The sequence below is a fragment of the Aythya ferina genome (assembly GCF_964211825.1).
Source record: "Aythya ferina genome assembly, chromosome: Z".
NCBI classification, from domain to species: Eukaryota; Metazoa; Chordata; class Aves; order Anseriformes; family Anatidae; genus Aythya; species Aythya ferina.
Window position 1 is genome coordinate 16,580,756 of NC_140299.1, and position 144,179 is coordinate 16,724,934.

Here is a 144,179-nt window from a genome sequence, read left to right on the forward strand (position 1 = left end):
AGAAACTGGCTGCTCTTGGCTTGGACTGGCGCACGCTTCGTTGGGTTAGAAACTGGCTGGATAGCCAGGCCCAAAGAGTCGTGGTGAATGGAGCCAAGTCCAGTTGGAGGCCAGTCACTAGTGGTGTCCCCCAGGGCTCGGTGCTGGGGCCGGTCCTCTTTAATATCTTCATCGATGATCTGGACGAGGGCATCGAGTGCACCCTCAGTAAGTTTGCAGATGACACCAAGTTAGGTGCGTGTGTCGATCTGCTTGAGGGTAGGAAAGCTCTGCAGGAGGATCTGGATAGGCTGCACCGATGGGCTGAGGTCAACTGCATGAAGTTCAACAAGGCCAAGTGTCGGGTCCTGCACCTGGGGCGCAATAACCCCAAGCAGAGCTACAGGCTGGGAGAGGAATGGTTGGAGAGCTGTCAGGCAGAGAAGGACCTGGGAGTGATGGTGGATAGTCGGCTGAATATGAGCCAGCAGTGTGCTCAGGTGGCCAAGAAGGCCAACGGCATCCTGGCTTGTATCAGGAACAGTGTGACCAGCAGGGCTAGGGAGGTGATCGTCCCCCTGTACTCAGCTCTGGTGAGGCCGCACCTCGAGTACTGTGTTCAGTTTTGGGCCCCTCGCTACAAGAAGGACATGGAGGTGCTTGAGCGGGTGCAGAGAAGGGCGACGAAGCTGGTGAGGGGCCTGGAGAACAAGTCCTACGAGGAGCGGCTGAGGGAGCTGGGCTTGTTCAGCCTGGAGAAGAGGAGGCTCAGGGGCGACCTTATCGCTCTCTATGGGTACCTCAAGGGAGGCTGTAGCGAGGTGGGGGTTGGCCTGTTCTCCCACGTGCCTGGTGACAGGACGAGGGGGAATGGGCTTAAGTTGAGCCAGGGGAGTTTTAGGTTAGATGTTAGGAAGAACTTCTTCACTGAAAGGGTTGTGAGGCACTGGAACAGGCTGCCCAGGGAAGTGGTGGAGTCACCATCCCTGGAAGTCTTCAAAAGACGTTTAGATGTAGAGCTTAGGGAAATGGTTTAGTGGGGACTGCTAGCGTTAGGTCAGAGGTTGGACTCGATGACCTTGAGGTCTCTTCCAACCTAGAAAATTCTGTGATTCTGTTTTAGAACGTAAGTTTTATGTTCCTGCCTTTACAAGGGGTAAGTACTGATTACTTCACTGTTATCAGTATATATGAGATCAGATTTGAACTTGGGAAACTACTTGGAGTAGCTGCAATCTATCAGTGGGGTCTGCCATGGTCCTGTCCTCTCTCTTAAACCAGCACATTGCTTAACACAGTCAATATGCTTTAATAAGCCACTTGAAGAGCTGTTATTGCAGAAAATTGTTTTTTATGCGCACATTATTTTTGGTTTAATTCCCTGAACCAGTTCACTTTTCTGTTTCCCTCTTTGTGTGTATGCTTAAAAATCTCCTCTTTCATATCCATTTTCATTGTTGGATTTTTGACCCTAGATCACCATGCCAGAAACATGGCCTTAGGTATCACTAGTGATTGTCAATCAAATATTTTTCTAAGAGGCAATGATTTCAAAACTCCACAGTTGTTTAAACTATAACCTGTTTACCTGGACATTCCTCTTAGCTGGCCTTCTACCTTCTTAGGAGAGTGCCAGAGTGACATATAAACAATTGGTCTTTTTTATTGAGTAACAAAAATGCCTTCAAAGAGAGATCTTGAATTATTTGTTCTGGTTAATTGTATGGATTCTTTTTCCCCAGCTGAAAATAATACTCTCTTTCATTGAGTAATGTGGTTAATGCATTCATTCCAGAAATGGGGCAGTTAAACTGAGTTCCTTCCTCTTCAGGAGACTTAGATCTTGTACTTCTAAACGGAGTGCCTTAAATACACTGCTCTCAGACGAGACCTTGTAAAGCTGTTTCTCTTTGTCTAAACCAAAAGTACATTCATTGAGCAAGGGGCTAGAATCCTCTTGAGTAACTGTGCAAACAACGGAGCTGAAGGTTCATTGCTTCTCCCTTAATGTGCAGCTCAAATGCAAGCTCTGTTCCACTCAAGAACAGAATAAAACCAAACTTGATTTCTACAAAATACCCTATCTAGAAGATGGAGGGATTTTCTGGGGTGAGGTGCTCTTGTTGAGGCTGTTTTACCTGCTTCAATAGCTATGGGGAGGCAAAGATGTGAAAGAAACAACATGTGGCCTTGTATGACACAGAGTAAAAGTGCATTTTAAAAAGTGCCCCTTAAAAGGGCAGTTTTATTACTTCTTTTTCTTAAAATGAATGTCCCAAAGTGAAACTTATTGTTTCAGGCTGAAAAGAAAAACATTGTGTTAAATGGACCAGAACTTCTCTCTTATTTCAGTTAGAAAGAGATGACAGAAATAAGTTTAGCTTAATCCAAACCAAACATGGTTTTCTTTTTTCTTTGATTCAACAGCAGAAGTCCTAGTCAAAGGGACCTCTGAATGCTGAAGGCCTTTGACCTGTCATTTCAGGAACACATATATTGCATCTTCGTTACTTAAACACTTTTGTGTGAACAGCTATCAAATCCTGTATTGCTTGAAAGCTGTTCACTCTAATCATATCTTTAACCAATTATAACACTTTATCCATGATTTGTGTGGGAATTATGTTACATGATGTCGTGTCTATTTCTTGATTGTGTAAACAGAAAAAAAAAAAAAAAGAAATTTCTGGATCAAATGTAAATAGAATCATAGAATGGTTTGGGTTGGAAGACACTTAAAGATCATCTAATTCCACCCCCCCCCCCGCCCGCCATTAGGTTCTCCTAATACACATACAAGATATAATACCTTTATTATACAAGTATCGTGCAATAGTTGTACCAGATATTAATATACATGAAAAAATTATCATGACTGCATACTGACATCATCAAATAAAAGTCTTACTGGATATTTTTGAAAACAAGCAAGTATAAGCAATGGGATGATAGCCAAATTGTAAGGGATTTGTAAATGTCTCCATGAATAATTTTTCCTACTATTTACCCAGCTCTTCTCTTGTGACTGACTTTACTGAAATGCTTAAATCAGTGTTGAGTATTTTAGGAGTCTACCCAGCTGCATTTCTCTTTTAGCATTCTCTTGTCAGAGTGAAATATTGTGCCAAGAGCTATATCTGTGTAGTTTACAGAATTTAGATAATTATGTAGGAAGACCAAAAATTAATTTAATAAAAATAAAAAATAAAAATGTGGTTTATAAGTATAGAACTGTCAGTAGCTACACAAAAAAATCACCAAAACACAAAAACTAACATGAATCTTCTTACGTAACATTTTATCACTGCTTTGCACAACAAAACATTATAGAGAATCGCTATAAAACTGAAATAGCATAGCAATTATGATGGATGTATTAATCTTTCATTTAGGGGAACTGCAAATGTTTAAAGAAAAGGTCATTGAAACACTAACTAATTATTTTTACTAGAAATTTCTTTCCACCCTTGAAATGTTTCCAAATATTTAAGTGTTGGCCTCATGGTTTTTACCACTTTGGAAGAAAACAAGGAAAGCATTAAACATAAAATGCTGTACAAAAATATGTAATAATTAATATTGCCACCTAGGAATCAGTAACAATGACCTAGTTTTGTTTGTGGCTGTTTTTCTATACTATTCCTGTAAAGCAATGATGTTGTTTGATTGACTTAGTCTATTTACACAAGTATATATTTTATATTGTGAATGTTAGAAGAAATTGGTTTCATAATACAAAAGGTATAGTATAAACACACTGTTAAAACTTGTAAAAAAAAAATTATCAGACAACTGATCTACATTTGACAATATACTGAATTGCTGTTTATCGATGTTAGATTGGGCAAAATAAATACAAAGTTCAACCATAACAGATGGGGCTTCAGCAGGTTTTGTAAAATGGGCTACTTCACTGCTGGCAGCCTGGACCTCATTTCAGAGAATGAGAAAAGCAGAATTGAAGAATGGGTAAGAAAAAGAGGTTAAATGTAAGATCTGGAAAACACAGTCCAGAAACCATTTTTTCTTTTTCTTTTTCTTTAATTTTTCTTTTTCTTTTTCTTTTTCTTTCATCTTTAATTTTGTGGTTTTGATGTAATAAGGCATCCCTCTGGGCTGTGGTAGAGGAATTGTGCAAGAGGGCATCTTTATCTTACTTTTAGTATGTAACCTTGGTCTTGTTGCGTGTTTTATATATAAGAGAAGGAAATAAGAAGAAAATAGCATTGTGAAAGTTCAAGCCCTTACATCATTATAGTCATTGCTTCATTAGTGAGTTTATTTCTCTTTCCTTACAAAGTCATTTATTATTTTTTTCAATAAAGGCAGTGGATTAATTTGGTATCCTTTTCAAGAATATGTGGCATTCGGGGAGGCTTGTTTTTAGTGTTTATCTGAATAAAACTATTAGAAATATTGAGAAACAATATTATTAGAATGATATTATTAGACTAGGTAGAGCTTCACCAGGCTTACGGAAAATGCCACTTGTTGTATATGCATACACAGGTTTTAAATATCAGACTAAGAACGGATGTGAGTTAACTACGACCTGTGTTTAAAAACTAATTAATTGCTTCATTTTAATTCATTACTTGTCTTGCTTGCATCAATGGGACTACTCATGCTGAAAGCCTAGATGTGATTTGTGAAAGCAAGGTCTAACTGAATTCACAATTTCTGTGATGAAGGCTTAGCCTTCGATACTAATTGTTAATACAGATGGCCTTTTTTTTTTTTTTTTTAATAAGAAGCGAGAATACTGACATGATCTCCTTTTAAAAAATCAAGTTAAGTACTTAACTATGTCTTTTCTTCCCACTAAAAGCAATCTTGCTCCTTTTCTCCCAGTTATTTATGGATGTTTTTTCATTAACACCTTTATTTTTTCCTCCCCTCCCTCTCCTGGTCCCTCACCCTCAACAACTGTAGATTCACCTCTGAGGGATCTTTTCCCTGTAAGCACTTCAGGCTTTGCTTTGCATTTGATTTATCTATTTTTGTGGGTGCATCAGGTATTCTTTCATTGCCACTTTTCCTGTTTCCTTAATTTCCTATCTTGTAGACAGGCAGCAGTCTAACCACTGGGTATCAGAAGCTGGTCTTCTGCTGAAAAAAATTGTGAAATTAGCACATGTTTTTAGAAGGAAAGACACGTACTTGATATGTAACAAGCATGTTTTTGTACTTAAACTGTACAAACTGCCTCAAATACATAAAAGATAAATGATTTGTTTTTCCAAATACTCGTGTGGGTTTAATTTATAGCTCCACAATCTTTTTTGCCTAAGGATTTTTTAATTGTTTTAGTCTCATTGGGAAATAGGAAAGCCTGCAGATTTTTTTTTCTAGTTTAGATTATGGCATTACTTAGTTTTTAGTAGTGACTTCTTCATTCTGGTACTGTTGGCTCCTACTGTACCTCAGGGTTAAAGTAACAGAAACCAGGGAACAGATTGACTTGTAATAATCACGAACATGGCTTGCAAACAAATGATCTTGGTAAGTACCAAAAGACACGGTCAATGGGATTAATACTGTACACTTTTGGCTGGGTTTCCTATGAGCTCTAAAGAAATAGACAAAACCCCACATAATGTACTCATGTACTCTCTTGTATAAGTTTAATGTTAAATACAATACGTGAGCTACTATTTATAAAAAGGAAAAAAAAAAAAAAAAAGGAAAAAAAAAAAGACCTACTCTGGCTCCTGCCAGGTTATAGTGCCATTTTACCAGAGGGGAAACAGCCAGGGAAGATGGCCTGTAAACAGGTAAGAAAGAAAACCCCCTTTTTCTGGCCACTTGGGCTCTGTACATGAGACTATGGGAAAGTGACTAAAGAAGACAAGGATGTAGAATTTGAAAGTTAGGCTGTTGTATGGAAGCTTGGGATGCTTTTGGTAAAAGATGCATACACTCATTAATTATTGTAAATGTCACTGTCTTTTATGTTTAGTTCCTTAAGATTAAAGAGTGCTTTGGTTTAAGAAGACTGAATGAACATTGCATTAACCCCCGGTCCCGATCTTCTGAAGGGAACAAATGCAGGCACCCAAATCTAATTACATCTCTGGGGTTCAACACAGTTGGTTGTGCAGTAGTAGCTGAGCAAACGCTAAATGAGTTCGCATGGGTACAGGAAGCAGTGTAAGTGGCAGCAGCATGAAACTCTGCATGTGCTAATTTTCCCTTTCTTTGCTTCTCATTTAGAGTTAGGTCAGAGATCAAAACAGTACACCACAGCTTGCAGTATAAATGTGATGCAGTCTTCTGGTGGAATTAGTCTTTTGTTTCTAAGGTCTAATCTTGCAAGGTGCTGAGTGCTTCCCACCCTATCAGTTTCAGATGAACTGAGAGTACTTGGCAGTTCCTTTTAAGTTTGGGTTACAAATTCTTAGTTAACAACAAGCACAGGTTGGCGGCAATTGAGGTTGTTATAGCAAGAAAGCATCGGTACCTGATAACAGATGGTGACATGGTGAATCATTTTTACTGTTGCAGAAAATGGACTATATGGAATATTTTTAGCAAGGTAAGTATTTTACAGTTTGAGTACTTTCTGGCATGACAATTTGCAATTAAGAAATTGCAATCTGGATATAGGCAACAAAGTGTTTTTTTTAACTATGCATTTGCTCAGCAATTGAGAGATTTGCCAGGTAGCAGGTTCAGCTGTGGTAAATTACACCAGTGATGCTATGGATTTTAGAAATAGTCTGTGTACCCTTGAGCCATTCAATAAACATTATTGCCTGTGACTAAATGTGGATTGGGAGAGACATGCTTACATGCTGCCTGCTCAGTGAATGAAGGCATTAAAGCTCTTGGGAAGGGAATTTAGAATAGATGCAATGCTGGAAAGTAAGCATAGCACACAGCCAAGTGAGAAATGGATCTCAAATTTTGCCTCTCCCCTGGGCTTAGGCGCTTATCTGCACTTGAGATAGGCCTCTTGGTTCTGATTTGGAAACCATTTCTTATGCTCACGCAGGATAATGTACCTTCAGGACTGATCACTGTTTGAGCTCAGGGTGTAATTCTGATAACAGTTAATTGTGGAGACAGTATTGTCAGCCTATGAGTATAAATTCACAGCTCTTATCTCCTAGAGCAATAGCCTAGCTACTGGGCTGCAGAGTAATTGAGATGAAGGCCCCGGCTACTTGCCTTACAGAGCACTACCAGTGTGCAGCCAAACATGCCCATGATTCACAGAAACAATGATGCTGCTGGCAAGAGGCAACTCACTTCAGGAGCTAGTGGGAGGCAGAGGGTTCCCCTTCTGGATTTGCTTGTGATTGACTTCAGAAAGTCGAGGATAAAAGGTTTGGAAATATTCCCATTTGCATCTCTTCAAAAACTCAATTTCTGTGGACAAAATTCCATTATACCCCTCTTCTTTGAGCTGCTCTTGAAGTGACCTGCTAAGAGCAAGATGGAAGAGATGAACTCAATGGGTATGATAGACAGGATCAAGACTTGAAAAGAGAGAGTAATGATGCTTATTAATGGTGTAACAGTAAAGGAAAGGAAGGAAGAAAAGAAAGGAAGAAGAAACAGGAGAAATGAGGGTGGCATGCAGAGACTGGAAGATGAGGTGACATTAGTGAAGGAGAAAAAACATGTTGAAAACATCATTAGAAAATGCAGTGCTAGGAATTACAGTAAACTGTGGTGTTATTTGGGACTCTGATTGCATTATTTATTGAACATTACTGAGGCCGTTTGTCATGCCAGCAGCCATAGCTTTAGCTATTGTGGGCCTCAGTGGCATCTGGAAGGATGAGTACTCCCATCTTTGATGGAAAGCTAGAGGCCTTTATCAGCAATCCCCACATCTGTGTATAAAACCGACACATTCCTTGGTTTTGTTTGAGGTAACTCTTGCTGCTCTTTAACAGGAGACTTAAATAAATAAATAAATCACTTCAGTTAAATAAATAAATACAATCACATTGGAAATTTCAACACAGATTTAAAAAAGTAAGCCTTGATCCTCTGGTACATCACTTCTGTGCTTCCCTCTCCCCCCCCCAACCCCCCCGCTATTCTTCTACAATTGCAAATAGAATACTTATCAATAAAATATGCTAGCAGAAGGTTTCTCTTTTCTAGGCTAGATGAGAAGGCTTAAAATCACTTTCAAAAGCTTATGGTGAACTGGACATGTGATAGTTTAAGGTATTGTTTCATAGTGTAATGTAATTAACTCACTACTTCAGTTTTTATCACACAAAAATATTTTATGTTTTTATCTATCATACCAGTATTTTAAGTCATGTTGTTAATTCCATTTTAACTGGCATTCTTTTTTAAAAAGCTATAGCTTTTTATCAATGGACCTGTGCTAACCCACTCCAAACATCAGTTAAAATGTTTTATTCACAGTAAAATTCAATAAATTATGATGTGTACATCACACTCCTGTGTTTTTAATCCAAACCACATCATGCTTAGAGTGCTGACTCAAGAAGCCAATCTATTAATAACCATTTAACAATACCAGAGTGATTTGAATGGCTTTATATCCTTATGAGATGCTCTGGATACCTGTGGACTGTGGCTACCTAGTTTGGCAGTGACTACTTGGATGAACAGCTGAGGGCATTGTTGTAGAAGACAGCTGACTTGAAATCTGTCAAAGAGTAGAACAGGCTTAAAGACAATTAACTGTCAACTCAGCATTTCCTTGATCCATCTTACATCAGAATTCTAAACTGAAACTGCCAATATTAGAATTATGGTGAAAATTACACCAAAGTTTGAAGCAAAACATTATTTTTTCATGCTCTACATCACTTCATTGGGATCAATGAAGTGCTACATCTACATATCTCACAACTGAACACCTATGTTTTTGGAATTTAATGCCTCAGTACCATTAAAAAATGACTGTGTCATTTTAAGAAAGCTAACTGAAGGATAGTATTGTACTTTCCTGCTGTAAGAATTGAATAGTATTGATCCTTTATGTGTTCCACCTCCAGGAACTCAACGTCTATAGAAGTCAGCAGGCTTTGCCATATTGGTGACTATCTTGAAATTGGAGAAAAAGCTCAGATTTAGTTTTGTTTTGTACTACAGTTTTGGCTGGTGCATGTAGAAGTCAGGACAGAGCTTATTTTTCTTTGTTTTAGAGGGCTGATGGTGGTTTTATATTTTGTAGGATTTTGGATTCTTTTCAGTGTCCCTGTCCTTTTGAACTCTCTTCCATATTACAAAGACAGCATCCATGCTGAATGCAGGTCACCATATTGCATACAATGGCAAATCTTCATATCTTCATTGTTCTTAAGACTTAAAATATATGTTTAAATGTAAGAGGAACATTTTTATAAAACAAATAAAGAAAGAAAATACTTCGTGACAGAAAAGTGTGCTTTAATGCTAACTGGTAGATTTCTAACAATTTTACTAATGGATGGAAAGGTGTGTTTTTTCCCCACATAAACTGAAAAAAAATCTGCTTAGTCTAAAGCAGACAGAACCCATCAATGAGCTGAAATTGGCCGAACTGTGCATTTCCTCAATAACTTTGTCAGTCAGTGCTCACACATTATTTCAACGTATTCATTATTTGGTTTCTATCTCCCTGTATTTTTCCCATTATATTTTGAAACAATCTTCTCATAGACATTCCAGTCCTGTAAATCCTCAGATTTCAATTTCTTTTTTCCCATTTTACACCACTATAAATATTATCAGGTTAAGTTCCTGGGAATACAAATATAAAATTTACATTTATTTTATTTAATTGAGGTAATCAGTTCTGTAAAACCTACTGAGCTGAGATGAACTTAAGTTATACCTGACAATGACAAGAACTGATTTTTGAGTCTTGAAAAAGCAATTAGACATACATCAAATTCCCGTAAGCCAAAATCATTATTTCCATGATCAGCTGTCCTATCGTTCATGAAATTACTTGTAAAACTTGTTGGAAAGTTTCTTCAAGGGAGTGGTATAATCTACATCATTATAGGGATTACAGCACACATACAGACATGATTGCAGTACAGTTTAGGTTACATGGATGTCAGCAGCTTGTCAACCTTTACAAATTTAAGAATCATACATACAGTCACAGAATGGTTTGGGTTGGAAGGGACCTTAAAGACCATCAGGTTCTGACCCCCCCAGCTATGGGCAGGGACACCTCCCACCACAGAGGTTGTCCAAAGCCCCATCCAGCCTGGCCCTGAACATTTCCAGGAATGGGGCATCCACAGCTTCTCCGGGCAATCTGTTTTATCTATATACATACATGTATATATCCATATATCCATATATGTATATATATGGATCAATTCTAACTGTAAAGATTCACCTAGATTTTCCAACCTGTTTTTTTTTTTTTTTTTTTTTTTTTTTTTTTTTTTTTTTAATCCATAGAATGATCTCACTATATATCTAGCTTCTCTTCTCTAAAAGACACCATACAACAGTACTGGAGTCATCAGATAAATCAAAGGCCAAAGTGGCCAAGAATCTAGAAATTTAAAAGCCGCTCACAACAAATAATAATAAATGCTTAACCTGCCATATGTCTATACTTCTCATTCTATTCAGCTGATGCTGTGAAACCAGCCAACAACCATATTAGTTTTCCTCAAGACTGGAGTGTTTCTTTGTGGATGGCTTTTTAATTCACTGTTACTGAGTCTATGGGAAGTCTGACACTTAAAAAGGCAGTCAGGAATTGTGTTAATTGACATGACACTGAGAATAACCCTGTGGTCAGAATCAGCTGTAAGACAAACTGCCAGTATAAATTCCCGGTAAATATCTTTAATATCTCTATCTTAACATAGACCTTCTTCTACAAGGCTTGGGACCAAAAACCCACCAGAATAATCAAGTTCTGATTACATCATCCAATTATGATGAAGTAGAAGGCAGCAAAGACGGCTGCTGATGCTACCTTACCATCGAAAACAGAATGAGCACCCATAGCAAGCAGGTAAAAGCAAAAAGCTGTAACTGCAATATCCAAGAAAAACTCTATAAAAGCATTGCTCGTTGACCATGCTGGCTTAACTTTACAGAATGGCAATGCCTTAGTGTAGCGACAATTTCTATATCCTACCTTGGAAAAGTCATGCTGCAGTAAAAGAGAATTTACTGAACAGCATTGAAAAGTAGTCTGGAAATCTCCTTTCAAAGATAAATTATTTTCTTAGAGGTGGAGAGTTACATAACATGATCAATTTTTGTTTTCTTTAAACACTACCTGGTTTTTATTACAATTTCCCTTCCACTTCCTCCATTAGGCAAGAAATCTTGTCCAGATAGGAACGAATATGGATTCATTTTTTTCTCTTTTTAGCCATTTCCACCTAAGAATGAATAACCAAATAATGATTGTGTTTGCCTCCTGTCCTTGAAATCAACAATACCTGATTAATACAAACTCCCCTAATGAAGACACCGCTAGAACAACTGTGCTCAGTAATGGACAATTGATGGGTGCGGTTGAGAGGCAGGTGAATACACAGAAATTGGATTTTATGAATACTATTTTGAGCTTTGTCATCCAATCTGTCTCCACTGCCTTCACACCCGTTTATGGGTAGGACTGAGCCTGCACTTTGGCCGGTGAGGAAGGCTGGGTTTTGCACAGCTGCCCATCCCCTCCGACTGTCTGTATGCCTGCTGCCACCTGTGCGGCCCCGGGGCGGGCGGCTGGGCGCTTCCCCCACACCCCTGGGGCCCTGGGGCCCGTGAGGCGAGAGATGACAGGAGACCGGAGGGGGGGTTTCGGGTCACGGTGCCCGGCACCGGGTGCCACACGCGGTCGCTCCCTTCCCGCTCCTTCCATGGCAGCGGGGCCCGGCCTCCACCTCCCGCCGCCCGGGGAGGGCCGGGGGGAGCCTCCCCCCGTCCCCTGGCACGGCGGGCGAGCAGGCCCCGCTACCCCGGCACCGCCCGGCCTGCCAGCCGCCCCGCCGGGGCCGGGGCCGGGTGAGGAAGCGAGAGCCGGCGGCCGACGGCTCCATGGAGCCCCGGGGCGGCCCCGCCGCACCCGCCCCTTCCTTCCCCCGCGCCGCCTCCGCCGGGGGAGCCGGCGGGGCCCGTACGTGCCGGGCCGGGAGCGAGGGGAGGCTCTGCGGAGCGGCACGGCCGCCGCAGCGCCAGCCCCGCCGCGCCGCCAGGGACCGGGTGCGGGAGAGGCAGGGATGTGAGCCTTGGCGGCGCTCCCCCCTCCCCAAATACCCCCGAATCCCCAATCCCCCTCTTTTTTCTTTTTTTTTTTCTTTTTTTTTTATCCGAAAAGCAGCTACCACAAGGAAAGAAAAAAAAAAAAAGAAAACCCAAACCACCCCCCCCGAAAGAAAAAAAAAAAAATAAAAAAAAAAAAACAACGAGGGCGTGGGGGGTGGGGGGATCCCGTGTCGCCGCCGCCACCCTCCGCTGGATCTATTGTCAGGGAAGGAGGAAATTGGCAGCCGGCGGCAGCGGCACATCTGGGCGGGCACATCTGGGCATGCAACATCGGCTCCCGCCCGCCGCCGCCGTCCTCCAGCCGGCCGAGCGGATCCCTCCGGGGCCCCCGCGGGGCGGCTTCTGCTCGCCAGCCCCGGGGCCCATCTTTCGGGGCTGAATTATTAAACCTGGCAGCGCGGGGGGGCAGAGGGGGCTGGAAATAAAAGCTGCTTTTTTTTTTTTTTTTTTTTTTTTTTTCCCCCTTCTCTCTCTTTTTTTTTTTTTTTTTTTTTCCTTTCCCCCGGGATCTATTTCATGGGGATGTGTTCAAGGCAAGAGCGGATTCAGAAGGATATTGACGTTGTGATCCAAAAGTGCAAGGCGGAGAAGGACTGCCTGTTTGCAGGTGAGTTCCCCCCACCCGGGCGCCAGCCAGGTCGGCGGCGGGGAGCCTGCCGCGGAGCCCGGTGCCCTTCGCTGCCGTTCCCCCCAGCGGGGCCGCCGCGGAGCCCCCTTCCTCCTCCTCCTCCTCCTCCTCTCCTTCCGAGGGCATGTGAGGGCAGAGGAGGCCAGGAGCCGGCTGGGAAAGGGGGGGCATCCCGAGCCGGGGAGCGTGTGCGTGCGGCCGTGCCCCCCCTCTCCCACCGCCTGGCGCGGAGCCCCCGTGCTTTCCCTCCGTGGATGTTTCACCGATTATTATTTTTTTAAGTGGGGGGTGGTCGCAGGGGGTGGCCGAAGCCCCGTGTCCCCCCCAAACCCGCCTGCAGGGCCGGGGGCACGGCGGGTCCCCGCCGGTGCCCGGCGGCGGGGGCTCGGGCACGGCGGGCGGCTGCCTGTTGCCGATGCCAGCGGTGGAAATTCCTCGCCGTTGTTGCCATAGCACCGGGCACTTGTTGCAGGGGGCCGGGGGACTTGGTGCATTTCCCCCCGGTGCCCGCAGGAATCCACCCCCCAACCCCGTTCCCAGCTCCCCGCGTCGGTATCAGAGCGCCGGGCTGCGAAACCGCGGCGATTTCGGCCGAAATGAGGGGCGAGCGGGATGCCAAGTTGTCATAACGCAGCGCTTTGTGTTTCAGATTTCAGGTACTCAGACTCCACCTTTACCTTCACCTACACTGGAGGCTCCAAAAGGTACTCCTTTCCACAGTCGCGACACCCTTCTTTTCCTGCTCTCAGGGAGCTCCCTTGCTCCGCTGCCCTGGCAGGCTTTTTTTCCTTCCTATTGTGAGGAGGATCTATCTGTAAGTCATTTGCCTTCTCACAAACGTGAACCGAGCAGGAAGCGCGGAGGGAGGTGATCAGAAAGGTGATCCCAGCTGTCGGAGGCTCCTTCGCCTGGGTGCTGCTCCCTGGCGCTCCTCCGCTGCTTCAGGCTTTTCGTTCCCGTCCCTAGAATTTCTGCCATTCGTAAGCTTAACTGAAGTGCAGCAAAGGCATCAGTGTATTTGATACAAAGTTAATGCATCCTAAAAAACATATGAAAAAGGTATGATTTTATTAAAAAATAGACCAAATTTCAATTGGCACCGTATTCTCTGTCATTTGAGAGCCATGTTTAGTCCCTTGACAGATGCAAGACTGTCTGCAATTGACCAAATTAAACTACTGAGACGCTAAGTGAAATGTCAGTATAGCTTATAAGGTTATAAAATTGTCTTAAGTGAATGGTGGCTTAAATATCATTTCTAAATGGATATGAGGTTTTGGTTATAAACCTGATTGTGCATGTATAAATTTATTTGAATCTGTCACCATTTATTGTGTTCATCTGTTTTCAAAAGGAAATATCAGATGAACAGTCAAAAGCCCATGTAAGTTGAACACGTCATTTTTGTCTCCCTAGACCTTAGTTACCTTGTACTTGATAGGGTAATTATAGTACATGCCAGGTCGTCATCTTATCTTTTAGCTGAATTTTATCAGATTTGGCAAGATGTCTTGGTTTTATTATTTCTTTTTTAATTTTCCGAGTTTGGTGATTGTTTTTCCTTCCCAGGGTGTGCCAGGTTAAAGTACTGTGCTCTGGAGTCTGCTCTTTGCAAGCGAGCCCTTTGGTGCAGGCAGCATTCCTGCACCATCAGTTCTGCTCGCTGTGTGCATCGGGCCCTGGCTGCAGGGTCAGGATCCCAGATGGGCTCCAGGCTGGTAGGCTGCTCAGGAAAATGTGTTCCCCACTCAGGATCCTGCCCTTCCCCACTGAAGGAAAGACAACTTAGGCCGTGTTCAGTGCAGTAGATTAGTTCCACTAGTAGCTGAAGATCAGATGTGTTTCTGGGTTGCTTGAAGCATACTCTTTTATTTAGGGTTTTAGTATACGTTTGTTTTGGTCTTGTTTTAAAAGGTAGTTTTGAAAGTCTTGGTACAATAAAAATTATCTTACAGAAAGTATTATTGTTTAGTTAAAACGATTGAATTTGAAAGTTACTTAGCACTGATCTCTAAACCAAATATTGCAGCAAGCAACCAGGAAGTGAAACCTGTCTATTGTTTCTCTTTTCCAAGCTGAATAATGTAAAAAGCCTAAGGGCATAGGTGATGGAAAACAAACTGGTTTATAAATGCTGGAACAAAATGTTGTCACTTCTCCAACAAGAGATGGAAGATGGCTGTGCATCCCGCAGCCTTGAATTTTAACTGGGGTCAACAGTTGCTTAGGAAATTGTTGATTGGAAACTAGTCACAAGATCTTGAAAATTCAGAAGTTATGCTTACAGAAATTGGTGAGAGTGGGTTGTTACATAAAGAATACCCAAGTTTCACTTTCCTTTGGACATTTTAAGGACATTTTAAAAAGCATACTTTGGGCTACAGGTTTCAGGTTCTCTGCTCCTTTTTATGTTTATTTGGAAAGGTGGTTTATAATCTTCTTAGCGTACAGTGGCATACTGAGTGGCCAGGTTGTGAAGTACATAAAAATGAAAGCTCCAAGCTTTGACCATCAAAGGCCAAGCTTTTATTTCTCACATCAAAGATGAGTTAGTGGTTTCGTCTTAGAGGAGGTGCTGGCCAAACACCAGCTACCCTGTACTTTTGTGTTATTCAGGACTCCAGCAAGGAATCAGGGAGGGTCCGCGGTGGTGACTTACCCATGGTATCCCATTAGGAGGGCACAAGGCTATTTAAGGATCTTTTTTCATGCATTTGTCCATGACTTTTTTCCTACTGACATTGCTGTAGCCCTGGACTTTTGAGCAGTGATGCTGTTTATGAAGCGTTGCATTCCAGAATTGTCCCTAAGTGACAAAACCTCTATTAGCTTGTGACCACAGACTGGGGATCAGCTGATAGGTCTAGTCCTGTTGCTTCAGATATTTAGTCTGATGACTTTGTTCTGCAAAATGACAAAAACACGGGTTTTCAAGTGGTTGGCAAAGGGTATATACTGGGTTTGCAAACTGAGAGAGAGATTTATACGAGTAAGAATGGTGTCTAAGGTAGATTACAGTATTTTAGCACTCTCTTGTTTTGCTTTGAACTAAGTCCTTTCCATGCTTCGTTTCCTCTGGATGTTCCTTAGGTCAGTGTGTGCTGTGGCTTTTTTTTATCCATAGTGCTTAGATACCAGAGCAGAACCCCCCCAAGAAGCCGATGTGTTTTCTTTTTGAGAAGAATTCTTGGCTTTACTCTGCATATAGGTAGGTTGCAACAGTGCCAAGTTCGATATCGCTAAGGGTTTTCATCTTCATCCTGTAGCTACCTCAAGTACACATTAAGTCCAGTTGTCTGTGGTCTTAACATACTCAGAGCCAGATTCTTGGTAAATTAGTGTAAGCCTATGGAAGTCAATGCACCAGTATTGTTTCAGTATATGAAGGACGAAGGATTTCTGTGTTCAGTAAACTGTTAAGTTTATACCTGTGAGATTTTTCTTCCTGGGCCCAGCTTCTCTGCCTTTACCTGATTTTCCCTGTTGCTCATATTGATTGCATGGACCCCTCCTGGGTTAGTTCTGTTCAAACACTGAGTACATAACCACCTTGCAGATCACACCAGGTAGATAGACCTGATCCAGAGCATATTCATTGTAGCTTCAGTAGAGTTAATTTGTATTCCCACAGGACAGTCCTGAACCAAATGTTGAGGGCATGACTTAGCTTTTGTTCAAGAATAGAGGTGCCAGGGAAACAAACTGAGAACTATTATTTTATTCATTATATAGACTCGTTCCAGCATTTGACCTTTAGATCGTATTAAGCTACTATATATTGTGTAAATAACATATGTGTAAATGATCACTGCATTGGCATAAGTACACCTAAAGGAAGTAGATTGTACATCTGCAGGATTTTTCTTGAAAAGTTAGGAGGAAAGAATATCTGTAAGTGCAAACATATTTTTATTGCATGAATTGTCATGAATAATCTCTTACCTGTGTAGTTTGATTAATTTTTTTTGGACAGTACTTCATGTTCAGACATATTTTTTTTTTTAATGCACTGTGCTCACACTTCCAAATTATTAGAGATGTTGCACACTGTGGAGATGCTTCCTAATTTGGGGAGATTGTAGTTAGTAATTTTTAGTGAAGCATGTCTTTGTACGTAATACGGGCAGTAAACATGAAGCAAATTGTTATCAATTTGATTATTTTTAATTTCACTGTCAGAAAGGGATAGATACCGTATAAAGTGAGGTGTTCATTTGGGTGCTGTGACTGTGCAAGATTTACTTTTCTTTAACTACAGCTGGCAGAATATCAGAAATGGCTGGATTCCTTATGATTTTTACCGCAGGATCTAAAAAGGATATTAAAGTGTGAACACGTTGAGGTGTTTTTTTTTTTTTAAAGAATCTCTCATTTCCTTTGTCCTATTATCTGCCCCTGAATGAAACACTGCTTCTTCAGAAACCCTGCAGACTGAACAGAATTGTGGTCTGTCATCTTTGAAATAAAAATGCATGATGCCCTGAAGTTGTTTTCACTTTATGTGTCATTTGACATGGTTTACATAAAAGCAGTGCTCAGTTGTGCTGAAGAAAAGATGTTTCATTTTCTTAGTGTTTTCTCACCTCCACTTTTTTTTTTTTTTTGAGGCTAACCAAGGACATCATATCAGTCTTGAAATATCTCTTTATTCAAATATGTACTTAACTATCATTGGCAGTGAGGGACAGTGACAGTAAGCTTCGCATGAGAACAGGTCTTATACTGCAGCATGTTGTTAAGAAACTAAATAACACACATAAGAACTAAACACAAAAGCTAATTAGTTCACATCTCTCATTTGCACAGTGGGTTCTTGTTGTCTGCTTTCTCTACATAAGCAGGATGATCATACTAATGGCAGTTCTGCAGATGCAAGGGGAGTTAAATGTTGGTCTAAGATAATTGTTTATTTTTACTTAAAACAACAACAAATTGCTAGCTTGCATTGTTTTGATTTTGAATATTTCTCTTTTTGTTTTCTGTTCGAGGGTGTACACATAATGCTTAATACTGCAACATCAGAGATTGTGATGTAAACTGATGATTTAACTCCCACCTCAATATAGCAGTGAAATATTTGTGGCTATCTATGGCTAGAGACAAAACCCATGTATCTGAAGTTGTGGCACATTATATGTCCACTACGTGTTTGAACCACTCGTTGATAAATAGATTAATATGATTGTTTTTTCCCCTTCAGTGGCATGCCCTTTGAGTTTTTAGGTTCATACTCTAGTGTTACTTACTTGAGTTTAATAAAATTCTGTCTACATCAGACTTTCCATTTGTTGAATAGTTCTGAAATTCTGATGTCACTCTGGTAATGCTGAAAGTCAAGACAAAAAAAAAAAGTGAATAAAGTAGGAAGGGAGCTATGTAATGGCAGGGAAGAAGCTGTTGGAATGTTCCTTTTAGAAGCTGTGGTGGCTTGCATCAGATGCAACTGTTGCTGGAAGTATGACTTAAGACAAGGAAATGGTTTTGATGGAATCCATTGCTCTGAATAGTTTTAGTTTAGGTGGAATCATTTTTATAGAGACCTTAGGAAGGGCTGATGCAAAGGCTGATGCAAGTACGGTTCATCTTCTGTTGCTGATGGCTGCACTTAACTTTGTGTTCAGGTTATTAAATATGCAACTGTATTCCTAAAATCTGTCCCTACTATAGTAAGATGGATATGAAAAGTAGATACGCACCTTGTACTTAATTCTGTTTATTACTGTTTCAAAATAGATGGAATATTGTACACCATCTTTCAATTTGAACTTTCTTATCAAATGTGACTTAACATCTTGGTTAGGACTGCACCATTTCCTGGGAGATAAATCTGTGATATGAGATGGAAATCTAGTTTAGATATAACATGGCATGCATTGAGATTTTCATTTCTTCCTTAGGGATTCTGTATCACAGAATCATCTGGGTTGGAAGAGACCTCCAAGATCACTGAGTCCAACCTCTGACCCAACACTAACAAGTCCTCCACTAAACCATATCACTAAGCTCTAAATCTAAACGTTTTTTAAAGACCTCCAGGGATGGATGCAGTAATGTTGAAGACTGCCATGGGTACTTTTAAAAAACACTTTTGTGTCAAGTATTAATTAAGTTTCGGTTTTAAAATCTCTCTTTAAGACAAGCCACTCTATGAATTCCAGCTAAACAACCTATTCTGATACTATACAGTCTTCTAATATTGGCTGTGTAGTACATACATGAAACTTAGCCATATATTCCTATAGATAGCTTTTTGATAGATAATACTACAAGAGGTTCAGTAGGTGTAACTTAACAAATGATTCATCCTAAAAAGATATCTAGTAGAATGCTGTAGTAAAAAAAAATATGATTAAATGCATTGTTGAGGGTTTGTGAAAAGCAAAATCAAATCCATTCTACTCATGGTCTCATTGAGCTTGTCTTTGTTTGTTGATCTTGTTTCTGACAGATTTTTCTTGCCTTGCTGTTAAAAAATCAGTAGCCTCTGAAGTGAACCATCCCTGCGTCTGGTAAAAATGACATTCTTCAGGGATTGTGGTCCCGTGGAGATCTCAGACTAGTCTGTTGAAGTGAAGGGCTACCCTCTCTCTGCTACATGCTGTACTGATACTAAGAACAATACATTCAAATCATCAATATCTGTTTTTTTGTCAGAAAAAATGTGTTTTCAGGCATGTAAATGGCCTAATTTTCAGGAGTGCTGAACTCCCACACTACATAGTGGTCTCAGTATTACCATGCACTGCGTGGCACTTTTCAAAAGCTTTGGGTTCTTTATGCAGGTGTATTTGTATGCACTGGTGTTTCAGTGTTTCAGTAGCACAGAGCTGGGAAAAGTGCTTGAAGGTTTCTACAGAAAACATTTTCAGTAACTTCTTCTTTCTCTGCTTTCATCACATATTTTAACATATTAAGTACCTAAAAATAAACCTGTAGGCTGTCATTGTTAGTCTTAATGTGATAGGACAAATAATTTTAAAAGTGGAGTTCACTGTGACAAAATAAATTTAGATCACTTTTGTCTGTATTGGGACCAATGCCATTTCTGATTTTTCATGCTAGTCCCTAATAATTACCCATATTTTTCATCACTCATAAATAACGAGCTGAAGATACCTGTTGGCATCTTTCTTCCATGGACTACTTACTGTGCAAAATGTGAATTCTTATTTGAGTCAGAGTCAAATCACTCTGAGCCAAAACACCTACTTTAATAAGCTTGAGCAGCTGGAGGGAAAGCAAATTTTAAACTGCTGGGAGAGTTTAGTTTAGTTACAGATAAAACAGTTAGTTTAGTTACAGCTAAAAACGGGATGAAATGTGAATAAATCTAGAAAATGTCCAATATGCAGCTCCACCTTGGCATTAAATAAATCACACTTATGAGTACAGCTTTTAAGAATTAATGTCCTCCTTGATACAGGAGGTTGAAAAATTTTACGGATGTTTCATTTTAACTTGCCTCGTCTGAGGAAAAGGAGCTCCTTTTAACAGAGTAAAATTGACTCATAAAGATAAGCCTGCTATCCTGTGTAGCAGAAGCTAGAAAAGTCTCACTGAAAGAAGAGGGACTAAACAAGGTACAGAAATACATCTCCTTCCCATGCCTACCCCTGACAGAGCCTTCTGTGTGCTCCAGATCTAAATGCCAGATTGCGTCCAGCCTATTTCTATGGGAGGAAGAGCAGGAAAGAGCCTTGCATCAGGACTGGGAACAATTGTTGCTTTTATGAGTCAGGCTTCTCCTGGGAGGACCCATTATATCGAGGGAGCTTTATATCAGACACTGTGTTCCCATACTACAGGGGTTAAACAACATCATAAATGCTTTTGGCATTGTCTAATCCAGTGGGAGTAAGTCACAGTCTTGTACATACTCACATAGGGTTAGTTCTCAAGGAGGAAACAATCATGGGTGGAGGCTGCAGCCTGAGCATCTTTCCATGAAGGCAGAGTACTGTTGTGAGCTGTGCAGAAAGGCTTTGGCTTTTCTTGGCTGTTGTAGAAGACCACAGCCCATCCTAGCAATCAGTACTGAGCTGAATCCCTTTGATGGAGTTCTTTCCAGGGAGACTCGTGTAGTGCTTAGCAGGAGCCCATCTGGAGCAAAGAATTGAGGGCAAAGAGGAAGCTCAGGGAAACAAGCAAGCCCTCTAGATGTCTTCTTCCAGCCCCAAGGCAGTGATCAGAAATAAAAGAAGAAACAGCATGCCTCCTGTGTAATGAAATGTACTGTTTGCCAAAAAGGAGTGCAAAAAAATGGTGATACACCATCTGTAAAAAGAAGTATATAGTTGACAAATAAGTTCCTTTCAAACTGTGTAGCATTCTGCATTTTTCTCCTGTATTACATGTTGCCATCTTGAAATCTTGTTGCTTTAAATGAATGTTCCACTTTATGTTTCTAGGTAAGAATTTTTCATATTTCAAGAGCAAAGCTAGAAGGCAGGATAATTTTGCACTGCTCAACTGCGTGGTTTCTACCCAATAAGGTGTTTGTAACAGCATTTTCTCTCAAGTAGGAAAAATAGCCCATGGGTTAGACATGGTATTCCAGGTCATTAGCTTTTCTACAAATGATAGAATGCTTTATTTTAGGGTTGTTATTTTGTTTATTTGTTTTGTAGTTTTGCTCATTCTTATTCATTCATTTTTCTTAATGTTTAAAAATTCATTTTTAACGTGAATTCTCACCCAATAATAATCATATCATTATGAAAGATAGGAAAATAATTAGGATGCTCTTCTGTTGGAATAGGACCTGTGGTTCATACAGGTGTTAAGACCAGGAAGCACTTCCTTGTCTCAAATGTACTTGGTCAACTGCTTGATCTCTATTACAGCAGGGTAAATCCAGAGTAATTCCTCTCATGTGATGGGGCTCACTTGGGTCCACAGCGATACTGCCAAATTATTTATTTGTTCTTGATGATACGCCTAGTGAGCAGGAGTCCAGGTGACTTTTCAACCGGGGTGTCAGAAAGATCAGAGTTCTGTTTTAACACTGATATCCTTGCAGGTGTTCTCTCTCATATTTGAATACCTTCCTGGATGGTGGGAGAGTTGCAGTTTATCCAAGGAAACAAAGCTTTCTTTCATACATTCTTGTCAAGCCACTTGCATGGCAAAATGCAAAGATAGAAGGCCAGTTGTCAAAACTATGCTGTTCTGTATCCTTTTCAGCTTTAGCATCTGAAAACCAGGTTGTCACAGTCCATCCTCAAGAATGTAATTTGCTAGGCCACATGAAAATCTCTTTACCTGTCACTCATTCAGAATGATTAATAGATCTTAAACTGAATCCCAAAATGTTTTCAGAGCTTTTTGTACACATAACCATTAGTTGAAACAGTTGCTGATTTCTTAAAGAGAACTGTTCTGTGATTGTATTAACTTAATCTACATTAAAAATGTGCGAAATTACAAGTGTGAAAACTGGTCATTTCACTATATATTTGTTCAAAACAGTGGAAACATTAAAAAAAAAAAGTTTTACCATACTTCAGACAAAAAAAAAAGACAACCTGCAAGTGTTAAAAACTTCTGGAAAACACACATTCAGTTAATGCTTTATAGCAGTTATGGTTACTATCAGTAGTCTTACTGTATGGATAGATAGTTAAAAAAATTAATGTTTTCTACAGGTTGAATATGGTTCTATGAACATTACATCAAATCTTTGTACTTTGCCGTAGTTCTAATGAAGTTCCAACTGAAAACTGAGCTTACTAATTCTCGTCTTTTAAGAAGTTGTAAAGTTAGAGAATTATTTTCCTATGAAGATTTAACTGTCCTATACAGCAAGGCTTGTTAAGCTTGGTGTAAAATTTCATTAAGATTTTGTAGGCTTGAATGTTGAAAAAGGACTCATGTTTTATCAGTGGATGATGAGTAGACTGAAACTCATCATATTTAGGTGGCAACAGGGGCAATGTAACCCTCTGTGAGAATCTCCTTGGACGTGTACTAGTTTTGTTAACTCAGGCCAATAGAATTTTTAAAGTAGTTTAGTGTTGGTCTCTAGAGTATGAAGTGAAGAGTCACCATCATTAGCTTACAAAAGATGCAGTCTCTTGCCTTTAGCTGGCTTGTGTGCACTTGCTTTTTAAAAATTTTTATTATTATTTAACTTTTATTTACAAGTATCTGTATAACGTGAGAGCAGCAGAACATTGGGCATATAGTTGTGCTTCCTAAATGTTCCCCATGCTAAATTTAGCTATTGAAGGAACTTTCACAGCAAAGTTCAGCCTTCGTTAAATGTGCCCTGCCTTTGTTACTGAAATAAAATTACATGGGATTAGCAGCCACCAGCTTAGTTCTTGTTAAGGTATTTTACTAGCTAATCTGTATCTGAAAGGACATCTACAATTCCATGTTTTGGATATTACATTTTGTTTGTTTCTTTGAATGTTTGTGTTTAGTATTCTTGCTCTTTGTACCAATTCATATATTTATTTTGTGTTTAACTAGAATAGTGAATCAAAAGAAGTACATCCTCCCTATGTACAACACTATAGGGAGTAGATGAATAGAAGACTTAAGGCTATTTCTGTATCTGAATTTATATTATACTGATAAACTTTTATTTGTTTTACGTCATTCCTCTTGTTATATTGTTTCTGTGTTTAAACGACAATAAATAGATAGTTAAAATACTGCTTCATAAAGGTATTACCATTTATTTAAGGCATAAAGAATTATATTCATCCTGTAGTTCATCTAAAACCTGACCTTTGTCAAGGACAACAAACTCACATATATATGGAGTGTTATCAACAGATATGAAGTGTAAATACCTTTTACATATAGCACTGCCTCGCTTCAAATCAGACATGGATGTGCAGAAGGTACTGGCCTCCTAGTGTGCTAGTAAAGATTAGGCATTTGTTGTCTGTGAAGTGAGCAGGAATTGCAGCTACTTGAGTAAGGATAAACATTTCAAAGGCTATCAATTTTACTTGTGGAGGACATAAACTGATCATCATTTAGGGTCAAGAAAAGCTTTTACCCTGGCTACTAAGTCTTTCCCCACATCCTCTGTTAATAATGGCATCATCAGGCAAGAGCAGTGGGTCAGTTCTTTGACTAACTATCAAAGAAGGGCTCTGTGAAAAAATGGCATGTCTTCTGTGGCTTGGCAATTTCTAAAGCATGTCTCCAGCAAATTTCAGAGTATGTTACAGTTGTAGAGCTTTTGAGATCAGTTCTGAGAAAATTGTCATAAATTGCTGGCATTAATGAGCATTTTGTGATTGCTGTGGTTGCTTACAGCATATTCCCATCTGTATTTTGTCCCAAGTTATTCCTCTGTTGTACTTTACGTGATGTAACATTATACATATTCTCAGCTAATTTAAATTGACAAATTGCCATGGAATTCAGTAAAGTCATGCCAACTTATAGCAATGAGGAGCTGTCTAATTATATTCATCTTGTTAAAGAATCTTAAATAGAGCAAAGTGGGGCAGATATGCCTGAACTGATAAAGAAGTTTACCACATGGTAAACACGTGTTCTCAGCAGTGTGGCATTAGAGCCGTAGGTCTGCGTGTGGTGTGACTGCATCAGCAAAAGCGCTGGCCAAGACTTTCCACTTGCAGTGCAAGGATGAGCTTGACAGAGCCCTTGCTGGTCTGTTTGCAATGAAATCATTCCCACATGATCACTTTGTTCCAAGGAAAAGTCCTTTTCCCCAGAAAATACCATCTCTGCACTCCATCTTGAGAGATAATGATGACTTGAAACTGCGGAAGTTGGAGGTTTCACGCCAGTTCTGGCCATGTCATTTCCATTTTGGCTGTGCCACTGGCGAGCAGGGGCTCTATGCAGTTGTCTTCGCATTGCTTCCCAACTTGCCATTTTCCTCCCTTCTGTCTGCTAGCTTTTTGTTTTCCAGAGTTGCTTTGCATGTTGATTTATTCTGACAATAACCATATCCATTGTGATCATATCGTTGGAGCAGAAAGATATGAATTAGTTGGTATTATTAACAGTACTAAGAAAGTTAACACAGAGCAGCTATAGATCTCATATCTTTCACTTCTCTTTATATTGTATATATCCTGAGATGCTTGTTTTGGTTCTTAGGAAGTTTCACCAGAATAATGAAGGATAAGACTGTTAACCAGAGAGATCACGTATTCATTGCTGTTCATTATTCTGGCTTTTGTCTCTAATATGTGGGTGGATAGGATAAAAAAATCGGTTGAAATAATTGCAGCTGCAGCTTGAGTAGTTGGCCGATTTTGATTTAAAAACCTTTCTAACTATGATTTCTGTTGTACCCAAGTAAGACTCAACAGAGATGTTTAGAAATAGTATGCATTTCAGGTCTTTCACTGTAGATGCTGCACACATATAAGAATGTATTTTAGCTTGAATCAGTAATTGCTCTATGCTCTTAGGCATATTAGAAAAGGTTTTAAATAGGACTGCAGAGTAAATAAAATAGGTGTTGCTTTACTCTGTGTCCTTTTCCTAAGTTTCCAGGCTACTTTTTAAAAAGCACTCTTTCCGGACCTTTGAGATTATTTCTCCACTAACTTCTCTTTCAGTTCAGTCTCCCTTGGATATATTCTGATACTTCCATCAGTAACACCACACAATTTGTTAGGTACATGGTGCTGTTGTCACTCTGAACTTCCAGGGTGTTGAGTACTTGCTTTGGGAATCATTAAAACCTTCCTTTAATGCATTCATCCAGTAATGTAACTGATGTAGGGCAACTGTTTGCCCTCTGTGATGCTTTTTGAAGTTTTCCCTGGTTGGCTTCTGCTTTGTTCTGTACTGATTTATGTGACAGGTGAAAGCTGGTCCCTTTTCATGTCGCAGGCCAGTTGGCGGAGTTTCACCGGTGCGAGCCAGGCTCCTTGGGTATGTCGATGCTTTTTGAAAGGTGAGGCTTGAAGATCAGGTGTGCCTATTGGCACTGGGCCACTGCGGCCTGCACCACTGCACGTCCGAGCGACTGTTCTCTGCTGGTGCCAGCGCAAGCGCGACGCGTGACGGGCTGACAGATAGCCCAGTTCCTCGGCCCCGTGTGGTGGGAGTCAGCCAGGGGAAATAAATTGTGAAATACTTCAGTGAAGTAATGGCAGGGGGAAGAACACCCTTTCCTTGCCAGCTAGAGGACCGTCAGGCAAGCGGAAGCAGTTCTGTGAATTCACTATCTGTGAAATTTGGAAAAAAATAGGTTAAAGGTGGATCACAGGCCTTACTTAGCGCTTTCCGGCGAGCTCTGAGTTCTTCAGGTTGAGCATAAAATATTTGCTGCTGGAGAGGAGCTAAGCAGAGAGTATTTCTTTTCCATTACCAATTTCATATCTTGTATGCAAACCTGCAGCATATGCAGCCACTCCAGACCATATCAAAAATGTGCATGCACGTTGGTTTTAGACGTTGCCAGCTCCCTCTTTAGCATTCTGCCCCTTCTCAGAGGTTTTATAGCCCAGAATACTACATCAGTTGCGCTCCATAATAAGAATTTTCTTTTTCTTTCATTCTTTGAGTCAAATCTGTGCGCATTTTTATATGTACATGCAAATGAGTTTAACCCCTCAGGTTCCTGGTAAGTTGCCACAATGGCCAGAAGCGTGGCAGAGGTTCTGCACCATCGCCTCGGGGAGCACTAATGTGTGACCATACACAGCAGAGCCTTGTAACAGGAAGGGGTTTGCTGTTTCCTTTTCGTTGTCACTGTTGTTGCATGAAGGACTACAGAAGAGAAATCCGGAGGGAGTGGTAAGAAGAAAAAAAAAAAAAGGCAGGGGTTTGGATTCAGCCAGATTACAATGGTGCAAAGTAGAAGCAATGTCATAAATCTCTGTCGGGCTGTGGATGGAAAGGCATCATTACTAAAGAGATTACGAGTCAAACAGTGAGGACAGGATAAGATGCTGTTTGTTGCCATCCACCTACTTTCACCTATAATTAAAATACTTAAGAAGGCAACAAGCACAATGTAAATGGCAGCCTCTTTTCATTATTTGTTTGCCTCTCTTTTGTCTGAGAGTTGTTAATCATTTATTTTTAATGCTAATGAATAATTCTTTAAAGAAGTTGAAGCTGGGTGTGTTAAATATTATGGTAGTGTTACTTCCTTCAAAGATGCATTGCCAGGTTTTGTTTCATTTTATTTTTAAGAGCTGAGGCTGATCAGTATCATGTCTTGTTCTAATATATATATGTTTTTAATTAATTAATTTACATATCTGGCTGACATGTATTCAAGGCTTAGGTGGATAAAACAGTGGTGCTGTTCTGTCTCTAGTATTTTGAAGTTCCTTGTTGGATTGCTACACATGGCTCTACAGTGGTAGTAAGTTAACAGGGGACATTTGCAACTACTAAATGAGAATCCTTTACTGCTCTCAAACTTCAGTGATTTCAGTGTCTAATGATACAATATGCTTGTGATCAACTAGATAATGTTCTCTAGTGAGAAATTATTAAATTGTGAGATGAAGGCTGAGTGGCCTAGGGTGATTTTGAGACTTTCCTGCGTAGATTATTTTTACTTCCAAGTCAATTGGTCAGAACTGCTGAATTTTTTATTGTTGTACTTGGCAAGTTTCAGTAGATTATTGCATAAACATTTTCGTTTTGTTGCTGATTTGTATTCTGACTGAAATTACATACAATAAAGGTTTCTACATTTAGTCTGTTCCTCTTCACCTCAAGACTATGTAAATTGATGAGATGACATAAGCCTAATTAAAGAGAAAGTGCAGTATAAATTCCTTTATATGGTTGTATTTTGCAAGTATCATTCCACTATTTTCAGTTAGAGACGATTGGATTAACTGAGGCCAATATTTACATATTTGACCAAATTTCATTTGGAAATAATTCCATTTATGCTTTAAATTGCTTCGATTTGTTTTGCTATCTTAATACCTGTAGCTCCTGTCATCTTCATAAAGTTAAAGCTATGATACTGGTTTTATTTACAAATGAAGAACTTAAGCCCATGTATCTCTCTGGCCATCTGTCTAGCTAACAGAGTCTTTAAACACTCCTCATACTTGCATTTTGTTTCCTTTTTAATGTAACTTGCATCAACATTGACCATTTCACATGGTCAGTGCCACAGTCAATAGAATTTTGAAAGAAGAATAGATGATCAGCAGACTGTCCATTGATTAGACTTGTGAGGGATTCTGCTTTTTCTGAGATTTTCTTCAGGATTCTCCAACACATACTATGCAATGTTTATCTTGCTGGCATTAGCATATGTTCATAGTTATGATGGGACATTGTGTCACTGTACTTTCAGCTTTCATTATTTCCTAACCAACTACTGCACAGTTAAAATAATAAAATAACAAATGATACTGCAGAGGTGTCCTGAGAAACAGTTTGGTGAAAACACTCATCTTTAAGAATAAAATCTAAGAATTTGATCTAGTGGGTGGCATCCCTGCCTATGGCAGGGGGGTTGGAACTAGATGATCTTCTAGCCCAAACCATTCTGTGATTCTATGAACTTTACTTTCTGTTGAAAGTGAAGATAGATGAACACACTGAGTGAATACCAGTGTACTAGTAAGAGCGCAGTGTGGCGTTTCTATCAGAGAAGCCTATGCTTTTTGACCTTTTGAGCCATTCTCAAAATATCTGTGGAATGAAGTTTATTCATTTCTCATAGCACATGCATCACAACATGTACTTGGCTTTGTGTCTGGTTTCCTGTGTATTGGAGCTGCCAGTGTTGAGAGCCAGCTCCAAGGATGCTGAGAGTAGGCTTTTTCAAGCCTCAGCAAATGAAGAGGATATGTCCTAAGGTAGCTAGCTCATAGAAGAAGCTACCAGGCTTATGATGGGACATGCACTCTCAGGGAATTTAGGTACTTACTTGCTGTCTGGAGTCGTGAAGCATTAGGTATCTGCACTAGCCTTTTCATTCCAAAATGTCACTAAATGTTTGGTGGCAGTGGTTCCCTTTCCTTTGCAGCATTGGTGGGGCAGAACCCCTCTGGGACCACGTTGCTGGTCTCATGCCCAAGGTAGCAGTACTACCAGGATGCTCAGCTGTGAGACTTGACAGACCCTCCAGCCCTGCCGTTAGGCTGCTCTGGCCTAAAACCAGAGCCAGGGCCGCTGGAGGAACCTGGTGCCTAAAGGTTCCTTAAAACCTGTGCGTTGTCCAAGACCCATTTTGTTTGCTGTTTTATCTCTAAAGGTTTCTGAAGTTTTGTCTCATGAGCCCTAATTCTTTCTGTATGGCCATGACTAATTGTGTAAGGCTGCTTGAACGCAGGCAGCTCTGGTCAGGTTCTGGAGCAGAAATGTAGGTGCTTAGGAGACACGGCTGGTTAGCAACATAGATATCAAAAGACTTTTTAATGAGCATTCAATTTTCTGTCTCCTGGGTCAGCTAATGAGTTCCTTTTGTGAAGTGAAACTCATCTGATGTCAGTTGACACAGCTTCATGTATTTTTCAATGGAATTTTCCTCTATATCCATCTTTTAATACAAAGCAGTTGTAAGATTCTTGCTTCGCTGTGGTCTTTTGAGTAAAGTGACAGCTGCAGTTCCAGCATACCGTCTGTGTGAGATTTGGGAGCCACTGAATTGTGAAGGATACATCAGGCCCCTGACATCTAGGATATATTCCACCAGTAAAAAGAAATAACGGCTTATTTTGTTTCACTGGTAAAGTCAGTGTATTCTGATCTGTAAATAAACACATCTCAGTCTTACAACTTAACCTCAAACTGCCTTGGTGCAACATGTTTTTTTAACCTATTTCTACTGTCCCATGTTCTCCTTCTTGAGTTGATAGTCTCAAAAGAAGTTAGTGATAATAGGGTACTAGCTTTAGATTATCTTTCACAGATGGGCATATGAAATGGTATATGGTTGTATGAGATGGGTATATGAAATAATCTAATCCAGTCATGAGCTTAGGAATTGTACAGTATGAATGAATGTACTTGCATTCAGGTATTTGAAGTCGTGTTCAAGGTATTTATGGCATAGTGTGAAGTGACATATAGTTGTATCAGTGCAGACATCTGCAGATTTAAAAAATGAGAAATTCTGTTAGGTCAGTTTTAAAACAATATGATCATGCAAATCCTGCCCTAATGTACCTTTGGTATTGTCTCACAACTAAAGGAATGCTGTTGTCACATTTCATTATGAAGTCTAAAATTCAGAAGTTTAGTGACATTAGAAGATGTCACTGGCTTCATGGGAGTGCTCTGGGGCACTGTGGGAATAATGCTCTCCCACTGTCCCACGTCCAGCTTCATGCCTTCCGGTAGCTGACTCAGGCCATAGATCACCCTGAATACATGAAAACCTGTATCCTCAGATGGATGTGCTGCACTTTTTGCTTGCAGTCAGAGCCAGAAATGGTGTAGAGAAGGGCATGATAAGAAGAGACAGAGGTGGAGAAACTGTTGGAGAATGGGGAGCAGAAGATGGCTGGGAGCTGATAGAAGGACAATGGGAGCAACAAAGAGATGCCCACATGTGTGTTTGGAAGGGGAAATGGAAAGACAGGTGTGAGAGCTAGAGTCAGAAAGAAAGCACTGACATTAAGAACATGTGAGAAAAGGTCTGAAAAAAAGAAACCCTCTTGAGAAAGATGGAAAGGATTTTAAAATGCGTTATATTTTGTATAAATGTACCATTCCATATCAGAATAGTTAAAAGAGGTTAGGAAGGGGAGTAAAAGGAAAAGCACATTTTGTTGCTGTATTCATAGGGATGAAATAGACTACAGGAAAACAAAACAAAACAAAACAAACAAACAAACAAAAAACTTAAACCCCTTAGAGCAGTATTTAACTGCATATGTATTCTGTGCAGCTGTGTGGAATAAGGCAGGTTTTCTCAGTGTGCGTTATGGACAAAAGTCTATATGCATGTCTATTATCTATATGTAATAAGATAATGTTGGTACAAAGGCCTCTTTCTTGCCAAAAGGTTCAAGAACCATTAAGTTCTTGATCTCAAGCATCATGCCTTCAGGTCTTACAGAAGACATGTATGCTCTTTTGATACGGGTGGAGAGCATATTTTCTCTTAGTCTTAGAAATAATTGGCCCATTTAAGATTTTACTTAAAAAAAAAAAAGGGATAGATACCCTGTTTGTGAAACTGCCTCTAAAACAGCACAGTTTGACAGAATTGTAGGACATTCTTAATAGTGTCCGTAAGATGTAGCATGATCAGATTAAAATTTGGCTTTAAACTCATTTGTGTCTCTGTAACCTATGAGTTTGATTGCAAACTGTAACAGCAATCATTAGATCTAACTTCTGGCAGAACTAGCATTTTTATTTCAGACAAACAAATTAAAACTGTGTTAATTATGGAATACTTTTTGGACGTGTATGACCTAAGTTTCTTATTAAAATACTTCTGTCTGCAGTCTGGAAACTAAATATGTACGCACTTGTATGCATAAAGATGGAGAGGTTTGTAACATCTGTCTAATTGTCAGTGGGATTTTAAATATGGATTGCAATCCTGATTCACATAAATTTACTCATAAAAAAGTTACAGGAGAGGATACTGAGATGGAATCAAAATGAAGCCTGCAGAAGTACATGGGGATGGTGGTAGATGCAGTTATTGGCAGGAGCAGCAATGAGGCATGGATCTGGTGCTGGTAGTTCCACATTTTCAAAGCAGCTCTCATGATATTCCAAAAGCAAAAACTCCAGACAAGATTTGGCATCATCAGCTAAAATCCTCAATGCTCTTCAAAGTTCCTTTTAAACTAGAGAAGTACAGTATTGTTGGGACATGCATGAGTTAAAATGGAGAAGAGAGAGAAGAAAAGTGTAATCTGGATGGATTTGAAGATTTACAGAAATGTTTGAAGTCGTATTGCTACAAGGAATCAAAGTGCACAGCAAGAAGTGAAAGCTCCCAGGGTAGACTGTTATGACCTGAGTCAAAACATTGTACCATGCTTTCATACTGGTAACTCAAGAAATATCTAACATATAGTGTATGAGAATGTGTCAGTCTGCATTGACATTGGTATTTATGTGATTTTTTTCCCCCAAAGAAAGAAGGAAATAAGTTGCTAATTATTTTGCAGCTCAGCAAGTTCCTTTCTCCCCTCAGTAATGGCCTTTAAATAGCGAACAATTTCCTTTGAAATTAATAAAGTTTGATGGAAGTATAACCAAGGAAAAAAAGAAGAAACTCATTCTCTTTTAATTTTCCTGTATGCTTCCTTTCCCACATCTTAGACTGTAGATCACTTTGATCCTAAGTTATAACAATTCTTACCTACCTGGATTTGCATAAAATCTGTAAAAATGTTTTCAAGTGTGATTGAAGCATGTTAAATATTTGTATACATTCTTAAGATTGCCTTAATTACCTCGTGCTTTGCATAGGTGTAGCCACTAAATCTGAATGAAACAAAGGTCACCTGTGGGAAAGCAACAGAAATCAGAGGTACTTTTCATGGTTCAGGGAAATGAAGTCAGGTCAGGATAGCACTCTGCACTTTATTATTTAAAGGGTTTATTTATCTGGCCAAAAGCTATTTTGCCTTCACTGATTCACTTTAAAATAAACCTTCAAGCATGTCTGTTTGACAGACGTGGAGAAAATATGTCTGAGGGAGAATCTGATTTAATTCAAATCTTCCTTTTTAATTTAAGACTTCTGGTAGCAATGGGAACTCAGAAATATTCAATGGACCTGAAAGAAAGATGAATGACATTTTTATGGTGCCGTTTATTTAATCCATCAGTGCTGAGACACTTTAAAATTAAAATATATAGTCCCATTAACTGTTTTTTACTATATACATTCTTTAAAGAAGAGTGTCTGATGCATGCTTTTAGAGCATCACGGGGCTGTGGGTTACAGCCTGTCATCTGTGTGCTCTCTGGAGATGGCATTGCGAACATCAGCTGTCTAACTCCCATTCTGTGAAGAGTTTCCTCTTTTCTGAAAGAGGAGTAATATTTATGCACATGGCTGCTGCCAATGCTGTTTCTTAACAGCATATCTCCAAAGTGTTTCATTAAGATCTGCTGAACCTGCATGACTGCCCATGTCTGTAAGGAGTCACATGTGGAGGCAGAGCAGCTGCTCTGTTTCTGCTATGCAGATCTGATGTATCTGCATGGTGGGATGTACTCAGGTTCGTAAGACTCTTTGTTGTCTTGCACAGAAGCCCATATGTGTAACCAAATACTCTTTGTATCAAAGTTTAGACTCTCCTAGTTTTGCTCCCATTTGAGCATAAGGCCTCAGATTTTGCTGTGAAGTGACCTCAGTTTAACTGTGATTATGTAATTTCTGTAGATATATAACACAATAATCTGTAGATATTTTTCTAAGGAACACATGGCTTTTCCATACAATGTAGCCCTTGATAATGAATAGTCCCCCCCTTGTGAGAAGTTTTTCTGCTCCCCTGCCTTTTGCATAGAAGGCATTTTGTGTTGTGAGTGTTCTTTTGGGTGTGTTAGGAGCGCCTTGTCTGACAGAAAGGGGTTACCAACTATCCTAAAGACACTCTGAGTGTGAATTCAGTTTACCTGCCCTAGGGAAGTTAGATCTTCCCAGGTGACTGTTTTGTCCTTGGCTTTGATGTAGATCTCAACCTGGCAATTTGTGTTTTTTTTGACACAGCACTGTTGTCAGAGCAGTGACTAATAGGTCTCTGCAGCTAGATCCCAATCTTTCAGAGAACCAAAGCAGTTCCTGGGGGAATGCAAGTTTTGGGGAATGCACTTTGTATCATTAGAGGCTTTTTAAAAGCAGGTCAGGCTCACTGCCTTGATCCCCTGGCAGATGTGGGTCCTCCCCCAGACATGAAGCAGTGGGGGCGGCAGTGAGGGAAGGGTGAAGGGTGGAAGACACAGCAAGCTGAGCTGCAGGGCCGTGGTTACCCCTGCCTCCTCCTGGGGGAGTGAGCCCTCTGTGCTCAGCAGGTTTGGGCCATGTAAACTACAGCTTCCACGTTTCATTGAGTTTTGTAGAGGCTAATGTTTTTTTCCTCAGTGTGCTCTCTGAGTATAGGTGCCCTGTTGTTAACCTTCCAGGCCAGGGACCGTGTCCCCTGCAGGCCCCAGGCCTAAGGTTCTGTGCTGCTTTATACTGTTTTTTTTTTTTTTTCCAGAGCTTCACCTCCAAGATGGATTGATGCTTTAACAAGTACCTATTGATTGAGAGGTAAAGTAAACAAGTAGAAGGGTAGGTTCAACATGGGTTTCTTGTCTCAGTTTTGCATAATTTAGCCTATATTACAAATGTAGGTTCCCCGGTTTATTTTTTTTGCTGCTGTGGCACATCCTATGACCATGCGTCATGGACTCTGTGCTGACTCTTGTCTGTGTAAACCACTTCCCAAGAACCCAGGTTAATTCCCAAATCTGAGGTTTTCCTGCCTGCTAGGAAAGCCCCATCTCTCAGGATTTCTTCAGCTTGGCACTGCTGTCTGTATGTCTTTCCCCTCAGCCCTCCAATGACTGCAAAAGGCAGCATTAGGGCCTGGACTCCTTTTCTGTTGCTGTGGAAGTGATTGATCTCCAAACTTAACACAGAAAAGCCATTATTGTGCTGAAGTAACTGTACTCATTACTTGCTTGCTCTTAGTTTTTTTTTTTTTTTTTTGTGTGTGTATCTTTACCTGACAAATCACTAGTTGTTATTGCTCTTCTTTTTAATGGAAGGAACACAGCTCAATATACCATGAGAGTGAAAAGCAGCTGTTAAACACAAAAATAGAGGGAGTTCATAAAAGCAAAACAGAATTCATGTTTTGTGTATACAGATTCACCCACGACAATACAGATAGCATTTTCAAGTTTTGCTTGTGCTATTTCCTTCTTCTCTCTGTATTGATCATTCTTAACAAAGTTTGAACACTGCTGTAAATTTTTTTGTCATGCTTTTAGTTGTATGTGCATGTTTATCTGCAAAAAATACATGTTTCAGGTGCCTGAGGCAAATAGTCTTTTGTTCTAAGTCCTTCCTCTCTTGCATGTCACTTTCTGCTGTCCTTAATTATAACATAAGTATTTTATTTTTTTTTGTCCCTGAATGTGGACTTGAAATCTGGAGTGGAAAGGGGGAGAATGCATCTAGTATTATGCAATTTTCATCTCCTCCAATTGTAATGGCAGCCATCTCACACAGCAAACCCTGCACAGAATAATCACACAGTCTCTATGTGTGAAGGCAAGAAAGGAAGTCTGACATACTTGAGAGGGAAGATGCTACATCTATATGCTCATCGCACTTTTGGAGAAGAAAATGATGAATTTTAGAGGAATTACTGCATGGATAGGACCTCCTCGTATGTTGCCAGAACTAATCTGATAAGCATAGAAGGTCTTTTGAAAGGCTTCTTTTTTTTATATGCATAATTGTTTGCATAGTGACTTCACAATAGAGATTTGGCAGGAAGGTTAATGTGTTTTAAGCACTCTTTTGTGTTATATAGTATTCAACTGTGTGCAAAACCTGAAAATGCTAGGTTATTTTTCATTTTTTTGTGCTTCTCAGCTGTCATGTTCTTAATCTTTATACGGGCATAGAAAAAAATGATCAATGTGGTGAGTTCAGCTTGCTGCAGTACGTATGTATGACTTCTGTGCCTATGAAAGCAAGTCTACAGTATACATGTGAAATTCAGAAAGCATTGTTTGAACTAGTCTTCTAGTATCTCCATTTCAACACTATTTCATGGGAATAATGTAATTTCACTTCATAGCGGTATTCTGATATTAATTAGTTCGTAGTGCTTTATCAATACTAAATCAGAACTGTCAAATCATCATTCCATATCCAAAGTTCAGGCAGCAGGAGCACTAGCAGTTTCAACACCGGATGATCTCTGATCCCACTGCTGAACTGTGTGTGCTTGTTTGCTAAGGCTAACATGAAAACTATACAGTAAACCATTTATCTGCCTAGCAAACTTCATGGTGTTTTTTTTTTTTTTTCTTTTTTTCTTTTATTGCCTTTGCTTGTACAACATTTACATTTCCTTTTTCCTTGAACTACATATGCAGTCGGTACTTTAAATCTTTGTGTATATATACCTGAGGACTTAACATTTCAGTGCTTAGCTTTTGCATGATATGCAAGAAGAGAATTTCACAGTTTATGCTTTTGGCCATGCTAGTTATTTCCTTGGGAGCTTTGACATCCCTTGATATATCTGACAGCTTTTCATTATAGTTTTGGGACTAAATGAGGAAAATGTCTTAATAACCAGTATGGTCTCTCATGTGTACAACCATCCAGATCTGAAAATTTAAGTCAGATGATACAAATTCAAGGGTGAAATGAGTGAAACATGCAGCTGCTCAGTTCCAGAGTGTAGTTCCTCATTGTACTTAATGTAATCTAGCCGCAGACTGTTGCCCAAAGGCAGCTTTTTGATTGCCCTCTGGTAAAGCAGGATATGTGGCTATATTAATATGTCCTCCCTTACATCAGTGAGTTGATTTCTTAGAAGACAGATGGTTATGGCTTGCACAATCTTTAGATGCAGCACAGGTGAGAGAGTGCAGTGGGTTGCTGAATTTTGGGGGGGGGGGGGGGGGGGGGAAGAAAGGGATGTAATTCTTTTTTTGGTGGCAGTCCAGGCTTCAGGTCGAATTAAACACAATATAAAGCTTCTCTCTTGGGGGTCTAATATTTAGCTACATTAAGCTCTTTTAGCACTCCTGTAGCTAACCATCCTTGTTCCTGCGTATCTCCTCTGCCAGTCAGAATATTTCACTCCCCTCTGGTTGTAGGTTGTTTTGCTTCATCCCTTGTAATTATACATTTATCATCTCAGACGTATCTCTATGCCATACACATTCTGATAGAGTAAGGCATAAGCATCTTGCCATGTTCCCCTGTGGTCTGGTTTGGATTTCTTTAGGATTACACGTCTAGTGTTTCGTTCCTCTAAGAGGTGATGCATGCTGTAACGTTTGCTCCTTCAGATTCCTGTTTTTATGCAGAGTGCACATTGAGAAAATCTCTTGCGGTCTTGCTGCAGCGGCAGGAACAGGCACATCCTTACTGCATGCAGACTGTTTAAGCATTCAGGAGAGGTTTTGCTCACACTAGGCTCTGGTTATAGCTGGCAGGTTGAGAATTAACTATCAGAAAATTTCCGTAGCTTTAATATTAATCACTGTAGAGCAGTGATAGAATGACTTCTAACTATATGTATCTGCTAAAGCAGATAATTGTGATAACTACGCAGCCGCTTCCACAGACATGAAGATAAGAGCTGGGAAAGGGGTGAGCATGTGTAAAACATCAGGCTGTGGGGTTTTCCTACCTAATAATGTAGATGAGAATGAGGTGGACTTAGTGAGGATGGTGTATGCTGGTGAGAGACCTGCCTGAAGCTTTGAATATAAAATTGATAGATTCTGTAGCACTGAATAGCACAAGTTATTTCTAGGTGACCCTGTCATGGAATCTACTTAGTAGATATATAATGCGCCATATAAGGCAGATTAATTACATTGAGACACACATTCAGACACCTTTCTTTTGATTATTAGAAACTCTTCCCATTTCTGACCTAAGAGTAGGTAATGAACCAGTACCCACACTGTTGTTATCAAATGAACACTTTTCCTTTTCTTTGAATAGTTGCTCTTTCTTTTCTCTTGTAACTTCATCAGAAACATGTCACACTCAGCTCAGCTTTGTTTTTTCTTGGCGTCATGTAACGATGATTCTCCCTCTGCCCAATCATTCAGCTTGGGAACAACTGCCAAAAACCTGTGAGATGAGGTTTGATTTCAGATCACAAAATAAATTTCCATCCTTTTTTTTTTTTTTTTTTTTTTTCTGCAGTTCAGCTTTTTGTGTTAGGTGGAGCCTATTAAATCTGTACAGAATGTTTATTAGCTGCACCACCTTTGACAAGTGCATATGATTAAAAGAAAGAGAATTCTAAATTAGAGTTTTCTAACTGAACACCATAGCTTGCTGAGGAATCCTCAACATGCGTAGAGCTGTGTTTCTTTTATTCTGCTCAGCTGAAAAAGTTCAGCAACTGAATAAGTGGCAGCCATTAAGCTGGCATCTCATAAGGGAATGTTTGCATTCCCTTTTGAACCATCTGTTCTTATTAAAAGACAATAGTGTAAATTAAGGGACTTGGTGTTCCCTAGTATTGTCTAACAATCTTATTTGTTAGACTTGGGTGTTCTGTCATAAAAACATATGGTGTAGTTTAATAAGCTGTGGACTCACAAATGACAGAGGTGGAAGGAAGACCCTGTGAGTAAGTTCCTCAGGACTTTACTGCAAGCAAGTTGCAGAGAATTCTGCTACTAAAATGTGTATCTGGAAAATCTATCCTAGTTGTTAATGAGATGGCTGTAACTTTCTTTTTCCTTTTATATTAAAAAGAGAAATGTTAGGATAAACTTAAGGCAAGTTCCTGTATATGTGTATATGCATGCATGTGTGTGTGTATATACGCATATATATGTGTATATATATGAGTATGAGTACATTGTATTTTACATAGCTTTCTGATCTTGATGCAGTCTCAATACATGGCATACAGACATATCTCAGAAATGACTGTAGAAGTAAATTTGTTCTCCTTAGCGAAGGGCTAAAAAAATAAAAGCTCCACCATGATTTTTTCATTGGTTATGTGTTTCATACTTGTTCCTGATGCACTATACGACAAAATAAACTTGAATTCATATTTACAGGTTGCAAGCTTCTACTGTGCATATTAAGGATGGGATTATTCATGCCATAAGCTAGTTCTGCATGCTTCACTAGAGCCACACCAATGTATGAGCTCCAGGTTGGGCCCTCAGCCAAGATTACTTTCATACATGTTATTTTTGTGCAAGAGCCTTGCTTTCATTTTTCAATGGGTTTCTTGGCATTCAGATATATGCCACCTAACTTTAGGTACTTACCTGGAACTTCTGCTCTAATAGGTGGGATTAAAGCAGAGAGTGTATTATTTAATATAACTCTTTAACTCTTTCTTGCATTAATATATTTGGCTTTTGGCTTTGGATATGTGATTCTGTGATGTTTGTATGATGTTTGATATGGGAAGGGTGAATGATCAAAATAAGCTGTTTTTCTTCATGCATTCTCTCTTCAGCTGTTCTGTTTTCCTCAAGGAAAAAATCTATTTCCCTATCTTCCTGAATTTCAGAGAAGTCAAGGAGTTACAAATCTCTCTTTTTGTGTAAACCTGTTGGATTCCTGTATTAAATCAATAGGTGCTCTTCTTTTTGAAATCCTTGATTTCTAGACTGACTTACTGGAGTGGGACCATTTAGCCTGTCATGCTGTATTAAATGATGCAGTGCTGTAGCTTTAGTTTCCATTCTGCATTGCTGTGTAATGAAGATAATTTAGCATTCCTGACATAGTATATACTTGTGTTTGAGTTGTGTCAATAATGTATTTCCATGGGTGGAAAGATTCATTAAGAAAGTAATTTTAATAATGCATGAGGAAGGTAGGAGTTCTGCTAATGAACAGACTCCAAAGTAACCAAAACAATAATTTAGCTAGGATCTGTTTTAATGTATTTGTAAGTAGGCAAAATGTGAAACACTTGTTTGGAACTCTAGGAGGATCATATTAAATGGTCTTAATAGCTTTGCACAAAATATTATAATTTAGTCATTATGGGGACAGTGGGATTTGGGTTTTGTGCTTTATTTCCTTACTTGACCAATATAGCCTATGTGGCAAATGTCAAGGGAATAATAAATATACCTTCTATACTCTGTGGATAGTTTCCTGTGCTTGCACTAGCATTATTTTTTTTTATTATTTATTACTGTTGCCACTTAGATGACAGTTGCTCATTCTGTGTCCTAATATGAATGGGGGAAAGACGAGAATATTAGTTTAATGCAGAAGTCTGTGTATTCTCTAATGAGACTCATGCATCTCACCCCCTTTAGTGCTTTTGAGTAAATACTCTATATACTCTAAATACTCAGAAGTATAGCTCAGGGAGGATTTTAATTGTGAAGTGCTATTTTCAGCTGATTTTTTTTTTCTCTCCCACTAAGGGGCAAAAAATGTCCTTGTCTAGTGAAAGAGGTGCTGGGAAAAGTTTTCTCTAGTTTTGAATAACTGGAGGGAAGGAGTGGTACTGGGCCTCCTTGACAGCTTTTGTCTAACTTGATTTGTAATGTCTTGTTTCTCAGTCGTGGCATCTACTAAGAACTGTGAGAGAACTGGTCCAAGTTGCACAGTATTTTTTATTAAGTACAAAAAAAACCTCACTGAAAGCTATTACACTGCTTTCACTGCTTAGTCTCCTAAGCAGTATTAATTACTGCGGTGAGGATTTATCGGTGGCTGTCTGCATGAGTTTGGTAAGATCATCTTAGTGCCTCCTGTCAGTGAACACGATCTCACTACTGCGCTTTATGGTTGTCACTGTCAAGTCATCTATCCTGGTAGGCAGGAAAATAATTAGAATGTCTAGGTTTGTACAACATACACAGGCAAACGTATGTTAAATGTCGCATTGTCTTATGCATTATGTATTTGCAGAGCCTTGGTGTGAAAACTCTCTCCCAGCTTATATGCAGGATCTTACATCCAAATCATGACTTTTAGCCCAGATTTGCTGTGTATTTGTGTTTCTGTAGCATGAGACCACAAAGGCTCAACTGAAATGAGATTGTAGATTTACTTGTATAGGTTCTCTGTTAATATATCTGAAAAAGAAAGAGACTTTTTAAAAGTCTCTTTTAACATATTCTCTCTCTTAATATATCTTCAAGGCACAGGGGGCAGCACTTTTGCTTGAAATTTGGGATGTTAATGTTGTACAAGTAATTGATTTAAGCTGTTCTTAAAGTGATTTTTTTTTCTTAATAAGTCATCTAATTGTAAAAGTTTACAAACATGTCAACTTAGATACTGGTTTAACATTACTTCTTGTCTTCATTATTGTGTTATTGGCAAGGAAACTGCAAAACAAACAAGCGCTGCTGTTCCTTGTGACCCCTGGGCTGTTGTTGCTGCATTCTTTGTGCTTGTGTTATCTGGCAGCTCAATGAGCAAAGTTGCTGCAGAGTAAACTTCTTGCTACAGCCCAAGACATTCTGTACGTTGGCTCCCATGGAGCTTATGCTTTGGTTTTCCTTCTGGAGTTACTTTTAATATCCCTTTGCAATGAAATATGTGTTTGTTTGGTTGGGTATTTGCCTTCGGTGATAGATCAAGTGCAAGAGGTTCTGCCACAGTATTAAATAATGGGACGCTTACTGTGTTGAGGCTACTGAGGACACAAGGTTCCACAACTACAATTTCCAAAATGCTCTGAGGCCATGTAAAAATGTTTCACTTGGAAGTTGTTTAGCATTTTGATTAAAAACTCATCTATAGGAAGCATGTGCTTCGCATGGATTTTTTTTTTTTTCTTTTAGCAAAGACACCATTTTCAGTGTTTAAATAAATAATGACAAATTTTTAAACCCTTTCCATTTGGCATAATGGATTATAGCCATTTTAGAACTCTATGTGAAGAAAGAAAGGAGCAATGGATGTGAAGAGGAGATGAAAAAACAAAATGTAAAACACAATTGAGAAGGAAGAAAAGGACCTTGTAGGTAAATTGGGAAGGAAAGGTCTCTTAGGGAAGAGAGGCGATCGAGGCATTGACTTGTGCCTTACGTGAGAATGAATTGAGGTTTATCTGTACTAGCAAGTGTTGAGAAAACAGAACAAAGAGAAAAGTTATCCTTTCAGTAACTTCAAGGCAATGAAACCTGAAGTGCAGGAATAATTACTAAAAATCTTTTTAATAGTTTCTTTCAAAAATAAGTGTACACTTTAAAATTGTAAATATAAACTATTAAAAAAAAAAAAAAGCTTTGGAAATGTTAGTGGTCCACAGAACCTGCAGATTTTAGAAACTGTCAAATTAATGAAACCAGATTTTATTCATATGCTGAAAATATAATAACACACACATTTTTAATTTAAAAATAGTTCTGAACTTATTGTTACTTAGATTTTTCTGCAGGGTATGAAAGCAAGTTGGTACGTATTATGAAATTCAGGCAGCTCAGTCCTAGGAGTTAGATTAGGTGGGAATGTGGAAAAAAAGAGTTCTTCCTTTCTACAGGCGGTGAGTGTCAGAGCCCCATGTCCTCTCAGCAGAACTCAGGTGACATTCTTCTCAGAAAGTCAAGTGTTGTTCATATTCTAAACAAAATGTTGTGTATGGGGGCAGAGGGACAAAGTTATGTTCTAGAAAATAATCTATGACACCCTACAGTATTGTTTGTCATACTTGCCATTGGATTTTTTCCATTTTTATTCCAATGCTTTTTGTTTCCTTTCTGTTTCTTATAGTGATCACTGTGAAACACTTATTAGCAGAGAGATTTCTGCCAGACTTCTGACCTCAGTGTATCTAAAGAAAGTGCCAAGGGTGAAAAGTTTATCTCTCTGTGAAGGAGGTAGTATGCTATTGCTTAAAGTACAAGATTGTCATCTAGATGAGTCTGAAATTGAGGGAAAGAGAACTAAACCATTCTCCATTCTTGTTTGTGTTAGGCTGTAGGATGTGAATGGATTGAAAAATCCTCTGAGCTTAGCATTTGCAGATCTTTCATGTTTTGCCTGAGGGCTATGTTCTGACCTGTGCTTAAAAGAAATGAAGTATAATACAAGTACCTTGAAAGACAGCTGAATCTTTGAGCCCTGTGAGGACAACTCCAGTGTTACATTGCTTTGGAGGTTCACAGCTAGGGAGAGGTTTGATAAGCCTGCAGATGCCTTAGATGAATTATGACTACTCATGACTAACTTGGAATTTTAATCTTGAGTGAAGATGGTAGTCTTGGACAACTGTCCAGTGAAACCTGAGCTCTCTGAAGTTCTGCAGGTCTTCAGGAAAGCTCTCTCTTCTCTTTTGGCAGGTGATTTGTGTTTATCTAGTATTTTTGTAGCGCAGTCTCAGACAGATATGGACAGCATATAGCCTATGTTCATGATTGTAGGCTTACATGGGAAATGTATGCTGTTTGTTGTTGCTATATCCCTAACCCTGGAAAATGTGTCTAGAGTAGTTTCCTCACTGGGCTCAATATTGTGTAGTCATGCATACTTTATTTCCTTACTAGATTCTGTTTTCCATACTAGATTCTAGTCCCTGCGTGTGTCAAGGTTTCATAAGTGAAAAGTTTCACCAAGAGAAATAACCACCCATATATGACAGCCGTCATCTCTTTGCATTGGCAGGTTTGAAGAAAACTACCTCATATTTGAGTTGGAAATGCAGTAAACATAAAACCGTAGTGCCTCATACCTCAGTTTTTCATTTTTCATTGCTTCATCATATAATACAGACATTATTGAATCTGATCGGTGTTTCCCGCCTCTGGATCTGAGGTCAGTAAAAAATGCCTGGGTTAAAGTCTCTATTCTTATGTTGGGAAATTGGAGAAGTAAACCTGTAGATGTTTATTTGGTACTGACTTGATCAATGAAGGGTGTAAAAAGGCTTCTTCAAATCTGCTCTCAGATAAACATCTGTTGGGTTGAGGATTTTATACCCACAGGTGACTGGTTGTTCTGCCTGTATCTTTAGGGCTGCTCGCACTAATGCTCTCAAAGCACAACCTTTTTGAGTGTAACTGTGGTTGCTTGTGAAATTTTTCTGCTGCCTGAAAGCAGCTTTCCTCTCTCATTGCATGAATAAACTTTGATCCTTTCCCCTTATAAATGTACAATCAAAGCAAGATTGTATTATCTCAGATGGAGATCTATGAAGCATGTCAAATATTTGTTATTGAATGGGTTTAGCTGAACACCTGCATTTTTAACTGGCAGAGCATGTACCTGGCGCTCTGCGATGTTTAAACCTGAATAAATAAGTTTATCTAGCAAATAGGAAAAGAGCATGAGAAGGGATTCTTGAGTTGTCACAGGCAACCTTATAATCTAATGGCTTTTGCAACATAGCAAAGCATTAGAGAAAATGGTCTTAACAAGAGATAGTTAAGTTTCAACTTATACACAGTGATATTTCACTGAAATCTGAGTAGAAGTGCCTTTTGTCTTAAGCTAAGAAGAAGACAACTCTTGATTTACCTTTAGATGCAGAACATAGGACTTGTTGGGGCAATCTGCATTTCATTTGCTTCCTGTGTAGAGTGTTTTCTGCCTCCTTCCCCATACAAAGATCAAGGTGTGCTGGCCTTGGCTGGCTGTAGCTAGGCCTGGCTTCTCCCCATCTTGGCAGTGGGTTGGGCACGTGAGGGTAAAGGGAAGCATGGGTAGGCCATGCTGTGGGGCAGAATGGCTCTTTGGTCTGCAGGAGACACGTGAATGGGAGACCCTGCCTCTCTTCTGGAGGTATTTAAGGCAGTGTGAGAGACCAGACGGCAAGAGCTGCCCACTCCTTATTGCCTGACCAGAGCTTTCTAAGCACACTTGAGACTAGCTCCTCCAATCCCCTTGCTTTTCCAAACCCCCACATTTTCTGTCATCTCAATTTCAACCCTCTGGAGTTTAGTTTCCAACACACCAGGATGCTTGCTCTGTCTTTACTGGGAAAGACTTGGAGTGCCCGTGCTGCTCAGAAACCATGAGTCAGCTTACTCAAGGGAAGGAGGAGGAGGCGAGGAAATCTCCTTTTTATGATGTCTTCCCACACTTCCTGGTATTTCTGTTTTGGGCATGCTGACTCCAGAAGCTGTGGGCTGTGTTTTGCCCAGCTTCAGTGTGTGTGAAAATTGTTTCTCCCATCTAAGGATGCAGGGATCACCTACTTCTCCTGATAGTAGGTGTCAGTATCCCAGGTGCCTTTACCCATCTGTAACAAAGGGCTGATGTTATCATTTCCACTTCGAGTGAATTGTAGTAGGGGGGCACTGGGGCAGGAGGCAGAAAGCCTTTGCTCAGCTCTGCAGATGTCAAGACCAGCTTGGTTATAGGGGTTTTCCGGGGCATTCCTTACTCCAAGAGACTAGTGGGTAGAGTATAACCCTTGGGGATAAATAGAATTGTAATTAAATTCATAGGAACTGTGGTCCTAACTTAACTGAAACATAACTGGACTCACAACAGTGAGTGAGTAAGCTTTTGCAAATAACACACTATCAATTTGAGCAGTTTGTACAATAAAAAACGCACTTCTACCTCTGTGTTTGGAAGGTAATATTCAGAGGGTCAGCATAACAGTGCTGAAATGATTCAGATATATTAGGCGTCTAGATAAAAATGATGACAGGAGAGGTATAAAATAGTGCTGCTCAGTTCACTTGCTGAAAACATCTTGCAAGTGCTTCATTTATATTTCACGCTGGAGTTAAGAACTGCTACAATAGTGCCAGGAGGAAAAAAATAGAATTGCTTCAGCTCTGTTCTTACACCCACAGACGTTCTTTAGTGTGGAAAATGAGTCATCAAGAAAAGATATTTTTACTTTGCAACAGACATTAGAGAAATGTTGATCTTCAAACAAACTGTGTGTCAATTGATTTACCAGTCAAAAGGTTCGATCCTGCTTGCATTCTCTTACACAGATCTTCGTTTCTTTGAAACCACTGGAAAGTCACAACTACAAGTGACCAACCTGAGCTGCCCAGAATTCACAAACAGCTCAGATGCTGTCCCCACTTCAGTAGTTTTGTGACACGACTGACAGGAGAGGTCTGCTGGGCTATCTAAGTCTCTGCGTTTGCAAGAAAGTGGCTCAGAGATTAATTGTCCTGGTCTCTTTTGCCACCCATCCTCTGGCAGCATGGTAGGGCTACCAGCATGGGGCTTGCTCACCAGCTCTGCCACTGCTCCATGGGATGCAACCAGGGACATTAGGAGGTGGAGGCTTTAACATATCTCAGCTTTGCAAACATCTTTGGAAAAATTTCCTGTTAATGGTGAAAATTAAGTAAGAATTGATTTGTAATTTTTCCTCTTGGTTTGAGAAAACTGTGAGCCAGGAATGGAGGGAGCCTGCTGTTTACTATCTGAGAATTTGGCCATTAATTCATCTTTAGTTTGTATTTGGGATTACAAGTCTTTGCTATTATGTGCAATAAAGATACGCTTTTCATCTGTAGTTTTCAAAGCATTTTGCCGAGGGAAACAGGAAGCACGATCCTCAAAGCCATGTAAAGGAGTTTATTACTTGCCAGGTGCAAAGTTTAGAACTCAATTAATTATTTTTTTTTTTACTGGACTATGCTTCTATCAGTGTCAATTGTTCAAAGATGCTAGTGGCTCAACTGAATATAAAGCTACAAACCTACAACCACAAGCCCTTATTTATCACCCCAGGCTTGTTTTCTGGCAAGATAACGTGATTTTTGTGTTAGTATTTAATGTTAATATTATTATACCTGTTATTCAATTGGCTAGTATTTATTCTTAGATTTCCAGATGTTCCCCCTGTGCAAATTTGCAAACTTGCTGTATTGTTCTGTGATAATTGATTGTTGGAAGTTTGTGTGCTGTGAGGATTATTTTTAGGATATCCTTAAACATACTTGGTGGGTATATAATTCTTCCTATTTGGAAATCAAATGAAGAGTTGGCAGTTAATTGTGCAAATCCTGCACACAGGTGCTCCCTGCTAGGAGCTGCTGTCCCCAGCTGCATGCCAGCAGTGAGCCTGCCAGAGCCCCAAGTCCAGCCGATGGCGAGGCTGAGCATGTGTTCCCACTGGGCTCAATAAGCAGCAGCACTTTGTTACCCTAGTGGTACAAACAGCCTAATCCTGTCCCTCTTTTCCTGGCAGTTCAGGCTGAAGGTCTGTTAATGGGAAACATGTACTCTGTGGTCACTCTGGTAGCTGGGCTCAGGCTTGCCTCTGCCTGTGTACTGGGTCTGGCCTGCCACTGTGCCTCTGTGTGCGTGGAGATGCGCCTTTAATCCCCTCATCTAACTCTAACCCCCATGAAACATGAAGTATCCCCATTTTTTGCTACAGCTGTTCAGCATCTCCCCCTGCCAGCTCCAGAGGCTTTCTGCTGCCGGTGCCTTCAGCTGTAGGCCTTGCTGTCGCAGGCACCCACTGTGCGTGAAGGCCATGGAGATCTCCTTCAGTTGCTGTGCTGTACTGACTCATCAGGCTCTTTCCGGAAGGCTTTAGCTGTCTATTAATAAACTGACTTGCATTACTTTCGCTTGTGCCTAGGCAGACATGAACTTCTTGAACCCTTTTGTCTGTTTATTTAAGTTAAATATGATTTGAGAGCACAATGATTTGGACAAATAATCCTTTTTTCTCTTTTTTTTTTTTTTTTTATTTATTCCCTCTATATGTCTGAACGTCTTGATGGGACATAAAGAGCCAGTTCATTTCCACCTCTCAGACTGGATAGTCACGTACCGAAACATCCACTTGCCTGCTTCTGCATGAAGCTTTTTAAATGCAGGAAAGCAGTTCTTCTGTGGAAATAGGTGTTGGGGCTCCTACTTGTTTTAGCAGCAGTTTAATTTAGAAATGTAATTGACAAGTATTCACAGTGCTTGTCACTTTCATCATCTTTACAGCCTCACACACTCTTTGGGTTAAAAAATCCTTGCCTCTCTCTTTCCCTGGCCTCTCCTGTAAAAGAGGGGCTGTCAGGTTGTTTTCAGTTCTTAGAGAAGGAACGAGGTTAGTTTCTGTGCCTATGGATTTGAAGGAAGAGGCTCTAAAAGGAGAGGCCAACAACCTTTGGCTTAGAATTTTGTTTTTCTGATGGTGTAAGATTCACCAAGGTCAATAGGGGGGTTGCATGACCTTAAAAAGAAGAATAGACTCCTAAATTAAACATTTTGCATTCTGAGACTTCTAATTACCTGAACGTGCTATACCCGCATTTATATAATTATGTATTTTATGTTTTTTGTTTATTTTAGTTTTTGTTTGTTTGTTTGTTTTTAGCTCAAGATTGTATCTTCTGCTTGCATAAATACTTTGAAAACACATAGAGCTTACTGGAATTACATTGTATAAGTTGTTGATGCCTACGTTTGCTTACTTTATCAAACACATTTGCAGTATACTGCTGCATTTCCGCTTCTCTCCTGATCTAATAAAGTAAATATAGTACATCAAATGAAATTAGCTTCATTTCACACTTACTTAGCAGTTGATCCAGTGTCCTGCAGGATCTGCTTTTTATTTTTAAAACAAAATGTAGTTATTTCTCTGTAACTTCATTTCTTTCTAATTACCATCTTGGGAGGCAAGTGGTTTTGATGTTAGGAAGATGTAGGATACATTATGCTGATGTTCATTAAGTTAGAATGACATGGTGAATTCACAGAAGGTGAGGGACAACAAATTGCTTAAGAGATTGAATTTGAATTATCCTAAATTCTTATTATAGTTAAGATTCATTAGTTGTGTGAAGCATCTTGTACAAGAGGAGTTTTCTTTCCCAAGTTTCAAGCGGAATAGTACTCCAATGGTAATTCAAATGGTCTGTAGCGCAAAGAATGTTTTCAGAAAAAGAGAATCTAGAATTAGAAGATTTGTTTTATTTCTAAAGAAGTCACTTAACTGGCTGTGTGTGATGTTTCTTCCAACTTTGCTTACCACTTTTCTGTACTACTTTTGGCTCTGTATTGGCTTTGCCACTATTGTAAAGCTTGTGGTGATGACAGGATCAGTCCTTTCAGTAGGACTATGCAAGGGTGTTCATGCTCAGTAAACTCTTCTATAAATGCAGTGTATAATAGGAGGTATGTAAGTGTGTCTTATTCCTAACGGAAGTCCCTCTTGTGCCTATTGCCTTATTAGTGCATGACATCAATAAAATTTTCAAGCTTTAAAAAAAATCAAACTGATTGCTACTCATCTCTACAAAGAGACTTCAGCAAATTTAACTTCAGTAAAATTGCCTTGTTCTAGAAATCAGTGGCATTCAGTCAATTGCTGTGACTGTCTTATGGAAGTTTTGTGTATTGAAAAAGTGTATTAAAGGTGTTCCAAAGGTAAAACTTGAAATCTTAATTTCATTGAAAATGATGAGCAGCTGCCATCACAAAGACCTGTGAAAGTGACAAAGTTCTGCAGTTTGCAGAGGGAAAAATCAGAATTGTCTGATCTGTAAGGAATTTAATCGCGTGATGTATTCACAGTTGGACATACCTAGATGAATTAGGCAGACAATAAGTACAACGTTTTAAGTATATAGTTGGTGATTACACAAGGTAACCAAAACTCAGTCAGCTCTACTTCTTCAGTTGGTATAGAAGATAGCTGTATTTGGCAGGAGTCAATCAATGTGAAAGGCGTGTATTCTATGGATGACAACAGTTTTGCCTCCGTTGAAGAACTTTATATGAGAAAGGGAAGTCTTCCAGATGGTGCTTGTGGTACAAAAGATCTCTTGTTATCTGCCCCTGACTATCTGTGTTAACTGGAATGTTTCAGTGTCATTCCTGTGTATTAGTTTCCTGCCTGTAAAACAGGATAGCAGCAGCTTTCCCACGAAACCATTGTCCGAGCACTTTCAATGGTGTTCCTCCAGTGCTGAGACCCAGAGAGAGCAATAGGTATGTTCCTGGTGGTCCAGCAATTAGACAAATTGGGGGGTGCCAGGGAGGAGATGGGAGAGAGGTTTGTTTCTGCTGTCTTCAAATCAACCAGTCTTTTGCTGTTGTGTTTAGTTGTGCTTTTTTTGTTTGTTTGTTGTAAAGAAACAAAAGCTCGAAATGTGTTTGCGTACATTTCTAACTGTGTTCTCGTTACATGCTGTTAGTTAATACTGCTTTATCTGACTGAGGACTGAGTGCTGTAGGATATGTTTAGTATATATTTTCCTTTATGCTTTGAGGACCTTATCCTGCAAGGTGCTAAGCAGCCTCATTTCGCATGGGCTTCTCACCAGGAGCTGGGAACACAGCACGAGCCAGGAGGTGGCCCAGTCCTCGTGAGACTGGATCTTGTGCAACCTAGTGTAACTTAAAAACATGATGAATCTTTTCAAATGCTGCGATTAATACATCATGAACTCTCCCACAGTAGTAATTTTGGTGCTTTAATATATCACTGAAAATATTTCATTAAGCAGTAAAATACTGCTATATATTTCAGGCCTCTGCTGTGCATGTCCTGGTGTGAAAGGGGACTGTTATCTTCCCCTTAATTTCTCTGGTGCAAATAAGTGCTACAGCTTCACCATTCCATTTCACCCCAGGCAGTAATTCTGAACAGTTATCCCACTACTCTTGGGCTTAATGATGCTATCAGATGACGGAAAGTGAGTGACCTTTCAAAATGGAGTGAACTGCAATCACTCTGCCACCAGGGTCCTGGTTTGCTGTAGCATCTGATGGGGCCATGGAAGGATATTTATTGATCTAGGTATTCGCATGACTCGCATCACTGATGTATCTGGTGACAAACAATTGTGTAAGCAGGTGAGCAGTTTGACCCATGTCTGCTGGTAAGCTTTTCGGGGGAAATTTTCTGAGGACATTAAAATGCAATGTACCCACACACTTGGGGAAATATTATCTGCATTTTTTTTCTTTGTGACTCAAGGAAAAACCAAAAACCCCAACCCGCAAACTAGTAGAAATAATTTTTCCATATGTACGCGTTTACATTATTTTAACTCTGTCTTTGAATTATTTACAGTTCACTTAGCCAGTGCTGTTTTATATATCCTCACATGGCTGAGCAGACACTTTGGATCTTAGTGAAACCAGCCTGGATTTTAAGACACAAATGTCTGAAGCAGACCTCTAGGTCTCTATATTTAGGCGCCTCAGTACAATGGCCTCAGTAAGCAGGGTGACAAGCACTTGCAGCTGCATTGCTGCTTTCATGTATGCTTTCTCTTCAGCCTAGGGCACTGCTGTCTAAACAGTTTTTCAAGGCATTGAAAGCACATGTGGTGTCAGTAAAGCATCACCAGAGCATTATTCTTTGATACTTTTTTTTTTTTTTCCTCTTGTATTTCATTCTGTAGGTTGTTTTTGTTCTTTTTATGTTGTCAATATTTTTATTTTATTTTATTTTATTTTATTTTATTTTATTTTATTTTATTTTATTTTATTTTATTTTATTTTATTTTATTTTATTTTATTTTATTTTATTTTATTTTATTTTATTTTTAAATCAGTATTTGTATCTCTGTCTCTATTAAAGGCTTTGAGGCAATCTTTAGATTAAGAACACTGCATTAGTGAAAGAGTTACTGGTTTTAATCTCACATTAGCAGAAGACCAAAATTTTCTGACCATGCTTATTATTCATTCTAGAGTCTTGGTGGAAAGACTTTGTAATAGAGTGACTGATTACAGGACTTACCAATTACAGTTTGTTTCCAATCATCAGGATGCTTTCCAAATTTTTTATACATTTTTATACATTTCTGAGTACACTGGATTATCTAAAACAGTGTATGTGTACTGATGGGATTTTCAAGAGAATATAAACAGGTGAAATGTTGAAGTGTGATTTCTGCACAAATTTTATTACGTAATTTTTTTTTTTAAATCTGGACTATAAAGCCTCATTTTCAAAACTGCTGATGGTTCCCACTGATTTCTGCTGGAGAGGCAGAGGTTCAGCACACATAAAAGGTAAATCAGTCTCTGAACACTTTGTAGTTACTGACTGCCTTTTGAAAATGCGTGCATTTTTTCTTGCTGGGAGGCATATAGCAAGTCGCAGTAACAGCGCTGAGAATACAACAGCCTCTGCCTTTGCAAGAATACTGGGGCTTCCTGAGTCAGTTCAGCTGACGTGTAATTACTTTTATGGGAAGACAGGGATCTAATTAAGACCAGTGGAGGGATTTTTTAATTGCATCTTTTGCAAATTAAAATAGTATTCAAAATCTACCTACATATTGGGGTAGTGCGCTAAAATTAGCCTCAGTTACTTGTTCTGTAGTTTGCTAAGCATTTTCTACAGGCAAGTCTGTCAGACTATTTTCAGGTATGATTTTCTGGCTATAGCATGGAATATAATTTTCTGTGAGCAGTTGTGCACCTGGAGGCATTCTTTGGCCAAAGAACAGCCCATGTATTTAGGAATTATTCTGTGCTAGATGGGTTGATACTGAATGCGCTTAAAAAGTAATTACAAAAATTGTGCAGTTCTATTGCAATTTGTCATCAGTAAGAAATGAGCACATGTGATGTTCGGGAGCAGCTAAAATTCATGAGCAGTTGGTGGAAGGACTGCTTCATTCGTATCTTATCTTTCCACTTCAAATGCATGAAAAGTTTTTGGACTGAATATGATTTTGTACACTATTGAAATATTGTACAGGCAGTACACTTTGAATTGTTTGCCGTCAGTCACACTGGGAGTCATCCATGTCATACTCGATCTAGAACTTAGTTCTCTGAGCTACCAGTGAGAAGACGAGTAACATTTTACCCATTCATAGCTCTTTGAAACTAGCAATGGGAAATTCTGGTTAGTATCCTTACCAATGCAAAATTGTTCTATAGGTTTTTCTTAAACTCTTTCTCCAGCCTGGCTTTTAAATGGCTGTGGGATTAGACCACTACCACTTTCCCAGGAGACTAATTCACATTTTAATGGGGTTCATAATTTCTGTTTTTTGGCTGAGTAATACCTTTTCATGTAATCTCACCTGAATATGACTTGTCATTTTCCCTTGGGCTCCCGTATAAATATCGTACCCATCATCATATGTACCCTCTGGAAATCATGCTGCAGCAGCCGTCATATTTCCTACCACGCTTGCTCATTGGATTGCCACACTGTATACCTTGCTGTCTGAACCAATTCATGTATTTTTCCTCTCTGGCTTGTTCAGCCAGTTTGGCAATTGTTTCTTGATAATTCCTGAACTCCCTCTGGTTTACTGTCATCTTTCTAATGCTCAGGACACCCTGCACTGAATGTTGTGTTTGAAGTGTTATTTCACCTGTGCCATGTGTGTGTGCATCCCTGAGTGTCTCTAGTCCATAAATGCAGTATTTCAGCTGTACCAAGAAGAATGGGAGATTATTTATTTATTTATTTATTTATTTATTTATTTATTTATTTATTTGTGGGGAAACAAGGAGTATTTTTGATTCTGTCAGGTATCTCAAACAACTGAGGAGCATGAACATATTTCAATATGTTACTTTTTCATTGTGCAGCAGTGGCTGTTAAACACCTCATTAGATAAACAAGCAAAATGTTAACTAATTAATGAATGTGTAGAGTGGTATGAGAAGACTGCCTAGAACTTTCTTTGGTAAAGACTGCATGTAGGGGGAAGGAGACACGCACTTGTTAGGGACACGATAATGTTAAACAGTGAATGTCTCTGAGGTTTTACGTAGGCTTCATTTAAGTATTTAATTATTGGTGAGATGCTGGAATTGTCTCTTAAATGATTGGATCAAAATTCCTCTGACAAGAGACTGTTTTCTGTCCTTGGGACATGGGTACTCTGTAACTGCTCCATCTGCAACTTACCTCATATGCCTGCCTTGGGATTATAGTTTTTTTCTTTTTTGTATCCTTTTTTTTTTTTCTTGTTTTGAAAGATCTCAACACAGAGGACTTACAGAGGAGCTGGAAGAGTTCACAGAGGACTTACAGAGGAGCTGGAAAAGTTTTCTGTTCAGTTGCTGTGAATTGAAAACAGAGTTACTAGAATGATAGGCAAAAGAGTACGTCTCAGAATAGAAGCAATAGGAACAATGTGGATCAAAAACTCACAGCTTTGAGATAATTCTTAACTGGTTCCAAAAAGAACATATAATGTGGTTGCTTCTGGCAGCAATGCTCCAGAAGGAAAAGAAAGCAGCTGAAGAGAGAAAAACCCTTTTTTCCCCTGAAAAAAAAAAAAAAAAACACAACTAAAATATAGCAAACACATTGTTTGCTAAACTAAACTAAAACTAAAATATAGCAAACACATTGTGGGTGAAGACGGCCCAACCCTGGAAATATGGTGCCCAAAGACTGTGATTATTTATGCCGATCTGGTTGCAGCTGAGCTTGTTTAAGAGGTTGGTGTCCAATTTGTTTGGTGATCTGTATGCTGGGGAAGAGTGAACTTGTCTGAAGAGCTGATGGAGAGAGAATGCAAACCAGTGTGATCAGCAGAGAGAAGGAAGAGCCTTCTGAAGAGGGGTTTGAAGTGAGTCATGTTGAGCTGGACCTGGTCAGACAGGGTGACTGCTAGAAGACACTGGTTATGTAATTATGAGTGAAATAATCTGCTCTTGATATAGTCTGGTTGTGAACAATCTGCCATTGCACATTGCCATATTTTAGTGTAACTTTCTATGTATAAAACAAGTGATAAATAGCACATGCTCAAGTGTCCCTGATTTGCTTATTTTGTCAGTGCTATTTTTATTTTTAGGACTGCCCTCATGATTGCTGGAGTGATGATTAATCCCATAGACTTCTGTGCATTTACTAGAAGTTGTTGTGCTTTTTTTCACTGGAAGCTTTGCAAAAGGGAAATGGTTGAGCTGCAGTCTTCTGTGTCCCCTTTATTTGAATAACATGCTAAATCAAGCAGTGCTTTATGAATAATGTTCACCATTTGATTCAGATGTGCTTTGGTTGTGTGAAAGGATCAGTAGTACAATTATTCTTAGTGACAAATGCAAACATGCAATAGCTTTGACTCAGCACCTCTGTTCCTCCAGGTTATGTCAAGAAATGATAGCAGTGCTAGTTTTGATGTATTGACACTGCCCATATCCCTTTGGAGTAGTTTTCATTTGTCATCAAAAGAAATAGTAGATATGCCTGGGATTTCTCATATGTCATTGCACATACACATTCTACACATCCAAAGGAAAAGATTACTCAGTCTTTTGTTATTCTTTCCCATATAATTGCAGGTGCACCACAGGGAGATTTGATACATAGTGAAAGGAAGAAAAGAGTGTGCACAAATTTCAGTTCTTTGCAAGCACCTGGCTCTATTGAGCAGCAAAAATTGCTGTGCCTGATGCTGGGTCATCAATTACTGGATCACAGGGGATACAAACACTCATTGAACTAATGTGTTTCAGAAAGATATTTAAGGTGGCCTGTATATCTGAAAACAAGTTGCTGGGATGCACACATACACATTCAAAAGATTTTAAACAGTACTTAATAAGCTGTTTAGAAATCCACAAGCATGGATAAAGTGGCAGGTATATTCAGTCCAGTTGTATAGCAAGGTGCAAATGTGTAAAACAAGCAATCACCAAGGCTTGCACCCTTTGGAATACATCTTGAAAATTTTTAGCAAAGTAATTAAGTACTTGCTTACAGAAATACCAGGTGATTGTCAGGGGCCAGAAGTCTTGTATTTTCTGTGCAACCTGTCTGTAATCTTCTTTGTCATGTATGAAGGATTCCTTTGGACTTCAGTGGGATTTAGTTCCAGTTCTAAATTCTTTTTTTAAAAAAAATAGTGAGAATATTCTTGCTACCCTTGATCAGCTATCACTTTTTCTATAACTGTCTTATGTGCAGGAGAACTTAGGTCTACCTTCTTAAATTTTAGTCTTATTTGTGAAGACTTGATTATCTTCTCTGGAAGGTAATAATGTTGTTTTTTAGTAGTTGTTACTTTATTTAATGACATCAGTTTTTATGTCACTGTATTAAAAAAAAAAAAAAAAAAAAAAGAACAGCACACAGGTCCTCTATTTATGTAGTTATTTGACTGTGTGAAAGAGAAAAAAGCCCATATATTTCTTTGTGTTTTAACAAGCCTTATGCAAACTTTTATTTTCAGAAATACGGAAGATAGCACAAAACATGACATGATTCTAACTTGCATGATTCTTACTGCTGTTTGTCAATGTGGAGATGAGTGTCACTTTGTGGTTAATGTTTTATGCAAAAGAAACTTTTTTCAGTTCTATTTACACTTTTGTCAGATTATTGGGATTGCATTGTAAAGATACCATGAATGAATATAATGCAGTACTTGCTAATCTTTACACTTTACACTAATAGTATTTACTTCATTTATGAATGTGATTTGCAATAAATTAAAAGGGTAGATTATATTGTTATAAACGTACATTTACAAATGCATTTTAAGACTGTCATATTTTTTTTACTAAAGACATTGTAAAGAGAATATTACCAATAATTGGTTAAATAATTTACCCAACAAGCACATTTAGAATGTTGACATTGTTTCATTTCTGAAAACCGGCTTCAGCGGAGCCCTTCCTTAGATGAGTGTGCTGAGTGGGATGGATTCTTTCAAAAGGTCCTGTGTAGAAGAGAAAGATTGTTTTTTCCCATACCATCACTGTATTATTTTTGAAGAGTTTCGTAGAAAGGTAATAAACTGTACAGTAGCACACTTGGTGTAGAGACCAAATGATGAAGTATTTTGCTAATTCACTTGTTCACAAATTGTCAAAAGCCCCTCACATTTATCATTCACTTGTGGTTGTAACAGTTCAATGCTGAAAGAAGAATTTGCATTAAGTTTGTTTGGCCTAGCTGTAGATAATACAGTAGTACTTCTTGCTTATTTTTTCAGTTGTTTTTTTATGGTTATTTTGTCTTTGCCGTTTTCAGTGTAAAACAAAATGGTTCTGCCCTATCTGATTTTGGAGGGTTTGTCTTTTGTCAGTGTCAATTTAAGCAGAAGAAAGATATTTGCCATAGAAAATTGCTGCTTTTCTTCTGCTGTTAGTTGCATGTATGCCATCTTCATAGAAATTCGAAGAAAGACTTGACATTGAAGTGTTTTGTAGCCTGTTTAACTTTTAGTTTTGAATTTTAATTTTGTTCAGAAAATTTGCTGACTCAAATAAGAAATAAGCTCAAAAAAAAAAAAAGATTTTGCTTCTTCTTACGTATTCCATATTCTCTGTGGAAGTAACCTGCTGAGCTTTTCAGCTGACCAATAACTTAATACTTCCATCTCCTACCAGTTCTCAAGGCACTTGTTCAAAGGTCATACATTTCAGGGATCCAATTTGAGAGTTCTGTTTGGATGGGATCCCACATTACATCTTCTGAAAATCACTATTTCCACCCTGTATTTGTGATATGGTTTATTGCTAAGCTACTAGGTTTCAAACTGGTTCTCAAACGAATTGCTAGAAAGGAGTGTGTTAACGTGTTTGTTGTAGAATTCTATTTTTTATTTTTATTTTTATTTATTTATTTATTTATTATTTATTCTAATCTTATATATTTGTACATAGGCTACTTTCCTGAGTGTTAGTATTGATTTTCATGTATAGAGCTTTGCGCATCCTATTAATTACCTTGTTGCATAACTTGAGCTAGATTTTGGATTTTGGCTATTGCAAACAAATGTAGTTTCTTTGGAATTTTGTAGCTCCAAGTGCATTAAGATAGAGAAAGTCTTATTAACTTTCTTGTTACATTTTGTTATAGATTGGATTCAGACTATCATAAGGTGATAAAAAATGTTGTTTCCTTTCTTCAGCAAGCTTGTAAGCTGCAACATTAGCACATGGAGCTCTGGCTCTAGTAGAAGGTGCTAAAACTGGAATAGAAACTAGATCACAATTTCCACACTTAATAAAGCAGTAAGTCAGCAGCTGCCATGGGACAGAGCTGGCTGAATTGTCAGAACCATTCCATGGGCATAAATCTTAGAGTTGTGCCAGATGCTTCATGCTGTTCCTGCTGTGCAAAACAGCTGGAAATTCAGCTTAAAGGATTTCTTTCCTAGAGAGAAACTACAGCTGGCGTAGGGCTGAGATAAAGTGAGTTTGATGGGAAGATACGTCATGTACTCTTGCTACAGTGTCAATGTTGTGGCTTTGGGATGCATGTCTGACCCTATGATTTTATACAACGATAGGTAAAATCGTTCAAGGCATGGAAAACAATCTTACGATTTCATTTAGAGAGATAGAGCTGTGCATAAAGACAGGTAGAAATTTGACAGGAAGATGATCTTTGGAAGAACGTTGCTGTTTCTACTTTTTCTCTGTACTAAACCTGTGGGAACAAAATTGTTACATTTAGGGAATTAAACAGGTACTTTTCCTTTTTATGAACATACTTTGTCTCAGTAAATTGTGTTTTGCTTCCTTTAGCAGTTTTCATGTGTATTTTTATTTGTTTGTTTGTTTGTTTGTTTGTTTTCCTCAGGAGCTTACATTTTGGGGTAATGTTTTGCCTGGTAGTATATTCAGTTTGGGCTCTACTTTGACCTCATAAGATATGGCTCATGAAGGATTCTTGTATAGGACTGTGATTTAGTATCTCAAAAATGTTGCTTCGGTGGGCTATCTGAAGGCCATTCAGTCTTACTTCTCTTGGGTCTTAGAGTGTTGGAGGCCGATGTAGTGAGTAGACACTTTGCCTACTCACTAATGTGCATTTCAGTCCTGACTCTGCAAATAGCTCTGTGAATCTACAAAGGCTAAAAGTCCCTTTTAACTAACTTCAGGAAAATGTGGTAATATCAAATGCAGGTGAATCTGCTTGTTCTGTAACAAAATGGGATAGATTCACCTAAAAAACAGCAGGTATGTTGTGACTTCCCATTTGGCTTATGAGTTGGTTCTCAAATGCAGATAGACCTTTGTAGGATAATCTCTCTGAAGAAGAAACAGATGCGTTTAAAACACATTAGAAAATGCTTGCAGGAAATAATTTATGAATAGAGTTGTTACTAAGTAAGGCTAGAGCCCTCTGCATGTTAGTATTATTTCAAGCAGTAAGAAGTTTACATTAAGATCACATAAGCAGTGAAACATGACATTTCTTACTAATTTATCGTATGTTGCTTTGCTGTTTGTTAAATAACAAAAAGTTTACAGGGCGATTTACATGTAAAGTCTGAAGGTTGTTCTGAGCTTAAAGGAAGAGAAATACATGTAATGTAGGATGCCTTCTGGAGTGGGTCTGAGCTGAATAAAACAGAAATAACATGATCATTGAGGGTTTGTTTACACCCAGGAGTTTAACTGTGCTCATGTAGCTAAAGCAATGTAACAGAACTAGCCAGGGTGATGGTTGGCTGGTTAGAATGTGTTTATGGGAATGGGAATAAATTATAGTGCTATAAGCTGTATTTATAGCAATAGCTTCACTAGGGTTGTACAGAGGAGCTGCTATGCCAGAAGGAAAAATCACATCCCTCACTGGAATAATCATGTTGTACTTCTGTGTGGAGGCCAGGCCTAAATTAATTCCAGTTGCCTTTCTGAGTACTTAAACAAAAAGGCAGCTTCAGTACAGGATTTCTTTGGCTCTGGGAGGATTTAACACCGAGAGGTGGTGAACATCTGTGTCTTCACTGAGCCTGTGGTTTCTGAAGGTGCCTTAAGCCATCAGCGTCTTGTGTTCCTGTCTTGGCTCCAAATCTCATTAAAGTCAATGGGAAAACATTTCAATGCTGCAGGACCGGAGCCTCTCAAGAGGTGAGCCTGGTGTAGCTGGGTTTCTGACAACTCAGGTGCACAAATGGTAGGAAACAGTTTATCCTGGGTGTAGAAAAGTGTGCTGAAGTGTGATCACACATGACAATCACGGGCGAGCTGGAACAGATAAAACAGATTTGCGCAATTTGGTAGTCTTACTTTGTTTTTTCATTACTTTTTTTGATTCTGTATCCGGAACATAGCTAACATATCACTACCAGCCCAAGCAAGGCACCGCCTCTTTCTGGGGGCTCTGACAAGTCATTTATTCTCTCTGAAATGGAGTTTAAATATGTGCAAGAGGAATGGCCTGTCTAAAAGGCTGCTCCCATGGGAGCTTCCTCTGGCATGATGTGTCTCAGCGTACAATGTCCTGTGGATGCTGAGGAGAGGGCAGCACAGAGATACCAATGTGTGCTGGAAATATGAATTTAAATAGGGAGAAGACAATTTCCCACTTTTTTTTTTTTTTTTTTTTTTTTTTTTTTTTTTTTTTTTTTTCGGTAAGATGGAAGAGGCTAAGAGTGTAAAGAATTTCAGGTTAGACACACCCAACATAACAAGTAATTCTGCTGAGTTGAGGACTCCGCTAAGTTTGGTTTATTCCTAAGCTGAGTCAGTAGTGTTTCTAGTAAAAACTGATGGTTTGTTACAATTGGAAGTAAATATGCTATTTTCAAGCATTTTACTGTTTAATCTTGGGTTCACATCTTTTTCATAATCTTTCCTCTGAAGTGGCAGCTTGGGCTTATGAGATTCCATTATTATTTCTAACCATATTACGATTTGATTTTTGTTTGGCAGCCAGGTTTTCTGTTAATGCTTTTCAGATGGAGGTGACATCAGATTTTGGTGGTGGTGAAATTTTACCGAAAGGGAGACTTCTTATTACTAGGTTTACAGAACTATGTTACTTCATATAATTTTTACCTTTTCTTTCCCCTCTTTGGTAATATTCATCGCAGTACTGAGACGACTACTAGATTCAGTGGGCTCTGTATCAGACCTTGAACTTGCCTACAGTCATTGCAGGAGCTGGTTGGAGGTTATTTCTAACCTGCATCTTCATGAACCTTGCATTTTATTTCCATCTCATGAGATTTTTTTTCACAAGTGTATTTTTTCACATTAGTTTCCATTTAATGTGACCACAGTTGCTGCTGTCACAGCTACCACGTGATGAAGAAGGAAGAGAAACACACTTTCACAGGGTTTCTGCACATAGTAGCATAGAGTAATTTAAGGAGGGAATGACCTGTGCAGGCTACTTGGTTCCCCCGCCCACTCAAAGCAGGACTAGCTTCAGAGTTAGATCCAGCTTCAAGGTTAGATTAGTTTGCAGACAGCCTTATCAAGTTGAGCTGTGAACATCATCATGGATGGAAATTCTGTAACTTCTCCAGCCCCATTCCTCTCCTCAATGTGAAGAACTTATTTTATGTACATATATATGTGGAATTTCTCTTCTTTGCTGCAGCTTTTATACTGGCTTGAGGGAGGTTTTTAATTTAAACACAAAGGTTCTAGTGAGGTTTTTCCTAGGTTCTAGGAAGATTTTTATTTTCTTGGAATAAAAGTCCACACTTTAAGATAATACAATATGACAGTAGTCAAACCCATACCCAGCAGTTCTGGTGGCAGTGAAGAGTTATACAAGCTGCCAGTCTAAAAGAGTGAGACTGAAGTACAACTTCGGGTAGTAGAAGGAAGAAGTAATGGTTACAAACGCAACATCTAAAGGATAGTTTTAGTAAGAACCAGCCCTTCATTAATTTACAGATTTTTTGTTATTTATTTTATTATTATGTTTAATCACAGGACAAAATTCTTCACACATGTTTGCACAGAGATATAATATTCCTTTATTTTGGAATATTTCCCTACTTAAAATAGTGGCATTTTATGCCATGACAGATTAATTAGATTTAAATACCGCAGTCTTTAAGCAAAATGCTCCAAGATGATGAGACACAGATGCTGCCTATCCAAAAAACTGGAAAGGAACTAAAAGAAAAATCACAAAATGTTGACATTACTCAATGATGGGATTTAATCCTGGCATGACTGAAGCTGTCAAGAATTGTGTGGCTAAATCTGTTGTCAGATATAATAAACACTCTTTCTGCTCCCATTTATGTGAACATGTGCAGCTGTTGAAGAAATGGGCATCTTTGCTTCTTAGTCAAACAATACATAAAATGTATTATGCTAGAAAAGATTATGTACAAAAACAGGTGACAGAGCTGTGCTGCAATAGATTGATTTAGGGAAGAAAGTATGAGACCTACTTTTTCATATTGATTTCCTCCTGCAGTCATTGAATTGTGGAAACAGAGCTCATTTAACTGAAGTCCTTGAGAGAGAAAGAAAATGCTGTACGTGCATTCATTTTATAGTCTACACGGGAGTTATATTCATGTAAATGAAAAAGATTCACCGAATCAGTTTTCAACAACATACAATACACAACAGAATTTATTAAGAGGACAGTGCCATCCTATCTTTATCTGTCTGCTTAACTCACTACAGACATGAACACGTATCATGTATTATTTAAATGTGTACATTGACACATACAATTTATAGGATTTAGAATTGGAAAGAACATGAATTATACAACAGAAAGCTTTCAGCATGTTGCAGAGTTGAATTTTTTTAGGGCTAAATGAAGATGTATGTTACCCTTAAATAAAATAAAAATAAAAATAAAGAAAATAAAAATAATAGGGTACTTAGATGACTAAGCAGACTACCATGTTCATTCTTACTGCTCTCAGTAGTGAATTTAGTGAGCATCTTGCTAGGTCTTAGGAAAAGCACATGTAGGCTGAGCTAGAGGATGAGGACAATATGTTTGTATTCCTCTTTTCTGAAGAGGTAGGCTCTGGTAATCCATGTGTTGAAGATGCTCTTTAGTGTTACTGTGGCTCTTTACAATTTGATTTTAACTCACCTTGACAGAGAGGTGTGGGTGTTAAATAAGATTGCCACAATTTTTATAAACACTGGGGTTTGAAGAGAGGAAGAAGCCTAAGCAATTCAGAGCTTGGCTGAAACTAAGAACATACAGCATGTTAAGGGCTTCATGCTGAGCTCTGAGTAAACCCCAGGAAGAAATGTAGAGAAAACTGGGCTTTTCTAGTTCTGATGTTCACAGAGCAACTTTTTTTTTTTTTTTTTTTTTTTTAGCAAAAGTACATTGTGAAATACTACTCTAAAGTAAATATAATGCAGTCTTGATATTCTTTTTAAGAAAGTTGAAATCAGGATATGCCAATTTAGCCAAGTAAACTTGTAAACTTTCAAAATGGGCATGACATTTTTTTTTAAATTACTGTGCACTTCAAAAGCCATCAGCTGTTACCTTCTGTCCTGGAAGCCATAAGGCTCCTATAAATAAACATAAGATAATATAGGAACAGGAAAAAAGATCTTATGCCAGCAGTTATTCTTATTATTAATTCTGTTGTTTCTTTTTTTTCTTTTCTTCTTTGCAGTGTATCCTATTCAGTGCATGTCTCTGAGGACTACCCAGGTACTGTGCAACATTCTTGTCCATGACACATATATATGTGTTACTGTAAATTACAACGTTCAGATGAGAATATTTGAAAGGGTGTTAATGTGTTCCAGGTGCATCCTTGTGCTAATCACTTTCCATTAGTCAAATAATTTTCACAGTCATTTCTTCCTTTCAGGTATCATTTATCAACCGGGTCCGGGTGAGAAAACCTAGTTCACAAGTTTACTGAGACCAGAGCTTGTGATGCTTTCCGTGTCTGGAGCCAACACAGTGATAGAGGAGGGAGAAAGTGCCTGGCTCCTTTTTGGCATGGTAGATAAAGCTTGATCTTTCAAGAGGCTGAGCAGTCTGGCATGGGGCCAGCACAGCACTTCAGTGTGTTAAACCTTAATGAGACTGACAACTCACGTTCTTAAAATTAAGCCTGTGAACTGTGCAGTGCTGCTTCTCAGGGTCTGCAGGAGTCAGGGTTTGTGTACAGGTGTCTCTTTGGTAGCGTAAGCTCGCAAAGCTGTTCCCAGCTGCTCACTTCTGCCTCCCTGCCATACCCTGAGCCGGGTTGGCAAAAGCAGTTGTGTAACCACGTGGCCAACCTGTACGGTTGTGAATTATCCATGTGAAAGACAATCAGCCAAGAGCAAAACGTAATATTAAGCTAACTTGTTTCCCTGATTTCCTTCACAAAGAGCCTTCACAGATATTTTTATGGCAAAGAGGTTAGCAGAAACAGGAGAGATAAATGGGACACTGTGTAAGCAGTGGTATATGGCAGTACTGCTGGATTGCACCACATTGTGTATTTTGTATCCTAGGAATATTTAATAACGTAAATACTATGAATTATATGAAAGCCTCTCTCTTTATCATTATCCATAACATTTCCAAATGATAATATTTCCAAAAGAAATATTTCCAAATATTTGTAAAAGAAATATTTCTTGATTCTTTTGGAATCTCTGAAGTTGTGAGGTTTTACTTCTTCACTAATAAGCAGGCATAGACTGTCTGGTCAAAATACCAGTGTTTGAAGCAGATTCAGAGAGAAATCAGTGTGTCAGTGATGATAAATACAGTTGATTCTGTTAAAGAATGCATACAACCTTTAAGAGAGAGATTTTCTTTTTCTTTTTTTTTTTTTTTTTTTTTTTCACCAGGAAAAACTGCTACTAATAACGATCTATTCAACAGGTATTATGTGTAGAAAGTGAGATTCATAAAGTACAGTCATACCACTCGTAAATTGATAGATTGGTTACTGGATTGGCCTGGCAATGAAAAAAACAAATAGTTCTTTTCAATAGTTAGAAAAAAATGTTGATGGTTTGTTCAATTAAGTGTCAGTACTGGATTTATTCATTTCAGTGATAAAGCTATTACGCGCCCATAGAACTTATTCTCTGGGAACCCCTAAACTAAATGACAACACAGAACACTGAACCAGCAGGTACTCCTGCAGCAAATGAGATTTCATCTCCTGGCAGGCAAGCTCTTCTGTCTGACAGAGCTCAAACGTCCCTTACAGATGCTCTTTGCAGCATGCACTGATGGTCTACAGGCCTAAATGACTTTCACCCTGAAACCTAATGGGTATTCTCTGCCATCATCCCCTATTTTTTAAAGCCATATAAAATTTGATCTTTTTACACTGTAGCTGACTTGGTGATGGGGAGCAAACCAGTTGTGCATGTTTACTGATTGAAATCTAACCCTTCGGGCCTTTGGAAGCACTGTTGTAGTATTTTTTTGCTATCTCAAGCTTTCATGGTATGTACATCTGCTTTGTGAAGAAGAGATATCTAGTGTGTTAGGAATGATAATGACTCTTTGCCATTTTACAACATTGATGCTGAAAATACTCACTCTGATTTGGTGAGCCAGTGTCTTTGTCTCCTGTATTTGTACTAAATCTTTTAAGTTAGCCATGATCAGCAACAATGTTATCCCTTTTCTGGCATGTATTTTAAGGGATATTTTAGGGACACATCAAAGCGAGGTGGTGTCAAGTAAAGAAACTCTCTACTGGTATCCTCCTCCTCAGTTGGAATATGCCTTTCAAGCATTGTTGCTTGTTACTAGAGTTCAGAGCAGTAGATGCCCATCAGATAAGTTTCCCACTGGATAAGTCTTTACAGATCATGGTTTAAGTCAATTAGTGTGTAGCTGTATCAAAGTTGTACCCTTTAGAGATTAAGGGTGTGCAATACACAGCGGATCAAACTTCAAATACTAGCAGAAGACCATCAGAACTGATTATCAGATAAATCGCTAGTGTATGTAATAAATATATGGAGAGATAAAAGTGCTGCTTTACAAATGTTCATTCAGCCAGAAGTGATACCACAAGTGAATTTTAGATAGCATAAAAAGACCTTTGGGTACTGTGTATACTCTATCTCCCTGCACTGGTATTGTATATGCAGCATCACCACATTGACACTGATAACAGTGTGCAGATATTGCTGAATTGCTTCATAAAGCATCAAAAGATTACAAACAGCTAAGCACTAAATCATACCTCTGGGAACCATAATATGACATGACAACTTTCAGTAATAGAATGTGTTTGAAAGTTTCATAATTGCAAGTGAAAGCTAAAAATATGCTCACAATGGTGCACTGAAGAAGTTAATCAGAAGAGTGTTGAGACAGTAATGTCTGAAAGTTATTTATACATTGCTGAAAATGTGAAAATATAACTAAAAATTTTAGAGGCAGATAATAACAGTTCAAGCAAAATATCTTGGTAACCATTTTCTCACAGCATTTACAAAAGTGGGGGAAGATAGTGCTCCTAAGGAGCAGTTACAAAATATAACATCAATGAGTAGACTAAAGTCCCTTTAATATGAGTGGATCATGACTCCTGTGAGAACCATTACAGCAGCAAGTATTTTGCTAATGAATATATGTTTTGACTGATACTTGCTAGCTGCCATAAACTTTTAGAACTGCTGTGGTCTTTTATCCTGGTGATTTGTGGGTTATGGACACATTAACAGAAACATCCCTCTCTTAGACTGCGTTAGACTGCAGCAGAGATGGGGACACCCAGATTGGCAGTGAGGAATTGGTTGCCTACCTGCAACAGGTTCAGGCAGACTCCACCTAACTGTGTTGGAAATGGGATCTTGAAGAAAGCAGACCAAAACCAGTATCTTCATTTCAGGTTTCATTACACTGACAGGACAGGAAAGGAAAAACACACACACAGAAACAAATACAAAAAAAGCAGCGGTTGCCAAGTAGAAAAGGAAAACAAAAGCTTGGCAGTGAAAAATATTATCCAGCTGCCATGAAAGAATGACAAGCAATAGGCATAAAATGTAATTAAAATCAATAAAACCTTAATTCAGTCAGCCTTTTTTCCATATATTCTTGGTAATCATATATTCTGTACAGCACAGATTGCTGTATTTCCTACTTTTTCATATAGCAATACATTCTAGCACATGGATTTCCTTACCTGCACCCAAATAGTGAGAGCTGGCTAAATTTATTTAGATCTAAATGATGCTCTCTACAGCAGTAAGCTACGCTTCCAGATTTGGGAAAGGAGTGGGCATGTGTTGTATGCCCAGAGCCATCCAACGTGGTGATGCTGGCACTGAAATGGTGATGGCAAGGTGGAGCCTGCAAATAGAGGCAAGGCAGGGGGTCAGGGGGAGGGTGAGAAGCAGCTGCCCTGGGTGCATAGCTTACAGACTGACAAAAGTGGCAGGAGGAGCGAGTGCTGGCAGATGGCTGGAGGCAGCCCCTCTTACTCTCGCTGTGCCGTGGCTCTAAAACACGTCCCCGTGCCAAGCATGTAGCCGAGCAGATGCGGACTGAGCAGATGGAGCAGGTTGTGGTGCCCACGGAGTGCAGCACTCAGGGGAAAGTGGGGTCAGCCTCCGGGAGCAGCTACCTGCTCGCAGTATGTGTTTGCTGTGCTGTGCAGAGACTACTTGGGTTACCTCACGGGACAGCGCAGGAGTGGAAGTAGGCGAAGGTGTGGGGTAGTGCCAGACGTGGTAGCTCTGCGTGAAGGTGGCAGAAAGGCTGGTTCCCAGGTGGCAGGCTGGGAAAGCCCCATGTGCCTGTCTGTGCATGGCGGTGCAGCTGCCCGTCTGCAAAGCCAGAGTGGCACACCTGTGGGAACCGCTGACGCTGCTGCAAGGAGGGGGCAGCCTCCCTAGGGCTCAGTCTGGATGCAGACTTCCCAGAGCCACTGCAGTATAGGTGGCAAATTGCTGGATTTACGGATCAATTAATGTTTACATTATTTCTAGCATTCCACTGGAAGCACCGTGGTCAAAGGCTTTAAGACTTGGGTTGCAGCAGTGTGTTTAAAAATGCATGCAAGTTCATGCCCTGTGCTGATGCGGAACCAAAGTGCTCAGAATCATGATAGATCAAGCCCTTTCAATTCTCTTACTTGCCTCTCTATCTCTGATTATCTTAATTGTCAGCCTTTCTGCTCTAGAGTGGAAAGTCCAATTTAGCCCAGATCATTAGAAAACAAAATTTTAGTACTTTCATAGGCAGTTCAGCAGTTCATGTAAAATTAGCTTCTGTTCATACTGCATAAAAACTTGCTGCTCCTTTTTTTTTGTTAGTGGAGGTTTGGTTGGAAGTAAAAAATCACAGTCTATTCCCACATTTTATAAGAAAGTTTGAAGTGTGCTTTCAGTATTCATACCCATACCGAAAGTTTTTGAAGGGAACAAAAGATTTTTTTTTTTCCTGAATCAGGCACAAGAAGTGTTCTCCATTGATGAGAAGATAATTCAAACATCCTTTTTGTGACTAGCCAACAACATGAGGCATATATCTTTTGCATAATATGCTGTTAACAGCCAGCTCACTGCATGTTTGACCAAGCCTGAGTGTTGGTATCGAGCATGACAGAAAATGTAGAACAAGTCTTCCTTTTGGAAAAGGTTGGCAACAACCCCCATGGGTCTTGGGACAGTTCTGAGCAGTGCTTGGTACACCTCATGAAAGCTGTGATGTTGGAATGCAGGGGGGTTGGATGTATATTATTTGGTTCTTAATCTTCCATCCTTTTGGTACTTTTCTTTTATGTACAATCTCTTCAGAAAAAGGCACAGCAAGAATATGATAGTGTTAGGTTTCCCTCATCAGCTGGGAAGTGATTCATTATGATAGAAGGGTGGGTTGTGCAACGAGGGAAGGGACTGGCAGAGCACCACGGGACTTCAACATGCAAAGTGTTTTTCTTTCGTAGATAACACATATGTTTCCAGTTCTGATAATGATGAAGATGTGTTAGTTACAACAGAGCCAATTCCAGTAATTTTCCACCAAATTGCTACAGGTAATCTTATGTCCTGATTATTTTACCAAGTTCATATTTTGTGAGGAAGGACAAGACATTTCCTGTACTTAAGGGGAAATGTGTTAATGTGTGTACTTGTACAGCTCACTAGTTCTTCACAGGCTTGCTGTAGTAAATTGTCCTACATTTCAGAATAGAATAAATTAAAATAATTCTTCTTTTGGGGATCAACACAATTGTGTAGGGAGAATGTATTTTATTCCTTTAATGTCCTGCAGTCTGTTTTAAAGTAATTCTCCTCAAATACAGTTAGAGGTGCTTAATACTTCCCAATTATAAGTTTTCATGCTCACTTGCTTAAACCTTTATGAAATCTGTACCACTGGGGATGAAACAGTCTATAACTATCATTGTCTCTGGTGAATTATTTCAGAAAAATTCAAACAAAATGGTTCAGCTATTTCAAAAATGAGACTATGGGAAAAATTTTTTTTTCCAGTGATTTTGGGAACCTCTTCATTGGAAATTACATCCATACTTTCAAAAAAAAAACTAACCAAACATTTGATACATATAATGGTATTTAGAGATTTAGGCACTTATAAACAATATATAACCACGATCTCTATATACTCCACACAGATTTTTTTACACTTTATCAGCTAAATTCCTTGATGATTTCAGGCTATAGGAGAAACTGAGTAAAGTTTCTTCTATATGAGTAAAGTAAATATAGCTGTTCTGCAGATAACTGTGTTTGACTTTGTGGTATTTTTATTATTGTTACAGAGCTTTAAGGTATTTTTGTGTGCATGTATAACACAGAATTACTTTGAATTCCAATGGAAAATCAATACAATTTTCAGTCTGTGATCTCATTTATGTAGTAAATCAAGAATAATTTTACTAAAGTGGCACCCTAACACAAACTGGTTGTAATAGCCTGAAGTTTAAGATTTTATTAAATTTTATTAATTTGAATAGATTAAATTTTATTTGCAAGTGTGTACGTAATTTGAAAAGTAAAGCCTATCATTTAAAATAAAATCTAAACCTGTATTTTGTATGTAAGTCAATCTGATTTAATTATTGTGGCGGGCTTTTGATCTTTCATTCTTTTCATTCTTTTTTACACAGAAGTTTAAATTACTGATTGGGAAAACAAAATCTCCTGAATGGACCAGCTGAATTTCATTTTACAGTTAAAAACATGAGTATTCTGAAACGTAGTCTCTTGTTAATTTTAGACTGTTGTATTGTAAACACTTTGGTGTCCTTCATACCTGTAACTTAGATACTTAACTATTTCAACCAAGTACTTAAAGTCAGTATATATAAAAGTATTTCACATTTTTCACAGATGTTCTCTATTTTCCCTTTTATTTTAAGAATTAAGAAAAACCAGCGATGTCAACTATTGCTTATCCATAAAATCAAAATTACAGAGGGAGAATGGAGAGGTATGTATTTCTTGTATGTATATTTTAACAAAAGATATTTTAAGAAACAACAGAAAATAATATGTAATGGAATAGAATTCCTGTCAAATGCACCCTTACAACACATTTTGGAAGAAATGTCTTGGCTTACTTAGGCCACTGCTGTGGCCTACAGCAATCCCACTGGAACTTTTCCTGACAATGTTCACTGTAAGTAATATCTGGAGTGTGAAGGTTTTTCAGTCATCATTGTATTTGTGCTGTACCTCTGGTATGGGCCCCTAATTAGTCTCATTGAGATGATATTAAGAAAGAAATGGCAGTAAAAGATGAGGTCTTCAGGGGCTGACAGTGTTAGAGCCTCAAAGAAAGTACCACATAGGCTCCCACCATGACTGGTGCAAGAGATTGAGCACTGTATCAAAAATTCAAGTGCTTAACTTCAAGACTTTTTCTGACAATGCTGATTTCTGGATTTGGAATAATTGTTTTATGACTAATGCCTTTTAGGCTGTGATCTGTATTTTATTCCAGAAAAAAGGGGCTAAGTATGATCAGATGGATAATGGATATTGGTTGGTTGTTGGCTAATGGATAATATTGGATAATGGATATGGTTGTTTGTTGTCATTATGTGAAATTCCATTTGATTTTAAAAACTGCACTTGAAAGTATTTTGATTCTACTGCTACATAATTGTATGCAATGCTCTGTAAACATTAAAAGTTTAAATGCAGTATTTACCCTTTTGATGCAGAATCTACCCCTTTGATTAAAACTTGGAGATATAGTTAAGTTTCCATGGGACAGATTTTTGAGTTTTTCCTTTTTTTTTTTTTTTTAATTGAACAAGGTGCGTAAGTATAAAAACACTGAAAAAGCCTTTAAATAAGTTGCTAACACTGTTGGCTTGACAGTTAGAAATCTGAGTTAGGATAGGGTGGGTTTTATACTATTCTCATGTGAGAGTTTCATTTCTCTTTAGTTGGCATTGATTTTTTTTTGTTCACTTGGGTTCTGTTTTAACACAAACTTCCTCTTTAGCTAGGGTTATTAATAAACAAAGATGATTGAAGTCACTTTGTTTCTTTTTAGTAAAGTAGAAGGAGATATGATTTTTATGCCTCACCTCAAAAAATCGCTGTGAAATTGGCTGAAATACAATTTTTGTTCTATGTATACATGTAGTAACTACAGAAGGACTTTAGAGGTAAAGGTAAGGAGGTGGGATTGTATTGTCTGACCGTAGAAATTGGTGATGAGTATATTTGACATTTATAAATGTAGGGCATTCAGGGGTACCTTCTCTTCTTTGATTCACACGTCTGATTTGTATTCCATTGTGACAGTTCTGTGTATCATGGAATCATTTAATGGTTTGGGTTGGAAGGGACCTTAAAGATTGTCTAACACAGGAATGTGTAGGACATAAACACAAAATGTGCAAAAAGTACATGGTATTTGGATTGAAGTAAAGAGTTAAGATTTTATCAAGTATTCTTTATGGTATCGTTGTCAGAACAGAGCCTAGAAATAACTAATGTATTATGAGAAACAAGGATTAATATTTTTAATTAATTACATAATTATAACTAAAGGCTTCATTGGTAACAAGCAGAATATAACCCTGCAGTTCATGCTAAGTTGAAGTCTGTACCATGAGTGGTTCTATTTACTTGCATGCAGTTATTCACAGAGCAGCCTATTTAGAGCAGGTTTTACTTGGGTAAGCATATTACTTTCTAATCTTTAATTTTCAAAGTCTTAGAACAGAGGCAGTCAGAAAATTAAGTTTTAACTTTCCTGGAAACAGGCTGGTACTTTTGTTATAATAATAAAGTGGAGATTTGTCAGAGTTTTTCACAGAAAGGGACTTAAAGGATCCCATGCTTAGGCTTGAATTATTTCCTTAAACTATTAGAATTGATTTACCAGAATCAAGTTAATTAAAACTGTATTAGGTCACTGAAATGCTTAGTGAATTAAGTACAGAACCTCTGTCTTGGTGGGTAAAGTATGCTTTGTTTAGCAGGACCACAGGGTGAAGTAGTCCTGAATATTCTAGTCCAATTCCTAAAATACCACACTGTCTGTATCCTCTGACAAAGTATTTTTCTCTGACATACATTCAGGGTTGTTTTCTCGTGCCCCAACAGTGTGTGTAAGCTTTGTCTGCTCTTTCACTATGCTTAAAATGGGCCCATAGTACTCCTCATGAAAAATAAAATGTTTATTAAGTGTGCATAGAGATTATTTGCAAAATATACTCTTCCTGCACTCAGAACAATAAATGCAAGACAGAAATACTGCTTTTATCATTGTTAATTTTCCTTTTTAATTAAGGAGTCACAGCACAACAGCACACTTGAAGAAGATTCTGAAGGGGATAATGATTCTGAGGAATTTTATTATGGAGGACAGGTAATGAAGGATATTTTGCAAATGTTTCAAATTTATATCTGAAAGCTTCTGTGGTTCATTCTATTACAAATTTTGGATAATTAATTTCATCTGTTTTTTCAATGTGTGAATGTAATGTAATATAGTATTTTACAGTAAAAGTAAAAGTATTGGATATGTTATGCTGTATAATGATATCAAACTTAAAATAAGGTGAGCTCCTTTGCATTTGTAAAACTGCAAGAACAGAAAATCCAGCTGTTCTTTGGGATGTTTGAAAATAGAAGCCAGTTGCTTTTTTCCAGGAAATAGACATTTACTCTTTACAGCATATCCCATTATTGATATAAATGGGAAGTCAGGCTAGATCCAAATTTGTTTCTTGTTGGAGGGTTGCCATTTTGTAAAGTCAAGAGCACTGCAATTTAATGGTAAAAAATGGTTATTACAAAACAATTTTAATCTAGGTAACGATCCATTCTTTCTCTGAGGTCTACAGTTAAATTCACCTTGAAAAATGCTACATATTTTTAGATAAATGTGCAGCTCTGTTTTCCTTCTTGTTCTCTTAGCAGAATTAGTTATTATTACACCCTGTGATGTACTGGGAAATAAAATCTCTTTATATCTTTTCCTTTTGCAACGTCAACAGAACACGCTGCTAGCTTTCTTTATTCAGATTTTTCTTATCACTGTAGTCTAAAGATTGCCCCAGAGGAATCATTCCTCACTTACGTTTTTAGAACTGTTTGTTTTGATGAATGTTCTAGTGAATTACAGCTGGCGTTTATGAAAGTTGTTGCTACCTATGCCCGGAGGCTGAAGCCGTCCACGCCCTGGGAGTGCAGAGTGAGGCTGCAGGAGCGTGATGGCAACGCCGGCCAGTTGGGTTGGAGCAGGGTGTGCGGCATGCTGATGAGCAAGCAGGGCATTGCTGAGCTTCTCCTCCAGTAGTGTGGTGGGGCTTGAACACAAAATATGAGTTAAAGTGCATTATATTTACAGTAAAGTATAGAAATCCCACCCCTAAAAAGCTACAGAAAGTGATACTGAAACTGGAACTGAAATAATGTATTTTCAGTATCAGAAAATGACTGACGGGGGTACAGACTCACGTTCACTTGAGAAATGACTGCAGGAGTTGCCTCCCTTCCTCTGCCTATTAGTATAGCCCCGCAGAGTGCTGGAGGCGGCTGTGTACACATACTTCAATGCAAAGACCAGTATCTTGTTTTAATCTGCCTGAGAGGAAAATTCTTGTGATTTTTGCCCTGTGGTGATGAATTGTGTGTACTGGCTTCATTTTTCAACTCTACTGAGAGAGCAATAACCTCAAGGTGAAGGAAAAGCCAGCAAGCAGCTGGGAGTGCTTGCTTCTTGAACCAGTGCAACTACATTTGGTAGAGGATGCCTGCCAGTGCCCAAATGGATGAATAAATATTAACACTGCCTATGAGATATGAACAGAGAGAGCAGTAAATCATTTTGCAAGGCGTAAAAGAGCTGTGTAATAGCAACCACAGGTCAGAATTCAGTTGCCTTGTTTTTGAGGTTGGAACTGCATTATATTGCTGTTCTTTGAGCTACTGTATTTAATTGAAGGAACAATAACAGAAAAAAAAAACAAACAAACAAACAGTAAAATTGTAGTTAAATAGCAATAAAAAAAAGATAGTGGATAATTGTGAATGTCTTTAGAATGGAACACTCCAAAAGTGATACAAGGAGAAGAAACAAACAAAAACAACAACAACAAAAGACATCCTCAAAAATGTATTTATCAGGTGGAAAAAAAAAAAAGTCATGGTCAAAAAGATGAAATTTTAAGGAAAATCTATAGATTGAAGTGGCTAAGGACTTAGGAATTAAGTATGGAACCAGGTACTGAGCTAAGTTCCTTGAGAGATAAAAGAACTTTCCATTTTCAAAGAAGGTAATTGTAAGAGTTATTAAGTGGGCACCACATGTATTGGGATTCAATAATATGGAAATAGAAAAAGTAGTTGACAGTATATGCAGGGAACAGGTAAGGTAAGCTACTTTATTTGAGACAAGTGTTTTCTGTGCCCACAGAGAAGGGGGACAAAAATGTTGACATTAACAACTATGAGAAATAGCTACCAGTGCAACTCTGTGTGACACAGTTGGAAAAGGTGGAGGTCAGGGTTTATACTAACATTTCTAAGTGGTTACAGCTGGAAAGACAAGAAAGCAACTGATGATGAAACAAGGAGCATGGGAAATTGCATTTGATGGGCAGTGAAAACAAGATACGACCTTTTGGTCATAAATTAAATGCTTGTATCTGCTTCCTATCCACCTGCTTGTAATCCTCCCTAAGGATTTAATGGATAAATACTTTTAAAGTAGCTAAGTGATTCAATAGTCTAAGTCCTATTGATTTTCAATGGGGTTTAGGTCTGTAAATCACTTAATCTCCTTTAAAAATGCAACCTTTTGTCATTATATTGGACAAAATAATCTGAATCAGGTCTCAGATTAAATACCAGGACTTTCTAAACACAGACCCTTCAGACACAGCAAAGTTATCAGATTTTTAGCTTTTATTTTCACTTTCTGGGCAACTCTTTGTTAATTCTTACTTTGAATCTCTATCTTATACATTTGCAATAGAGAATAGCAGTTTGAAATAGTAATACTACTGATTTTGGTGCTTTCTCCCTCTCTTGTGCTTCAGTTGCAGAACATACTTGCAAATTCAGATACACAAAACTCTGGCAATCTCCCCTATATACATCAGCATGTCTGTGGCACTAATTTAGGGGTGGAAAATGATGGTCTTACAGTTTGCCAGAACAGTGCTTTGGTCCTTTCTGGAGTTCATTAGCTCGTACCACCAGAAAATAGATAGAAGGCAGTATTCTGAGCAATTTAGTGTTTTGCATAGTGTTCCATTTGGATTTTATTATTACTTATATGTTAGGGTGGTTAAAAAAAATGTGCTTTGGGAGCAACAAAGTGATGGGTGAACCATGGTTACAATCTGTGAAAACATTGCTGTGCTTTCTTTGGAAGTAGAACAGCAATTGCTTATGCATATTTAAACAATTCATTTTTGAATAACGATATATACATATATATATATATATATTTACATATTCAAAGGTTTGTTTACTCCCACCTGAAGTAAAATAAAAATAAATTAGTAAAGGTTTTGTTCCTATGCTTGTCTAGGTGAGAAACTTTTCTGACGTGCCTATCCATACAGAGCAGGGATAGCTGGTTTATACCTTTCTGGTTGGGAATATCATCGATAGCTCAAAGTATGTTCACATGCTATGCTGATGAACTTCTTAATGTTTGATGAAATCTATGTCTAATCAAATTATTTGCTAATTTTCATAAGTAAAAAGTGATCAGGTGATTATTATTTTAATTCGATTGAAATGTATTGAATTAGATATGTAATGAAAAATACAGCTCCAGATACCAGAACTGAAGTGCTACAGCACTGAGGTCAGGCAGATTTGGATGTACAAACTGAAGAAACATTACTGCGGTTACACAGACCTCTGCAATAGCAGGAACTCTCAGCAGGATTCGTGTGTAAGGATATATTCATGTGTCTAAAGGGATAAATTGCACTCTTGTGCTCTGCTGTCTGAATTTGTCAAAGGTACAAGCCAAGTCTTATTCTCGTTTCTGAACGTGCCCAAATTACGAGATCACTGGCTTTAGTGGAATTACTGTTTTTCTAATTGGTGTAAAGAAGTAGAGTCAGGGTCATACAATCACAAGCATACTGCTTAATGAGAAAGTAGTAATTGACTTTTAATAGATTGTTACAAGCCTAATAAGGTATTTTTGTCCTTACAGACGATAAGAGGATATTTATTTATTTTGACTTCATACAATCCAACTAGACAAGCACACAAGTTTTTTCTTTATAGTATGAACACTAGACATAACCATAACCACTCTTCATAAAACTTCGTGAAAAAAAATGTGATGACATCTCAGTATATGTTTCTTTAGACATTATCTGGTGAAAAATGCTTAAAATTGGAAGGTGTTTTTTTTTTATATTTTTTTATTTTTCTTTTTTATTTTTAATCTGACGTCATTGCACTGGTGGTTTCAAATGTAGCAAATGTAACTAAGATGCTGAGAGACTTAGTGCATGGAATAGTGTCATGCTTCTCTTCTTGAGACCATGCCATTCTGTGTCCAAAATATATGAGAGTGTGACAACAAGCAAGAGGGAGCAAACCTTTGTCCTGTCGTAGTTAAGACTGGAATGGTATAACAGGAGTTATCTTATTCTCCTTCCACTTGCCAGGTTAAAAATGCACAAGTGTCAAGAGGCCCAGAATAGCCCCCAGGACAAGACAGAATAGAGGCATCTATCTATCTTTGCATCTTTTCTTCCACAAATAGGAATTGGGCCATCTGTAGTTCTGATACAGAGGTGCCTGCTTTGCAAATCTCATTGCTTAGAAGAGCTAGACCACCTCAGTGCTTCAGCTTATCAACACAATGTCCTTTCTGAGCATGGCATTAAGAAATCTTTATGCAGCACATTTTGCAAGGAGAGCTGTCACGAGCCTAGATCAGATGCCAGTAATGAAATAAATAAGAACTCCTACAATTTTGCTATTGTTTTGGTAGGTTAGCTATGATGGAGAACTTCACAAGCACCCACAGTTGGAAGCTGATTTGACAGCAGTGAGAGAGATCTATGGACCTAATGCAGTATCTCTCAGGTATGTCACCTACCCTTCTGTATTGTGGAACCTGTCACATTTTGGAGGCTGTTTTGTGTAAACTTTCCCTCACTGCCAAAACACAAGTCTTCTCTGAGCTCTGTATATTGTGGCAAAAGGAAGGGGCACTCATAGCTAGCAATAATGCAGTATTTGGCTTCATTTTTGTGGCATAGTATTCAAACAACTAACTATGCTTGGAACAGGCCCTGGAAGCTTGTTCTAAAATATTGTTCTTTGCACTTCAGTAGGCATTTGATCAAGCTGTTGTATGTTGTTGAAAATTACTATTCATCAGAACTCTAAACCCTTGTTAAACTTTTTATTTGTCATATTCTGTCTTCTGCCCTGGGGGTGGAATAAGAGTTTTACTAGATGGTGTCCCTAGGCAAAGATTGAAGGAGTTGATTTTGTCTAGTCTGGGGAGAAAAAAAAAAAAAAAAAAAGGAAAAAAAAAAAAAGAAAAATAGAAGATTTAATAACAGTTGCTCTTCTTCAAAAAAAACCTTCAAAAAATGGTGATCAAGTGTTCTCCATTGTCACTGTGAGAGATACGATAAGAAAGTCTGTTAGAAACAAACAAGAATTTGGTTAGATTTTAGGAAAGCTTTCTAATTGTAATGAGGTGGGAAACTGAAGAATCCTACACAAGGAAATGGTGGAACCTTGGTCAGGGGTGAATTGCAAAGATAAATTACACAAAAATTCTGTAGGGCATATATGAATGTACCTGATTCTGCAGCAGCATATAGCTTTATGGTATGTTTTATTCACTTCAGGTCTTTTATAACTTCATTTTCCATCTATGTAATTATTAATAATTGAATTAAAATAACAGAGAAGATGTAACAGACCTGTCAGAAACATTACAATTAAAATAACAAAATTGTTATATAAACAAAGTAATAAAATACAGAGATTATAACCTTAAGCATACCTATATTGCAAGTAACAATAACATCTGTTATTTTAGAGTGTGAGAGTATGTGTACAACTGTGATGTACGATGCCTTTTGAAATTAAGTGGAAATTCATTACATTTTTAGGACCTGGAGAATTAAAATCCAAATGGTTGTGTATGGGTTTAGGAAATGAATTAGATAATGTTTAGGTTCCAAACTGATAACTATGAAATTGAGAATACCCCTTGATAGCATGCTTCCTAAGGCTCCTAAAATTGAGTAATGGTAAATAACCTTTCAAAACCTTAATGAATCTAATACGTTCAATCAACTGTTTCAGTGGATGCATTGTGATCTCCTCAGGCTCACTGTATTAGAAATTGGCATTTGTGGTTGCTTTTGGTGTGTGGAAAGCTTCCATGCTTCTTGTACTCTGCAGTTGAAAATACACGTGAATTCTTGGAAATTATAAGCACAACATTAAGCATTCAGTTTCATCCCTCTCCAACAGCTACACTTCTCTGACTGCAACAGGCCTGTCTGACAGTGACACACACTAAAATGCATTTCTTAGAGAGTTGAACCCTATCATTCAGTAGCCTCCTACTATCAGGGTGAACTTTACATATATACAGAAAGGGAATTCCTAAACCTGCATGCTTTTTACCACAGCCCTTTGAAAGCTGGCCACCAACCTTTAAGAAAGGCATCTGGACCAACTCTTCAGTATCTACTTATATTACTTAAGCATTAATAAACAGGATCTCTGGAGCTTCAAAATCAAAATGTGTTTCTGGAGAGATTGTGGGCAGCAGATCATAAGCTTCAAGCACTAGAAGAAAACATGATTTCTTCCTTGCTTGTAGCTTGAGGAAGTAAACCATCATGTCTCTAAAATCCATTTTCCATGATGGTAATGGAGTGCAGGCAAAGGTATTTCAGTGAATATGGAAATTCCAAAGTTGTAACTTATTTTTATCTTCTCCTTTCTTCTACTAACATTTCTGTGTTTAGTTGGTTCAACTCCATTCCTGTTTAATTAATAAAATTAAGCTTTATTCCAACGTTTTGAATCTATCATGTGAGTAACACCAGCCTGTGTTCATAAGTATTACTGGTGAGTTTACAGCAATCTGTTCTTTGGATCTTCAAGAAAATTAACAACAACATCTGAGATCAGCTATCTCCTAAGAAAAATACTTCTGTATTTCAAGGTTACCTTATCAACTTCATTTATGCACAATTGCTACAATGCACTCTTAGTATACTGTGTGCACTCTTTTTAATAGGAAAGCAATGAATTCATTGTGAGAAGTGTGTAAATGCAGTGTAAAGCCAAAATCCAGAGACAGGAGTGTATCAACGAATCTGTGAAAAACTGGAAGTTATTTCACTTTTATAGAATTATCCAGTCAAGTAATTAAAATAAAAGTAACTTTTGTTTAGGTATAAGAATGAATATTTTCTAGCCCTATTTTTAAGAAGTCTTCAAATACCTTGGTGGAGGGCAATGAGAGTGGGTCAGAAAATAAGAGGGAAAAGAGTTACACTTTAAGATTTCATATGGCAATGAAACACCTATGAGCATAAATTAAATCTGCACCTTAGAGATTTCAGGAATACTACAGGTGACAGATAAAGTAAGGTAGCTATTGCCTTGAGCACGTTACAGGGCAATCGGCATGTTTTGACAAATAAATACCCTTGAATGTAAGAAGCATGCCCACAGGTATAATGTGCCATGGTCAGAGCTTTGTTGTTTTTGTCTTCAATTATTTATCTCAAGCCTCTGCTTAGGTTACTGGCTGTTAACCTAAAAATCAACTAGGATTTTCTTTTGTCATAAATAACAACAGTATGTGACCATTATTGTTTCGTTGATTTATTTGTGCAGTACATCAAAGGTATATGGCAGTGATGGAACAAGAATTTTGGGGAATTATTAAATAAAATAAAAATAAATAGCCTATTTAAGCAAGGTAAGAAAGAAAGTTGCAGTACAGCAGATGTTCACCCACTGGAAATATTGATCCAATCTATGTAAATGTGTATTTTATAACCATTCTGATTTTACAGCCAAGATTATCCTTTATAAAATCTTCCCTGTTATAAGTACTCCTGGGCTGAGGATTATTTTAAAGAGCTCTAATGTAACGTAATTCTTTCCTTTCAGGGAATATGGAGCCATTGATGATGTAGATATTGATCTGCATATTGATGTTAGCTTTCTTGATGTAAGTAATCTAATCACAAAATTACATAATGAACATTAATACCCATTTAATTCTGCTACACATCAGGCACTCTAGACAACTACTGAGACTTGCGTTTTTCCAAGGCTTGATCTTCACAAGTGGCTGTGACGTTAATGATTGCTACCCAGTGGAAAGATTTCCTTTTCATTTTACGGTCATGTTGTTAAGATGTGTTCTAGGCTTTTATTTACTGCTTGTATATTTCCTTTCAAACGTGCTTTGTAAATGGTAGATGTTTTAACTGATGTAAATGAAATACATTTCTTTTTTTACTATCCTAGACATTAGTTAGGTGAAAGCACTTCATAGAGTCCTGGAGAGAAGACGACCTTGGCTAGAGACCTTCTGTGTGCTTCTCACATCTGCAACTGATTAGGGAGAGGTTTGAGTGGCAAAGGAGACTCAGGACAGCATCTGTCCACAGGCAGCATGGCTTGTGTAACTAATGCTGTCATTAGCTCCACACTTCCTCACCTCATCTGTGCAGTAACTTCCTGTGCTCTAGATGCAGAATGAAAAGTAGTGCTTTTAGGGGCATCATTACCTTCTATACAGATGTATTATATCCTCAGGTCAGCACAGCACAGAAGATAGTTTTTCTTGGGCTCTTTTAAAATTAAGAGAACCTGATTATACCTTGAATAATTTTAATCAGTCTTAAGAAGGAGCAAACGTTTCCTTTGCCCTGTGTTACAGGTTCAGTGTCCTTTCTATCTTTATTTGCTCCTTTGCTTCTCAGCTTTGAAGCAATATGTCTTGATAGATGGGAATGTGTCTGCCTGCACTGTGAATGTAGTGTCATGTAGAAACCTGTGTTCAGTTTAAATTAGCATGTTCAAGGACGGGAAACAGTCTAACACTGCTCTTAAGAGCATTAGCAGGCAATAGTTTGTCTGAAGTGTCACGTTTAAAGTTGGAGTAGATATCCCATGATTGGTAAGTGGATGGATAGTGTTTATACCAGCCTCTAATATAGACTAGCAAAATGCAACGATTCTTAACGATGTCTAATGGTATCTGTTGTTTTCTTTTTATCTTGAACTAGGAAGAGATTGCTGTGGCTTGGGATGTAATTCGCACAGAGCCCATAGTAGTGCGACTGCACTGTTCGCTTACACAGTACTTAAATGGCCCAGGTTAGTCACCTATGTATTCTTCATATGCCTTGTTTGTTGTCTCAGTCTCAGCCATATCCTAAGTGACAGATACCCATTTACTGCTAAGTCTTTGACCCTTCATGTACTTAAATCTTTTGCTGAGAGCAGTCTTGCTGGTGTGAAATCGTTATATGTATTCGCAAGACTAGGCCCTAATATTGGCATGCGTATCTAGTTTAAACTTCTGGAAGCTGAGTTTAGGAATTTGTTTTCTTGATATCCTTTGAAATGCAGCTGTTTCCACTAGGAACCTGAGGGTTTATGAATAAATGTCTACAGTTTCTAAAGTGATTTTCTCACTTTGGAAATCAGGGATCATCTTCTCAGATGCAGATACTACTGATTAGGTGTACATGCACAAATCTATGGAGCGCATTAATATACCCTTTTTCATATACCTTTTGAAGAACTAGACCATGATAATTATACTGTCAGCTTCTGATTTTTATATGAACATATGTATTCTTGGGGATCTTTAAATTTGAATTAGATTTTTGAATGCTATGTTGACATCCTACTCTCTGGTTGTTCAGTAAAGCTTCCTCATGACAGTACAAATATCCCAACTCATGAAGATTCAGCTGAGAGAGAAGATTTGGAAACATTCATATGCAATAGTCAACTTCAGATATATTTTTACAGAGTAAAGTCAAGAAGTGTGTGACTTGGATCATAACTTGCCTGGATTTGGAGGCTTCCAGTGCAAGCTGTCAATTCAGGCTTGTATCTGTAGGAGAATTCTGCCTCTGCAAATTGAATAGATATTTCAAGTCATAATGTGTTTAGCAAAATCTGTCCCAATGAGCTATTTTTATAGGATATGTTGTCTGCTGATGCTAACTATCAGTTATATTCTGTTAGTTCCAATGAGCATTTCGTTACAACCCCTTATTTTTTTGCTTGACTTTGGTCCTTTTGCCTGTATTTTATTGCTTTGATCTTTTATTAATTCTGGAGATCTTAAAATAGTTATTTGCCATAGGAAGTAGCAGTGTTAGTATTCAGAATATTTCTATCAAAATGTAATTTTTAAAAGTGCAGCAAATAAGAGAGACTGAAGTGTGAAGAGCATCATGCAATAAGAAATGATCCAGTGAAATGAGAAGTAACAAGAGTTATCTTCTGCACTGCTGACAAGGTTAAAACAGAATGTTTAGTACTCCGTCCTGCAGCTGACTGATTATGGTGGCACTTGACTACTGAGGGGCAAGATCAGGGCCAGAGTCAAATGCTCCTTTGTTACGTCTGCTGTTTCAGCCACGCCTCTTTATTTACCAGAAACAGCAGAATGAAATCCACAATCTTTTGTGTAATAAGGCTCTTTCTCTGAATACTCCTTTTGCTCCTTGGATATGTTGTTTTGAGATTACCAAGTCACAACTCTGTGACACGTATATTTCTCTTTTAATACTTTCTTTTGTCTGATAAAAGAAACAAGTTTCTTGTGTGCAGTATACTCCAAAGCACAAAGGGGGATATTTTTACCACCTTCCAGCTGTTTACTATCTTGATTTTACACAGTCATTCTTCTAGTTAATGACTTTTTTCATTGTTTTACCTGAGAGCAGTTTCTCCCCCAGGCCTTAGAAACCTATCTGAGATTAGGATTAATCAGCCTTTGAGGATACTGGGCTGTCTCCTCTGATTTTAGAGTTTAGACAAGAATTACAGTCTAGACATCAGATTTTAAGATTGGTGAAACTGAGTGTTGTAATTCTCTCTGAAGATAGTCCACACCCTACCACGCATCCCAAATTTGAAAATCTAAGGACATTGCTGTCCCTAATCAAGTAATTTCTTCCTTTTGAAAAAATCATCAGTTTATCTTTAAAAGATGAGGTTATATTTGAGTAAGAATATTGGGGCAAGCATTTACAGTGTTTTGAACTAAGTGAAATTGGATGGCAAGTTTATATACACTGCATTTTATTTTTTAAATTAATTTGAAAAAGGGAAATCAAAAGATAAACTGGCATTCTGGTTAAGAGTGATCAGAATAATACAGATTTAAAAGTACTGATTTTCTAAGAAGAAACCCCAGATTTTTTATTTTCATTCCTTTTTATTTTACTATGGTCATTAGTTCCTTATGTAATACAAGGTATATAGTCTCATTTGTGTTTGCAATATGTGTTGGCTGTTGTTCCACCTCAAGGACCTGAGGGTCTCGCAACAAATGCTGGACTTCTGACACCTGCTTCTTCTGTGTTACTCAAAGATTTTAATAATACCAGGAGCTAATTTCTAGCCTCTATCCCTAATGTTTTCAATTTTCTGACAGATGAATGTGGATGTATCACTGGTAGGATGGGTCTTGAGTAAAATGCAGGGTCACTTGGCCACTGGAATGCATACATCAGGCACTTAGATGATGAGTATTAAGCATCTTCTGTAAAAATGCCCACAGAAGGAAAACCCGATACTAGTAAATTCAGTTCATTCCACTGTCATTTTCCTCGTAGTCATAGGAACTGTAACAGTGTGGATAAATAATTGATTAGATAAGGGGTTTTTCTCCGCATCTAGATCTAAGGTCATGTAAGTTTCTAAGGTCTTAAGAGGAACTTAAATTAGTTTACTTTTATTTAGAAAATTTTAATTCTTAGATACAATAGTCTTCTGAAAAATAAAGGAAATACTCAGGTGAACTACACCTTTATAGAATTCTGAAGATCAGATTAGGTGTGAAAACTCTCATTTTATTGCAGAAAACCTGATATGTTTGATCACAGAATTCACAGAATTGTAAGGGTTGGAAGGGACCTCAAGAGATCATCAGGTCCAATATGACACGCTAAAGTATATAATATCTTTCACGGAAAGGGCTTAATTTTGTTTTCAGTTACAAAGGGATAAAATCGTTGTTTTCAGCGACAGCAAGTTCACTTTGGACTACAGTAACTACATCTAGCAGTTTATTGAGATTGTCCCATGGGTATTATTAACAAAAGGTAACAAATAGTGCACTCAGACTTCTCAACTGAGAATATATTCAGTACATAAATTTATTTATAGATAGGGCATTTTAATCTGTGTATGTAAAGACTATTTACTTGGAAGAAAAATTATGAGATAAGATGAGATGAATTACCAGCCCAGATACATTTAATCAGTAGTTAGTAACAAAGCTCTCTAGTAACAAAGGTACATTTGTATAATTAACAGTAGTGGGAAGACATACATTCTAGGGAATCCAATTTTTAAAACATCCTTTTGTTAAGACAACAAATGATACTGGCTGATACTCCTAAAAATGGCCCTTCATTTCTTCATAGACTCAGGTGACACGACTGCTTTAACCATTGCTTCAATGCCATTACTTACAGTAAAGGTCCGAATAGAACAGAGTCCTTAAATATAATTTGTATGGTTATGATTTTGATTATTCATTTAAACTCAACAATATCTCCATTTTCCATAGTGCCAACTGTGGATGTATTTCAGATTTCTACTAAGGAAAGATTTGGGCTGGGACATCAGCTGAAAAAGTAAGTCTGGAAAAGTGTGAAACCCTCTTTTTAAGTAAACATGACGTATTTCTTAGTTCCTGGCCCATGTCACAGGTTGTCAGATTGGTTGGATGAAAGTGTTTTGGTTTTATTCAAGTAAAAGTAGCATTTTTTCCTCTGTAGGTTGTTTTGACAGTTGTTGCAGAGAACCTGGTTTGTGCTGTCTGCCAGGGTTTTCTGTCACTTTACTGTCATTTAGAAGGTAAGATACATAAGTTTGAAAAGACAGTAGCTAAGTGTTTGATTTAATGTTTCTGCTCAGATTATGAGGTCTCTAGCAGGAATCTTTCTGAGCATCATGAATACCATAAGGAGGCAATACTTTCATGGTGGCCTCTAAGGTTTGCCGAAGTAATCAGGCCACCCAGTTTTGAGGACAAGAAGAAAGAATAGTAGAAAAAAACCAGCAGTTTCATGTGTTCCTGATACAATTCAATTTAATAGGATTTCGCTGAGTAATTTTTTCTTATGTGCTTGTGTATGTGTAATGAAATGACAGGAATATAGGCTTCAATATTTGATCCTTGAAATAGTAAGGCTCCCTTAAGAAAAGAAAATCTTTTGCTGTTTGGTGTTTAAAGAAATTTAGTGCAGCATTTTCATAGTCTTGCGAATGAAACAGTTATTAAAATCTCTCTGATACATGACTTTGAAGAAAAAAATTAAAAAGCTCTCCACACAAGAAAACTCTTTTAAAAAATTTTAGTATGAGCACTGCCTCTGATTTGTGTACTGGGTAATTACCAAAGGCACCCATAGGACATTTTCAAGTAAATAAATCACAGATGAGCAGAAATCAGAATACTTGTGAACACCATGGCCTGTTGTGGCTATGAGCACCAGATTATTCATATTTGAAGATTCACTAAATTTTCAGTAATGTCCATACTGACTTCTACTTTCTCTTTAGCTTAGTGCTCATAGACCCTGAATGCTAGATTAGAACCACAGAATAATGTAGCTTGGAAGGGACTTCTGGGGGTCATCTAAAACAACCTTCCACCCCAAGTTGCACTAAATTAAAAGTTAAATTGGTTCACTAAGAACCTCAGGCAGTTGAGGTGTGAAAATCTGAAGCCTTTCTTGGTAATCTGTTGTACTTAGCCACTTTTCCTGTGGATGTGTTTTCTTTATAGCCTTTATGATTTTTAGCTTCCCCTAGAGCGACTTGTGGCCTCTGCCTTTTGGTGTGCACATCAGGAAAGTGTCTGGCTCTAGCTTCATTATAAACCCCTCTGGGTAGTGTAATCCTTGACATGCCTACCTTTATGCCTTTGGAGAAATGTGCTCCTACCTGAGCAGTGTGGATGTTGTATCTTGTCTCTGCATTCACTGGGCAGACAGATGCCTAGAGCTGAATGGGATGTCTCTGAATCAGTTTGTTTTTAGATGAGAGGCATGTGTTTCACATGACAGGCATGTGTCTATTAAGTCTTGTGGTGGTATTTTATGCAGACATTATTCTTAATAAGATTTCCATGTGAATTAGTCTTATCTGGGGTGGGGGGGAACACAAATTTTAAAGAACTGAAGTGCCTAGTCATTGGTCCACATATATGATAGAGAAACTCTGCCTCTAGGGTGAGGATGTTGCATTATCTAGCCTACATGGTTCACAGGTAAACCCTAATATTTAAGTGATATGACTTGGCTATGATGAGAAAATCTTTTTTCTCTTTCCTAATTTGCAGAATCATGCAGACATTTGTAACCCAACAGTGGAAGAACAGCAAAGAGAAATCTAATTGTACGCACAATAAGAAGTTGTCTGACAAAAAGGTGAAATCTCCTCTGCACATCTTTTCTACATTGCGCAGGTAATAGCAAGGAAAATGAGCTGTTACTATCATACCCTGTTCAAAATCCACAGCATACTTCAAAAGGTGAAATGTTGACTTTTCTCCACAGAGGAGTGCTCTGTTTCTATCTTACCTCATGTGTTTCCAGTGATTTCCTTGCATGACTTCAAAAGCAAACTGGGTACTACTGCAGTTTCTAAGACTGTTGGAAGGAAGAGTATTTCAATGCTCTGAAACAGCCATGATTCATCTATAACTGGAAATAATTGATTTTATATTACTTAACTTGGTTGTACTTAAATCTTTAGTAGCTTGGTAGCATTTGACTGCTACTTTGAAGAACAAGAACATATATATGTAATTTTGTGGTTGTCCAGCTGTTCTTTGCACAACTGTATGTATTATTATTATTTTTTAAAAATCTAGAACGGTCTTTAATCAAAGACTGATTTTAAGAGCTGCTGAACACCCACTCCTCTCCACTAGTTGAGTAAATGAGTGTTCACTATTTCTGAAATGTAGGCACAGAATTTCAAAAAACAAAGGCATTAAAAACATATGAAGATAGTTTGTGAATTGTTCATTTGAATTGATTATGTTACCTATACTCTCAAGGACTTGTAAAATGAGGCTATGGTTTTACCCCTTTCAGGAATACGGCTATTTACTCTAGCATGTTTGCCTGCTTATGAAGGGTTGACAAATCACCCCTTCTGTGAATTTGTATTGAGTACTTATTTGAACATTGCTTCTTCTTGATGAATTTTACAATTCTAATTTCCATGTATTTAAAAAAATAAATATAGATGGTTAGTACGGAAGTCACCCACATTTGATGAAGGGAGGAATGTTAAAGATGACTGAAGATCTGTCTTCTCAAATGTAGAAGAAGAAGATGGTGTTATAATTAGGGTAGAGGGTAGGCTTGCTCATTGCCTACCATGCCACACCATCTCCCGTGCTTGCTGAAACTTGGGGTTTGGTTTTATTCAGAAAGGGCAGACAAAAGACAGATCAATCCTTCTCCTGTTGATTTGCTGGCTGCTACTACAGTTGCAGAGATCACTTAGTCCAAATGTGGGGACTTCTCTCTCTCCATAGAGCGCCATTCCTACTTTCTTTCTGCCCGAGGGTGGTAATGAGCTAACTGCAACTGTGAGTCAGCCTCCACATGCATTTTCTGCTGTCATCACTTGGTAGCAGGGTGAGGAAAGCTGCCAACCTCTCCCCTTGGGGTTTCACCTCTTTTTTGCTTGACTGGAGTCCAAAAACACTAGAAAGATTGGGGTTCCTTATAAACCATAGAAAAATGATTTGGCATACCTGATGCTGATTCTTGCTTTGCAAAGACAGTTGAATGTGAATGTTATAGAAATGTAAGAGATCAAGTGTGTATTGTTTTGTTTTTAAAAAAAAAAAGTCTTTTGTTCTCTTACTTTTATATTCAAAATGTGAGCCCCATGCCTTCTCATTTCCAGTGTTAAAGAGCTAGAATCTGTTTAAAACAGGACAGAAGAGCATCAAATGATCTTCCACAAAGCATCCAGATTACTGTGAGGTTTTTAAAAAAAGTTAATTTCAGCAGAATTAAATTTGTTTTACTGCCTGCAAATTTCATTGCTCATTATATCTTCCATAGCATCTGCACATAGAAATTGTGATTCCATGCCCAAAAGACAATAATTTGAATGGGATCATGCCATGATGGAATGACACATTTTGATAAGATGAATGCATTATAATCTTGTGTGAAATATACACTTTCCATTTCAAAATTATTTTCCTGAATGAAAAGTTTGTTTAAAGATGTAGGGACCTGTACCAACAGCTGTAAGTATATAGCCCTAACTTCTACGTAAAGAGTTAGTCATCTTGTCAATCAGTGAGAGTTTGTGTATACATGGGACTAAGAAGGTATTGGAAAATTGGTTCTACATACCTTTTATTATTATTATTATTATTATTATTATTATTAATTATTATTATTATTTTGGGCTGTGTTTGCCATTAGTTAAATACATGAAGATGGGCAGCACTTAAAAATTTGGACATATATCTGGACTTGCTTATTTCACACACATTTTTGATTATCCTCCAATTATGTCTTCCCCTTCTTTATTTTTAAGGTCGCCGAGTTATCCTCCACCTGGCTGTGGTAAAAATAAATCAAAACTGAAGTCAGAACAGGATGGCATCTCCAAAACTCACAAGCTGCTGAGGAGGACTTGCTCTAGCACAGTTAAGGCGGAGGATGTGTGTGCCACAAAATCTCACAGAACCTTTGGCCGCTCGTTGTCTAGTGACCCTAGGGCTGAACAGACAATGGCTATTAAATCACACAAACTGTTGAACCGTTCTTGCTCTGCAGCTGTCAAGCAGGAAGAGTGCATCACTTTAAAGTCCCATAAGTTATTAAGTAGGTCATGTTCTGGGGATCCTCGATGTGAGCACAACAGCACCTTGAAGCCCCATAAACTGTTAAGTAGGTCTTACTCTAGTAATCTTAGAATGGAAGAATTGGATGGATTGAAGAATCAGAAGTTACTCAGCAAGACCTACTCCAATGCCCCTAAATCATCCAAAATGGAGCCTTTCAAGGAGTCCAACATAGCAGAGGGCAGGAGGCTCTCTCTTACCTCAGGGCTTATTGGTATCTTAACACCATCTTCATCATCACCTTCACAAGCTGCTGTGCGTAGTGTTTCTTTTTTTTATTCTGCTCATTTACCCCTCATTATTTTTCAAACATGTTGTTATGCTTATTGTGCAAAAGTATTAATATTCAGGGGGTATGTTTGAGGATATTTTGGAAGTTTTTAAAAGTAACTGAAGAATAATGGAGTCAGCTTTTTAAGGTGGATTTAAACTACTCATACATTTATGTCGTAAAACCAGAATCTACCTAGGTGAAGACAGACTTCACAACTCACCTTGAATATAGCTCACTGTACAGTTGCTGGCCACAGGAAAAGTTCAATCACACACTTCCTTCCCTACCTCCTTTCTTGCTGCAGGAAGAGGAGACAGTGTGAGCTTCTCTGCTGCAAAATTGACATGGTCACAGAGGTCTTTACTAATTTCCCTGTTTGCTTCATGGGGGAATCAACCATCCTTTGGCTCATTAAGGTGCCATGTCACCTCTCCTTCTGGTCTTTTCATCTGCATTTAACAGCATACTGGAAGAAATGCAGTCATGGTTCAGCTCACCTCTTGCACATTTGTGCTTTGTGAAAAATTTAGCCTTCAAATGCATTGGTGGCAGCTGGAGGTCAGGGAAGGAGTTAGGCCCACAATGCCCACCTTTCTTTCCCCAGAGATATGATTGATTGAGAAAACAAAGGGTAGCACATATTGTTATTTTAAGACATTGAGCTCACACTTAATTCTTCTTCTTCTGCCTGTGGAGCCAATCTGATTCTTATTCAAAACAAGGGCTGATTAAAATAAATGTCAGCCTAGAGGGAGTTCTGTACCTTACTGACTCCTATAACAAAAGTACTTTCTAATTTATGCTGTCGTACATTGAAAGAAAAAGGCAGGAGGAACCTGAGTGGGATCTGAGCACAGAGACCTGTTAGCATGGTGCTCACAGAGGTGAGATTTTAAAAGATGTAAAAGATTTTCATCACTTTTGTGAATTACATTAGTCATTCAAGCCTAAGCACACAGTCCATATTTAGATAGACAATATGCAGTTAAAATTTAAACTTACTAAATGCCAGTTCATCAGAGTGGAGTGAAGGTGTGGGTGTTTCCATTTGAGATTAAAGTTTTGGGGATACTAGGGTATAAAACCTTATCAGATTTTAGAAAAGCTAAAAATCCATCTCACATTCAGCAAATAAGTAAAAGGATTGATTATTTGTAATGGTTAATGCAAATTAGATATCTTTTTAGATGCAAATATTGTTTAATTAGCATATCTGCATACAAACATTACAAACGTTTTGCCATTTCCATATAATTAGTCTACCAAAACTGAAGTTGCCTCAACTTCTTTCCTTGCAGCAAAATTATGGTGCAAAATGCATTCCGGTACGAGACCGTGGCTTTCTTGTGCAGGTAGGATGCCATATCTTACCCATTTTTGAAACATTCTGGAGCACATGCTGACTGTCAATTATTTTTAAGCAGATGTTGTTATTCTCATTTTCATTGTTCTCAGACTATTGAATTTGCTGAGCAGCGGATACCAGTATTGAATGAATACTGTGTTGTTTGTGATGAGCCCCATGTGTTCCAGAATGGCCCTATGCTGAGGGTAAGTTGTATGCTTGCTGGGATAAACAATGCATTTTCTAACGCCTTAAGTAGTAGTGGACCACACAAAGTTGTTAAACTATTGAATTATTTCAGATTTGTTTCATCCTATTGTTCATTTAAGATGCAAAAACGTAATGCATATTAACTAGATTTTACTCTCAAATTAAAAAAAAACAAACATATTGTAAGTAAGGGAGATGAGAAGTAGCCTTGCATAGTAATCATAGAAATTTAAGAGTTATATATTTCACTGACAGCTATTATGCTAGAGTAGCCATTATCAGATAAGCTACAGGAAGTGCACTGGGATGTTTTCACGTTCCTCTAGCACCCTTCTAAAAGCTCAGGGTCATGTCAGTCCTTGAGCTTCTATCTCATCTCTATTCAGATGATACACTAGTGATAATGCTACAAGGTCTTGAAGTGCTTCTGGCCCTTATTTGCTCATGGACCTCTGGAAAGAAACATTCTTTGTATTGTGATAAAAAAGCCATGAGGAGATTTTCTTTGAATTGTCTGATCTAGCAGTGACCGAGGCCAGGAGCACTGTGGTGGTATGCCCACAGTCTGGCCAGTTTTGCAGGTTTTCCTTTCTTCGAGTCCCATATGAATGAGAACCAGGAATTTTACATGCTAAATGATGCACCCTCTCATGCTGTTTGGGAGTGCATGCAGTAAACAAGAATAAGATTCATTCTGAAATTAATCTTTGCCTCAAGCTACTGGATGTGTGCAGTACTGTAAAAGAGTATATAGGAGGATAAAATTTCTTAATTTTAGGACTGACCTTGCAGTTCAGAATCCTTCTCATTTCACCTATTATGAGTTCTATGGAACCCTGTGTAATCTAAAAAAACCACTAAAGCTGTGGAAAATTGTATTTAATATCAGTGTATGAATGGTCCGACACCATTCATAACAGTTTTTCAGTGTGGCTAGCAACTACATATGAGTTGAAGCAGGCATCACCTATGATAGTCCTGTGGAATTAAATTCAGAAAGGTTACTGCTTACACAGAAGTCATGTCAGAGTTATTCACTGTGACTCTCAGTGGCACCATGGTCAAGCATTCTGACTGCAGGCATGGTATGCATATATGCTGCGAATAGGATTTGCAAAAGCATCTATTTATTGGATTTACCGATTTAAGCCATAGGTAAATCTGTGTACTTTTTGAGTAGGCTATTTGCCCCCTCATGCTCATATCTGCCTTTTAAAAATATGGCTTTCTGTCAGATCTGTCAGCAACCAAACCCTGAATAGAAGCCTGTGGAAAAGGCACCAATTCCTTCTCTGTCACCTTTGAATGTATTACTATGTGTGCAGTCTGTGACAGAATGAGATAAGACAAAGTGAGTTATATGTAAAGTTTGGATAATAAAATTATATAAATCACCAGGTTTTATCTGTTGTCCATGGGACGAATCAAACAGCAGGGTTTCTTCCTGCTCACACAACTATTGAACTATTAAAATGAAATAAAATTGAAAGTTACCTGCTCTACAATAAAAAACAAAAAATAAAAATCGTGCTTTCCTACCCTAGAGATCAAAATCCCTCAGAATGACTTTTCTCTCAGACATCTCTCAGCATAAAGAAAGTGCATTTTTGCTATCCTTTTGAGTTTGTCAGTGCTTCTAAACAAAGTTAAAAATATATTTGCCATTGGACACATATTCCTCAGTGCCTTTGCAAGCAGCATAATCTAACAAGCTTTGCAAAAATGCAAAGGTGTCCTTGCATAACCTGGAGAGATGGAGATAGCAGGAAGAAATCTAGCATGCTCTGTATGCTTGAATGACTCAATAAGCAATGTAGAGTCTCCATTAATGATTCTGCAGTGCTGTAGGTGAGAAGGGAAGGATCTTAGTTTGAATCTAGCTTGAGTTTGCTAAAGGATCTTAAGGAAATTTATGATTCATTCTTCTGAAAGCTCTGGTAGAGGCAGCTTATAGTAGTCAAATGTAGGCTTTATTGCTGCTACATCTACACGTAAGTGTGCGTATGTTCCTCTGTGTGTTTATATAAATGTATACATATAAAGGGAGCAAAGAGTGAGCTGACTGAAACAATACATTTAATACTGCTGCAATAGAAGATCTAAGAAATACAGTACTTTATTAAGTAGAATGGAGAGGACTGTCATTAAAGGTAAAGCTACATGGGATCTAGCCTTAGGTCACTTCATGGATCCCATATTTAATATCCTTAGTGGATAAAGAGGTTGAGAGTCCTTGTGGTTTTGATACCACAGTAACTTCATCAGCTGTCATCATCATCAGCTGCTTTTATTTTTAGATTCTGTGTCTTGATCCCATCTTCTACAGATAGCCATGTCTCAAAGCCATTACATAGTCTCTCTGTATCGAATGAGATGCCACAGATTAAACATTCATGGATGGATTACCATTCTCTTTCAATAGTTCCTCCACACAGATGAAGGTGGGGTCGTGTCTGGGTGTATGTATACTTAGTGATGAGTTTCACTTCTGTGACTTGGATCCTGGGTTATTTAGTGGAGTTTTATACAGTTTCAAAGGAGACATACTAATTGCCCAGAGAGGTTGTGGTGTCTCCTTCTCTGGAGATATTCAGAACCCTCCTGGGTGCCATCCTGCACAATGTGCAGGTGATCCTGCTTGGCAGGGGGATTGGACTAGATCTTCAGAGGTCCCTTCCAACCTTAGCCATTCTGTGATTCTGTGATTCTGTGATGCCAGTAAAAAGTTTAATTTTGCAGTCCTTTATTATGTCTGCCCGAGACCTTTTCTGAACTGTGGTGTAGTTTAATTAATTTCCTTGAAATACAGATAAAATTTTAAACAATTGCCATCACACAATAATAACGTTATTTTAATACTTTAATGATACTTAAAACTGCTATAGCTTGGTGTAATTTTTTGTGATGATCATTAATGACTTGCACGATTCTGGTGTCAGCCCTGGTACAGCTGAAAATACCAAGCCAAGTTGTGAAAAGCTTTTCCTTTCTGCAGATTTGCACTACAGGCTGTGTTTTTGTCTTGGTTATACACTACCTTTCAATTAGTCTCTCTCAGTGCAAGCTTTCTTCTGAGAACTGTGACTCTTTTTCCTAGAATACATTTTAGGCGTGGTGGTCTGTTTTTAATACCTATTTCAATTTACTTCTGCTTTCTTAAAATCTTGACATCTTATTTCCCATAAGGTAAGAGGAACTTGATGACAAGATGTGTCATTTTTGAACAGCTTAATTTAGACACTAGATCCACTTGTCAGATGTACCATTGGAAGATGTCTGTCGTACAACAGCTGCACAGCACACTTGCATACATTTAGTTTCATGCTCTTACAATGGACACCTGTCTTACTCCAGAGCCTGCGGTATTAATCTAACCATGCAAATGCTTCCTGCAGGTTCAGGGATCCTGTCATAACACAGAAATCTTTGGAAGTTGTTAGGCTATCTTAGTGACGTACTGAAGATGAACAGAGAGGAAATTCTTATATTTCTCCTGATAATTACTTTGTGGAACAAATTATGGACTTTGGATGACAAACAACCAGTTCTCTTTTGAGCTTCAGAAGTTCCCTGATGTACAGAAGAATACTGTATACAGTCCCTGCATGTACTCCAAAAGTGTTTGCACATATAAAAATATGGTATGTAGACATTGTAACTTTAAAACACAAACATAATGCTGTCATGGGGAACTACAGCTGGATTGCTGTGAAGGTAAAGGATGAAGGTTCTCTGAAATGGAGGAAGGGGTCTTAGAAAAGTACTACTTGTGTACCACTACTGTAGCATTGTGTACCACTCTTTTTTTATAAAGGTATGTGGTCTATTACTTCATTCCATCCTTTACTTTTTTTTAAAGAGTCAATGAATTTGGCAGTGCTTCCCTGTAGGTATTCATACCTTTTCCATATGAGATGAGGATCAATGCAATTTCTCTTCACAGCATGTTCTTTTAGTATTTATTTCAAGAACATAATCATATAATATCACATGATAATTATTATTTACAGTGCACCCAAAGTTATAAATGCTAAACTGCATAGCTTCCATGGAATGCCACTGAAAACTGTAGATTCCCTGAAATCAGTGCATAGTATGATTTGCAGCTTTTTTGTAAAGCGTGGGGAAAGTTTAATGATCCTAAGAAGAAGAAGTATTATTTGACCTTTTGCATAGCATAGGCTGTTGCTATTTCATACAGTTATTGCTGATAATGATCTGAATCCTGCATATTTCTACATATACATATATAGTCCTATATACAAAAGGATCAAGAAACAATCTTGAAATTAATAGTGAGGTTTAAGACTGCATGATCTTTTGAGGTCCCTTCCAACCCCTACAGTTCTGTGATTCTGTGATCCATTACATCCAAATTGTGCCTTTTTGGCCCATAAAGAATCACATTTCCTCCTGAAACGCAACCTGTATTGCACAGCTCAGGAGCTCTGCAGTCAGTCTCTTCTTAAGTGTCTCTTCACTCAGCTTTGAAAAATTGTGGGAAGAACAAGGTCAGATGTAGGTTTTGTGCTAAGGAGTGATGGTGAAAGCAGACCTGGTAAACATAGAATCATTAGGGTTGGAAAAGACCTCCAAGATCATCTGGTCCAATGATCTCCCTACCACCAATGTCACTCACTAAACCGTGTCCCTAAGTATCATGTCCAACCTTTCCTTAAATACCCCCAGGGACAGTGACTCCACCACCTCCCTGGGCAACCCATTCCAGTGCCTGACTGCTCTTTCTGAGAAGAAATGTCATTTCCAACCTAAACCTCCCCTGGCATAACTTGAGGCCATTCCTTCTAGTCCTATCACTGACCCCCAGCTCCCCACACCTTCCTTTCAGACAGCTGTAGAGAGCAATAAGGTCTCCCCTGAGCCTCCTCTTCCCCAGACTAAACAACCCCAGTTCCCTCAGCTGTTCCTCACAGGACTTGTGCTCCAGGCCTTTCACCAGCTTCGTAGCCCTTCTCTGGACATGCTCCAGGACCTTGACGTCCTTCTTGTACTGAGGAGCCCATAGGTGAACATGGTACTTGAGGTGCAGCCTCACCAGAGCAGAGTACAGTGGGACGATCACCTCCCTGGTCCTTCTGGCTGCACTATTCCCTGTACAAGCCAGAATGCCATTGGCCTTCCTGGCCACCTGGGCACACTGCTGGCTCATGGTCAGGCGAGCATCAACCAACATCTGAAAGCAGGAGAAGTCTGCTCATTTGAATCATTAGACAATGGCCTTATTTTGCTGTCTTTGAATTATTCTGAACACAGTTGTAGGTCAGTAAGATGTAGACTACTACTTGTTTGTAAACTAATGGCCAAATTTTCCTACTGAGACTTGAATTGTTTCAAGAATATTTTGAATTGTTTTTTATGATGTTTTCAAATGGTTGGTTTCTCACATAGATAGTAAAAATAGTAAAATCATCCTGATGTTTGTCAAACTAATATGTTAGACTAAATATTAGAACTAATGTTAGGAAATGTTACCCACAGCTGCAGACCCCATTCCACAGTACTGTGATACTCTACTGTTGGGCAGGCGTTCCTAGCGAACACCCCCTGAAGCTGAAGCTTGTTTCATCCACTGCATTTAGAGATTTTTTCAGAGATTTTTTTTAGAGATTTTTAACTATTTAGAGTTTTATGGAAAGCAGTGTCTGAACAAAAGAGAATTTCACCTGATTCAATCAAATTACTTTTGTTTTATACTAGACTTTAAATTGTTCCAATCACACTAAGATAAATGGATATAGTATCCTCAGTTTTTGTGCAGTATTTTCTGTATCTATTTGTCTGTTATGATTTATATGATGAATAAACACCAAGACAAACATATCTGTTAACATGTTTTTGTATACCTTCTACAGCAAAAGGCCAACAGAGAGATTGCAGTCTTATACTTGCAGTAGTTGGGTATTTGTAAATACTAGCTCCTTCTTAACCAGGAACAAAATCTTCACGTGCATCTATGATATTTATTTTTCTTAATAAGATAAGATGAATTCATTTCACTCATTAGAAAGGTCCTTTTTCTCCCTTTTGATTCCTGATTATTGTCCATTCTTACAGATTTTAGAGATGTGTGGAAAATGAGGACCTGTTGCTGTTAACGTTGTAGGCTTTTTTTCCCCTGTTGTCCATGCACAAAGATGAAGAGATTCTTTAATACCTGCCCTAAAGAATTTTTAGTCTAGATGCAGGATGAAAGGTAGTGTGTCCTCTTGTGGTTTTCTCTGTGTGAATTGCTCTAGAAAGGGGAAGGCTGGCTAAATTAGTACTGGCAATGATAGAAACACCAACAGGGAAGATGCTGCTGAGGAGGGTCCTTGCTCTGCTCCTGTATATGGTGTTTGGGCTTGAAAAAGAAGGCACTTCCTGCGTATAAATATAAAACTCGTATAAATATACAAATGTCAAAGATAGTTTGGCTTCTCTTTGCACAAAATCACAGGCAAGAAGGGATCTCTGGAGGCCATCTGGTCCTACCTGCCCTGCTCAAGCACCTTGCTGCACCTGGAGCAGGTTGCCCAGGTCCATGTCTAGATGGCTTCTGAATACCTCCAAGGAGGGAGACTGCACAACATCTCTGGGCAACCTGTGCCAAGGATTGATAAAGCTTTAGATAATACTATTTTTAGCTTCAGGTAAAGCTTAGATAGAGCTAGTCCAATATGAAAAGATAAAATGAACTGTCTTCCAAGAGCCCTTCTGAACAATATGATTTGGTTCAGCTAGCCATAAAAATGTGTTTTGCAAAACTGATGTCATAAGATAGTAAAGAAACTTCAACATTATTTGTTTCTATATTAAAAGAACCAAATATATTAAAAATACCATATGAAATTCTTCATGTTACTCTAGAACTAGTAATAATATTATGGGGAAAAAATTACTATTCTAATAATGCAACAGTTTTGCTGATATAATACTGAAGAGACATCTTGTTTTAGGAATTCAGCATGTGAAAACTACTTTTATGACAAACGTTTAAATATAATGACATCATAAGTGATTATCAAAAGTAGTTATTATATTTAAGGATCTGATTAAAATAAGTGTTATAAAAATATATTATCATATGCAGCTTTAAAAAAATATAATTTTAAAACGTGTAGCTAATGTCTATCTTAGTGTGTGTATGCTATATTAAAGTCATTGATAAAAGAATGTCATGGATTGGATTTTAAAGATGTGCCAGACAATTTTACAGGAAAAAAAATCCTTGAACGTATTCAGTAAGATGATGAAAAAAAGAAACAAAAAAACCCTGTGGAAATCTGGATATCAATAATTTTTCTTTGAGTCAAGAAAGCATTCTTTACACTGCCACCTTGTGTTGAAATATCAGATGAAGACTTTTTTTTCTTTAGAACAAAGCAGGAAATAGCCATAAAGAAAAAAAAAAAAGCAAAACTAAACTAAATATTTAAATTAATTTCTTTGAAATTTAAATGCTGGTGCAGACATCTCCACTGTTTAAACTTTTGTCTATGAAATATGAATGTAAAACAATATTTGAAATACCTGTTGTAAGTATTTAGCTGTAAAAATAAGTACAGTGGTGTAATAGTGACATATCTGTATTTATATTTGTAACCTTACATTTTTAGAATGTTTTTCATGACAAAGTGCTCAGTTGTGATTTATTCATGATAAGTAAAATCATTGCCATGGTGAGCTCCCACTGACTGGAATAGGTCTTGGATTGCTGCATCCTTTGAATATATGTTCCTTATCCACCCGTGAATAACACAGTGGTATTGATGTTCCAGAATTAGTATGCCGTTTAGGAGTGGGAGGTTTCTGGAGTAGAATAAACATGAACTATGGAGAAAAGTGTAGGTGTACAAATTTATTTAGATAGACTGGAGTTTAACCAAGATGATGGAGATGTTTTCATTCTTGTAGAATAACACTGTAATTTTTCTTATCCTCAATCTACCATATAGTCTAGTTTTACCTCTTTTTATGAAAAGAAAAAAAAAAAAACAAAAAAACAAAAAACAAAAAAACACTTGTTACAAGCAATACTTCGTCAGAATGGACTTCAATCACTTTATTGTTTACTGAGTGTAAAATGTATAGCTTGTCCTGTAGCCAAGAACTTAACCAGAGCTCATGTTGCCCAGATAGCACTGTATAATTTGTTTACTTGCCACCTATTTATGTATTTGGAAAGGAGGGAAGAAAGAAAAAAAAAGGAAAGTGTCTAGGAAAGTATTCTTGGAAGCTTTCCAAGAATAGGAATTAAAAGGAAAAGCAGAAAATAAAACCAATTTTTTCATCTTTCTACAGATTATATCTGCTTACCACCGTGGTATCCCCTACTTCTTTCAGCAGTGTGTTTCATATTTCACATGAATATTGTGAGATTGTTTAGAGAGCTTACCTTACATATTTATAGACAGATAGGTTATTCAGTAAATATGGCAGTGTGTATATATACACACTATATAGATCTTGGGTCAGTAGTTTGACTTCATTTGAAAATTCAGAACAGAGATGTACTTGTTTATAATTATCTATTTTTTAAAGTAATTCTTAAATCAGTGCAAGTTTAGGCCATAGTATACAATTCTATGATTAAGTACTTAATTTTGAATACGTTTATTTTTAAATATATATTTTCCTACAACATAAGAACTTGTCAATAATATGAGCCACCCCTCATATTTCCCTCATATGTCACATCTGTAGATACAACGGAGATTTTTGTAGCATTTGTTCATTCATTTGAAAGCATGACTAATAGATGTAAACTATGAAAGAGCCAGGAAAGCAGCTTTCCTGCAGCCCTGTCTTCAGATGTGGTAATGGTATCCTTGTTGGCTTGAATGTAATTGATTCTTAGGTACCACGGAGTCAGGTGTTAATGAATTAGCAACCGCTTTTCCTTACAAATATAACTAAGAAATACATCTAAAAAACCATACCTGGCACAAACTGAGAAATGAACCTCAGAAACTTGAAAGTTCCCTTCCAAAAGAAAGCTTTACCCACCAATCTCCCTTCCTCACTTCATTCTTCTTTCCCTCTCTCTTCTACTCCCCCCCACCCCCACCCCCCATATATTTTGAATATTATTCCTGCTCCATCCTCAGCCTTCTAGCAAGTGTAATGAAGAGAGACAGAAGTTCCTCCTGTAGAAAAGCTTAACAACTACCACGGTTGAAAGCAGGAAACAAAACATGGATTTGAAGATAGATTTCATTTCCCCTGCCTGTTCCTTTCATTAGGAGAAGTGAGATGGGCTCTAATGGTTTCACCTTTACCATTTGTTACATTTGCTGTAAGTCAGCCTCCGAGCTTTCCTCGAGCTTCTCCTTTTAGATCAAGAGTTTTTAGGTGTAGTCATACTACAGCCTCATTAACATCTGTGTGACATCCCCCAGGATGCGGGAGAAGGTTGCACATTCCTCATCTTAGCACAGCAGCAGCACATACTTGAAAACAGTGAGATCAATATCAGTTATGAAGGTTTCAACTCTTTTGAATTGAAAGAATGTCTGGAAAATATTTTAAGTAATGCATGAGTCCAGGGATCAGAATATGTCATAGTAGCTGGATGGTTTGCCCATCTGCCATTTGTGGTCACTGCTGTCAGAAGTGATACTTAAATCATCTCACGCAGAAACTCTGACCGAGCCTTTTTTCTTCTCAGTGTTGTGGATGAGTGCTACTGAGCATGCAAAGATTGGGGGTGGCTAAAGGAAAACTCCGAAAGCCTTACTCTGCTCAAAAAATGCTGTCTGCTTTTATCAGTGCCTTCTGCTTCTCAGCATTTGCAGTCTCAGGTTAACTGCCCAGCTCTTATTTTCTTCTGCCTTTTTCCCACTGGAATAATTATCCTACTAAAAAGTCTTTCAGCACTGATGGTCTTCACTTAGCTAACAGTTTTGTGTAAGCCAATGACATTATGTTAATTTTCTCCTTTCAAGTTAAATATAAGGTATATGTGTGAGAGCACTGTTGAAGGGAAGGTACAACTGCCCACTAGTTTTGGGAAAAAAAGTTTCCCGGTCAGCTCTGGGGGCCTTCAGGGGTTGTAACTGGTAAAATTCTGCATGCCCCTAACACTTTGTTACTTTTTTTGTTCTTTTTTTATGTGTTGTGGCTAGGGGCATTTCTCATATTTAAGTTACAAAGCCAGAACAAAACTGTTTCTGTCTGATGGGCTCACATCTTATTATAACGAAAGAGACAAGTGGCAGTATGCAAAATGCTAGCAGCAGTGTAAGAGCCACTTTGAAATCAAGTTTTACCACAAAGCCTATGATTTTCTTTAAGCTCTGTCTCCTATAATTGATTTATTACCTTCTTTTTCATATTTTTCTGTTGATTCTAGCATGAACAATTCTGGACAAAACTAAAATAAGGAAATGTGATACTGGCATCATCATATGACAAAGAAAGGCTCCTGGAATGTCTGTTGCTTAATTTTAAGCCAGACTTTTCCTTTTGGTGGGAAAGGGAAGAGTTTAAATGCTTGAACCTAGCTAGTGGCTGAAGTAGTGTGAAATGACCATACCAACGTCTCTTGGAACATTCTATGGTAATATGTGTATGGGAAAATTTAGTTAAAAGCTTCCGATTGGCTTAGACTGGGACAACTATCAGAAACATCCAAAAGTGCTCTAAAAATGGCTAGAGTTCAGATGAAAAGGCTTCTAGAGTGGGTATATGAAGGCAGACTATTGAAGTGTCCATATAGCTGAAGGGCCCTGATTATTTCCCCATTCAACTGACAGAGCCCTGACACTTTCATGTAATGTAAAACTACATATTTGTTCAGCTTTTAGTTGAAGAGAATATGTAGAATGCAGAGGTTGTACAGAGTTCATTTTTTTTTCTCTGTAGTTCTTTCTGTGCTTTTTTCTTTAACCAAAGATACTTCAGATGGGTATTTCAATATTTCTGAAGGCAGACAATTTACTTCCTTGAAAGCATTAAGGAAGACAAATTAAAACTAGAGATATATTACTTTTTTAATAACTAGTTTAAAACATTGGAGAGAAAAATCTGGAAGTGCTGTTTATTATTTACTAGAATTTTGTACAGTAAAACCATGTGGCTTCCTGACAAGTTTGTTTCTCAAATAGAAATGAGTTTGGGGAAACCCATTTCCATTACTGGGAAAAGTTTTTTCTTGTGTTTTGAAAGAGACTGACAAAGCCAATCAGCATTGTCTTGTCAAGTCTTTACTCTAAAAAATATTCAGTGGGCATACAGGTACATCAACTACATAAAGTCAAAAGAATTTTGTTTAACCTATCAGTATTTTTGTTCCTCTTCAGAGCTCAGATTTTGCTGCCTTGTTTCTCATACCTGCAGTTCTCCAGCCTTAAGATCTTTGCTCCAGTGTCCTGAGAGAAAAAAGCTTTTCAAATGTCAAGCATAAGTGCAATGATCATTTTCCTAATTTCAATCTTCCAGCTATTCAGACATTTCTGGGATCATAAAACAGTAAGAAAAGAAAAGAAAAACAAAACAAAACAACAATTAAAAAAAAAAAAAAGAAGAAGAAAAAAAAAGAAAAAGAAAAGACAAATCCTATGTTCCATTTGCTATCTGTAAATCTCCGGGTAACTTATTTTGTTGAGGTTATAAATAGAATGACAGCAATGAATATTTTCTTAACACTCTTATTCATGGCTAAATTATTTATCAATCCTTTGCTCTCAAATTAAAGAGAGTCTGTATATACTATTGATTGTTAAGATGGCAGTGACACCATGCTTCCTCAGCTAAGCCAGTGATTGAAGCACCTTCTGAATGTGAAAGCCTTCGAATAATGACAATAATAAATACTTTTTGTCTAGTGTGCAATGGCACAGCGAATTGGATCATGTTAGGCTTCATCTGCTGCCTAATGCAATGTAACATAGCAGATAAAATAAATCAAATGGATGATACTCTTAGACTTGAAAGAGGATAGCTCTTGTAAAGCGATTGATGTAAGAATTTATCAATGCAGTACATTTCAGATGTTTATTGAAATCTACAATCTTTGAAAACAAACAAATGCATATTTTAAAGGCTATCAAACAAGTAACTACAAATACAGCAGTATGCCTATTACTGATGGATCTGTTTCCTGAGTTGGAATTCAAATAAATTTTATGTTTTTTTTTTGTTTGTTTGTTTTTGTTTTTGTTTTTGTTTTTGTTTTGTGATCTGGACCTGAATTCTTAGCTACAAAAGTTCAGTAGTGCTTGCTAAAGCTTGTTTTTAAATTTCAGTGAGTTAGGATTCAATAACATGGATTCAAGCAAACAGTATCCAAAAATATTTTTTGCTTGTTTTCAGTATTGTAATAAAAAGTTTCATTTACTGGGGTCAATTTTAAGGAAGGCTTTATTTTTCTTGTTTATATTTGTTTCAACTGTTTATTCATTTTTAATTCTTATAACAATTAACTTTTTATGATTCATTACTTCAGCTTTTAAAAGTTGATCTGCTAATTACTTTTTTAGTAAGTAAGTGTGGAGTAACTGTGGAGTGTAAGTGATAAGGGAGCATATGAAGGCATGCCTGTTCATAAAGCTGTATTTTTTGTTTCTGTTTTATGCCTCATGAAGGCACAAAGCTCAGGTCTCATTCAATTTGCAGATATTTTATTTTTTATTCAAGTATTGTGATGGCATTCTGAACTGAGTTCTTTGGAAAAGCAAAAAAAATGATTAAACAGCATTTTTTTTTCTATTTTTTTCTTTCCTTTGGTATCATAAAAAAGGATTCAAGCTCCTTTATTTATAAAAATAATATGTAACCTTCCCTGATACAGTTATTATTCAATAAAAATATAATGCATTTTCTAAAAATGTACATATACATGTACATCGTTAAATTAGTTTTTAAAAAAATAAACCTAGCATCTTCAAGATTTTGTCATTTGGATCAAATTTTTAAGTGTGTTCTCAAAAGCAGAATAACAAGCTGTGAATAAGCCTGCGTTTATGAAGTGGGAATGCCACCATTTAGTTTCTGGATTTGTTCTCTACAATTTTTAGTTATATAAGACATTTTATGTTTGATAGGACAGTCTGAAGGACATTTGGGTACTATGGTTGTAATTTTGATATTGTAATCTATTTGTATTTGGATTTCATTTTCTTTAGTCTTTAGGAGTACTTACAAGTTTTAGAGTTCTCAACACTTTAATAATGTTTTGCACGTTATTAAAATGCTACTGTAATGTATCTTCCTCAATAATTGCCTTGTATTCATAATTTGAAATTAATGTTGCAGTTAAACGTCTGGAGAACAGAGTTAACATTAAATGTGTTTGTGCTTTTTTTTGTTTTGTTTTGTAGGTATTGCATGATAAAACCAATAGCCTCAAACTAGAACAAAAATATAATTAACTTTCTTTCTCTGTGTAGCCCACCGTTTGTGAACGGGAGCTCTGTGTATTTGCTTTCCAAACATTAGGAGTGATGAACGAAGCTGCTGATGAAATTGCAACTGGGGCTCAGGTAGAATTATCTAATAATTATTACATATCTGATTTTCTATAGTGTGTGCAGTTTTTTCAGTCTCTTCTAATACTTATTTTACTTGTATTCCTTGTATGAGTATTCCTTGGTAAGTATTATTTATTTGTGCATTCTTATAGCCATAAATGCACAGTTTATGCATGACATTTTCAGATGTTACTAATGAAGTGCTTCCATTGTTTTCCTTCCATGTAATTAGAGTAACCCGCTTTTCTTGTTCTGTTGTATTCAATTAGGTCACCTGGATTGTTAATAAAGGCAGACATTGTCATCTGCAGATAATTCCCATTTATTTTCACCTAATGAGCCATTACTACTCTCATTCAATTAATAAGCCACTTCCTGTTCATGGTGTTGGATGCAGCTATCCACTGAGCATCTGTTATTTTGATCATTAAATAACAGTGGGAAAGTCCTTATTGATGTTTCTACACAGAGTTTTTTTCTCTCTTCTCAAGGATTAGGAATTTAACACAGCCTTGCTTTCTGACTCTAAATTCTGTTACCAATGTATTTATAACCATATAATTACTTGTTGTTTTTTTTTTTCATGATTTTCTATGTGTCATAAAACAGTATTTTAAACTATGTTTTCAAATCACCATTTAACCTTAATTTACAGTAGTTACAGGGCTTCAGTGTATTCAAAAGTTAAAATGGCCTTTTCAGATCTTACGGAAAAATGCATTCCTCTCCGATTACCTAAATATATGTCACTGACTGTGCACTTCGTTGGTAAGCAACATGTTTTTTGGAAGAGCAACCATTCAGTTCAGTTAGCTTTAACTAGCACTAATGAGTCTAGCTACTGGAAATAAACTATTTGGCTGAGTGCCAGAATAACGTCTGTGAGCATTTCCTAAGAGGAAGAAACTTGGAGAAGTGTCTTCTTCCCTTAAGAATATAACTGAAGACCTCAGTTATGTCGTTCTGTAGTGCTGGACTTTTATTTTCTGAATATACTATATTTACATGGTATATAGGTACAAGCAAGTAGCTCTCACTTCTGTTTTTAAATATGGCTGAGGGGAGACGTGGTCCATGTTAACTCTCACACTTTGTTTTGCGTAGGTCTTACTGTTACAGACATATGCAGAGCTTTCTCTAGCTCTCTAGAGCACCTCTTCATCTACAGAGCATTGCTGAAGAGTATTTAAGTGATTACAACATTAATGGTGCTTAAAAAGAGGTAGAAAAAAATGATGTTGAGATATCGGACTGAGGTGACTGAATTTTGTTGGGTCTCACTGTAGTGTTAGCATCACACCCAACTCACTACATCTGATCTGGTTTAGCTCTCTTTCCTGTTTGCAGAAAGAGTTCAGTGCTTTTAGGGTTTGATTCATCAGAGCTATTTTTGACAATAGTTTAGGATGGTGTGAGTCACAGCATAGGCCATCAGCACAGAGGTTATTTTCTCCATTGATTATGAAGAGAGTTTAGGCTGACTAGTAAGATGTAGGTACTCACACTGTGAATTTCTACGTTTCGTCAAATAAAACTTCCTCCAAGTCTCCAAAACATTTTGTGTAGTGAAGATCCTAAATACTGGTTCCCATTATTAGAAATTACATCCTGTTCTTCCTACCGTGCTTTGATCTAGTTTTCTAAGGTAGACACCCCTACTTTGTCACTCCCTGTGTTCCGATGGCCCCTTCTTAATAATAAGAGATTATACTTGATAAAACTTTCAAGCTCAAATTCACATCACCTTCTTTTTAGTCATAGTCAAAACGCCTGAAAATTAAACACCTGATTTTTTTTTTTTTGGTAGTTTGGATTTCCTGTAGAGAGTGAGGGATGTACTGAGCGATTTTTTCCTCCTTGAAAATATTTAAACCATACCCGAGGTGCTTCAATGCTCACTCCTAGGCAGGAGAAGCTCACACCCAGCTACAAGAACACTTAATAGATCCACAGCACTTCTTATTACCAAGGAGCACATGTAGAAGTTCATATTATGTTTGCCTTAGACTTATCTCGCAGTTTCAGCTGCTGTATATTCTATCAGCTCAGAACAATGATCTCAGGGGAAATCAGGGGATTAATTAAGCCTAATCTATGCACATTTTCCCCAGGTTAAAACAACCTGCTGTTATCATGGTGAGAAACAATACAGAAGTCAACATTTGTTTTAAATGAAGGCTTTGGGATGCTGTTCTAATAAGAACTGTGCCAGTTTTAAGACAACGTCCCACTGTGCAAGTAATAAAGGAAGACAACTTTGGATCACTGTATTAAGCAGTCTGGAAACTCAAACAACTCTTCCCTATTAGTGTTTTGCAACTGAAAGCAAAGAAGTGCCTGTAAGAAGTACGAACTTGGGCCCAGTTTCATGGTAATACATGGTAATACATGGTAAACATGGCCTGGTTGCCTGACCTGGCTGTGTATAAAGTCTCCTAGTCCCCTTTGCAAATACTAATGCAGATGCCCTATTTTTGAAACATTCGTTACACTTGTAGCTATTATATACTGGATGGAAATCAGAGCACCATGGAGAAAGCAATGATTATTTAAGTAACTTCAGTTTTCAATATATGTGAGCTAGTAGCTGAAACTAACAGAATATTTTTAAACAGGTAGAGAAAATTGTCCATTCATGCTGAAGGAGCAGAGGAGGAGAATGGCAACAGTATGACTCACTGCAGCACAGTTCCTTTTCTCTTTCATTATGATTCTTATTTTCATTCTTCTTCTCTAAAGGACCATAATTTTTATTTCTTCCATATGATCAGATACAATAGCAGACATATAATGACTTCTAGAACTTGAGCTGTGAGATGAGATCTGATTTATCTGGAATTGTGGGAGGAACCAGGGATGCCTTCTAAGTACAAATCTTCTTGCCCTTTTGTTTCTTTCATGGAAAAATTCATTTTTGCAGAGGATTTTTTTCAGATAACACAGAGAAATCAGGTGGAAATAAGCCAATCTGCAGTGATGTTTTTACATAGCAACTTTGAATTTTATTATCAGTGGGATTTGGGTTTCACAGCTGCCAGAAAGCTGCTTTATCTCTGTTTTGTCATTGGTGTAGGCTCTTTTTAATCTCTAATTTACTAATTTTGAAACAATTACACTTAAATCTGTTGCAAAATTGTGTATGTGTCAACATGTACCTATGTGAATATGTCTGTACTGATTAGACACATGATCTTACAGTGAAATCTTGGAAATCATAGGTAATCAAATTCATGTTATAGTTATTTGTAACAGAAAGGAAGGGAGAGAAGTTCTCCCAGTGTGAGATATGCAAGTAACTTTTAAATCACTGTGCTGTTCTGGCTTTAGTAAAATGAATGTTTAGTAGTGTTTTTATGATTACAGTGTTCAGGAAAACAGCAGGTGGTGGTACAAGTTCACAGACTCTTCCTCTTTCTTGACTAGCATTCTTCATTGGCATCTTCTACCCAAGGGTACACAGATCCAGCACAACTACATTTTCTGAATGAATTTCGTCCAAGAATTATCACATGTACACAAGAGAAAGTAGGACTACAAGCAATATGTCTGGAATGATAGTACATTTAAAACTAGATTTTGGTCTTACCTAGGCACCTCAAATAGTATAGCAGGGCTGGGCCTGAAGCTTTTTGAAGTCAATGGGAAAAAATCAGTCGTTACATGCTATCTGTGGAACATAATTTTAGCTACAAAGAAAAATAAGTAGACTGGGTGATGAAATATGAAAGTACATAGTACATACATTTAATAAATATTTTTCTTCGTCTCTAGGTGGTTGATCTGTTAGTATCCATGTGTCGGTCTGCATTAGAGTCACCTAGGAAAGTTGTCATTTTTGAGCCATATCCTTCTGTAGTTGATCCTAATGATCCTCAGATGCTGGCCTTTAACCCCAGGGTAAGTAGTTGCCTTTCATTGTGTCATTGCTTAGTTTTAATAATGCATTAGGTTTCAAAGCAAAGCCTTATTCTTGAGTGTCCTCTACTAAAAAAGATACAGCTCCAGCATATAGCACAAGCATGCGGCTGTTTTCAGAACTCTCTATTTTTGTTTAATTGTCTCTGACAAGGTATTTGGGAATAAACTTTAAGTTGTATTTAAAGTTAGATTGAAGCCAAGAACTTCTTTTAAGACACAAACTATAGATGAAAAAACACCATCTTTGGTGTCTTCTCTCAATGTACAATTTGGACTTTCCATTCTTAAAGTGGTTATTGCTATTATTTCATTTTCTCTTTGCAAACTATTATGTCCTTAAACTTACTTTTATCAAATGTTGGACATAAAAGTCAGGTCATGTACAAGTATTAAATTTTGAAGAATTGTTTGCTCTTCAGACTGCAAATGCTGCTTCTCAGGAAAACTCTAGGGAAGCCATGAACCTATTATAACTCACTTGAGCCATCCTCAAGGGTATACATGAGAACTTCGGATGGCCTGCATGGGGAAGCATCCCACTTTTCCTGAACAAAGGCCAGATAACAGTGGTTCTTCCCTAGAGGAAGGGGTGAATGTATTCTGTAGTGCATGGGAAGGAAGAATTGCCAGAGGAGCTTGGAAAGGGGCTGATGAGGAGACTAGCAGCTGGGCAGGGCAAGAGTGTAAAGTGGTATAAGGAATATGAAAAGGTGTCTTGCAAGAAGAGGAGTAGAGACAGCCCTAGGCTGGCATGGCCCACTCTCATCTCCTCTAGCAAGAATGCCAGCATGGATGAGGTGAAAGTCCATGGGCAGGAGTTGGTAAGACCTACAGACAGGGAGCTGGAGCTCCTGAAGGTGGTGTTGCATGTGGAGCTGGTGAAGCACAGACTGTTAAGCTCATCTGCTCAGAAAAGGTGGAGTCCTCTGGTAGCGGTTCCTAGGCAGAAGGTAAGCAAGGGTCAGGATGAAGCAGAGAGACAGCTGAGGGACCTCTGACGTTTTCTAGAGTTGTTAGCAAAGTGAACACATCTGCTTATTTAGCATCTTATTTAACAGCTGTTTGTTCATTGCATACTTAATAGAATATTATCCAAATAACCAGCAGAGCCTGTGTTTAGTTACAAATATTTGTTTAAAAAGTGACCTAATCTTTTGAGTTACATTGTGGTGTATTTGAGATTCTAGTGAAATTCAAATAACAGCCATCATGATAACATTTTTTGTGAAATTTTTGTGAACTATGAAGGAGTAAGTCTGTGTATAGATAAGGTGGAAGGAAGCTATTCAAAAAAAAAAAAAAAAAAAAGGAATTGCTTGGTGAACATTCATCCAAACTTTGATGAGGACTTCACATCAAAAAAATGAGAGTTTTGTAGAGCCAAAGACCAATAGTCTGTTAATTTATTTGCTTATTTTATATTACATCAGAAGAAGAATTATGACCGAGTCATGAAAGCATTGGATAGTATCACTTCTATTAGAGAGATGACACAGGTGAGTTTAAAAATCTTTACATAACATAATAGCTTTTTCTAGAACTAGGAAGATGTTTATATGAGGCCTGTGATGGGTGGGGAAGGCAATAGTATCAGCCATTTTCTATTGAGCCGTAATAATAATAAAACGTGTGCTAAAAATAACAAACCTACAGTATCCACAGTAGCAACGAAATTAAGGTGATGAAGTAGAATTCATGTCTTTTGAAGTTTAAATAAGAGATAATAACAGCAGAATGGGGCATTGTAACAAGATAATCACCAACTGCTGCATTTCTGGAAATATCCAAGTCAAACTGAGTCTTTTATTTCCAAAGCAAAAGAAATTGATTTTGTGATGGTGTTCTGAATGATAGCTTTATTTCTGTTATAACAAAACACTTGTTCAGCTAAGTGTGGTTGGGGACTTGGAAGGTTGGGTCTCATGGGATTACTACCATGTGATTTCTCAATATTCACAGTGGGACAGAATCTGATAGCTGTACTTATGTTTATAGCAACACTTCATTTCCCAAGCAGCCCAGCTGATTACAACTGATTATTGAAATCTCTCCGATATACCTTGCTTTTCCAACTGTTACATACATGTAACCTCACAAGAGCTTAAAAATTGTATCTTGTATGTATTTCTAAAGTACTTTGGGATTCTGGAATGAAGAATGAGGTATAGAGAGCAGTAAAACACATTGAAAATAAAACCGTGTATTTTTTTACTTAATATAATAATCTCTTAAAGAGAAAAATAACCAACATTTTACTTTTTTTAATGTTAAAATAACAATTTGACTGAATAGTTTTAAAGGAATGAGATAAAAATTAAGAAAATGCTTTTTAAGGGAATTTAAGCTGCTAACAGTATTTTACTTTACCAGTTTATACCATGTAACTGTTTAAAAAAAATGGGGTGGATTATCTTGGGGTATTTTGAGAAACCAGATTTTGTGAAGTTCCAGTCCAATTCCTTAACCCAGAAACTTAAGTACATCTTCTACTGTTATCCCTGAGATCACCAATGTTTTGCTATAATATACTCATTTTGATGCTAATTACATGCTTATTATTTTACTCCAGGGAAAATAATTGCTATATTAATTCTTCTTGTTGTCAAAACACATTTATAACTGTACAACGCCAAATGTCAGCAAAGCTATGATTTAAGCTTAATAACGAGTCCCATGTATTCGTCCCATTTAATAGAAGAAATCATGGGCAATGTAACATAAAATTTAACCTTATGATTTCAACTAACAATAAAGGACATAATTACTATCTTCTAGGCACCTTACTTGGAAATAAAGAAGCAGATGGATAAACAAGACCCACTTGCACATCCTCTTCTACAATGGTATAAAATTGACTCACGTGAGATGATAATTATTAAAGTATCAAGTTGAATGAATAATGACTTCACCAGTTTAATTTGGTATAAGCTTACCCTAAGAATTAATACTAAAGCTAATGTTTGCAGCTGCTTTGTTTATGAGCTGTTTCTGGAGCTCATCTGGGGCAACTGAGAACACTGCTAACTTATTTTATGGCCTCAGATGGATCTTGCAGTCAAGATTTGTTCTACTTTTATCTGATAGATTCAAAGGCGTGCAGCTCAGTGCTTTGTTCTGGCTGTGCATAATGTTTTTAAGAAGGAAAGTTCTTGGTTATCATGCCTAATACATAGAACTGTTTCTTCTTGTAGGGTTATTTCTAGTAACAGATCACACATTGTGAAGCTTCCAGTGAATAGGGTAAGTGTCTGTGGGTTCTTTATTTTCTTATTTCTCATGGCTCTTATTTGATGGGAGTCTCCTGGCCACATGTGGATGTCTATGTTCAAACTGGTCACATGGACCCCATTAACAAACAGTGGAGAGAAGTTGGCAGTTTCAGGTTATGACTCATAGCATCATGTTGTGCATATCTAAGTCAAGTCAAACAAATTATAGTCATAAAAATTCTATTTGAGGTGAGTAGCTCAAATGCAAGTGTCTACCTGCAGTCATCTGAGATTGGGTGAAAAATTCACTGTTTTAGTTACCGTTTAGAATGTTAAATACAAAATTGTGGTGTTCATCTGCACTGCTTTTTATATAACACACCAGTTGTGTAAACTGAGAACACAAGTTGAGAATACCATGAACTTGTAGTTTACAGAGAACTTGAATATACAGTAAAAAGAATATAGCTCTGGAATTTTAGAAGGATGGTGCTGAGATTAATTTATTAGTATATATATGCCTCCGATGTTCTGTTTAAGGGCATAATAATCTGCAGCCTTTCAAATCTGAACTTTAATTCAAAGCCAACTCTGATCAAAATACTGTGATGAAATTGTTCAAATTAATTACCTTACTAGAGCCGTATTAGGCTGAAATCTGTTTCAGAAACTTCCATATGTTTCATATGCCGAAGACTGTTTTTACTGTTTGATTTCAGATAAAAGGTATGGTAATGAGACCTATTTCAATTTAGTTTGTGTAGGTATTTAGATGCAGTCATATATTGTGCAAAACAGTGTGATATATTAAGAACTACCATTCTGGAAATGCAGTTCTTTTGTGTCCATCAATTTCTTTTCACATATGAACTTTTATATTTTACAGCAACTAAAGTTTATGCACACTCCCCACCAGTTCCTACTTCTCAGCAGTCCACCAGCCAAAGAATCCAATTTCCGAGCTGCTAAAAACCTTTATGGAAGTACCTTTGCATTTCAGTGAGTCCATATCTTTGTATTAATCAAAGGTTACTAAAATGCCATGCTGTTTTTTGTTCTTACCATTTGAGGTTTACAGCCGTGAATGTATTGTTTTAAAGGATTACTGATTTCATTTTGAATTTTACACTGTGGATTTTAATGCTTTCTCTTTTTAATTTTTCAGTGGTTCACACATTGAAAATTGGCATTCCATCCTGAGGAACGGCTTGGTTGTTGCTTCCAATACGAGGCTTCAGGTAAATAGTAGACTAAAAGACTTCAGCTAACCTGTGCATGTTTGATTACATATTAAAATTAGGTGAGTTGTCAAGGGTTGTGTTTCTGGTAGTCGTGTAGGTGCTAAAAAGAGGTGACTTCCTGGAAAAGAGACTTTTCTGAAGCAATTAAAATGAAGTTAGGTATCTGCTAAAATAGCTTTAAAAAATCCCATTGGTAGAATCTGTGTTTCAGTTTTACATTACACAGCAGCACCTCCAGGAGGTTTAGTTTGGTACTGCCTAAAAGCAGTCTGAGATTAAAATGTATGCCTATATTATAGGATCCCAGAGTATACTAGCTTTACAGAAGATAGGTTACAGTGCCTTCTCAGCTCCTCAAGTTTTCTTACAAGGGGAATGCGAGCATACTGGTAAGGAGGGATCTATAGCAAACTTCAGTTTGATTTCTCTGCAAGACCACTCTTGCAGGGCAAAGTAGTCAGTAGCAGAGGGACTAGAGGACTGTGATTCGTAGTGTTTTAGCAACACAGTTTTGACAGCTGTTCACCAGTGATGAATCCATGATCCTGATTAGATACTTTAGAGGAGGATTCAAGGGTTCTTACTATGGTCTAGGGAACAGGATGTACTAGAAAAAAAGGAATGGAACTCTGCTGTTCCTCTTAATGCTTTGGATGTTTTTCTTAGCATCTTTGTAAGACACTTCACCAAGAAAGCAAGATTTAAGCTCCAAAATTACGCAAGTAAACCCCTTTATGCTTGGTGTTTGTTTTTGTATCTTTTTTTTTTTTTTTTTTAATGGAAATAGGAGGAAGCAGATCATACAAGTCTGTTTTATACAAGTTATCATTTTTAGATCTCTCACATGACTAAGCCATATTGTGAGCCCTGTTCATTCTGCTTACCTCAGTACCAATCAGTCAGGAAAAGTATCTGCTCACCAGGGATCCTGTGCAATACTGTAGGACTTGGAGGAGTGAGAGCATGACTGTATTTCTGTAGGAGTGCTGACACATTGCAGACATAAGGCAAATGTCGTGGGGTCAGAGCAAAGAAATGAGGGTAAGCATGACTCTGAAGCTCAGTGTTCATAACATTTACCTTCACAGGAGATACTCTGGGTTCTTGCATGTGCTCCACCAACTACTTTGTGTGGTTTCTTGAAAGCCTCATAAGGCAGTCAATCTCTTGAGGAGAAGCAAAAACTGTATATCCCTTTTTCTAGACAAGAAAATTACTAATAAAATGTGCTTGTTTTGTTGCTTTGCCTACAGGCCCTTTGCCTAGGCCCTGTGACATAGAGCAGTTATGTTGGTGAAGAAGATTCTTCCCTTTCCTCTCTTCTTTTCAGATATTTTATAGCTCTGTGGCTAAAACACTGTCCTGAAGAGATAGAATATGTATGGCTGAATTGGCTCAGGCAAAAGCTTGGTTGAACCCATTCTTCCAATACTCTGGTTGAACTAGTGACAGTTTTATTATTTTTTTTAGCATATGAGTGGTGTTATCACCATATCTTCATTTTTGAAAGAAAATAAAAGCAGCTGTTGCTGAATTGTTTGCTCATCCAAGGCCAGCTGGTGTACTTTGGAAACACCTTCTGGACCTAGCCCCTCAAAGGCTGGCTTAGGCTGTGGTTCCTGCAAAGGTTTTGATGTGAGACACATGGTGAGCTGCTCACCCTTCTTAAGGCTGAAGTGTATTTGGCCACTTTAGAAGCACGTAGCATCCCTCATGGTAATGTTAGGCATCCCTCATGGTAATGTTAGATTTTAAGACAGAAAATGCAATTTTATGTACAAATCTGATATAAAATTATCTTTGGGCATTTGGATGCAGTTTCCAGAACATATAGTTGTATATTCACAGCATTTTGTTTTCTTTTGTTGTTGGTTTTGGTTGTTTTATTTTTAGAGACTTCTTTGAAAACCATTTATTACCAGTCAATAAATCAGCGCAATGGGCTGGATACTGATCTACATCAAGACGTGTGTTTATCATTTGTACTTTGTCCAGATAACCAAATAATTGTTAAACAGACATTCTTCTCTCTCTTTTTCAGCTCCATGGTGCAATGTTTGGAAGTGGAATCTACCTTAGTCCATTGTCAAGCATATCATTTGGTTACTCAGGTGATATTTATAAATCACTCTAAAATTGGAGAAATATAGGGGGGTGTCTTAGTCAACTGCTTTTCTTACCAGCATCACTGTTTACAATACTGTAGTATTTATCTTTGTAGTCCAAGCTTAGATTTTCTCTTTTTTTAATAAATTATATTTTCCCTTATTAAGTACCCATCCTCATTTTCAAAGGTGCTGAGTATCTTGAAAGCTTGAAGTAAATAGTAGCTAGAGTTGGATGCTGTTTGTAGTGAAGCAGGCCTTGACTATGCCAGGGAAATCCAACTTTGTTACTTTTTTATCGGTATCTGCCTAAGTTCATCTAGAACTATCCACATAGTTACAGGCTTTTAGGACCTGATCTGACAGAACAAGTATTCATCAACAGACATGTTCAACAGCATATGTTTAAGAATATTCCCAAGTATTGCCATGTCAGGGTCACATAAAAGATACAGGATGTGTTCATGTTAACATGGCAAGGGCAGGAAATTTAATTTGTCCCACTAGTAAATCCAAAAGTGAGTCATGTAGAGTTTTCTATATGAGAATAAAATCATAAATAGAAGCATAACAGAAACATGATATACCAGTGTGTACATTAAGAAACATTTATAGATATTTTAAAGTCTCCTTTAGTTATGTTGTATTTACCATTTCCTCATATATAAATGTGTGTTCATGTGCATGAAGGTAAATTTAATTTTGAGAGTGTTAGTTATACCTTCTGGTAATTTTAGGTAATGTCACAATCAGTTTGTAGAGCTTAGCATTTCTTACTACTACTTACTTGGTTTTAATATCAGCAGAGTTTAAATGCACTGTTAGCTTTTCAGAAATTACACAAGTATGGAAGCATTTTAGGACTCACTGAAAGCTCAGGTTGAAGCACCATCATCTAACAAAATTACTTTATTTTTGGACAGCATTGTTTTGTCAATTTCAGTGTGCTTTTTCTCCTCTTCCTGCCTTTCTCAGTCCCTTCCATCCAGTCTCCTCCAGAAAGGAAGTCTATGCCTATGAAATATATAATACTTTATGCTAATAAAAAACACAACAGAGTCTATAATCCTCATTACTTCATAAACTTACTTTTTGCCATAATTCAGTTTGTGTTTTCAAACTGTCAAGAAATGTGGGACAGTGGAAAAGAAAGGATGTCTGTAACAGCATACAGTACAGGAATTTTATTAAACCCAATGTGATGAATGTATGCAACATCTAAGGTACAAACATAGATGTCTAAATTTCTCAGATGGAAATTTCATCCAAAGTGTCTGAATAATAATATATTCAGCTGTAGATAAGCCATTTAAATCTAGCTAGACTTTAAAACTACCTCTAAATAAATGAACTACTATTGAAAATTTTATTTGGATTTACTAAAAGTCTAAATAATGCTAAAGATGAATACATAAAGTTCTTTCTCATTATATTACTGTCCCACCTACAGTAAATCAGACTGTTATTTCAGCCTGAGTAGGGTCAGTTAAACTCAAGGCATTTGAAGATGCAAATCTGTTAAACAATGACAAACTCAGGATTAAATTCCTGAGCTGAACTCAGTGTCATTTAATCTCACTTTCCTACCTGTGTGGTGCTAATTTGGCTTTCCCATGGTCTTTGTAACACATGCAGGTATACAGGTAATTTGCAGGTTTAAATCAAATTATCTTTGACAAAGAAAGCTGTCTACCAACAAAAACTACCTTTCTGGCTGCCATGAAAAAGACTGTGTGTGATTCCCACCATGTTACCTCTTGCATACCTCTCCATACTTAATTTTGGTTATTGTTGCATTTATATACCAGGGTATTTTATGTGATTTTAATATCTTAGGGATGAACAAGAAGCAGCAGAAGGTGTCAGCTAAAGATGAACCAGCTTCAAGCAGTAAGGGCAGTAACACATCACAGGTACGGTAGTGTATCAACCATCTCTGGAAGTTTTATGGTTTTATGTTTGGGAACTTGATATCAGAAAAGAAGGCAATATTCCCTTTGTGAAGGTTAACAATTTTACTTCATTGAATGAAATCAACTAGTCCAGAGTCTGTAACCATCAAATACAGCCCAATTGTTTTAGTAAGAATTTATGGAGTGTACTACAGGCCCCTGTACCCTTCTTTTCCAAACAGAAGTATTTGGGAAGAGAACAACAACAAAATACAGATAGCATTATGACCCTTAGCAAGTACTTGCTTTTTGAACTCTAGATTTTTTACTGAAGAACAATGCAAAAAGAATTGAAAATGATTATTACTGGAGAATTAGCATAGTATTTCACTTATACCAAGTCATTTGTTGTTTTTGTTTTGTTTTGGTTTTTTTTTTTGTTTGTTTTTTTGTTTTGTTTTGTTTTTTTTTTCAGTTTCTACACATTAGACCACTATAATTCTGCTTTATTTAAAGCAAACTCATAGCAATTATGTATAGGACTAAATTTTGAGAAATTACATCTGTCTCCATGGTTAACACACAAGAACTGTAGGATAATCTTGCTTTGAAGAAAAGTTGGTATGTAAGTGCAGAAGCTCTCATAAATGAGCAGGCCAGCAGTATCAAGGTAGTAGCCAAAGAATCACGGATCAAATTCACTGTGTTTCTTTTGTTTTTTTTTTTGCAATTTGTTTATCCATAGCACTATGATATTTCTAGTACTATTCTTGATTCTATAATAATTGGTAAGCTTTCTTTCTGGGTAGAGTTCAAATCTTTCCTATGATAATAAAAAAAAATGTTTTAGAATGACAACCTCTATCTTTGCTTATTAATAAACCACTGACAGCAGTGGTTTACACAATAGCAGCTTTTCTACTTTTTCACTGTTTGCCTTACAGTGCTAATTAAGTTTTCTTTTTTTGTTTTGTTTTGTTTTGTTTTGTTTTGTTTTGTTTTGTTTTCTCAGTCACAGAAGAAAGGACAACAGTCACAATTTTTGCAAAGCCGTAACTTAAAATGCATAGCCTTATGTGAAGGTAAGCTGAAAGTAATTGAAAAACTGTTTTAGTCATAGGTACAGCAACACTGTATATAAATCAGCATCAACATTAGTTCCAGTATAGGTTGGTTTTAGGTCAGAAACAATTGGTAGTTATATAAAAACTTGTTTAATAATCTTTGTGTTTCAGTTCGGAACACTTCCTTCTTCAAAGAAAACCTGTAACATAACCTGATTTTTTCTGAAATAATCATATGCACAAAGTGACTGATCATCCAGTCTGTCTTTCAAATATGATCATATTCCTAAGTCATCAATATGATCCAAAGAAAGTCTTTATTTGAAATGGTGACTTCTTGCAAGCATTTAATAAAAACATGGAACACAAAATTCTGAGAAACAGAAGCTTTCCTATCGAATTCCAATTAATTTTGCATTTCTCAGGCAAACGTGTTGTTCATCTGGTAGCCAGCTTCTTGTTCTGGACTGCTTCAGAATTTTTGTGAAGTTAAAATCCATTCCATATGATTACAATTATTCCTGAAAGACTTGGCTATTCTATTAGTAATTAATGAAAACAGCAGCTTCCGAGAAAAAAAAAAATAAATTTGAGTAAGAGCAATTGGTAATGAGTCTCATTGGCCAAATAAAAAGAAATCAGATTGAACTCAGCTTGACCTCCATTTTCAGCATTTGTTTATTTTAAAAAGTAAAAATTAAGGCATGGTAGAAAGGATGTTCTTTCAAAATGAAAGCTGTTTTTATGCTACTTTTTAAAATAATTATTTTTCAGATGTTGAAGTAAAATATTTAATATGATCAAGGCTGTCAGTCAACATGAAACTTAAACATGATCCGGATAGGAAAATACACAACTTTATGACTGTAGCTTTCAAAAAAAGCTATGAAATGAATGCAGGCTTTACTAGAATTTACTTCTTAAAAATGCTTGAAGTTTCTAAATATAAATGATACCTTTCCCAAGTATTAATATGGGATAGAAGAGATGAATATGTAGGACTTTTTTATCTCTGTCATTCTTCCTTTGCATTTCTCAATGGATTGTGAATGTTGTAAGGGTTAAAATATATGGTAAAACATATTTTACTTTATTGTAAAATTATTTACTATATTTATTACTTCACTTTTCTTTGCAAAGTGTTTGGGGGAAGGTGTCTATCAAATATAAATTTGAAATAAATTACAACAAATAAATGTTTGTTAAAAACTAAAATTAAATGAAGAAATAATGTAAAAATTTGGTATGCACTTATTCATGGTAGTGTTTAGATGCATTTATAGAAACTTTTTCTGCTACTACCTAGAAATAAGAATGTTTCTTTCCTATGTTGTTCTCATTAGGCTGTTTAACAGCCTATCATTGTTTTCTAAATGTTGAGCAAGTTTTGGCAAGTTTCACAATCCCCTTGATTATACTTGGTGTGCTTAAGTTTTAAAAAATATTTGGTAGTATTGCAAATCTCTAATCTTTGGCATCTCAGTTTCAGGTGTTGTCTTTTACATCTTACTGTTGTCTCAGCCATCATCAAACACAAACATGTCTGTGCCAAAGCCATTAGTTGACTCAGATCCTCCTTAACAGCCCTATGTCCATTTAAAATCAGTTTTTAATAAGCATACATTTTCATTTTTCTTGTTTACTAGTCTCTAGAGCAGGTCTTGGGCCTTCAAAGAACTTTGTTTATGAGAAGTACCAAATGATCATAAAAGCCAACTTTAGTTTAAAATCATTTCTTAACAAACTGGCTCCCATACATCAAGCATTTGTGTTTTCTGGAAAGTAGAATGTATTTTGGAAACAAGAATCAAGTTCATCTCCCTGTTTGTACTAACAGCCAGCTTGGAGACTACACTTTGCCACAGACATGCACTGGAAAATTCAACATTCCCACAAAGCTATTTAAAGTGTGTAAAAAAGCTAATATTTTAAAGCAGTATTTTCCTGACATGTTTTGATCACTATGAAATTTATTCTTTCCCTGATAGTGATAACCTCATCTGATCTGCACAAACATGGGGAGATATGGGTAGTTCCCAATACAGATCATGTGTGTACAAGATTTTTCTTTGTGTGAGTACAAACCTTCTTTTAACATATATCTGTCTTTTCTAGGCCTTTTTCCCCATGATCCTGACAACAGTTGGAAATAAAACAGATAAAAGTTACTTCTTTCTAATTCTTTAGAGAATTGCTTCAGTTTTTATTCAGTTTTATTCAGATTTTTATTCTATAATTAATTTTGATAGAAAATATATGAATACATTAGTGACAAAGATTTAGTAGTCACTTTGATAAAGAAAAAAAATGCAAGGAATGGGGTGTTACTGATTTTTCCCACTCTATAGCATTGCCTTATGTTGCAGTAAGTCTCTCCATGTGTTGCAAAATCTCTCTTCTATTCAGGTGTGTGATTGAAAGCTAAAGAATTCATTAATGAGAAAAAGCTTCCTATCTGTGATGTGAGTGTTTTTCCTCTCAGCTATGACTTGTAATTACACATTGACATAGATTTTAGCCCTGCAAAGAAAGTCATGCAAATGAGTGGAGAAGCACAGACTTCAGATTCACCAGCTCTGAGGGTTTGCAGTGATCAGGATTTCTTTATCTATGCAATCCCTTAATGCAGATGGGTTCTTAACAAGGACGAAACCCCAGAAGATTTCGTGGTGTCATCTCTAAGTGCAGGTCCTCTTGTGACAAGAGTTTGGGTGCCACAGGCCTTGTGCCTGCTTTGGTACCAGCCTTGTGCGGGGCTGTTCAGGAGCAGCCACAGAAACAGACCTTTCCTTTATACATCCACCAACAGGGGAGCTCCTACTGCGTTTCCATGGGCCCAGTGCTGGCAGCACTGCAGAATTCCCAATGGGCTGTTCAGCCTTAGGGTTTCAATGCCAATGGAAGTCCTACCACCATTCACTCTCTATAGAGTTTAGGATCTTTTTGTAACAATGAAGTACAGCAGAACATTTGAATAGTAAGCATGTTAAAGCATAGAATAAGTGCTTTTGATTATTGAATAAAACAAAGTTTTGAACGCTTTTAGGTAACATCACTAACTTGATTTTATTTTTTTTACTTTTTTTTTTTTTAGTTACGAAGATGGTCAAGTGGGTGATACAAGTATAAATACACAGGAACCAAGCATTCATAAAGAGATTCTTCGAGTCATTGGCAATCAAACTGCTACTGGTTAAAAGGACCACTGTTATTTAATTGATGTGATTTGGAAGCCTTCCTCAGTCTCAAAGCTGGATTTTGAACTGAAGAAGATGCAAAAAACTAATTTATTATTATTATTATAAGCAAATTAACCCTTTGAATACTTACTGTTTTCTTACTTAGTATTTCTTATCTCATCAAAATACCTGAGATGGTATGAATTAGCAACTGTAGGGTGCAAAGTCTATTAATATACTACAACTAATAATAATTAAACAGGCATTTGGGTTGCTCACAATAAACAGAATTTAAAAAAGGAGTTTTGTGCTGATATTTTTATATTAAACTCTTCAATTGGAGGTTTTAGTACTGTACACTGGTATTTTAAATTTAGAATGAGAGAATTATAAGCAAGAGAGAAGATTTTATAGCGGAGAACCTGTGTTATACAGGATACTTTGCAATAAGTAAAATATTCTCATATTTAAACACAATAAAAGATTGTCTGGAACATGTCAAATTAAAGAGATTGGTTACCTGCAGCTATCTTTGATTCATTTTATTTTACACAGGTGTAGCCAGGATTTAGAGTCAAAAGGTTAAAACAACAATACATTTTTGACGTAATGAATGAAACAAAGTAAAGCAATGACTCTAATGGTGTATGTTTAGTTTTTTTTATCCTCTCTGGAAACACTCTTATCCGTTAAGCGTCTCAATTATATTTTTTAATTAAACAAGATTAGCAAACACCTGGAAATCCAGAAGCTGTTAACTTTCTTTCTTTCTGCAAGTTTGGTTTTTATACACTGGATTTTACAGTTTCTTCAGATAAACAAAGTTCTTTAATGTTTTCATCCTAACATTAACAAGACTGGTCTGTGGCTAAATTTATTCAAATAAGTAAAAGTACTTGCCAGATTAGAGCTTTAATATGATTGGGTTGATTTTTGGTACATCAGAAACTATAAACAAATGCAAAATTTTATTGACTTTCTCCATGTGAAATATTTTTATTAATTTATTTCTAAGGAAAAACAAATCAATTAAAATCTTTGTCCTTTAAACTAATTGCTTTTTTTCCAAGTAAGCGTGATGGCCACACAGGTAGGGCCTAGTCTTCATGGCATAAAGAATATCCTGTGCCCTCAGCAGCTCTCGCAGTAGCCATCCTGCACCTGGTGGTACAAGCCACCAGATAAAGTAAAAACAGACTGAATCAGCTATTACATGGTTTTTTTTTTAATAAAGATACTGAAGAGCCAAGTAAAAGCATAGGAGAGAGACCAGCTAGTGTTTGTATTTATTTATTTTTTTAAATAGAACTCCATTAGGAAGATAATGTTCATATTTACTGGTAATGGGTGATTCCCTGGTTTTAGTCCCAAGTTATACTCCCATATTCCTTGCTGCAATTGAAATGCCCTGCAAGTAAAATAATATTACTGGAACATACTTAAAGTCTTTTTTTTTTAGCATTCCAGACTTATTTGCTGGTGACCTCCATTTTTCTGGGTTCACACCTGACCTGTCAAACCAATTTTGTTTTCGAAACCCATTTTGCTATTGAATTTCTGTTGACTTTCACTCTCATTTGGTGGACACCTCATGTGAGAACCACTACTCTAGTTCTGTTGTGACACAGGTTCTTGAAAACAAACTTCTTGAAACAAAGAGGATTCCTGAAATTTATCTATCTACATAAAGACTGCATTAGGTTATGTAGCTGCACAAAATCAGCATAATTCAGAAGTAGAGCTGAAAACCTGGAATACTCTTCCCCCCATATTTTGTCCTGCAATATGTGTCTGAATCTCTCTTTTTGTAGAAAACAGAAAGAGACTAGAAAGCAAGTCCACAAATTGTCCTGCAAGTCCTGCATTGACTTGCTGGCTGACTGTTCACCTCTCTGAGAGACCTCAAAAAATAAAAAAGAACAGAAGAAGACCATGAATGAACTGGAGAAGCCAAGTAAGCAGTCATCTTCCCAGTCCCCTCAAGTTACAGCAGGGTCATAAATGAACCCTTTTGAAGAAACCTTGAGTGTAGCTGTTGGAGTGAGTTAGCCTTGCTTTGCACAGTGGTGTCATGATGCTGACCATGTATGGTGCCCTAAGTACAACCACTGGAAAGGGAGTGAAAACATAATGTCTGCCAAATTTTAAGACTGCTCAGAAGATTGTCTTAAATGGATGAGAGAGAGGAAGGGAAGGTGGAGAAAAGCCGGCCCCAGAGATGTATGAGGAGACCTTGCTGTTATAGAGGGCCTGTTTCAGGGATTATCAAGGGGACTAGCTAAAGTATGGGGGTGAAGGAGGATGACCAAGAGTAAAAGACAATATGATGAGCACAGGCAATGGGACAGGGCAAAATCTTTAAAGGAGAAGGGTGGATCTGAAGGGGCAGGAAGTTTGTTGGTAGGAAAGGTAAAACAACAACAACAACAACAAAGTGTCAGCAGCTGAGGTCCCACTCTTTGTGTGGTGAGAAAACATAGGGGTAACAAAACTGCAGCATGGGGAGAAGTGCAGCATTGTGCTTGGGGGAGCTGGGCCACCTTGAGAGGTGGCAAGGATACCTGGGACAATGCAAGGACACAAGCCCAGTGTCGCATACAAAGCAATGGAATTAAACAACACTTCACTTGCTACACAGTAACTCAGTCAATTTTTCCTGAGCCAAAACACTAACGGGAAACTTTTTGGTGTTATGTTACCTGCTGGTGAAAACGAATCTTCAGATTGTTCCTTTAGCAAAATGTTAGTTCTCATTTTTTAAAGGTGAAGGAAAAAAGGGAGGTTCTCTGGATTTGTTAGTCAAAAACAAATAGCCCTTCTGTAGCAGACTTCAAAACTGAAGCAAATACTTTCTCACAAAGAACTGGAATGAGTGAGCCTGAGGAGGAGATTTTATTTGAATGACTTTTGTGTAGAGTTTTTATGCAAGGCTGGAGTTGCATATTGTCCAATTCTTACAAATACTAATTTGCATGGATTCCACAGGATGAGAAACAAAAAGCCAAAGTCATTTGAGAAAAAGCCCTGTGTTATCCATAAAGTCCTTGCATTTGCCTTCCTCTGCTGTCATGTGCATGTACATGACATGATGATAGAGCAATCTTTATAACTCCTACTGTAAAAATATAAACCTTTCAAAACTAGCTTTTAACCTCTGAGAAAACAGAGCCCCAAGCTCTTAGTATTTGCTTGGTAGAAATCTCCATGAAGCCATATCTATCTATCTGTGACCATGTCCAGTATGGAGCAACCAAGGGAATTCTTGGGAAGTAGCTTTGTAACTTACTTCTGCATCAGACACCAAATTATAAGCCCACAAATATGGAAATTTAAATGGAAAAAATATGTTAATCCTTTAATGTTGCACCCTAATTATAAATTGCCATATTTGTACTTCTATACGTATTCTAAACATTGAGAAAAGAATCAAAAATGATATTTTTAGACCTTTCTTGAAATTCAGACTGATATTTAGCATTCAAGGGGTTAAGCAATTTGGGTTATTTTCTTACTATATCTATAATCAGCATAGCTCTATTTTCTTCAGCAGTGCTACACTGTTCTGATACCTGAATCTTGGGCTCTGCATTACTTACCATCAAATAGTCAGTTTGTGTAATATTCTGCTTAACGTTTTAAAGGAACTAGTTGATGACACCAGAATTGTTTATGCTTGTGTTTTCTCTAAAGCCCTTGAAAAACTCTTACTGATGCTGTATAATTTTAATATTATAACTGTTGGTACTAAAAATGCATCTGATGAAATAATGCTAAGGTTATGCTTTTGTTAATACAAATATAAGACCACTTCCAAAAGAAGACTTTGTGCTTAGATCAGTTATACTATGCTTATAGACCACTTCTTACCGTGGAAATAATTAGCAGACAAATGAATGAACTGAATCATAATTTTAAAAGAAACATGAAAAAAACTAAACAAATACAGAAAGAGTGTCTAGTTACTTCAGCATTATATTGGTTTAAATGGATTTCTTCTTGGCTGTAGAAAATGTAAGTTAAATAAAAAGAGTACTTCTTGTGGCTGACAAGAGAAGAAACTCTACCAGAGCAAAAGCACTCTTTAATCTTAGCATTTTCAAAACATACAGGTTTGGGGGCTGATCCCACATTATGCTGACACCCACTGCAGGTGCTGGGAGCTAGGCCCTTAAACAAATAGAGGCGTTTTTTGTAGTCGTCGTTCTTCACTGTCATGGTAAGTGTTTTACAAGCACCTCTGATGAAAAGACCTACGGCAGCTGGCATCAGCGTGCCCAGTCCATGGCTGGTGGGCCATGGCAGGTCTTCTTTGGCTGTCCAAGGCTGGGGTAGCAGCAGAGGCCTCACTGGTGAAGGTGGTGGGGAGAAGAGGTGGGAGAGACCTCAGCAGGTAGGCCCAAGCCTCCCCGTGCTTTGCAGGGCCTGGTAGGGCACTGTATGGCCTATGGCATGGCATGCACAAAACCAAGGGGTGGCCCGGTGTCCTGCTGGATTTCCTTGTTACAAACACTACCTCAAGGGGAAAGACGGGCCTGTGGACTAAAGTGAACAAGGCTGTTTGTTTGCAGAGCATGCAGGGTGAAAGCAGTTTGAAAAGTATCTAGAGTTCAGGCAGTCAGGGCTGTAATGAAAACCAAATTTATTCCTTAAAACACTGAGGATTGGGACTGTGCTTCTGAGTGGGAGAGGTAAGGAAAAAAGCAAAGATTTAAAGCAAAGCAGTGCTCTGCACATGTAGCATCATGTACAGTGCACAAGGCTATCACAAGGAAGTTGAGTTTCCTGATCTGGTTTTGGACATTTTGGTTATGAAGACCCTGGGCTCCTCTGCCTCACCATGGCATCAACTATGGCCACCTCCAGGCCTGCAGCTGCCTCAAGCGAGCAGAATAAAATACTGAGCTGCTGTTTGGTGTGATGAATGCAATACTTGTCTGGGTGTTCCTGCTAAACTTTCATCTGCTGGGGAATGGCGATGATGTAAATTATGACCCATTACACTTTGCATTGGGATTTTGTACACAGTATGATATACTAGGTAGAACATTTTGTTAGGAAAAACAAAACAAAGAATTCAAGTAGTAGTTAGATGAACATATGTAATGTGTGAAAAAGCTGTTGAAGAATAGATTCCATTAAACATGCCAGCAAGTCAGTAAAAATAGTCCTTATACACATTCAAAATCATTTAATGTTCTAAAAATAATTCTTAAATTTACCCAGTATGTGTTGTATCTTTGAATTTTAAGAAGCAGCCACACTTTTATGTAAACATAAAATATGCCTATGTTTCTTTTAACTCTGCAGCCTTTTTTTCTCCAAATAAATTTGTTAAATTCTGTGCACAAAACATTACCGCAGCCTGCTATTTAGCCTATGGTGCCTTAGAGTTACTACAAATATTTAACAAAATGTACATAATGTAAATACTGCCAAAAGATCACTAAGGCCAAATATTTTCTCTATTCACTTTTTACTGCACTTGCTTTCTATTGCTCTTTAAGCCTCTTTTATCCAGCTTTGTAACAGTTACAACATTGTAGCCAATGTAAATGTTTACTTTCAATAAATCAGAATTTGTTCAACAAGCACTGTGCATTTGGGCACTATTTTGAAAGCTCTGTTCGAAGTTAAAACAGTCTTCTAAGAATTAAAAGGAGTCTCATGCCTCTTCTGGACTTTTGCTAGTCTCAACAGAACCTGAAGCTTATGCCATGCTTCTACACATATGATTGGAGTAAAATTTTTCTGCAGTAATCTTCTTAAAAACACTTAGGTGATCAGTAAAAATAGATTTTCATGCTCTGTTTATCTGAAAGTGTTACATGACTGGCTCAAAATAGAGATACTAGAATTAAAGCAGGATTTCACATGCATAGTGTCATATAAAATGCACAAGAATGTCTCAAGATGCATTTTATAACTGCTTTTAAAGTTCTCTGTCTTTCTGTAGAACAGTTTTTGTCATGGAAAACACAACAAATATATGAAGAAAAATGTCGTACTTAATGTGGGTGTGTTTTAAGTATAAATGCACATCTGCAACTCATAAAATATGCAGACATTTGTGGGACTGGTTATTAATTCAGTGAGTGTATTTTTTTTTCCCTCTGCCTATGAGCTCATTTTAATTATATGGGTGAATATTGTATCTTTTGAAAGTTTTAGCTTTTGCTTTGTAAAGTTTATTTATTATTGCAGGATTTGGATTAGAAATGTTAAAATTATACTATTCTGAATGCTGATAAGTATTTTACACAAATGTAAATAGAGAAGAAAAAATGTCATTGCTGCACAAATGACTGATCACATGCCTTTGATTGGAATCTACAGGCTGGAACCTGGGTTCTGTAATGGAGGTATAATGCCTATTTTGGGGACCTTACATTTGGAAGAAATGGTGACTTCCAAGCTCACAAGCCAAGAGTTGTATGATTAGTGAAGTTTCAGACTCCTCTAAAATCAGTACCAACAGACAGCAGAAGGGACAGGATTTGTACCAGCTCCAGCTTAACTGCTGATCTTTTTCCAAACTGCTGCATCTCATGTTTTCTCAATGTTAATCAATAGTCAACGGTATTCACCTGTTGAGCAGTTTAGTGTGGGACCTGAGAGATAAATAATCCGAATGTTAACTGACAGCAGTACAAAATTTTTGCAGTGGAGTGGAGCTGCTTCCAAATGGAAATATTGCCTTTTTGACAGGAGGAAAATCATAAAAGATCTGATGGCTGTTGGAAAGAGTACATGCTGTATTCTTAAAGCTGTATTTACATGCTTGGCCAGCTTCGTTTTTGTGCATTACTGTGCAGTGCAGATTGCAACAAATGATTTTGCACAGGTCGCACAGCCAGGGCCCCCTCCAAGAGGGATTTGTCAACCTGAAATATTAGGAGGCTGCTTAAACAGAGCTGCAGTAACTAAATAAAGTCAATAGTAGGTGAGGGACACAACCTTGCTATGCCCCAGCTCTCAGCGCAGTGCAAGCTCTCTGATTACAGGAGAGAAGAAGTCTTAAGGAGTATAACAAAAGCTTACTTGAGGGCTCAGTGCCTTGCAAAAGCCTAGCATCAAAACAGGTGAAAAAGAGCAACAGCATGTGAAAAAAAAAAAGTAGATTTTAAATTGACGTTTTTTATTAGCCCACATAATAGCTCCCTCAGGATGATTTTCTTAAATGTGGCAAACATTTTCCATTCCAGTATGAGGGGTAGAAGTGTAATTCAACACAAGGAAATTGAAGCGTCTGAATGGGGCGTAAGACCCTTTTAGTAGCAGCACTAAATGTAGCAAGCCCCTGTGCGAGGCATCAGTTATTGGATTTCAGCCAGTTCCAGAAAACTGGCATCTTGCAAAATGCTGTAGCGGTGGGAATAACACTAGCAGCAGGAACAGTGACTGCTGCAGAAGCAAGAACAGCATGAGTCTCGAGAGATCATGTCTGGAAAAAAATACAGGAACTCCTGGCTTAAGGTTTGCTCAACAAAAGCCAGAGCTTATCATCAGCAAAGCAATTCTAATCTGTAACTTTTAAAAGAAAGCTTTCCATTGTTGAGAAATGGGGGGAAAAAAGTTAGTTTTCTTCACCCTGCTATCCTCTAGCTGTATAGCTCAGTCTAATACCATGCCTGGGGCAATGTCCTACTGTACTTGTATATAGCAAACTAGGGTACTTACGGCAGCAGCAACTTTCCTACAGATCTCAGGCGTATTTAGCCTGAGAATGGCTCATTAGCTGACAATTCCTTGGATCCTGTCTTGTATTTTATTCACAAATTTGGTTAAGTCTGGACAGGTAAAACTGTACAGAAAGGGAATTGGTGGCTGATATTTTCCTCACTGGTTTTTAGCTCTGATCAGCTCATTTGTCCCATGTGAGCTGTTGAACAAGTAATTTTTCTAACTGGTTGAGAAAAAAATCTTGTTCCCTCTTTCCCTACCAGGCAAATAGGGGTTGGGGGGGACTTCTGCTCACAACCATCTGCTGATGTTAATTCAGTATGAGGAAGTTTGAGGATGAGAGGGGTCAGAGCCCAAACTAATTTAAACATGTATTTATATGTAAATATATGTGTTTCTGTAATATGTGAACATAAATAAAAAATAGTTCTGTTGACTCAATACTAAGGATTGGGATATGACTGTTCATAACACTTTTGACAGATGTTACAAGAACAGGCTTTTTAACAAATACCCACTTGTGGTAGCTTTTGGTAGACGTGATTTTCTGTTTTCTGGGGCTGACATGTCATGCTAGAGGCTTCTAAATTCCTGCTCATCAGGTGTTTCAAGGGGTGAGTCATGCGTTTTCTGTACATGCTACTCCTTAGTTGGAGTGTTGATCTTCATGTAATATTCCATCTGTGTAAAACAGTATTTTTCCACTCTTTGCTTCTTTACTATCTTTGGCAAACTCACATTTCATGCCTGTAATGCTAATCAGGAGGATGTAAATATTAGAGAGATAAAATCTGTTCTGTGCTTACTGAGCTGCTCCTACTTGTAGCATTATTATTACGATTATTATTATTTTCTGCTTAAAAAACATCTTGATTCTTGGCTATTGTTAGTGAAGGAAACTCCAAGGTCTACCTTACCTTAAAAAGGATTTTCTTTGGGTTCCTTCAGATTGTTTGCTTTAAACAAATGTTTTTTTTTTTTTTTTTTTTTTTTTTTTTTTTTTTTTCCCCAAGTATCACCTCCTAAGAGTACCAATAGCATTTGTCCCATTTTGCCCAGGTTTTGTTGTTGTTTGTTTGTTTTCTTTTATTTTGCTTTGGTTTGTTTTAAAGTCTTCAGATGTAATCACTTGCACCACTTTGATGCTGAAAAATTATATTAAAATTGAGGACTTATGGGGGAATAAGCATTTTGCTGTTTGTTTTGTTCAATGATTTTATGTTCTGTATAAGTAATATGACCTGAATTTCTAATCCATTGCAATTCTCTTCCCTGTCAAGCCTTTAGAAAAGCTCAAAATATTACTGTTAACTTGCAATACTGAGGCTATTTCAGTTAAAATACAAAAATGTGCAGGCATAAATAATAAAAAAACCTTTTAATTACAGTCCTGCAATATGAAAAGCATGTGTGCAAACCATTTACGTGTACAAGTGAATGAGACTGTGTAGCTGCAAGAGTTTGCAGAGGAGGATGCTGTTAAAGGCTAAGGAGTTTTATATACACAATTTCCTCTCATAATTTCCTTTCATCTATGCACAATTGGCAGTGTAAGTTTCAAATTCTCCCTACCTGTAGTTCTGGCTATATCTTTAAATAGGGGTCAGGTTGGATTGCTGGTCTTTTCCAGATTCTTCTTTTCCCATGTTATTATTAGGAAGCCTTAATGTGGTCTTAGTTACTTTAACATCCATTATTGATCTGCTAGCTTAATCTGTTTGACAATTTTTATAAATTCATTTGAATTGGGGTTTTTCATCAATCGGCCACCACAAGCATTTGCTTTCTTCCTGCAGAGTTTTTTTTACATTTTTAAACCCCAAGTCCATTTACTTGAATCAAACTTTTCCTTAGAGGACTGAAAGATTTGGTGGCATGTTTGAATTCATGTTTGTATTAACTTTACTATGAGGATTTTTACTTGTTTCTTTCTAATTGGAGTTCCCACAGCCTGGGCAGCAGATGCTTTAGTGTACTGTAACAACCTATGAATGGGTCCAAATGAGGGCTGCTTTTATTTTTGTCTTTTTGGAAGCTACCATTGACACATTGATTAAAGCTAAAAGTTCTGGCAGTTCTGATCTAATTCTGTTATGTGTAAATAATGTTATTTTGTATAATCTTTTCTTTACATTGACTGCTTCGTGGATCTATACTCACAGATATTCTTGCCCACTCCAGCATGCATGAATGCAACGAAAGTAACAAAACTACAGTAAGGATGTGGTTCATAGTCTGTGATGATTTCTGAACCGCACCTATAAGTTTTGTGAGTGTTTACAGAGGATAAAACTGTGCAAAGGATCACAATAGCAGTCTCTGAGACATACAGTCATGAGACATACAGTCATATAGCCCAGCAATGTTCTCAAGCCTGTTCAATTTGCTTGTATAGGCACAGCCATCCTGATCAAACTCAGGAGGTTTGTTTGTCTAGACCTAGGTTTTTGCCTACTCTGTAGCAGTGAAGCTATTCCTTAGTGGAAAATTACATTTCTAAGGCAGTACTATGCTCACTTTTCACTTTGTACAGTCTCCTGTGGGGAAAGCAAATGCAAAATGGATGAAGGATGCTATTATTTTGATTTGTAGCATTATTCCTACATCCTGAGTAAGTACAAGTCATTCCACAGCATTTAAGTCAATTACGACTCAGGCCTCTATAAAGACTTCAATATCAACAACAATTACCTTTGTTTTCGTTAATGATATATATATACATGCATACGTATGCATATATCCTTTTTAATTTTGACTGGCAAGACATTGTTTGATTACAGGAAATTTGGGGCCATTGTATCTCTAAGGCAGAGATCATCTAAACTAGCAAAGACAGCTGGGTGAGTAGGGCTCAGCCATGAAGTGATTTATTTCACTGCTCTGCTGAGCAGAGGCTACTGAATCCTGTGGGTGGTTTAAAAAAAAAAAAAAAAAAAGTGAGCCAACATTCACTGGAAATTTCAGTCTGTATGATAAGAACAGATTCCAAACTAAGCTTCTTGAGGTGCAAGGTTTGTGGTTTAACATATTCCATCCCACCAGCCCCAAAACAGGGATTTGATTAAATACCTGTGCTTCGTTTTTTCTTTTTTCTTTTTCACCAGAAACTTTCTCTGGGAACATAACTATAACCAAAAACTTTTCTGACTGTAAAAGCCATTGCCAGTTAATCACAGCTGTGTCAGTTTAAAGATGTGATTTCCACAACTTAGTCCCTTAGATTTATGATGCTCTCTATGATTTTTATTTCCCCCCCACATTATGAATGCCTCATTTCTCTTGAGGGCCATAAAAACTTGAAAGGTATAGTAGCAATATGCAACACAGACTTCCTTGCACCTTCTTACTGGTCTGCATAAAACCTGAATTGAGGTACTCATTTCCTGCAGTGATTAATCAACATAATGTGATCACTTGATGAAAATCATGCTGTAGCAGTTAGATATTTTGGAGAAGGGTGGTGGATTTTTTTTTTTTTTTTTTTTTGATTTTGCTTCACTTAGCTCCTTCAGCAATAAGTGAAATTTGTTCCTTCCTTTTTCTACTGGTTTGTGATCATCTCCAGATATTTACTTTTGATTTGATGTCTTCAGTTCTGAATGTTGGGCCAACCATCCAAAGACTGCTTAACTGAGGAAAAAGTTTTACTTACAGGATTCTTCCTAGAGCGTCCATATTGGACCAGACACCCTGTATGAGAAAGACTTAATGGGAACTGCTTTTCCAAGCTGGTTTTTTTTTTTGGTTTGCAAAGTTAGTGTTTCCCACAGGATGCACCCGGGATTATACCTCTAAATTTGACCATTGTCTCAGATTCTGTCTGAACCAAGAGCTATCTCCAGTCATACCTGAGTCACTGGGTCTTTCACCTTTTCCTGTTTGCCCAGTTATTTTTGTCTTTGCCTTCTGGTCTCTAACTTCAGGATGTTAAAGCTGAACTATTTTAAAATTCAGCTCCAGCAGCTTCAAAGGCTGTCCTGGAGCAAAGCACACATTCTCACTCAAGAAAACACTTGGTACTATGCTTACATTTGCAACATTTGCTAATAATATACTTTTTTTTAATGCTGTGCTGGAGATGTACTCCATGAGGGAGAATACCTAATGGGAAAGGTCACCTTGCTATGTCCATATTGCCTTTCCTGGACAATCAATGTTGGCTTAAAACCACCTCACATCTCCCTGTGTTCACTCCAGGTAGCATTGCCTCCCCCTCCTCTTTTGTTTGTGTGTGTTTCACATACAAATAGACCTTTACTTCAGATTGGTTTCCTTATAACCAAAACAGCAGTCACCAATCACAAGTTTTTAGACAAATGATTCACCTTCCCATGTGGAAAAAAAAAAAAAAAAAAAAGGTAAGCCGACAGGAAATAAGTTGGTGATAAGATGGTGAAAGGCCTTGAGGGGAAGACGTACGAAGAACGGCTGAGGTCACTGGGCCTGTTCAGCCTGGAGAAGAGGAGGCTGAGGGGAGACCTCATCACAGTCTACAACTTCCTCGTAAGGGAATGTCGAGAGGCAGGAGACCTTTTCTCCATTAACACTAGTGACAGGACCCGCAGGAACGGGGTTAAGCTGAGGCAGGGGAAATTTAGGCTTGACATCAGGAGGGGGTTCTTCACAGAGAGGGTGGTTGCACACTGGAACAGGCTCCCCAGGGAAGTGGTCACTGCACCGAGCCTGTCTGAATTTAAGAAGAGATTGGACTGTGCACTTAGGCACATGGTCTGAACTTTTGGGTAGACCTGTGCGGTGTCAAGAGTTGGACTTGATGATCCCTAAGGGTCCCTTCCAACTCAGGATATTCTATGATTCTATGATTCTATGATTCTAAGTTGGATATCACAGAATCACAGATTACAGAATTTCTAGGTTGGAAGACACCTCAAGATCATTGAGTCCAACCTCTGACCTAACACTATCAAGTCCTCCACTAAACCATATCACTAAACTCTACATCTAAACGTCTTTTAAAGACTTCCAAGGATGGTGACTTCACCACTTCCCTGGGCAGCCTGTTCCAATGCCTCACAACCCTTTCAGTAAAGTTCTTCCTAAAATCTAACCTAAAACTCCCCTGGCTCAACTTAAGCCCATTCCCCCTCGTCCTGTCACCAGGCACGTGGGAGAACAGACCAATCCCCACCTCGCTACAGCGTCCTTTAAGGTACCTGTAGAGAGCGATAAGGTCGCCCCTGAGCCTCCTTTTGTCCAGGCTGAACAAGCCCAGCTCCCTCAGCCGCTCCTCGTAGGACTTGCTCTCCAGGCCCCTCACCAGCTTCGTCACCCTTCTCTGGACCCGCTCAAGCACCTCGATGTCCTTCTTGCAGCGAGGGGCCCAAAACTGAACACAGTACTCGAGGTGCGGCCTCACCAGAGCTGAGTACAGGGGGACGATCACTTCCCTAGCCCTGCTGGTCACACTGCTTCTTATGCAAGCCAGGATGCCGTTGGCCTTCTTGGCCACCTGAGCACACTGCTGGCTCATATTCAGCTGACTATCAACCAATACTCCCAGGTCCTTCTCTGCCTGACAGCTTTCCAACCATTCCTCTCCCAGTCTGTAGCTCTGCTTGGGGTTATTGCGCCCCAGGTACAGGACCCGGCACTTGGCCTTGTTGAACTTCATGCAGTTGACCTCAGCCCATCGGTGCAGCCTATCCAGATCCTCCTGCAGAGCCTTCCTACCCTCGAGCAGATCAACACATGCACCTAACTTGGTGTCATCTGCGAACTTACTGAGGGTGCACTCAATGCCCTCGTCCAGATCATCGATGAAGATATTAAAGAGGACCGACCCCAGCACCGAGCCCTGGGGATATGTACACTCCCTGCTGGAATTAGCACAGTAATATATGAGACACGTATTCTATATTGTTTTGAGATATGACACCAGTGTTGCAGTAGCAAAAATGTGAAGACTGAGCTTTCAGTCACTTCTTTTCAAGCTTTCTTCACATCTGAATAATCAGATCTGGATTCTCATCAGTGCTATGTGACATGTATGCACTCTGCAGTTTACAGCCCCCTAAAACACGTGCTAAGACCAGGTCAGGGCCTAGTTTCTGCATGCGTGTATGGTGGTAGATCTTCCTCAAAAGCCCAGGCTTTTCCCACAGCCATGCATGCAGCATGTTCCACATACGGGGGAATATCTCTAAGAAGGTGTGCCTGTTAGAGGGCAGAAATCTATGAACAAAACACAACCCCATGTCAAATGTGCAAGAACTGGTGGTAGCAATTTATCCTGTTGTGAAAAACAAGAGGTCATCTGGGGACTTCCTTCTGTTTCAATAACTTTTCCATTACCCTTCACCTGCTGCATGGCAGCAGTTTTCAAGTCATAATTAAAACAAAGCCATGCCACACGACTGAAAGGAGGTGAGTCCAGAGACCATATGTGTAATATACACCAAAAGAAAGTGAGGTGAATGCTAATTATAAAACACCCCAAACCTTCTTTAGTTTGCAAAAGTGAAAGCAAGTATTTTCTGGGCTGTGTTGGCTGCACCAGCAGTGAGAAGAGAGCTGTTCCTTCAGCTGCCTTAACACCAGTGGAGCAAGGCAGTCCCAGAGGAGACCAGACTGGTGCACCATGCATGAACGTACACCTTCCTTCAGCACCTCCCAGGGGACTACCAGCCTGAGAGCTACATCGTGCCACAGAAAAGGTGAAATATGTCCTGCCACAACCTTGTCTGTTCTTCCCAGTAGAGCAGAAATTATTTTATTAATTATCACAATCTACGGAACAGAACACTAGACCCAAACCTTCTGCTAGTGAAAAAATAGATTGCTCTTTCATAAAAACCAGCATCATTTTTGACAGTCTTTTTAAGAAGGAAATGAGTCATGCTCAGTTGTTTAAAAGAATAGGTAAAACACATCTAACTTTGGTGCTCTGTATTATAGAACTATTTGACTGTGGCTATCCAGCAGGTATCTAATCTCTGAAAAATTTCATTTCATGTATTCTGATAACTAATTTTAAGTGAGTCTCAGTTTGTATGTATATTTATGATGTCTTTTTACAGGGTGCAACTGTCTGCACACATTGTACCAGGACATGCTCACTATTGTTTGACTCTTAAGATCCAGTAGTCACCATTGTCTTCATCCAATCATAGAATCACAGAATCATCTGGGTTGGAAGAGACCTCAAGATCATCGAGTCCAACCTCTGACCTAACACTAACTAGTCCTCCACTAAACCGTATGACTAAGCTCTACATCTAAACGCCTTTTAAAGACCTCCAGGGAAGGTGACTCAACCACTTCCCTGGGCAGCCCATTCCAATGCCTAACAACCCTTTCAGTAAAGAAGCTCTTCCTAATATCCAACCTAAACCTCCCCTGGTGCAGCTTTAGCCCGTTCCCCCTCATCCTGTCACCAGGCACATGGGAGAACAGACCAATCCCCACCTCGCTACAGCCTCCTTTAAGGTACCTTTCTGGTTTGTAATCCCAGCTTTTCCACCAAGACCATGTTAGACTTCCAGAATTTCTCTAGAACCTGAGCAGTAGCCAGAAGAAAGAGGAATGATGAGAGACTATAAAGCTAAAGCTCAGATTTTGAGTTTTTTATTTCCTTCTCTCCATATGGACTCATTTATGCCTTTAAAACCAGCTCAGAAAATTATTTTTCTTACCACTTAAATATAATTTAATACTTGATACTTAAAATTTTGCTTGCTTCCTCACAGAGGAGTGATGTATTAAAAAAAATAATTTTATCCTTGATCTCTTGCATGGTTGTAATATTTGTTCAATGCACATGTAATGGGAAAAAAAAAAAAAAAAAAAAAAAAAAAAAAAAAAAAAAAAAAAGTAGGTAAGTGAGCATTCCTAAGTTTTATTAGGCATTTTTGTCTGAAGGGAAATCATGAGCTATGCAACAGTAGCAGTTTTCTTCCAAATTTGCTGAGCCACAGGATTAGATCTAATACTATTTCCTCTTCCTACTAGTGTAAATTTTGGTCATTTGGCTCCATTTTCTATAATTCTGTACTACATAATTCTATAATGAATTATGTAAACTGATAATTATCATTATCAGCTATGTTGAGGTATTGAAAAATGTTATCAGATATGGCATTTAGCCACAGGCTGTATGGCCAAAATACATTTAATGTGTAAGCACTTAAGGACAGGGGGTTTTAAGGATCCCTAAGCCCTTAGGTTTAGGTTTTTACTTTATAAATCTTTGAGAATGCCATCAAGCACAAAAGATTAATACCTCTTCTTGGCTGGAGAAGGGTAAAATAAATTATCTGTATGAATAACTGAATATTTACTTTTTATGTCTATGAAATGGACAGTTCAAAAAACCTCTGATGTTATTTCATCTACCTTCAGCATTAGTCCAGAGATATTTGATTGTCATGTAATATGATACAATTCTTCTTCCATGTTCTATCAGTATAAGAGCGAGTGTTGTCTCTTCACCAAGATGTCATCTGGTATAGGGCTGCAAGAGGCTACCAGGTAAGACTCATGATGTGGCTTACAACCTGGACGTTTATAAAGCTTACACTTTAAGAGAATGCTTATTTCACAGTATTTTTTTTATTTTATTTGGAAATAACACTAACAATGATCTTTAAATTAAGTAAAATCAACTAGATGTATATTCTTATACCAGTAAATGACCACATATTTGTATATACTAAACAGCAGCAAAGAAGAAAAAGGGTTTCCCCACAGAAAGCCTGGCCCTGACATCTGCATGAGAAATACTATGAGATGCATTTAGTAGATCTGGCTTTCCAAAATGTGCTACCATCTCACTACATAACTAAAAAATGATGATATACAAGACAGCCACTCCCAAGCACTCTGTGGTTAGTGTTTGTCATTAGGTTTCCCCTGATTAATCCTTGTTCCTGTCTTTGCAAGTATGTAGTTGAAGTGATGTATATTCAAAAGGGGAGGAAAGACAGACTGGTGGTGAAAGTGGGTAAAACTAAAAATTATCTTTAAGAGCTTGGAGCTGTTGTCCAGGTTATAAGAGTAGGTATGTCTGTTCACTTTAAACGTACTCTTGTATGGTGCTATTGCAAAGACCACATATACACTTTAAAATGTTTCTGAGGACACAGATTTATCCGGGTGCTCTAGATGGCTTGAAGGCAAAATAATAAATATATTATCACAGAATTTCTAGGTTGGAAGAGACCTCAAGATCATCAAGTCCAACCTCTGACCTAACGCTAACAGTCCCCACTAAACCATATCCCTAAGCTCTACATCTAAATGTCTTTTAAAGACTTCCAGGGATGGTGACTCCACCACTTCCCTGGGCAGCCTGTTCCAATGCCTCACAACCCTTTCGGTAAAGAAGTTCTTCCTAACATCCAACCTAAAACTCCCCTGGCGCAACTTAAGCCCATTCCCCCTCGTCCTGTCACCAGGCACGTGGGAGAATAGACCAACCCCCACCTCGCTACAGCCTCCTTTAAGGTATCTGTAAAGAGCAATAAGGTCACCCCTGAGCCTCGTTTTGTCCAGGCTGAACAAGCCCAGCTCCCTCAGCCACTCCTCGTAGGACTTGTTCTCCAGGCCCCTCACCAGCTTCGTCACCCTTCTCTGGACCCGCTCAAGCACCTCGATGTCCTTCTTGTAGCGAGGGACCCAAAACTGAACACAGTACTCGAGGTGCGGCCTCACCAGAGCTGAGTACAGGGGGACGATCACCTCCCTAGCCCTGCTGGCCACACTGTTTCTTATGCAAGCCAGGATGCCGTTGGTCTTCTTGGCCACCTGAGCACACTGCTGGCTTATATTCAGCTGACTATCAACCAATACTCCCAGGTCCTTCTCTGCCTGACAGCTCTCCAACCACTCATCTCCCAGCCTGTAGCTCTGCTTGGGGTTATTGCACCCCAGGTACAGGACCCGGCACTTGGCCTTGTTGAATTTCATGCAGTAGACCTCAGCCCATCGGTGCAGCCTATCCAGATCCTCCTGCAGAGCTTTCCTACCCTCAAGCAGATCGACACACGCGCATAGCTTGGTGTCATCTGCAAACTTACTGAGGGTGCACTCAATGCCCTCATCCAGATCATCGATGAAGATATTAAAGAGGACCGACCCCAGCACCGAGCCCTGGGGGATGCCACTAGTGACTGGCCTCCAACTGGACTTGGCTCCATTCACCACGACTCTTTGGGCCCAGCTATCCAGCCAGTTTCTAACCCAACGAAGCGTGCGCCAGTCCAAGCCAAGAGCAGCCAGTTTCTTGAGGAGAATGCTGTGGGAGACGGTGTCAAAAGCCTTGCTGAAGTCAAGGTAGACCACATCCACAGCCTTTCCCTCGTCCACCCAGCGCGTCACTTTGTCATAGAAGGAGATCAGGTTCGTCAAGCAGGACCTGCCTTTCATAAAGCCATGCTGACTGGGCCTGATCGCCTGCTTCCCCTGCAAGTGCTGCGTGATGACTCTCAAGAGGATCTGCTCCATGAGCTTCCCTGGTACTGAGGTCAAACTGACAGGCCTGTAGTTTCCTGAGTCTGCCCTCCGGCCCTTCTTGTAGATGGGCATCACGTTTGCTAGCCGCCAGTCAACTGGGACCTCCCCCGATAGCCAGGACTGCTGATAAATGATGGATAGTGGCTTGGCCAGCTCCTCTGCCAGTTCTCTCAGTACCCTTGGGTGGATCCCATCCAGCCCCATCGACTTGTGCACATCCAAGTGCCATAGCAGGTCACCAAACAGTTCTTCGTGGATAGTGAGGGCCACATCCTGCTCTCCATCCCCTTCCACCAGCTCAGGGTACTGGGTATCCAGAGAACAACCGGTATTGCCGCTAAAGACTGAGGCAAAGAAGGCATTAAGCACCTCCGCCTTTTCCTCATCTCTTGTAACTAAGTTTCCCCCCGCATCCAGTAAAGGATGGAGATTCTCCTTAGTCCTCCTTTTTGTGTTGATGTATTTATAAAAACATTTTTTGTTATCTTTAACGGCAGTAGCCAGATTGAGCTCCAGATGAGCTTTGGCCTTCCTAATTTTGTTCCTGCACAGCCTTGCAACATCCTTATAGTCCTCCCTAGTGGCCTGCCCACTTTTCCAAAGATTATAAACCCTCTTTTTTCTCCTAAGCTCAAGCCACAATTTTCTGTTCAGCCAGGCTGGTCTTCTTCCCCGCCAGCTTGTCTTTGGGCACGTGGGGACAAACCATTCCTGTGCCATTAAGATTTCCCTCTTGAAGAGCACCCAGCCTTCCTGGACCCCCCTTATGCTCAAACACAATGGCAGTTGTATTTAAAATACTTTGCAACTATATAGATAAATTTGAAGAAATTCACAGCACATCCTATTTGTTTCTCATCTTTCTTAATTAAAAATGTTTACTGCCTTCTAGGATGTCTTCTTTGTAGCAATGCTTTGATTGTAATGTCTTATTCATTAACAGATATTTCTTTACTTACATCATCATCATTTTTACCAAATCATAGCTAAGAACATATAGACTATTTTAATATATACTTACAGTACTTCTAAGGGAAGTATTATCATTGCCTTCCATTCTAGAGAAAGGGAAACTGAGGCACTGAGCAATAAAATGACGCCCAGTTTCCTCAAGCACAGAGTACTGCAAGCTGTTTCACATAAAGGCAATACATCCAAGAAACTAATTAAGGCAAAGTTGGAGGCAGTAGTAGTCTGGGAGGCAGGACACAGAATGAGCATGAAATAGCAAGCTTTTGATATTGGGCTTAGTGTAATGAAATTTGATTTGTGGGTGAGATTCCTAGGTGCTGGCACCTTGCAATTAAACAACATAATGAAGTAGTCTAACAAAACCTCTAGTGTACTGTCCAGCTTCCACACTGAGCAGCAAAGGAACTTTGTGGATCTCTGAAGAGGCAAGGACATTTCGGCCAGAACAGTGTTCATGATCTTACTTTACTAAAAAAATGAGGCACCAGCCAGTGTCGTGCAGCAGAACAGACATTTCTGGCACATCACAGAAAATTAGTGTCCTTTGTTAAACGGTGCATTTAAATAAACTTCAAATTCACAGTAAGTGTCGTCAGTTCTAACTGATCACCTCTTATCTAAGTAATTGAGATAATGAATTTAAAGAATAAAAAAGGGAAAGGAACGGGAAAAAAAAATAGTTTTCTTCTCTCTTCCTCCTCTCTTTCTGATAATAAAGAAACCATTTCCTCAGAAAAACAGAGTAAAAATGGCAGACTCTGCCATGCATAGTGGATAGACTCTGCCACCCCAGGAGATAGCTTAGGCATCTTGCAATTTTCTTAGTGTAAGTAGGTGTCAGTGTCAGTATACTGCATTGCTTAGAAGTCATGGCAAAACATCTTTTCTGGTTGTACAGATAAAGGAAAATGGAAGTGACAAAATTTTATCTTGAAAAATATGCTAAGAAGGAGTAGGATATGTTAATGGAAGCCCTACACACTCAGCAAGAGTTCATTTCTAAGATTTTTGTTTTTCAGTTTATCTTACAAAACAAAAGGCTATCCTCCTTCCACATGCACAGCAAGCTTTGCAGAGTACCTTACTACCTTGCTTAGTTTCAGCTTGCCTCTGACAACTTCTTCAGCAAGAAAAATTCTGCATCCTGGACAAAGGTCAAGAATGAAATTTTCAAAAGAATTCAATGTCAAGAACTTCAGTTCTATCCTGTAAACCATTTCTTCAGTTTGTTTGGTTTCAGCAGGGCAGGATTTAAAATATTTGTCCCTTCTGGGCACAAGCATGGGCAGCCGTAAAGAGTTGGGTGCTGACGCATATTAAAATACCCGATTTTTTATTGCTCCAGAAATAAGGAATCTTTAGAAGAAAAAAGATATTTTAGAAGATAAAATAGATATCTTCTAAAGAAAAGATATTTCTTTAGAAGAAAAAGATATATATATTTTTGAAAGTGGCAGTGCAGTAAAGCATGTGTTTTTTGTTTTGTTTTGTTTTGTTTTTGGTAATACATCATCTTCTGTGAATTAATATTAAATAGATACAAATAGGAGCTCAGAAGAAGTTTAGTGTGTGGAGGCTCCGTGCTGCACATGTAGCACCCCCAGCTCCCAGTTCTGCTGCAGCACACAGAACTCTTCATTTTTTATTAACAGTCATATCCATATTCAAATCTTTATGTCAGAGTGATTTGTGTCAGATTTTCCAATGTGGTAGCAATTTTTTTTTTATTCTTGTATTTTAATTTAGGAAGGAAATTTTTCCTACTAGAGTTTGGTGTTGGGGAAAATTCTAGTTTTCATTCAGAAACTCTTGAATTTGGTAGATATATTGCATAAAATAGACATAAAAATGTTGCAAATCTGAGCCACCTACAGTGGAGCTCAAAGTTTTAGGAGAAGAACATTCAAATGTTGTGATAGCTCTGTTAACTTCTTCCTGCACTGCCAGTACTCACACAACGTAAACTTGTGCCCCATATAATTCATACTCTATGGTCATCTCATTCATAATGTTTGTTTTATTTTCTCTTTCTACACTATTCAGGTCATCTGAAAATCATTCTTAATGAAACAGTTCATATACCTTCTTTTTATGCCCTAAATTTTCTTCGTATTTTCTGCAACAAACAGGATTAAAAATTTATGTACTGTACTTTCTGAAGAGGATAATAATTTTAGTTTGTATTGCATTCAGTTTGCAAGCTTTAGTCCAGCCTACACAAAATGCATTTTCTTACCTACAACCAATCCCCTTGCTTACTTTGTAATTTTTTATTCCTGAAAAAATAACTTTGAGCTTTTTCTTTCTTTCTTTGCTCCTTTCTTTTTCTTTCTTTCTTTCTTTTTCTTTCTTTCTTTCTTTCTTTCTTTCTTTCTTTCTTTCTTTCTTTCTTTCTTTCTTTCTTTCTTTCTTTCTTTCTTTCTTTCTTTCTTTCTCTCTCTCTCTCTCTCTCTCTCTTTCTCTCTTTCTCTCTTTCTCTCTTTCTCTCTTTCTCTCTTTCTCTTTCTCTCTTTCTCTCTTTCTCTCTTTCTCTTTCTCTCTTTCTCTCTTTCTCTCTTTCTCTCTTTCTCTCTTTCTCTCTTTCTCTCTTTTTCTTTCTCTCTTTCTTTCTCTCTTTCTTTCTCTCCTTCTTTCTCTCTTCCTTCCTTCCTTCCTTCCTTCCTTCCTTCCTTCCTTCCTTCCTTCCTTCCTTCCTTCCTTCCTTCCTTCCTTCCTTCCTTCCTTCCTTCCTTCCTTCCTTCCTTCCTTCCTTCCTTTCTTGGAGCTGTTTTTTTTTCACTTCAGGTTATTTCAACATATGTTAAAAGAAAAAAAAATCTCTGAGCAGAGTGTGTTGGTCTTTGGATATTAGTCTCTATTACATCAGAACATCAAAAACAAATCTAATTGTTTAATTACTTTTAAAAACAGATTTCATTTCAGAGTCACTGTTGTCAGATGAAATCCATGCCAGTGTAATGCAGAGGGAGTATCTGTAATGATATTTACAGAATTGCCTAAATGATTTAGGAACATTACAGTAAGATAAAGCTGCTTTTGTACATTCTGCCAGGTACAAATCTAGCTACTTTTCCAATAGCCTTTAAAGCCTGGTTCCTTTTCTTTCTGTAGATATGCTTATTACTATTTCCTGTATTGCTCCATTTTGAAATCTGTGCTGATTTCTAAAGGCTTTTGTAATATGTAGTTGCTAACTCCACATGGTCCCATAACATCAGCTGCAGCAGGTTTGAAAGTAGTAATTGGACAAGTAATCCTTTCAGGGGAAAACAAACCATGTCTAGTTGTAATAGTCTTAGCAACACTTATTTCATATTCTGTACAGTCTCTGAGGCTTTGGTAGAGAGAGGGGAGTAGATCTGATAACAGGCAACTCATGAACTCAGAGAAACATGAAAATGATTTTGCCCCCATGTAGATGAACAGTATGCAATTTATTTATTTATTTATTTATTTATTTATTTATTTATTTATTTTTGAGGTATAACAATTTAGGATAACATGAAGTTACCTGTAGGTTTCATCCAGTGACTATATATCTTTTATTAAAAAAACAGATATAATGCTTGTTAAAGTACCACAGAGTGGTCAGAATTAAATACAATGAGTGGTGTTATGCAGGAATTCAGATTAGATAGGAATTTTATTTTTCTCAGTATTCAGTGTATAAAAGTGCATTATTATTCGCTATTGTCAGCTAGCTAGAGAATTGATAAAGACTGGACCTCAGAAATATATTGTTATAGACATCTGTCTAGAAGTGGTTGGTAACTACATGAATGTACAAGAACTTGCCAAATAGGACTGTACAAATTCACTGATGATGAAGACTGGTCTTCAGGTGGATTCTAAGTCAGGGATGGCCAAAACAAATTAATATATTCCCGTGCATAACAATTTATGTGGGAGTAACATTATTTATTTATTTTTTATTTTTACAATAGGATTTGCTTTTATTGAGACATCCTTTTCCTCAAAGATAACTAATGAGGTGAGAAAATGTGCCATTATTTACAAATTATTTCCACTGCGACAGAAAATTTAGGGTAGTTTTGGGCAATCCTTGAAAATATCAACTCTGTTCTCAGCTGTAGTCTAGAAGACAAATTAAATGATAGCAGTTACTGACAAAGGATTTCAGGGTGAAACATGGATCATTGCACAAAAGGCATGCTCTTCAGGTGCTGAGATCAACAATTTTATAATAGATGTAGCAATAATGCAGGGGGAAGAGTATGGCTAGAACACCCATATTATAAACAACTCTTCAGCTTACATGTATGATAAAGGTGCTTTTAAGGGGAAAAGTTACATAAAATTGTTGGCACCATAGAGGAGGTGTATTGCAATGATGCATCATCATTTCTTAATACACAAGCACTACAAGGTACATAAAAAAATTACAAAACCAAACACAGAAATGAGTTGCCTTCCACTTGATGCACCATCAAATTTTGAAATGCATTGCTATATGACATGGTGGAAGCCAAAAACATAAATAAGATTAGATAAATTAAGAGAGGCTAAATCTGTCAGGTGGTATGATGATCCTGCTTCTATCTGTAGCTCAGAAAGTCCATGTCATTATAGCTGGAAGCCAAGAGTTAAGTAATAT

At 37.9% G+C, this 144,179-nt stretch overlaps 1 protein-coding gene across 2 annotated transcripts; it reads left to right on the top strand.

The window, feature by feature from the left end:
• Nucleotides 1-12,238: 12,238 nt before the first annotated feature.
• PARP8 (poly(ADP-ribose) polymerase family member 8) lies at nt 12,239-121,185 on the top strand. 2 transcript variants are annotated; one of them, XM_084505092.1, is made up of 26 exons: nt 12,239-12,811; nt 13,482-13,536; nt 62,612-62,649; nt 67,865-67,954; nt 69,305-69,375; nt 71,698-71,775; nt 76,384-76,478; nt 79,554-79,614; nt 80,681-80,771; nt 84,214-84,280; nt 85,993-86,118; nt 88,227-88,791; nt 90,109-90,162; nt 90,266-90,361; nt 103,754-103,846; nt 107,606-107,731; nt 109,183-109,248; nt 110,528-110,595; nt 110,944-110,992; nt 111,848-111,960; nt 112,127-112,199; nt 114,244-114,313; nt 116,144-116,220; nt 117,212-117,281; nt 119,252-119,336; nt 120,358-121,185. In XM_084505092.1, exons 1-26 carry the CDS (start codon nt 12,721-12,723, stop codon nt 120,458-120,460), a joined length of 2,571 nt encoding a protein of 856 aa, XP_084361218.1. In that variant the 5' UTR covers nt 12,239-12,720; the 3' UTR covers nt 120,461-121,185. The 2 variants fall into 2 exon arrangements, with proteins under 2 accessions (XP_084361218.1, XP_084361219.1); XM_084505093.1 differs by lacking the exons at nt 12,239-12,811; nt 13,482-13,536; nt 62,612-62,649; nt 67,865-67,954; nt 69,305-69,375 and adding an exon at nt 70,419-70,570.
• Nucleotides 121,186-144,179: the final 22,994 nt, after the last annotated feature.

What these genes read in the sequence shown, in the direction of transcription:
- PARP8 (XM_084505092.1), top strand. Translation starts at nt 12,721, where the DNA reads ATGGGGATGTGTTCAAGGCAAGAGCGGATTCAGAAGGATATTGACGTT. An exon ending in CTGGGACATCAGCTGAAAAA is followed by an intron (nt 84,281 to 85,992) that starts GTAAGTCTGGAA and finishes CCTAATTTGCAG; the next exon opens with AATCATGCAGACATTTGTAA. An exon ending in AGGGCAGTAACACATCACAG is followed by an intron (nt 116,221 to 117,211) that starts GTACGGTAGTGT and finishes TTGTTTTCTCAG; the next exon opens with TCACAGAAGAAAGGACAACA.